The sequence below is a fragment of the Cervus canadensis genome, chromosome 1, assembly GCF_019320065.1.
Source record: "Cervus canadensis isolate Bull #8, Minnesota chromosome 1, ASM1932006v1, whole genome shotgun sequence".
Lineage (NCBI taxonomy): Eukaryota > Metazoa > Chordata > Mammalia > Artiodactyla > Cervidae > Cervus > Cervus canadensis.
The window spans coordinates 125,496,494-125,622,954 of NC_057386.1; the positions used below are offsets into that span (position 1 = coordinate 125,496,494).

At 48.2% G+C, this 126,461-nt stretch overlaps 4 protein-coding genes and 1 long non-coding RNA gene across 6 annotated transcripts in view; 3 read left to right on the forward strand and 2 right to left on the reverse strand.

Moving 5' to 3' along the window:
* The window catches only part of DENR (density regulated re-initiation and release factor), a 13,350-nt gene extending 12,080 nt beyond the window's left edge, over positions 1-1,270 (forward strand). For both annotated transcript variants that reach the window (XM_043441767.1, XM_043441766.1), the window contains exon 8: positions 1-1,270. This exon is cut by the window's left edge and continues 326 nt beyond it. The gene's annotated coding sequence lies outside the window, so the exon portion shown is untranslated.
* Positions 1,271-4,901: 3,631 nt separating this feature from the next.
* Positions 4,902-42,602, forward strand: CCDC62 (coiled-coil domain containing 62). The gene is made up of 13 exons (XM_043441768.1): positions 4,902-5,081; positions 7,416-7,608; positions 10,228-10,394; positions 13,037-13,138; positions 15,039-15,210; positions 17,226-17,327; positions 21,465-21,553; positions 21,880-21,995; positions 23,833-24,558; positions 27,065-27,221; positions 30,223-30,345; positions 41,048-41,141; positions 41,825-42,602. The coding sequence occupies exons 1-12, from the start codon at positions 5,046-5,048 to the stop codon at positions 41,099-41,101; spliced, it is 2,037 nt and encodes a 678-aa protein (XP_043297703.1). The 5' UTR covers positions 4,902-5,045; the 3' UTR covers positions 41,102-41,141; positions 41,825-42,602.
* Positions 12,683-22,435, reverse strand: LOC122424180. Its single transcript, XR_006264363.1, has 2 exons — positions 22,378-22,435; positions 12,683-12,775 (listed from the first exon to the last, which is right to left on the reverse strand). It is a non-coding gene; the product is annotated as an uncharacterized LOC122424180 (long non-coding RNA).
* A 5,792-nt stretch (positions 42,603-48,394) lies between the features above and the next one.
* Positions 48,395-75,416, forward strand: HIP1R (huntingtin interacting protein 1 related). The gene is made up of 32 exons (XM_043441769.1): positions 48,395-48,596; positions 63,068-63,131; positions 63,512-63,654; positions 63,883-63,939; positions 64,924-65,004; positions 65,363-65,439; positions 65,659-65,720; positions 67,366-67,506; positions 68,239-68,296; positions 68,408-68,483; positions 68,642-68,782; positions 68,875-68,936; positions 69,149-69,221; positions 69,308-69,491; positions 69,580-69,668; positions 69,751-69,867; positions 69,959-70,060; positions 70,284-70,478; positions 70,702-70,849; positions 70,964-71,050; positions 71,352-71,459; positions 71,594-71,730; positions 71,963-72,073; positions 72,291-72,349; positions 72,596-72,626; positions 72,712-72,774; positions 73,147-73,247; positions 73,351-73,456; positions 73,551-73,674; positions 73,753-73,814; positions 73,923-74,126; positions 74,356-75,416. The coding sequence occupies exons 1-32, from the start codon at positions 48,504-48,506 to the stop codon at positions 74,398-74,400; spliced, it is 3,201 nt and encodes a 1,066-aa protein (XP_043297704.1). The 5' UTR covers positions 48,395-48,503; the 3' UTR covers positions 74,401-75,416.
* A 1,755-nt stretch (positions 75,417-77,171) lies between these two features.
* On the reverse strand, positions 77,172-107,274 carry VPS37B (VPS37B subunit of ESCRT-I). Its single transcript, XM_043441770.1, has 4 exons — positions 107,068-107,274; positions 81,738-81,909; positions 80,067-80,149; positions 77,172-79,382 (listed from the first exon to the last, which is right to left on the reverse strand). The coding sequence occupies exons 1-4, from the start codon at positions 107,176-107,178 to the stop codon at positions 78,879-78,881; spliced, it is 870 nt and encodes a 289-aa protein (XP_043297705.1). The 5' UTR covers positions 107,179-107,274; the 3' UTR covers positions 77,172-78,878.
* Positions 107,275-126,461: the final 19,187 nt, after the last annotated feature.

Sequence of the window (126,461 nt, forward strand, 5' to 3'; positions counted from 1 at the left end):
ACTTTTTTGGAAAAACTAGATTTTCTGTGGAAAGCTTTTCTGTTGATTATTTTTAAATAATCACAATTTAATAAAAAATGATTTTTTTTTTTTTTTTAGCTGAGTGGTATTTTAAAGATTTGAATTTGGCTTCATCACCAGTAATAACTGTCTCCTTGCTTCTTTGGTGTGGTAGTTTTGAGATGCTTGAATATCTCATGGATCTATGGTTGAATTTGCTTCATGGTCACCAACCAAGTTCATTTTGTGGGCATATTAACATATTGTTGGTAACAGCTGTTTAAGCTGTTCTGGAGATTTTTTGGTAAAGTATATTAAAAACCTTAAAACCATCTGCACTGTTTGACCCACTTTTTTGGCATTATCCTAAAGATATAATGTCTTAACTTAAAACTATGAATGAGGGTGTTCATCACAGTGCTACTCATAATATTTAAAAAATTGCAAATGATTATAAATGCACAGTTGGGAAATGGTTAAAGAAATGATGGTGTGTCATATGGTAGGATATTTGCATATATTTTAAAATACTTTCTAAGAATACTTGGAAAGGTGTTTGATAATGCTAAGGAGGAGGTCAGACCCCCAAATCCATTTTGTACATTATTTTCATCGTCTTGAGTGGACAGCCATTCAGAGAGGCTGAGTTCTTGTTCTGGCTGTAAATTTATGTGAGTGAAATTTTGCTAACCACTTGAAAATAATATACACTATTGCTCAGTATAGTCTGGGAAGCAGCAATTGAAATGTGTTTTTCTCGGAAGAGAAGCAGTGACAATGAATCTTAATGAATATATTAAATGAATTTAAACTCTGTTTTTATAAAGGTCCTAAGTCTGGTGCTACAAACTGGAAAGAAGACTCAGTGGTATTTTAAGTTGCTGTCAACACCTTTAAGAAAGTTAGAACCCATTGTCTGTTGCCATGCAGAATACCATCTTGAATGAATGAATGGGTTTTTGAGTAATTGAAACATTAGGAAGAATGTATAAATAAAGATGTAAATTAAGAAAATGAAATTCTGCATTAACTGTGAATTTAGTTAAATAAAATTATCTAATGAAGCAAATTTATCCATTAAGACCACTTGATATGTGTTATGTATGTATTTTTTTGGTGCTGGAAGATGTCTTTGTGCTTGTATCAACACACGTGTCTTCATGTAAAGATTCTTAATGTTCACAGTTCTTGGCAAATGCAGTTTCAGTCCATTTATAGCCACAGTGGATGTTACTGCAGGAAAATGCAGGATTAAAACTGTCCTTGTGTATATGTGTGAATCTTTTTCTTTGACTTGAAATTTAAAATGCAACTGTTTTATCTCTGATTAAAACCTATTATTCAAGGGGAATTCTGTGGCCGTCCAGTGGTTAGGACTCAGCACGTTCACAACTGTGGCCTGGGTTCAATCCCTTGTCAGGGAACTAAGATCCCACAAGCCTCATGGCATGGCCAATATATATATATATATATATATATATATTCAAGGACTCAACTTTAAACAGCCTTATAATACATGTAAGATTTACAATGATTAAGCTGGCAATTTCAAATACAAATACAGTTTTGGTATGTAGTGTCTTATTTTAAAAAACATGCTGGCAATGTGTGGTTTTAAATTCCTTTTTAGTTGTTAAATAGTTGCTAAATAACATTAAGTCAGCTGTCACTTAGGGATAATCCATGGTAGCTTTCTCATTCTTAAAAACTAATAAATAACAATTTTTTAAAAAACAATTTATACCTTTTAGATTCTGTTATTTACTAAATGCCTTTACTTAGGAAATATGGTAGAGAAACTGGAATGAGTCTGTAGAGGTCATCAATTTGAATTAATGCATAACTAGGTGCAATTTAATTCTTATATTTTTTCTCCGTAAATAGTTCATCTGTGCTTCTCCCTAATGACATTTTATTTTTACCCCTGTAAGCAACTGAGGTAGAAAAATAAAACGTTTGCCATGGAAAAAAAAAAAAAAATACTAAGATTTTTGATTTGCAACTAGTCATAATAACCCTCTTAACCACATTCAGTTGGTACTTACCAACCATAACTCATAAAAATGAGCCTCATTTCTTACTGCTTCATATACTTGTACTTTTAAAGTGAATGTTAGGCATGTGATTGCCCGGTAAAGAATGACATTTTCAGTTCAGTCGCTCAGTCGTGTCTGACTCTTTGTGACCCCATGAGTTGCAGCACGCCAGGCCTCCCTGTCCATCACCAACTCCCAGAGTTTACTCAAACTCATGTCCATCGAGTTGGCTTCCTAAAAATCCCAAATTTTACAAAAGTGAAATTTGAGAAGCATGTGAATTAAAATGTTCCTCACTTGGAAAATTGACATTCAATCTCATTCCTTTTCATCTTTCTCATCCCACCACCACAACTTACTGCATAGTCATCTATGGATAGGTCATTTAACAACTAGTCAGCATTTGCTTTCTTGACTTTTAAATTCTAAGGCATTGTCTTGTTGGTTCTCCTGAACATGAGCCTGTCCTAAGGAGATAAGTGTCATCCAATTCAGTAAAGTTTCAAGGTAAGAATTTTTTTTTTTTTTTTTTTTTAATGTTGGCAGTGTTGGATCTTCATTGCTGCAAGAGCTTTTCTGTAGTTGAGCGTGCAGGCTACTTTCTAGTTCTGGTTGCAGGCTTCTCATTTCGGTGGCTTCTCTTGCTGTGGAGCATGATCTTCAGTAGTGGTGGCTCCCCAGCTCGGTAGCACAGGGTTGATAGTTGTGGTGCACAGGCTTAGTTGCTCTGCAGCATGTGGGGTCTTCCCCGAACAGGGATCGAACCTGTGTCTCCTATGTTGGCAGGTGGGTTCTTTACCATTGAGCCGCCAGGGAAGCTCCAAGGTAAGAAATTTTAAATTTGTTTTTTCCATGTTCAGGTTATCTTTTATGAACATGAGGGCATGTTTTGCTAATTCACGGTCAACCAAAAGTAAAGTTGAAATACTATTACGAATTTGTCTTGCCAGCACTGCCATCTTATGGGTTAAGTAGTAGGGGTGGGTGACCAGAGGTTAAATATAATAAGCATTACTTCTGTATAGTCCAGTTCCTATATACTGAGTAAAAAGGGGGAAGGAGTGACTATGATCAGGAGAAGAAAATCTTAATCTCAACTCAGAACATGGTACATATTGTCAGGATAAAGTGCCAAGGGTCTCCCCGCACAGGGTGCACAACCAGCCCCTTCCCAGGGGGCAGGACCCCCAGGGTGTGCATCTCTACCCCATGGGGGTACATCATCATTTGACTTACCTCAGGGGGTGTATGCCCCCCCCCCCCAAGGGGGACAGCACACCCACTGATTGAATCTGCCTTAGTAAATATAGTGACCATAATTAAGTCAATCTCCTTAATGTGTGTCCCAAGAGGTAAGGCAGATTGAGTTAATTGGGGGGCGGGGTCAGGAAACCTAAGGTGTTTCATTGGTTCAATGAACAGTTAGGCGATTTAAGGACTCCATTTAATTGGGGGCGGGGGTGGGTATGGGTGTGGTATTTGAGAGAGGTGATTTAATCAGCAGCGACTCACGTGATTTAGGGGTTGGTTTAATATATAAGGAAAGTTATGACCAACCTAGATAGCATATTAAAAAGCAGAGACATTACTTTGCCAACCAAGGTCCATCTGGTCAAGGCTATGGTTTTTCCAGTGGTCATGTATGGATGTGAGAGTTGGACTGTGAAGAAAGCTGAGCGCTGGAAAATTGATGCTTTTGAACTGTGGTATTAGAGAAGACTCTTGAGAGTCCCTTGGACTGCAAGGAGATCCAACCAGTCCATCCTAAAGGAGATCAGTCCTGGGTGTTCATTGGAAGGACTGATGCTGAAGCTGAAACTCCAATACTTTGGCCACCTCATGCGAAGAGTTGACTCATTGGAAAAGACCCTGATGCTGGGAGGGATTGGGGGCAGGAGGAGAAGGGGACGACAAAGGATGAGATGGCTGGATGGCATCACCGACTCGATGGGCATGAGTTTGAGTAAACTCCGGGAGTTGGTGATGGACAGGGAGGCCTGGCGTGCTGCGATTCATGGGGTCGCAAAGAATCAGACACGACTGAGCGACTGAACTAACTGAACTTAATATATAGGAGTCACAATACCGGGGCTTGACTGAATCAATGGGAATCACCTGACTTATAGGGACTGATTTAACAATAGGAGTCAAGTCATCCAGCGGCTGATGAAATCAGCCCGGGGACCCCCCAAGAGGGACAGCACCCTTCCAGGCTGAACAGCAGGGTGGATACACGTCCACCCTAAGGGGGCACGTCTACCCCAAAAGGTGCATCTCGTCATTTGATGTACATCAGGGGGTGCACGCCCACAGGGGTACCTCATTATTTAACAAAAGAGCTACATCAAGATTAAAAAACAAAACAAAAAAAACTTCCCTCTCTTCATCTATGATTCTCAGAACTCTCTGCGGGGCTGGTCAGCAATTGACTATCAACTACTACCAGAGGTGGTGTCTGCCTCCATCTATTTGAATGCCAGGTGCTGACTGTTCTCCCTATCCGGGTGTGCAGGGCAGCTAAGGCGACAGCGCTCGCAGTTTAGGAGGGAAAGACGCGAATCTGTAAGCAGCTGGTCATACATAGGCCAGGACGATGTGGCAGAGACGGCCGTTCATTTGTTCCATCATTCTCCGGGTAGTGGTGAAGAGCGGTTCTTTGCGGGCCGCGGGTAACGGCTTTTACATCGCCAGATAAACCATTCGAGAGTCTCCAGACTTGCAAGAACAAAACGCCGGATGGCGGCGCGACCCGCGCCCAAGAGACCAGGAGGGAGCCAGCCCCCCGCGGGGTCTCGCGAGAGCCGGGGCGGCACCTCGGCGACGCCGTAGGCCGAGCGGGCCGGGCGCGCTCCGCAGGGTCGGCGGTTTGGGCGGGCTGGCTTGGGCCGGCGAGGGCGCGGGGCTCCGGGGCTCGGGGCTCGCCCCCCGCCGCTCCGGGCAGGCGCGCCGATGGCGTTTCTAAGGTGACGCTGCGCACACCGACTGTCTCCGGGGGCGGAGGAAACACCTATGAACCCTTCAGCCTCCTTCCTGGCCGGGCGCCAGGTGAGCGGCCGCCTCTCTGCGCCTCTGGTTTCCGCCGGCTAGTCCCAGGGCGAGCGGAGAGCAGTCCTCTGGGACAACGTGCATGGGGGTTACTCAGGAATCGTTCCTGCTTAAAATGTGAAGCAATACTCAGGACGCAGGGGAGCGTCACGTCCGTTTCCTTACCTTAATGAAAACGTGTTCAGCTCAGGCGCGGTGCTCACTTTTTAACGACATACCAATGGGCAAATGCAGAGTTGTTTCTCTATACACCTGCTCATTCACCTGCACTTGCTTCCCAGCCACCTGTGAGTGGAGCAGCGCTGTAATCACCAGTTTTCCCAAAACGTCTTGAAAGTAAACTTGCCCAAAATATGCATGTGTCTGGTCCGTATAGGTTGAGATGAACGTGTTTTGCACACTTGGTCCATTGTTGTTTCCTGTGTTAGAATCTATGCTCTGGGCTGGCGAACTCAATGCCCCAAGCAACTGGTCTGCCCAGTGAATACTGGTTGAGTGAATGAGTGAAATGGCTTACCAAAGACTGGAATTCAAGTCTTACGGCTTGGAATTCCTTGACTCCAAGTTCCATTTTCTGTGTTTAGTAAGTAACTAATGCATTCGTCATTATTATTTCTCTACAAATCTTTTAATTCAGAAAGCAGTAATGATGTACATGGGTCTCTGGTAAACAGTAACACTTTTTCTTTTTTTAATTGGAGTATAGCTGGTTTACAATATTGCATTATTTTCAGCATACAGCATAGTGATTCAATTTTTTGTTTTTTAGTTCTTTCGTTCATAGATGGGGACAGTGCCATACTTCAGAATGTGACTTACAGTCTTGCTGATAATTTGTTAATAATAGCTAATGTTTGTTGATCGGTTATGATGGAACAAAATTTTATTAAAGCAGGACATGAAAATTTTAACGTAAAATTTTCTCTGCACTTTGAGCCACACCCTCCTCCCCTTTGGTGTGTATTGTGCATCCCCCTCATACATTAACTCGATCCCTTTAGAAGATCTAGGAATGCCTGCTTACAAAAAAAAAAAAATGGTGATTTTTTTTCTTAGAACTAGCAAGCAAGTCCTTAGTAGATAGCATTCCTTTTTCAATCATGTAAGGGGTCACAGTGACTCACCACTTGCCTTGTCTGTGCAAATCTGAACTGTGTAAAGGTGAATGTATTATTTTGATGTATTTTCAACCTTTTGCCTCGAAAACGTATGTAACTGTGTTTTGACATCTTACAGGCAGAATGGTTCTCAGAGCTTTTCGAAAGACTGTCTTCCAGGTTATAAACCTCAGATTGGCTGGAAAAAATTTTCCATTTCTTTTTTAGATTAACTGTTGATTGATTTTTAATGACACAATGGTGTGTAATTTTTAATGACACAATGGGAAGTGCTTTACAGACCTTATCTTGCTTAATCCACACAACTCTAAGAAATCGAAATACTGTTACTGCCATTTCACAGCAAAGAAACTAAGGGTTAAGAAAGTTAAGTAACTTGCCCAAGGTCTTAGAGCCACCAAGTGGCTCATTCTGGATTCCCACTTAGGTGAGACCAACTTGACTACACTAGACTTTCAAATGATATATGCTTAAAAGGAATTATTGTAGATAATTTTGTTAGGCATGAAAATGGCATCTTGGCTATGTAAAAATGTTCATTTTTAGAGAGGCATACCAAAGTATCTAAAAGTAAAATATATTTTTTATCAACAACAAAAAGAAAAAGGAAAATTGAAATGTTGCAAAACTTTTGATAGTAGTAAAACCTAGTTACTGGGCAAATGTGGTTTATTATACTGTTCTTTTATCTTCTGTGTATGTTTGAAATTTTTCCTTTATAAAATTTGTTTTTAAGTAGGTATGCTGAATTTGGACCAGTTATATTTAAACAATATTTACTTCCTGTTTCCCTTTACTTGATTGTTCTAGAATTGCTAGATGGGGGTATAAGATGGGGGATAATATTGTTGATTGACATAAGGAGAGGGTTGGCAGCAAAGAAAAAAAAATGCAGAAATGGGTTTATCAGTGATTAACCAATGGAGGCTTTACAGCTGGTCCTGCTCTTTAAGAGTGGTGTGTTTTGTATGACAGAAAATGATAGAGTGCACAGTAGGTGTTAGCATGTGTTAAATATACATAATTTTTCTGCCATGTTATAATCAAGAAATAAAATTTCTTGATTCAAGTTGCTGCCTTGAATTGGCAGCAAAAGAAGATACTGGGTTGGCCCTAAAGTTTCTTTGGCCTACCCAATATAATTGTTTGGAAAATATGCTTTGGCTGATTTATGTCGATGGCTTTATTTTGTCATGAATCTACTTTCTATATTTAGAACATCGGGTCAGAGGTTGAGATTTCCACTATTGAGAAACAACGGAAAGAGCTGCAGCTGCTCATTGGAGAGTTAAAAGATCGAGATAGAGAGCTTAATGATATGGTTGCAGTACATCAGAGACAACTTCTTTCATGGGAAGAGGATCGGCAGAAAGTGTTGACTTTGGAAGAACGTTGCAGCAAATTAGAAGGTCAGACATATAGTCAGCATCATCCATCTAGCGCTGGTACATGCCAACATACTGAAAGGGCTCATGGCAAAAATAGAGAAGGAACATCTCAACAGTCCCTGCTGTCCTAGAGTTTAATGGAAGATAGGAGGACTTCATGAACATTCACAACAGAACAGACAAACACAGTATGAACTAAAGTAGGGCAAGCAAAGTATTAATATTTAACTGTAGAAAGTGCTGGGACAGCTCCAGTAGACAGGGAGAGTCAAGAGCGAACCTGAAGGAAATTAGTTTTGAGCTAGAATATGAATCAAGATGCCACTGAACTGGCCATTCCTTTTGAACTGACTCAAAGATTTTAAACTTTTGATATTGAACTTGATCTCAAATACCTAAAACAGTCATATTTTAAAATTATAGCAGCCTCAAAAGTGGCTTACAAAAATTTCCCTTTGTACCATATTTTAACTGTCATCCCTTTGGTGCTACCCTAAAATCTGACTGTTCTATAGACACTGTGTTAATATTACTAGAATGTACCAGAGGAGGAAATACTAGATCTGTTTAATAGAAAAGTAGGGACTTCCCTGGTGGTCTGTTGGTTAAGAATCCACCTTCCAATGCAGGGGATGTGGTTTCAATCCCTGGTCGGGGATCTAGGATCCTGCATGCCGTGGGGCAACTAAGCCCTCATGCCACAACTACTGAACTCACATGCCTCAACCAGAGAATCCGGGTTCTGCAACTAAGACCCGACACAGTCAAAAAAATAAGAAAGCTAACCATATATCCCCTTCTTTTTTTTTTTTTTGCTTTTATTACACAAAGGATTCTGTAAATGTGACAATTTAAATATGATTAATTTTTCAATTTCCTTGATTATCATCTGATTTTACTCTAACTGTACCCACTGCACATATATACACATAAATGCAGTATTTGTTTATTTTTAAAATTTAATTTTGTTTTAATTTTTGACCATGCCATGCGGCATTTGGGATCTTAGTTCCCTGACCAGGGATCAAACCTGTGCCCTGTGCATTGGAAGCACAGAGTCTTAACCAATAGACCACCTGGGAAGCCCCAATAAGGTATTTTTAAACTGAGGTCTACACATTGATTTTTGGACATAATGCTGTTGCACACTTAATATACTAAAATATAAACATAACTTTCATATGCACTGGAAAACCAAAATATTTGTGTGATTCACTTTATTATGATATTCCCTTTATTGCAGTGGTTTGGAACTGAACCTACAATATCTCAGAGGTCTGCCTGTATAACCATTAGTATCTGGGTTTAAAATGATCAAGCCACTTGAATAGGCATTTCACAGAAAACTGGCCAATAAATTTACAAAAAAGTTCTCATTTGTAATTAGGGAAACGAAAATGAAAATTAAAACCATAATGAGACTTCTTACACTTAACAGACTGGCGAAAAATATCAGGTACTGGTAAAATTGTGGAGCAAGGGAAGACTCATTCACTGCTGGTGGGAGAGTCAGTCAGTACAACTACTTTGGAAAAATCATGTGACGGTTCTAGTAAAGTTGAAGATATACCGAGCTATGGCTCTGCATTTCCACTTCTGGAAGTATACTCCCACTTCAGTATCCAAGTGAATTACCTAAAAGTGAAGTGAAAGTATTAGTTGTGCAGTCGTGTCCGTCTCTTTGCACCCCCATGGACTGTAGCCCAGTCGGCTTCTGTGTCCATGGAATTGTCCAGACAACGATACTGGAGTGGTTGGCCATTCCCTTCTCCAAGGAATCTTCCTGATCCAGGGATCCAACCCAGGGTCTCCTGCATTGCAGGCAGATTCCTTACTATCTGAGCCACCAGAGAAGTCCTCAGGATCTTACTAACAAGTAGATTGTGATACAGTAGGTCTGTGGCCCAAGAGTCTGCATTTTTAACAAGTTCACAGTTGATGCTGGTGCTGCTGGTCTGAGGGACCACATTTTATTTAGGAGCTCTTGCAAAAGCATGAAGATGCTTGTGCAAGAATCTTCAGAGCAACAGTGTTCATAATAGCTGTGAAGTGGAAACAGTCCAAATGACCATCGATAGTAGAATGTGTAAGTAAATGTTGGCATAATCATATAATGTTATTATGTGGGAATGACAGTGCACAAGGAGGAGTTACACAGCCACATGGATACATCTCAGGATCATAATCTTTATTTTTTGGCCCTGCAGTGCAGCTTGTGGGATCTTAGTTCCCCGACCAGGGATCAAACCTATGCCCTTGGCAGTGAAAGGGCGGAGTCCTAACCACTGGACCACTAGAGAATTCCCAGAATCATAATCTTAAGTGAAAAACAACAAACAGAATTCACACAATTAAAAAAAAAAAAAAGAATTCACACAATTAAACTATTTTTAGGGATGTGATCATAGATAGTAAAACTGTAATAAAGAACAAGGAAATGAGTAAGCTCAGGATGGTGGTTGGAAGGTGGGAATTGGAGAGACTGTCCAGGAAGTGACACCCAGGGCTAGTGTTCTGTTTCTTGACTACGGTACAGTATCGTGCATTTCGTAATAAAAACTTTTCAAAGAAGAATTAACCTTTGAAAGATTCCTTCGCACACTTACTTTTTAACCATTGCCTGAAAATAATCTCCCTCAGGTGAACTACATAAAAGAACTGAAATAATCAAGTCACTCACAAAGAAGGTAAAAAGCCTTGAATCGAACCAAATTGAATGCCAGAGTACTCTTCAGAAGACTCAACTACAGCTTCAGGAGATGGCCCAAAAGGCAACCCATTCCTCTCTCCTCTCTGAAGACCTTGAGGTTGGTTTTATTATTCTAATTAATTAATTTTTTATTAGAGTATAACTGCTTTACAATGTTGTGTTAGTTTCTGCTGTATGACAGTCAGTCGGTGAGATTGGTTTTCAGATAAGCTTCGCTAGCCCAAATTCTGTTTGTGTTTCAGTTATTAAAGTAGTTCATAGACTTAAATATTTCCATTAAATGTGTGTGTGTGTATAAAAGTATATCCATCCATTCAGCATCACAGTTTTATATTGATGGTGAGCTTTGGTTAGCCACTAGTGTTGTTTTGTCTTGAAGATGAAGCTTCATTACAGCTCTTTTCTAATTGTTAGGCCATTTGTTTGGTAGCATCCTTCATTTCATCAATAGTGGGTTAATTTAAAAAGTCTTTCTCAAAGTCTGAGATCAGTATCACCACGCAGCTTCAAATTATGTTTCCTGAATAACTGTGTCTAATTTGATGAAACAGATATCTACCTCATGTTAGTGGCATATTGGGAACAAAATGTCAGAGTGATCTTTCAGTTTTCAGTCCTGGCTGATGAAACATCAAATATCTTTTGAACTCATGCTTTTTGAGAGGCACAGTGAGAAAGCCTTTTTAAAAATATTTATTTATTTATTTGTCTTTTTTTTTTTTTTTTACTGTTCTGGGTCTTTGTTGCTGCAAGGGCTTTTCTCTAGTTTCAGAGAGTGGAGGCTACTCTCTAGTTGAGGTGCATGGGCTTCTCATCGTGGTGGCTTCTCTTGTTTCAGAGCATGGGCTCTAGGGTGGACAGGCTTCAGCAGGTGCAGCTCACGGGCTAAGTAGTTTGGTGCATGTGGGATCTTTCTGGACCAGGGATCGAATCCACTGGCAGATGGATCTTTACCACTGAGCCTCTAGGGAAGCCTGAGAAAGCCTTTGTTGTTGTTGTTACTGCCTTCATGTTCTTGTTTCATAATGACACCGGTATAGATCTTGGTAATGTAGTGAATCTTAATAACTCATAATAATTGTATAGATTTTATGTCTTAATTTTTTTTTTCAGATTACTCTTCTAGACAGTTTTAAGCTGTAAAATAAGTGAAAACTATTAATGGAATCTCTTGATGTGAAAGTGAAAGTCGCCTAGTCGTGTCTGACTCTTTGCGACCCCCATGAGCTATACAGTCCATGGAATTCTCCAGGCCAGAATACTGGAGTGGGTAGCCTTTCCCTTCTCCAGGGGATCTTCCCAACCCAGGGATCGAACCCAGGTCTCCCACATTGCAGGCAGATTCTTTACCAACTAAGCCACAAGGAAAGCCCAGAATCTCTGATATGTTGAATTAAAAAATGGAAGTACGTCAGCCAGCTTGGACTGCCATAACAAAATACCATAGACTGGGAGAAGTCTTAAAAAACAGAAATTTTTTTCCTTACGGTTCTGCAGGTTAGAAGTCGAAGATCATGGTGCCGGCATGGTTGGTTTCTGGCGAGGGCTGTCTTCTTGACTTGTAAATGGAATGGTCACCTTCTTACCACATCCTCGTGTGACAGGGAGAGACAGCACCTGAGCAAGCTCTCTGGTGTCTTTTCTTCTGAGGGCTCTGATCCCATCCTGAGGGCCCCACCCTCATGACCTCATCTAAACCTAATTCCTTCTCAAAGGCTCCACCCCCAAACACCATCACATTGGAAGTTAGGGCTTCAGCATATGCATTTGAGGGTGGATGCAGTTCAGTCTGTAGCAGGGAGATTTTTTCTTTTTTTAAATTAATAAACTTTATTTTTTTAGAGCAGTTTTAGGTTCATAGCAAAATTGGGTGGAATGTACACAGATTTCTCATAGACACTCCCTCCCCCGCCCTCTCCCCCATCTAGCCTCCTCCACTGTGGACATTGTGCATCCCAGTGGTATTGATACATTTGTTATAACCAGTGACACGTCATTGCCACATCATTGGGTGAGACATCAAAGTCCATAGTTTACGTTAGGGTTCACTCTTGGTGTTGTACATTCTGTGGGTTTTGACAAATGATGACCTGTATCCACCATTGTAATATCATACAAAATACTTTCACAACCCTAAAAACCCTCTCTGCTCTGTCCTTCTTTCTTGCAGTCCCTGGCAACCCCTGATCTCATAGTTTTGCCTTTTCCAGAATGTGGTGTAGTTGAAACCATAGAGTATGTAGCCTTTTCAGATTGGCTTCTTTCACTTAGTAATATGCATTTAAGTTTCCTCCATCAAATATAGATCTGTGGTTTAAAAAATCCCTGATAAGTGAGAATACCTCAATGTGAAGTTATTTCAACATAAAGTAGAAAAGATGCACAGAAGTTCTTAATGCTACTTTATTTTAGCAAAGGAAATCTCTCACTAATCCAGTTTCCGTTCATTCTTATGTTCATGCTCCTTTTCTCACCAGCCTGAAAGTATACATAAAAGACCATTAGGAAGTAGGCATGTTTAGAAACGTAACTGATAGAATTCAGAAGGGCAAACATAAGAATGGAGAGGAGGATGGGGAAATAGATGTTTGTGTTGCTTTTTGATGACTGCTTAAATAGCTCACTTTGTTACTAAAAAGGTTAAAGAAAAAACAAAAAGAATGAGCACAGATTATGGCTGGTGAGAGTAGTGAAAGCTTTTAAATGACTGGGTTAGTATTTTGTGTTTTTGCCTTGTAGGCTAGAAATGAAAATCTCAGCAACACATTAGTGGAACTTTCTGCTCAAGTGGGACAACTGCAAGCTCGTGAGCAGGCTCTCACCACCATGATAAAGCTGAAGGTAATTCAGAATAATGATACCTCCATGTGCCAGGCACCTTGTGGTCGATAGAGTATAGTCATGTACCTTATCTTACTTAAGTCCCACAGTGACCCAGATGGGTCGAGCTATCAATATGATTATCTTTTTTTAAAATTCTGGTTTTAGAAATGAGGGAAACAGGTTTAAAATGATGCACCCAAAGCATTGAGAGGAGGCAGAACTCCACTGTGGGTTTCTGTCTTCAAGGCCTGTTCCACAGTTTAGCATGCCTGAATTAGCTGGTTTTCTTCTGAAGTATTCCACTACTACTAAGTCTCATAAAGTTATCAACAGATTACTTGTTAATGTATTTTAATTGAAAAGAAAACTTAGCAATCAGCAGTTGATATAGTCACTAACATGCCATAAATAGTGGTTGATAAACAGTTATCCTTTTTTTTTTTTTTTTGGCCACATCGTGCAGCATGTGGGGAATTAGTTCCCTGACCAGGGATTGAACCCATGCTCCCTGCACTGGGAGTGCGGTCTTAACCACTGGACCACCAGGAAGTCCTGATAAACAGTCTCTTCTATTTGATGACACATGTGTTTGACCACAGGTGACTAGAGGAGTGATGCTGGTATAATGGGGCACTGATGGTAATTCACATGTGATTTTTCCCACCACATGAATGTTTTTGAGTGATCAGGGGCAAGGTTTCAGAAAATTAAAGAGAAAATATTAAAATCTATAGAGTTGTCTTTAATCAAGTAGTGACCAGTTTCCTGGCTTCAGCAACCCCTACAGTTTCCATCAAAGCAAAGTCCTGGTGAAGCTGCCAAAACTGAGATGCTGAAAATGATTTGCCTGACTGGTGTGTGTGCAGTGGCATTTGCTTAACTTGTGTCCATGTATTTAATAGGACTACTGTGAAGTAGTCAGATTACTTTGTTACCTGATCACAAAGTTCCATCTCCTGCATCCCAACCCCTATCAGTTTTTGAATGATCTTCCCCAACCCTATTTTTTCCATAAATCCTCCTAACGTGAGATATGCAAACTGTGAAGTGTTTTAGGAACACGTATATGATGCTACCACAGGTTTCTCTGTCCACGGGATTCTCCGGGCAAGAATACTGCAGTGGATTGCCATCCCTTCCTCCAGGGGATCTTCCCAACCCAGGGATCAAACCCAGGTCTCCTGCATTGTAGGTGGATTCTTTACCTCCTGAGCCACCAGGGAAGCCCAACTTGTGTAATTGTGGCCATTTCCTGTCGACTCCTCTGTCATGTGGGTAATAACAACAGTTCTTACCTCAGAGAGTTACTATGAGGCTTAAATGAGTTAACACATGGAAAGTGCTGGATTGAAACTGGGTATACAATTACATGACCTGGACTTTTTTTGTTGTTGTTGTTGTTTTTTTTTTGAGTTTTTATTAGAGTACAGTTAGGGCTTCCCTGGTGGCTTAGAGCCTCTGCTCACAATGCAGGAGACTCGAGTTTGATCCCTGGGTCAGGAAGATCCCCTGGAGAAGGAAATGGCAACCCACTCCAGTACTCTTGCCTGGAAAATTCCGTGGGCTACAATCCATGGAGTCGCAAAGAGTTGGACACGACTTCACTTTCACTTTTCATTTTCCACAGCTGATTTACCATGTTCTGTGTTTTAAGTGTACATCAAAGTAAATCAGTTATATATATACATAGACCTGCTCCTTTTTAGGTTTTTTTCCCATATAGGCCATTACAGAGTAGTGAGGAGAGGTCCCTGTGCTATATAGCAAGTTCTCACTAGTTACCTATTCTGTATATAGTAGTATGTACACGTCAATCCCAATCTCCTAATTTATCCCTGCTCCACAATGAGATTTCAGTAAGTGTCATCTTGTTTAGTTGGCATTTTAAAATGTAACAGTTTTCAAATTTGGGTTTTAGGACAAAGATATTATTGAGGCAGTCAATCACATTGCTGACTGTTCGGGTAAATTTAAATTGTTAGAGCATGCCTTACGTGATGCTAAGATGGTGGAGACCTGTATTGTGAAAGAAAAGCAAGATTATAAGCAGAAATTGAAGGCACTTAAGATTGAAGTCAATAAATTAAAAGGTAAGGAAGAAGCCTAAATGTAGGTGTTTTATCTTGGGAATATATTTCTTTGTTTGAGTTCACCTAATCTGATAACTGGGAGGAAGGCTGTTGTTAGCTTTAGGTCCCATCATAAAATGTTCATTTCATTTGTATAGAATTATGCAGCAGTTTTTGTGTTACAAGATAAATAGCCGAAAAAAAAAAAAAAGAAGAAAAAAAAAAGATAAATAGCAAGAGTTGGGGAAAACTGCCTAATGCATTATATTTAAAAAATAATCCTGCCTTTGCTGTACCAGTTAACTATTGCTACTATATGCCTTGTGGCAACCAACAAAGGTATCTCAGTGGTGTCCTTTGATAAACTCATTTATCTGGAAGCCACTAGGGAATTGGCTGATCTCTGCTGGGCCCACTGGAGCATCTTTTCCCTGGTTGGGTAGTATGGGCATTTCTTCCCATGGTGAAGGCAGAAACTTAAGAGAGGAAGCAGAAAGATAGGAGGGCCTGGCCCGCCATCACTTGCCCTTCATTCTGTGGCCAAAGTGAATCACATGGCTGAACTCAGAGTCAGGCAATGGAAAAATATCCTCTGCCCTTTTGTGGGAGAAATTAAAAAAAAAAACAACTGAGGAATGAATGCAGAGAGGGATAAGGAGTTGCCACCTGCAACAGACTACCAGAGTGGCTATTCAGTGCATGTTCTATTTTGGGGAGAATTCCTTTTGTGTCTTCCTTTTTCTGTTTTCATTCTCACAGTAACTCCATGGTTTATTCTACTCCTTGAAGTTTTCTAATGAAATGAAGGCTGGGTACAGCAGATAAGTTAGTGCTACATACTTGGAGGTGGATCTAGGTGATAGAGTAAAAATTTCCATTTGTCTTCAGAGGGTACAGGGGGAGGCCCACTTGTCTCTGGCTTTTCCCAGCTGTATCACAGAAGAAGCTGTTGGATTCAGGAGCTATCTGGGTCTTAATTCCACACCCAGATGATCACATTTGTAAGTAGTCATCAGTTAGACATGAGGACTGACTCTCACAGTGGAATAGGCAGCCTTAGAATGACAAAGTGGTGCAATGGTGTGGTTATTCCGCCTCTGTCCGAGGCGGGGCCCCTCGTGAGGCAGGGAGTCACTGTTGAAATTGGGAAAGCTTATTGTGACAGGTTTAGTTTAAAAGACTCCACCTGCTAAAATCTTGTTGTAATGATGCCCTGACTCCTGGCAAATGATAATTTTGTGTCCATTTGTAGCTTCATCTAAAACCATAATCCTACTATAAGCCCCTTGACAGCAGGGATGGACTCTAGTAGCACAGCCCTTGGAGTACATTGTAGGCATTCAGTAAATTTATTGAATGTTATGTGTACCTAGGTAAGATTAAAAGTAAAAAGAAGTCTGTTTTATCAACTTTTACACCTTATTTTAGAAATTTAACATTTGTTTAAATAAAATAAAAACAGGGCCATGGATAGTGAGCCAGAGAGTAAGGGACAGAGACTCATTTAGTTTGAGTGCACTGGAAAGACATCTTCGAAGAGAACATTTGAGCTGAAACTTGGATGATGGAAAGAACTAGTCATGTAAAAATCTGGGCCAAGATCTTCCAGGCAGAAGAAACAGCAAATGCAAAAGCCCTGGGGTGGGTTCAGAGGTTGGGGCAAGTGAAAGGAACAGATTGAAAGGACAGGGCCAGGCTGTACAGGGCTTAAGGTTATGAGTTTATATTTCATCCTAAATGTAGTATGAGGGCTTTTAGCAGAGAAGTGATGCCAGCAGATGGCCCTGATAGCTCTGTGGACATCAGGCTGCAATGGGAGAGGCAAGGTTCGTGCAGGCAAACAGTGGGGAGCCTTGGCCAGGATCACTGCCAGGCATGCAGTGAAATGTCAGATATGGGACATTTTGGCTGTAGATCCAACAGGACTTCATATGGATTGGAAGTGGGTGCTAAGGACATGAGAGGTATTCACAGTGTATATTCCTCTAGAAAACTAGTATTTATTTGAGGACTTTCTCCCCCTTCTATTTGTGAAGAGGATCTAAATGAAAAGACAACAGAAAATAACGAACAACGAGAAGAGATCATTCGCCTCAAGCAAGAGAAGAGTTGCCTGCATGACGAATTGGTCTTTACTGGTAAAAATAGATTGTTTGTTTAAATGATTGAATAGTTACATATTTTGTAGCCTGTACTTTCTTTGGTACTACCATGGTGGGCTAAATGAACTGTGCCTGCCTCAAAATACTATATGTATTTATGTAATTAATTTTAACACCCTTTGAGAAATGAAGAGAGACCATGCAGGACATTTTAAAGCTGTCATCATACTTCCCAGTTAACTCAGTTTTCCCTTCTGTAAAATGAGGAGCTGCTCTCCCTTCCAACTTGAGTACGTGACTATACTTCTTACTAAAAATGTAACACTTGGCTTAAAAATTCATTAAGAAAGAATCTTATGAGCCAAAGAAGGGAGGATGTTCATACTTTTGCAAACACTAGGTAAAAATTAGAAATTCAACATTTTTTCAGTTTTCCAAATAAATCACCCGTAATTATTACAGTTGGAAAACTTTATGTGTTTTGTTACATCAGTATGACCCCAAAATAATAATATTGGAGATGAATTGTTCATGATTTGAAAGCAAGTTTGTCAGTAATGTGTAATGTAAAAATTGCACACACACTTCTTCACTGGCTGCCATATCTCCTGCACTTTTAACCCCAATTCACCCCAGTATGTTAGAGTGTGTAGCTCCTCCTTTCTCTACTCCCAACTGAGAATCACTGATAAATAGATCTGATCCATATATGTCTAGATCTGATCTATATATGGCCCTGCCAGCCAAGATTTTTTAGAATTTAATTCTGGTAGTTTGTATTAAGAAAATCATAAATTTGGAGATAAAGTTCCAAATAGAAATTAAATGAACATTTTTGGGTCTACTCATACATACCCTCAATGTTCTTCCTTCTAGGTACAGAATACATTTCTATAAGTTAAAGGACAGGATACAGTATTACATTTTTTTTCTAAAGAAAGTGGAATTCTTTTTTTTTCTGAAAGTGGAATTCTTAATTTTAATCTCGTATGATTAAGATAGGAGACACGCAGTTTTCTACCACTAGAGGTCACTATTTCTGTTATTTCTAGGATTGCTGTGTTTCAAAGCAATACTGTCCTATGTAGCATGCACACAGCTAAAGATACATATATAAAGATAGACACATATTTGGATGTATACATAAAGATATTTGTAGCTTTACAGTTGAATTCACACAATCTTTGGATCAGCGTATATGTGCCAGGCACTCTGTTAGTGACCAGGAAGCTCAGGGCCCACAGAGTTCAGTTCAGTTCAGTCCAGTTCAGTCGCTCAGTCATGTCCGACTCTTTGCGACCCTATGAACCGCAGCACGCCAGGCCTCCGTGTCCATCACCAACTCCCGGAGTCCACCCAAACCCATGTCCATTGAGTCCTAGTGTTACATAAATGCTATGAATAAAATGCTATGAAAGGTCAGCAGATGGAGAAAAATTTACAAGATATTTAATAAATAACCTCCTTTTCTTTTGGTTCATCTATTTCTACTCATTCTGTTAGGTATTACTAGGTAAAGTATATGTAATTTGTTGGCTAATACTCCAATAAATCCATTTTGTGAAATAATTTTTTTAATCATTTCCTAAGCTTATTTCTTAAACATTTTTTCTGGTCAAACCACTGTCTCAGAACAATTTTTGTGAGCTTAAATGATAAAAGTGAATTACACCTAAAAATAAGTTTTAAAGGCTTAACCTGATAATACGCTCTCAGGTGCCATGGCTGAAAATTAACATTTTATTTGAGATTGGAAGATGCCTTAGAAATGTACTTTTAATTCAAAACTTCATTTTCCCTCTTATTGAAGTTCTTCACATAGGCTTAGAGACAGGTTTCATTTGTACATGTTGCTTATAAGAAGTTTTTTAAAAAAAAAAACATGATGCTAGTTTACATTTCTGTGGTCCTGAGAGTTCTGTAAGACTGAGTGAAGGTCTTTCAGGCAGTAAAAGGCAGAGCGGCTTGATCGGAGCTCAGCAGGTCCAGACTCCAGCACCCCTTCCTTTATGCTGCTGTGCTTAGGCAGATGTCAGCAGAGAGTTCCGTATCTCTTTGTTTTCAGTAACCAACTTGTGAAAATAGGCAGACCCACTCCACTATGGTCCCGAGATAATCCAGTCATGTAGGAAAGTGTCAGAGCTAAGGAAACAATTCTGTTTTATGCAACAGTAGATTATTCTAAAGACAAATTAAGGCAGTACTGAAGTACATTCAGAATCGCCCTTTCAATGCCAGATAAAGTCGTTAGCTTTTGTTTAGGGGGCTGTGCTGTGCCCTAAAGAAATATCTCTAAACACTGGGAAGGCACCAGCATGTTAGATGCTGTTAAAAAATGAGAGGTGGAAAAAAAAAAAAAAGAGAGGTGGGTAGAACAGAGAGCAGCCAGGAGGCCTAGACGCCCTATAGGCATCACTTCCACTGTGAAAGGAGCTATGGCCCCTCTTTTATTGTTTTCTTTGTGCATAGGATTGAATTCATACAAACTAAATGGGGCTTCATAAATATTGCAAGTGCACTACTTTTTTAGGCTTTTGTTCTGGTGTTGACTCATCTAATGCAAGGAAATAAATTCAGAAATGAGGAGATGTAGTAGTTTAAACCTGAGGCGGTGGCTTTTACTATGCCATGTCCTCCATTCTGTGCAGGAAGATTACCTTTTTAAAAGTATGATGATGCTACAGACTGGGGTTGGGAGGGCTGAGCATTAGGCGTGTTTGGGTAGGAGGTGGTGGCTTTTCACAGGTCACTCCTCATGCTTTATTCCACCTGGCCTTGCTCTGATTACTAGCAAGCACTTGGCAGAAAAGCTGTCTAGGAAGAGTCTGCGTCCCCAGTGAAGCTCATGCCTTTGTCCTTGGATGGTTTCTGTGATGTTCCAACTGTAAAGCGACGGTAAAATAAATATTGTATTCTTCATCCATGAGAAAAATGACATGTGGAAAAGGAACTATTAATAAACCATAGGAGTTGCACATTTTGACTTAGGCTGCCTCTGATTGACTCAAAATCCATTCATGTAATAGAGGGCCATTTTGTGCATTTCATTTGAACTTCTTATAAAGATAGTGGGTTTTTTTTTTAGGTGAAACATTTACTGTCGATCTCTCACTTCTGTGTGAATGAAATGATTTCTCCTTAAGCATAATACTAATATTTTTTTCTGGTGCAAGACTTCATGTAGAGCTTCAGATCTTTCCTTTCTGTGGGTTCTCATTTGCCAAGTTCTGAAACTATTTTAAAAATATTGACTTCTCATACTCCAACCCTAGTAATAATGAAGTGTCCCCATTTCAGCAGAATGTTTATGGTCTTTATAAGATGGAGGTTTAAAAAAAAATACCTTTTTGTCTTTCTGAGCTAGGAAATTGAGTGTAATACTCAAGTGTATATTCAAGACAATTCTGAATCTTAATTACCTATCAGGTAAAAAGAGTTTTCAAGAAATAGAAAGTCTGTAAAGGAGTCCTGGGCTTTCATTAAAATGGAAAGACAAGTTTATCTACCTATGGGGTCACCTCATTGGTTCAGGTATTTTAAGTCTTTGGTTTGCAAGATCACATAGGAATTGTGAGATCTCACATAGGATTGTGAGATTATATCAGATTGACTTACATACTGATGAAAACAGTGATTTTTTTTTTCTTGCCCCTTGTAATGTCAGTTTTTTTTCTGTTGATAAAAGTAATATGTTGTTTGGATTTTTATAAGGAAAATGCATTTATAAGTTACCTGTGTAATGTGAATAAATAAGTAAAGAATAAAGTATTAAATTGTAGAGATTTAGAACTCATCCCCTCCCCCCAAAAAAGGAAAACAATTTTCTTTAATCCTTACATCTAAAAATTACTTCTTTTGATATTTCAGTGTGCTTGCCGTCAGCATATATGTACATACAGACACACACGTGTCATTTGATCATAGAGTTTGTACAGTTTGGAATACTTTTTTGACTTAGCATTAATTATATTGCGAAAGTTTTCAAATTTGGCGAAGGATCTAGTTAGAATCACAGATTAAACTTCTTCCCAGGCATCCATTTTGCAATTTTAAAATTCAGAAACAAGTGGGAAAAATAATGTTAGCCATGTGCACATTCAGTTGTCAGAAATGAAGAGGTGTGTATTGATGTGGCTGGTGAAAAATGTTTTAATAATATTTGTTCTTAAATAGCAGAGAGAGAAAAAAGGAAAGATGAGTTACTTGATATTGCAAAGTCAAAGCAAGAACGCATGAATGCAGAACTGCATAATCTGAGACAGGTACGTCCCCACTCTTCACTATTAAGTGGGAAACATAAATTAGGAAAAGTGTATGCCTGGTGATTTTGTTTATGGTGCTTCTGGAATCCTGACTACTTTAAAGGTGTATCAGTCGTATTAACCTCACAGATAGAGTCTTGCTTAAAGTAAAGGAGACTAGTTATACTAACAAATCTTGGTGCTAACATAGGAAAAATGAAAGCAAACATATTCAGCATATGTCTTTAGCCGCTATCTTATACGTTTTAGCATCTGAAACGCCCAATTGTTGGCTTGCTTTAGCTTTGTCGTTACACTTTATATTGATTTATCAATATCTATGGCAGATTTACGTAAAACAACAGCGTGATCTGCAGTTTCTTAATTTCAATGTGGAAAATTCTCAGGAATTAATACAGATATATGACTCAAAGATGGAGGAATCAAAGGGCATGGAATCCAGGTAACCTTAGTAAGATGCCATTAATATCATATTGTATTTATCCCATCATTCATCAATATTTGTTAAGTACCTACTATGGGTCAGTACTTACTACTATTCCCTAGATAGCAGGGAGTAAATGGGAATAAATATATGTGAGCTAATAATTATCATTCTAATCCTGGGTTGTAGTGAGACTAGATTTAGAATTTTAGGCATGATCCTAATTAAACTATTCGATAAATTTCATTAAATACATTATTTGTGTGTGTCTGTGTGTTGTATAGAAGGCTTTGAGGTAAAGTAGAAATTACAGAGATGAATCATTTATTCAGAACGCTCAGTATTTTAGGCACTGGGCTAGGAACAGGGAAAATAAAGATATACTGGGTATTATACTTACCTAAAAGAAAGAACATCAAAGAATGGTAGAAATAACTGCAGTAGAAGTTCAGCTGAGGGTGACCTCTGCTTGCAGCTTGATTTTTCCATTTTCCTTATTAATAGAAGATATCTGCTCTTACCTATAACAGGCAGTATGTGAATTAAATTGGTTTCTGTAAAAGTATAATATAAACATATGAGGAGTGGTTTAATTTAACAAGCATGCAACTGTCCCACAGTTCAATTTAGTCCACTTATTCAGCCAAAATAGTAAGGGAGTCGTGGAAAGGAGGAGGCATTCAGGGAATTCCCGTCTCTCCACATAAGGGCAGAAGCTGGACCCAGTGGCGCAGCTCCTCTCCCTAGGAGGGTGGGGTTCAGGGCTGGGAGTGGTCAGGAGTTGCAAGGTTTTGCTGCAGACAGTAAGACTGGGGACTCACCCCACACTTTGCTACATTGGCTCTGCTTTTCTTCGAGGTCTTTTATTGGGGGTTCTAACACCATCGCTTTGTATCCCAGCATCTGCAGCTGCTACTAATAAACACCAGACCAAGCTGGCGATCTCCAGCAGGCAGAAGCCCCTAACCAGTTGTATCTCTTTCCTTTTTGTACTTCATTTCCTCTGGGAGGCACCTGGCCTAGATGATTGAGGTTATTCTTTAAGAACATAAAGTGACCTTTCCCATTCTAGAAGGAGAATCAAAATCATATAGATTAGAACCCCTGAACACGTGTGACATGAGAATTTTAACAGGCAGTGTATTAAAAGGTTTATCACAATGATTTTTATTTTATGCACATGCGTCATTTTTACTTTAGACTGGTTTTCAATGCATAGCTACATAGGCATGCCGCAGATAAATGGGATGGTCATGAATACAGTATGGTAAACACATCTGGCACTGTCCAGTTTATCTCTATACCTTGAATCCCCATTGCCTTTCAGTCTTGGCTTTAGCTCTGTTTACTGTGAAACTAATAGAATTAGGAAAAGAAATAACAGATCAATCAACGAGTATTTACAGAACACTGAGTGTGTATTAACAACCGTCCTAGGTGCTAGGGGGATTAAAAATGCCTTCATATGTGAAAAACACCCTTAGGCATCTTCAGACAAGACATTCACATGTATGAAACAGCGGGCCGTACAGTTGTAATGGGAGAGGCTCACTCTGATTAATTAGATCATATATGCAGTAAGATAGTGATTTGCAGTATGGACAGTATGTACAGTAGACCTTAAGGATGGGTCATGGGGGAGTGGGCATATGGGCTTGATGATCAGAAAGACTTCCTGGAGGAGGCTGGGCTAAAATTGGGCTCCGAAGAATATAAAAAGTCTGCCTTCTATTTTCAACTGAGACAAATGGGTCTTATTAGGGTTTAGCTCAACTGATGAGGTTTGAGTGAAATATTTAGAATGACAGTATCAAGTGTATCTTATAACTTCCCGTTTTTTGTAATGCCACCATAGCAGAGACATGTGTTTATCAGACCTTGAAAATAACCACCTAAAAGTCGATTTTAAGAGGGAGAAAAATCAGAAGTCACTGGTTAAGGACCAAAAATTTGAGACCACGTTGGTTCAGCAAACTAGGTCAGACAAGAGCTCTTGTGATGTATGCAAAGAGAAGAAACTACAGGTTAATACTTCATTTGGGGGAAAAAGTGTAATTGCTATCTCATCTCTATTTGCAAAAGACTTAGTGGAGAAACAAAAGTCTTGGTCTCTGGGAGGAAAAATCCAGATTGAACCCGAAAACAAAAGTACATTTTGCAAGATCCACGCAAAATCACACAAAGGGAATGGAATTGGGATTCAGAACGAAGAGAAGCAACCCTCAGAAACATCAACATCTGTATCTGATGATAAATGGCATGATGTCAACGTTTACCTGGGCCTGGCCAGCTGTTCTGATTCAAAACAGCCAGAAAAGCTGGATGTCGACTATCAGGACCACCTGGAAAGGCCTGGAGTCTCCTGTTGCCACAAAAATGAAGCCTGTGTGGATGAAAGCGACATGTGGGAGTCCAAGTGCTGCCACCCGAGTAACTTCATAATCGAAGCGCCAGGCCACATGTCTGACGTGGAGTGGATGAGCATCTTCAAGCCTTCCAAAGTACAGAGGGTCGTGCGCCACAAGTCCGTGTGCACCTGTTCAGAAAGTGCCAGCGGGACCAAGTACAACTCTTCGACAAGGTCAGTCTCCTTTCACCTTTGTAAACACCCAGGGAGCCTGCTTGGTGCAGTGGTTTAGTTGCTAAGTCGTATCCAACTCTTTTGCGCCCCATGGACTGTAGCCCGCCAGGTACCTCTGTCCATGGGATTCTTCTGGCAAGAATACTAGAGCAGGTTGCCATTTCCTCCTCTAGGGGATCTTCCTGACCCAGGGATTGAACCCACGTCTCTGCATTTTCAGGTGGATTCTTTACCGCCGAGCCACCAGGGAAGCCCAGGGAGCCTACTTACTGAGTTTAGAAATAGAAAAGGCCTGCAGGAGCCACTTCATGCCAACTGTGAAATGAAAGCGGTGTTTGCAACAGACATTGCATTTGACACACCGCTTCCTCTTTTCATCACAGCGTAGGCTGTTGAGTTTTTGATTGCACAGAGACTGATTCCAGTGAGAAGTTTGTGCCTAGGACAGCATCTGAGGCAAAGGTTTTGCTTAACAACACAGTCAGTTGTCATGAGCTGAGCAAACATGTTTTATTTTAAAACAAATGGGGAGGTCACTTCACTGAGTAGAATGCTGCTCTGGGGCATTCCTCAGCCTGGATCCTTTTGAATCGATAAGCTGTTTCTTTCATGTCCAGATTACATTCCCTAGACCCCAGATAAGACATTCTCCTGGCCTGCATTGGCTTATTGATACATCCAACTGCTTTGGCCTTTGTGGTCAGTCTACATCTCCCAAACTTTCTTACTTTTCAAAATCATGCAAGAGAAAGAGTATTTGTATTTAACAAGCTGGTAACAGTTATTGGCCTTTTTTTTTTCAGTTTTATTGAGATATAACTGATGTAGAACACTGTCTAAATTTAAGATGTTTGCCATAACGATTTAACTACATCAGGAAATGATGACCACAGTAAGTTTAGTGAATATCCATCATCTTGTATAGATACAAAAGAAAAAAAAAATTATTGTTTCCTTGTGATGAGAACCCTTAGGATTTACCTTCTCAGCAATTTTCTTATATAGCCTACAGCAGTGTGAATTTTATTTAATCCTACTGTATGTGAAATCTCTAGTTCTTTTAGCTGTAAGTTTGTGCCTTTTGACCATTTCTATCTGACTATTTTTTATTAGTTATTTTATATTTTATTAGTTATTAGCAAATGCTGCTCATCCCACTGTCAGTTGCTGAATTCTGTAGTTAGTTGTGGGGCACTATGCTAACTTCTGCTATTATTAAAGAAAACCTTGCTCTTTGACCTTAAATTATAGAAAAATAAAGTTTCTATATTGAGAGCCTTATCTGAATCATCACATTGACTTTCATAGGACTTTATAGTTAAAAATTCCTTTTTGGAATTTTCATTGTTTGGGTTATCATTTGGCCTGAGTCACATAAAAATCATATACTGATTCTGTCAGTTGCAAAAGTTTTTTAAAAAATTGGTTGTTACACTAAATGTTACCTGTTCATATTTGGTTTTAATAAAAGATTGCCTTAAGTACTCGCAAATCCCAGTAGGGCACAACTTCCTGTTTTTCACTACTGAACAAAAACACGCATATATTAAGGGAAAATTTTGTGTTAGACAGTTTTAAGAGCACAGTGGACATACATTAAATTTAAGGCATGAAAGAAATTCAAAAGCAACTTCAGAGTTTTCTTTCCAGGCCCTTTTGACCTCCCTGGCTTAAAATAATTCAAGTGACTTATTGTTCCGCCAGCAGAGGCACATGCCAAGGCATCGCATGACAAATGCATGATTAAGTAGAAAAGATAATCATGTTTTCCCATTCTTCCTTAGATTATAAGAACTTGTGTGCTCACTTCATCATCTGACCAAAATGTTCTTCACACTTATACCTCCATTCCATTTGACAGCTAGGGGTGTATCTGTGGATGGAGAAGCCATAGCAGCCTGCCCTGACTGATCCAGAAGGTCCGTGGGAGAAGGAGGTTTCCAGGGCCTGTTTCCAGGCTCTGCTTTGAGGCCAGACTTTAATAACTTGCCCAGAAACTTAGCTACATGTGTCTGTTCTCTAATTACTGAGATCCTGTAGAAGAATTAAGGACCCATAATGGTGCCATTCAACTTTCACATAAGAACTTTTAAAAAACTATTAACAAAAATCAATCTCATGCCCAAAACCTAAAATCTACACGTTTAACCTTATACTGTATTAATTTTTTTCCCCTGTCTCTCTTGGATGATCCTATCCCTCAAGCCTCTTCTTTGCTGTTTTTTACCCAAGGTGTAGAGAGGAGGACAATTCTCTTTTCTGTAGTTACCCTTTAACAAAGAATTTTGTTTTCTTGCTGTGAAGGGTGCACATTAATTTATAATATCCTATATAAATATCCTATTTGAATCGATAACGTTCTATTCAAACTTGAGCTTCTTCATCAAAAAAGAAGAATCTCTCTTTTTTTTGTCCTGTTGAGATGCTTTTCAGTATAAGAGTACTGGTGTCATATGTTTGCTATTGTTTCAAGATGCCTGTTTTTGTTTGGTTTTATTATTCACAGTGAGCTGATTGCCATCCAGCAGTCCCACTGTTTGGGTTCTTCAAAATCTGCCTTAAGAGAGGACGAGAAGTTGACAGAGATAGAATCCTCTTTGGATAAAAACAACTCATCTAAGATTTTGTTAGTCAACAAAGATGCAGCCCTGCCCAGTGAAAAGGTTTGTATTTCGCTTAGAAATACTCAGCTTAGGGACTTCCCTGGTGGTCCAGTGGTTGGGACTTAGCTTTCTGATGCAGGGGGGTGTGGGCTTGATCCCTGGTCAGGGAGCTAAGACCCCACATGCCTCATGGCCAAAAAGCAAAGAACATAAGAAGAATATTGTAACAAATTCAATAAGGACTTTAAATATGGTCCATTTTTTTTTTTTAATCTTTAAAGAAAGAAAGAAATATCCAGCTTGTTCAAGCAAGATTTCCCCCCAGGCACTTTTAATTCTCCTGTAACAGTATTGTTAGTGTGCTTAATTTTGGCTGTTTTTCAGGTTTTATTTTAGCTATAGGACTTTACCTGCATTATTGAACTGAAGTCATAGTCACTTCCCTTCTTAAACATACTGTAGGTTAGCTTCAGGCAAAATGTCCCTCAGGCCCCCCAAGTGATTGCTGTATCTATTTTTAGTAAATAGTTTAAACACACAGAAAATGAAGAGTACAAGAAGCAACTGTGTACCTACATTCAGATTTAACATGTTTACATTTTGCTGTATTTGCTTTATTTTTCAAGTGTTAAAGAAATAGAATCTTACAGATAAAGAGTAAACTCCATGTGTCATTCTGCCCCATCCCCCCGCCGCCGCCTGCCCACCACCACCAGTTAACCACTACAGTGAAGTTGTGTCCACATTTGCTTTATGCTTTTATGTTTTTCATAAAAGTGTACACTTAAACATCACATACTGTTACTTTGTTTAAAATGTACATAAGTGTCTTTTGCAATGTGATTTTCCAGCTCTTTTTCCCAGTATTTTGTGACCCTCATCAGTGTTGACATTGTGGACCTAGCCTCTTCATTTTGATGGTTGCTCAATGTGCTGTCCAGGGATTGAATAAACTGTGGTCTGTTTGTTCCACCCCTACATGCAGGCAGTGAGGCTGTTTCTGTGTGGGCGTGTGTTTAGTCGCTCAGTCGTGTCCAACTCTTTTCGACCCCATGGACTATAGCTCGCCAAGCTCCTCTGTCCATGAAATTCTCCAGGCAAGAATACTGGAGTGGGGTGCCATTTCCTACTCCAGGGGATCTTCCCCACCCAGGGATAGAATCCACTTTTCCTGCGTCTCCTGCATTGGCAGGCAAATTCTTTATGACTGAGCCACTAGGGAAGCCCTGAGGTTGTTTCTACACTGTCACTATTGTGGATGAGCCAGTGTCTTTATCATGAACAGGCTCCTGATCACAGCTCTATCATAAAGAAAATTAGTTCAAGTAAACTTAGTCATTTTGGGGGTTATTTTGGGAAGATATCTGGCTTTGAAAGCATCTGATCTGAGTTCAAATCCCCGTTTTGCTTTGTCTTAGCTCAGTGACCTTAATACAGTTATTCAACTTCTTTGAGCCTCAGTTTCTTCACCTACAAATATATAATTAAAGCATCACAGTTGGGGCTTCCTTCATAGCTCAGACGATAAAGCATCTGCCTGCAATGCAGGAGACCTGGGTTTGATCCCTGGGTCGGGAAGATCCCCTGCAGAAGGAAATGGCAACCCACTCCAGTATCCTTGCCTGGAAAATCTCCTGGACAGACAAGCCTGGCAGGCTACAGTCCATGGGGTCGCAGAGTCAGACACACCTGAGCGACTAACGCACACACACAGCATCACAGTTCCTTGGTTTCAAGGGGATGTCATAGGGCTTGGCCACTAATGGGCGTTTTGATGAGTGTTGGTTCTCTTTGTTATGAATTGACGGTACCAAGTGTTGACTAGAATCAGGAGCATCTGGACCGTTCATTCACTGATGGCGGGAATGTAAATGGCAGAGCCACTTTGGAAAACACTTGGGTACTTTCTATTAAAAAACTGCTTAAAAAAAAAGTTAAATATATACCTACCATATGACCCAGCTCTTCTACTCCTGGAGAAATGGAAACATATGTCCACATAAATATTCAAGCAGCTTTATTTTCACTAGTTAAAAAAACCTGGGAACAACCTGAGTATGCTATGGAGGTGAATAGATAGACAGTGGTTTATCTATACAATAGAGTACTTCTCAGCAATAAAAAGGAAGGAACTATTTATACACATACAGCATGGGTGTACCCCAAGATAATTATGCTGAGATAAGAAGCCAGACAGACAAAAGTATGTAATGCATTTATATAAAGTTCTAGAAAATGCAAACTAATCTCCTGAGAGAGAAAGCAGATCAGTAGTTGTCTGGAAATGGGAAGGAGGGACTCTGAGAGGCAAGAATTCCCCAGGGACACAGGCATGATAAATGTGACCTGTATTCATCATGGGAATGATTTCATGGGTGTGTACACGTGCCAGAACTCACCAGATGTTCACTGAATTGTATAGTTAATTGTATGTTCACTGTGGAAAACTCACAGGTTGTACACAGGTTATATACTGTGAAAAACTTTTTACACAAAGTAGAAAATTAAACAAGAATGAACAAACTAAGGTGTATTTCCCCATATTTTTAAAAGCTAACAGAGGACTTCCCTGGCGGTTCAGTGGTTAAGACTCTGTGCTTCCGATGCAAAGGACCTAGGTTCGATCCCTGATCAGGGAACTAAGATCCTACATGCTCCATGGTATGACCAAAAAATAATAAATTAAACAATTTAAAAGCTAGCAAGCCTTCAGTGTTACAGTTGCATTTTGTAAGTGTTTTGACTTGGTAATTACAGCCTTGACAAGTTGATTTAAGAGAGGTAAACAACACCTACGATTCTTTTATCACATGGGTGTTACTTAATTAGTTGTAGTAAGTTCTGTTGAAGTCAAATTACCTAGTCAAATAGGTTTTAAGAAAGAACTGAAATTTGGTTCTTTTAGTATTTAGTGTTCTGCTTTGGGATGTAACAAACACCTAAAGTGAAAGAGCGAGTCATGAATAGTTGACGTTTGTGTCTGTTAGATTGTTCTTGTAGACATAAACGCTGGAACGTGTTTCTTGATTTCATCAGTGCTTGAATTGTGTTGTGTTCCCAGGATGATTTTTCCCCCACGAGTAAGCTGCAGCGTTTGCTGGCAGAATCCCGTCAGATGGTCACGGACCTGGAGCTGAGCACCCTGCTTCCCATCAGCTCTGAGAATCTCAGCGCCAGCAAAAGCGTACGTGCTTCCTTTTCTTTTGACCCCCCTGTAGTATCAACATTTTCCGTCATTGTGTGCCAGCATCACTTTCTGTTAGAATGACAGTGTCTTCATGTCGGGGGGAAGGGGTTAGCAGCCTGGGTTTAAGGAGGAACAGAATGTTGCCACAGATGTCACCACACCCAGACTTCCTCTTTCCAATTACCTGGGCACATGCACGTACATTCTGGGGGATTTTTAAAAGACATTTTATTATAGAAAATTTCAGGTACAGAAGTAGAAAGAATACTTCTAATCCCAGAGTTTCAGTAACCATCAGCTTTCTGCTGCCTTTGTTTCATCTTCCCCTATCCATCCCTGTTTTTTCCTGAAACATTTTAAAGCAAACCCTAGACATAATGTCAGGTTTCCCTGGCAGCTCAGTGGTAAAGAATCTGCCTGCCAATGCAGGAGATGCAAGAGACATCTTGCATCTAACATTCGATCCCTGGGTCGGGAAGATCCCCTGGAGTAGGAGATGGCAAGCCACTCTAGTATTCTTGCCTGGAAAATCCCATGGACAGAGGAGCCTGGTGGGTAGCTACAATCCGTGGGGTCACACAGAGTTGAACATGACTTAGCAAAAACAACAACAGACATCATGTCTTTTCACTCATATGTACTTCATTCTGTGGCTCTAACAGATAAGGACTTTTATCACACCCAGCCAAATTCACAGTAACTTCTTAGTATTGTCTAATGACTACTACACCACCTTAAGTTCTCCCCGTTTGTCTCAAAAGTATCTTTTTACTATTTGTTCAAATTAATACTCAACCAAGATCCATATTTTGCATTTGAATGAATCCCTAACGTCTCTCTTCGTCACTAACAGTTCCTTCTCCTTCCTTCCCTCCTTCTCTCCTTCCTTCCTCCTCTCTTCTTTCTGTTGTGTTTCGTTTTTTTTGTGTGTGTGTGTGTGTTTCGTTTTTTAAAAAATATTTATTTGTTTGACTGTGCTGGGTCTTAGTTGCAGCACGTGGGATCTTATTAGTTCCCCAACCAGAGATTAAACCTGGGCCCCCTCCATTGAGTGTAAAGTCTTAGCCATTAGACCACTAGAGAAGTCCCTTCTTTCTTTGTCTTTTGATGCCACTTATTTGTGGGAGAAGCACTGGGTCATGGTCCTGTAGATTTGCCCAGGGACTGAGATAGGCTTGATGACTCCGTCCTCACTGTTGCGTCACACATACCTCTAACCTCCAAATTCCTGTAAGCTAGTATTTCTATCTTGTGACTTGTTTAGACTTGGGTCAGTTTGGGTTCTCTTTGTTTGTTTTGGCGCTATGCCTTCGTGGGTGACACCTAGTCTGCTGCCTAGTGCATCATATCAGCAGGATCCTCATGTCCCGTTGCCCCACTTTTGGATGTCAGACTTAACGGGGAGGTTGTCAGCCTGAGGTTTTTTATTATAGAGTTTCCCTAAAGTTCACTTAGTGACTTTAGTGTTTCTTGATTGTTATGCTTTAGATCTGTTGTATTATTAGGAATTGCAAAATAGTCATTTTCTAAATCTATCAGTCTTTGGGGAGTCTGTCACACATTAATTCTAACTGCTTTCTCCGAGCACAGGAACGTTGCAATAGCAGTGATATGTTGCTTTGTAGATTTTATAGCCTGACATAAATAGTGAAAAGAACATTGAACTTGAAATCAGGACACTTGAGTCCCAGTTTCCCAATCTGTAAAATACAAGCTTGAGATGGGTGCTATAAGATTCCAGGTCCTTTAGTTGGATGTGCTGTGGACATAGATCAAGATACTTGAAAGCCATTGAGTTAAACATTTTTGTATCCTTGACCAAATAAAATTAAAAAGGTCTGCAAGACATTGAAATACCATTTGTTAAAAAAATTTTTTAATTTATTTTTGGCTGCACTGTGTCTTAGTTGCAGCAGGCAGGATCTTTGCTGTAGCAGACGGGATCTTTCATTTCAGCGCACCGGCTTCTCTCTAGTTGTGGCATGAAGGCTTAGGTGCCCTTCTGTCTGTGGGATTTTAGTTCCCCGACCAGGGACGGAAGCTGTGCCCCTTCATTGGGAGGTAGATTGTTTTTTTTAACTTTTTTACTTTGTATTGGGGTACAGCTGGTTAACAATGTTGTGATAATTTGAGGTGAACAGGGAAGGGACTCAGTCATACATACACATGTATCCATTTTCCCCAAACTCCCCTCCCATTCAGACTATGGAAGGTGGATTCTTACCACTGGACCACTAGGGAAATCCCTGAAATACCTCTTTTTTTTTTTAATCACTTATTTATTTATTTATGGCTGCGCTGGGTCTTCACTGCTGCACGTGGGGCTTTCTCTAGTTTTGGTGAGCGGGCGCTCCTCGTCGCAGTGGTTTCTCTTGTTGCAGAGCACAAGCCCTATGCACAGGCTCAGTAGCTGCACTGCACGAGCTTGGTTGCTCTGCAGCATGTGGGATCTCCTGCACTGGTAGGCAGATTCTTTACCACTGAGCCACCACGAAAGCCCGTAATGCCTACATGCAGGCATGCATGTGTGCGAAGTTGCTTTAGTCGTGTCCAACTGTTTGCAACTCACTGGACTATAGCCCACCAGGCTCCTCTGCCCATGAGATTCTTCAGACAAGAATGTTGGAAGGTTGCCATTCCCTTCTCCAGGGGATCTTCCCAACCCTGGGATCGAACCCACATCTCTTATGTCTCCTGCATTGGCAGGCGGGTTCTTTACCACTAGTGCCACCTGGGAAATGCTAGACTCAGTGGTAAAGAATCCACCTGCCGAGCAAGAGACATGGGTTCAATCCCTGGGTTGGGAAGATCCCCTGGAGGAGGAAATGGCAACCAACTCCAGCTCCCCTGCCTGGGAAATCCCATGGACAGAGGATCCTGGCGGGCTACAGTCCATGGGGTCAGAAAAGAATTGGAACTGACTTAGCGACTGAACAACCACCACCAACATCCCTCTCAAGATATAGAACATCTCCATCACCCCAGAAAGTTCCCTCATGGTCTTTGGAGGGAATCTTTCCCTCCCTCCACCCCAGGCAACTACTGATTTGACTTTTATCATTAGAGAATAGTTTTGCCTGTTCTAGAACTTCGTATAAATGCAGTGATACAGGTTGTACTATTATTTTATGACCAACCTAGACAGCATATTCGGAGAAGGCAATGGCACCCCACTCCAGTACTCTTGCCTGGAAAATCCCACGGATGGAGGAGCCTGGTGGGCTGCAGTCCATGGGGTCGCTACGAGTCGGACACAACTGAGCGACTTCACTTTCACTTTTCACTTTCATGCATTGGAGAAGGAAATGGCAACCCACTCCAGTGTTCTTGCCTGGAGAATCCCAGGGACGGGGGAGCCTGGTGGGCTGCCGTCTATGGGGTCACACAGAGTCGGACACAACTGAAGGGACTTAGCAGCAGCAGCAGCATCAGACAGCATGTTAAAAAGCAGAGACATTACCTTACCAACAAAGGTCCGTCTAGTCAAAGCTATGGTTTTTCCAGGAGTCATGTATGGATGTGAGAGTTGAACTATAAAGAAAGCCGAGCACCGAAGAATTGATGCTTTTAAACTGTGGTGTTACAGAAAAGACTCTTGAGAGTCCCTTGGACTGCAAGGAGATCCAAGCAGTCCATCCTAAAGGAAATCAGTTCTGAACATTCATTGGAAGGACTGATGCCGAAGCTGAAACTCCAATACTTGTGGCCACCTGATGTGAAGAACTGACTCATTGGAAAAGGTCCCTGATGCTGGGAAAGATTGAAGTTGGGAAGAGAAGGGGATGACACAGGATGAGATGGTTGGATGGCATCACCGACTCAATGGACGTGAGTTTGAGCAAGCTCCGGGAGTTGGTGATGGACAGGGAGGCCTGGCATGCTGCAGTCCATGGGGTCGAAAGGAGTCGGACAGGACTAAGCAACCGAAGTAACTGACTGACTGACAGGTTGTACTCCTTATCTAGCTTCTTTCAGTATAATTATTTTGAGATTCATACATGTTGCTGTTTATCAGTATTTCACTCTTTTTTTATTGCTGATTAGCATTCCATTGTATGAAAAGACCACAGTTTGTTTGTTTGCCTGTTGATGGGCTATCTGGGTTGTTTTCAGTTTTGGACTATCATAAGTAAAGCTGTGAACATTTCACACACACAAGCCTTTTTTTAAATGGACATATCTCTTCATTTCTCTAAGGGTAAATACCTGGAAGTAGAATTGCTAGTTATAGCATTTAAATTTTTAATAAACTGCCAAGTCATTTTTCAGAGTGGTTGGTACCATTTTACGTCCCTCCCAGCCCTGTATGAAAGACCTAGGTTCTCCACAGCCTCACACAACTGTGATTTTTTTTTTAAATTATGGCTGCACTGGGTCTTCATTGCTGCTCATGGGCTTTCTCTAGTTGTGGTGAGTAGGGGGCTAACCTCTCTGTTTGTGGGGTGCTGGCTTATTGCGGTGGTTTCTCTTGTTGCAGAGCAGAGGCTCTTGTGTACTGGCTCAGTAGTTGAGGCTCAGTAGTAGTTCCTCCATAGCATATGGAGTCCTCCCGGACCCAGCAATCAAATCGTTGTCCCCTGCTTTGGAAGGCAGAGTGTTAACCACTGGACCACCAGGGAGTCCCTGGCCTCAGTTTTGTCAGTCCGTTTGATTTTAGCCATTCTACTATATTTGACATAGCATCTCACTGCCATTGACTAGTTTTCATTTTCCTGATAACCTAACGACAGGCATCTTCATGTGCTCGTTGGCCCTTCAGGTGTCTTCCCCTTCTCCTATGTACTCTGCTTTCCCAGCATCTCTAGAATCGGTGAATCAGTTCAGTTCATTTAAGTCGCTCAGTCGTGTCCAACTCTTTGTGACCCCATGAACCACAGCACGCCAGGCCTCCCTGTCCATCACCAACTCCTGGAGTCTACTCAAACTCATGTCCATCGAGTCGGTGATGCCATCCAGCCATCTCATCCTCTGTCATCCCCTTCTCTTCCTGCCCCCAATTCCTCCCAGCAGCAGGGTCTTTTCCAGTGAGTCAACTCTTCGCATGAGGTGGCCAAAGTATTGGAGTTTCAGCTTCAGCATCAGTCCTTCCAATGAACACCCAGGACTGAGCTCCTTTAGGATGGACTGGTTGGATCTCCTTGCAGTCCAAGGGACTCTCAAGAGTCTTCTCCAACACCACAGTTCAAAAGCATCCATTCTTTGGCACTCAGCTTTCTTCACTGTCCAACTCTCATATCCATACCATGGACCACTAGAAACCATAGCCTTGACTAGACGGAGCCTTTGTGGCCAAAGTGATGTCTTCTGCTTTCAATATGCTACTTAGGTTGGGCATAACTTTCCTTACCAAGGAGTAAGAGTCTTTTGAATTTCAATACTGCACTCACCATCTCTGCAGCTGATTTTGGAGCCCCAAAAAATAAGGTCTGACACTGTTTACAATGTTTCCTCATCTATTTCCCATGAAGTGATGGGACCAGATGCCATGATCTTAGTTTTCTGAATGTTGAGCTTTAAGCCAACTTTTTCACTCTCCTCTTCCAATTTCATCAAGAGGCTCTTTAGTTCTTCTTCACTTTCTGCCATAAGGGTGGTGTCATCTGCATATCTGAGGTTATTGATATTTCTCCCGGCAATCTTGATTCCAGCTTGTGCTTCTTCCAGCCCAGCATTTCTCATGATGTACTCTACATATAAGTTAAATAAGCAGGGTGACAATATACAGCCTTGACATACTCCTTTTCCTATCCAGTCTGTTGTTCCATGTCTGGTTCTAACTGTTGCTTCTTGACCTGCATACAGATTCTCAGCAGACAGGTAAGATAGTCTGGTATTCCCATCTCTTGAAGAATTTTCAACAGTTTATTGTGATTCACACAGTCCAAGGCTTTTGTAGAGTCCATAAAGCAGAAATAGGTATTTTTGTGGAACTCTCTTGCTTTTTCAATGATCCAGTGGATGTTGGCAATTTGATCTCTGGTTCCTCTGCCTTTTCTAAAACCAGCTGAACATCTGGAAGTTCATGGTTCATGTATTGCTGAAGCCTGGTTGGAGAATTTTGAGCATTACTTTACTAGTATGTGAGATGAGTGTAATCGTGCGGTAGTTTGAGCATTCTTTGGGCATTGCCTTCTTGGGATTGGAATGAAAACTGACCTTTTCCAGTCCTGTGGCCACTGCTGAGTTTTCCAAATTTGCTGGCATATTGAGTGCAGCACTTTCATAGCATCATCTTTCAGGATTTGAAATAGCTCAACTGGCATTCCATCACCTCCACTAGAATCAGTGAATAATACATTGGAAAATATATGACATCTGAAGGCAGTATTTTTGCCAACTAAATGATTATCTGATTCTAGCTGTGGGCTGTTAAGCAAGAGATTTAATCACTTTCCCTCTCCTGTGAAAGGAATGTTGCGATGAGATCGCTCTTCTGGATCTTTCCAGCTCAAAAATTCTTTTAAACCAAGTTTTCAGTAACCGTTTCACTAACCTGAAGTGTCTTTAAGTCCTTTGCCCATTTTAAATATGAGTTGTTGGTATTTCCTAGGAAGATTTTTTTTCTTGACAAAATCTTTGCAGCATCAGTGAAGTTGTTTACTTACATTGGGATAGAACATTTTTAAGTATTAGTGAGAGTTTTTAAAGTTTTTAACAGCATTTATTGAGGTATAGTTCACCTATCCACAACCTTCCCCCATGTAGAAGTGTACAATTCACTGGTTTAGTATATTTACAAAGTTGTGCAACCGTCACCATGATCCAGCTTTAGAACATTTTCATCATTCCAGAAGAACCTTGCACCCACTGGCAGTTACTCCCCATTTTACTTCCCCTCTGCTTCAGGCTGATGTTCATCTACTTTCTGTCCTCGCGGATTTGTTGGGCAGAGATTTTTCATCAGGGTTTGTTGAATAGAATTTAGAAGATCCTAAATTTTCATGGGGGGAGTAAAAATTACACATCAGGTTATTTTTGTGAATCTCTAATTGAAATAGAGCACTTCCTTCAGTTATGAATATAGGAAACAAGCCATCATCGTACCTGCTACTTAAGATTTTGTCATTTGTAGAAATAACAAATAATTCCTACCACATTGCAGTTATTACTGGTATCTTGAAATATCATTTACACTAAGTACTGTGTCAGAATTACAGACCATTAGGCCTGCTGCTAGACTTTATTATTTAATGCACTAATAAAGAAGGCTATATACTATTGTATCACAATCTTATTTAGTATTTTGATAACCACAGCTACAGCTGCCATAATGCAACGTATGGGTTCCTAACAATCGCCACACAACGCAAAACTGCACAACAAAAACCTTACAGTTTATGGGGAAAATGGGATTTGGAGCAGAGCCTCAAAACCTTTATCAGTGACACTCTTTAAAAGGACACTTTAAAGGTCATTTAAATGGTAGGACAGCTTTATGCATGTTAAAGAGTTAAGAAACACACAAATATTGCCATAAATGTGGCACTTTACCCTGAAAAAGCCCTGAAGTTTGCAGGTAGAATTGGGTGTCGGAGAGGTTGCAGTCTGTGACTCACTGGAAAGTGGTAGCAGTAGGTGTGGCTGTGTTTCGTGACACCCCCAGGGCGAGAGCTGGTAGATGCTGGAGGGGTCTGGAGGTGGGGGTGGGTGTATTCCTACATGACCCAGCCCAGTTCACCTAGGGTTTCTTGTGGACAAAAATTGTGCATTAACAAACACAGACAACTCTGGTCATTCTTGAATATATCAGATGAGCTGGAACAAATTTGTGTTTTCAAAACAAGTGTCATAGCAGAACCGACTATACTTCAGAATCATCCTTCTGACAGCTTCTACTCACCCTCATGGCCTCAGGTTCTTCTCTTAACCTCCTCTTTGGGGTTTCGTGTTAATTCCTAAGATGTAAGCAGGAGCGGGTCCCTCACTTTTGTCCTCATAGCACCGCTGGGGTGTGTGTGTGTGTGTGTGTGTGTGTGTGTGTGTGTCAGAGTGCGTGTGCGTGCATGTGTCAGAGTGCGTGTGCGTGCGTGTGTGTGTCAGAGTGCGTGTGCGTGTGTGTGAGAGTGCGTGTGTGTGTGTGTGAGAGTGCGTGTGTGTGTCAGAGTGCATGTGTGTGTGTGTGTGTGTGTGTGTGTGTGTGTGTGTGTGTGAGAGTGCGTGTCTCAGCACATGACAGCTGGGAACATCCATGGACCTCTGCTCCCGCTTTAGCACCTTTAGGAGCCTCCATCACTCATCCTAGCCCCAACCCCCCGGTGTAGCACAGGCCATACCTGCTACAGAGTATGCCTGGTAAATACTGTGAATGGAGCTGATAGGAGAGTTCAGGAAGAATGCAGAAGGGTGACCACAGGTATAGACGGAAAAAATGCTACAGCTATTCAAGTTTGGTGAAAACTTGGTTTAAGAGAATTTTTGAGCTGGCAAGATCCAGAAGAGAGATCTCATCACATCCACTCCTTTTACAGGATAGGGAAAGTGATTAAATCTCTTGCTTAACATCCCACAGCTAGAATCAGATAATCATTTAGTTGGCAAAAATACTGCTTTCAGATGTAATATATTTTCCAGTGGATTATTCACTGATTCTAGAGATGTTGGGAAAGCAAAATTTAACTAACAGAAATCTACTTGGCAATACACTTTGCAAATTCTGCCCCTCTGGTCCTTTGAGTGGAGTATTGCTGGTTACAGAAAAAGTAAATAATTTTGTAAAATATTCTTAATTTTTGCAGCAAGGAAGCGGGATAAGTTCTGAACAGCCTGTCAGCTTCCCCAGGATTTTGCCATCTGTCACGAAAGACAAGGGTCTTAATTGAAAGCCTGTCCCTGAAATAGGCACTCTCACATTGCTGGGGAAGCACGAAGTGCTTCCGTCCTTCTGGCAAGGAACCCGTCGATGTTGTCTAAAACTTGCCCTGGCAGCATCACTTTGGGACTGTCTCGTTCACATAGAGCTGTGTGTATGTAAAATGGTATATGGACAAGTTTTCATGGAAGCCTTGCTTTATTTTTATATTATTATTTTAAAAATATTTATTTTTACTTATTCATTTATTTGGCTGCACTGGGCCTTAGTTGTGGCACACGAACTCTTAGTTGCAGCATGTGGGATCTAGATTCCCTGATGAGGGATTGAACCCAGGCCCCCTGCATTGGGAGTGTGGAGTCTTAGCCACTGGCCCCGCAGGGAAGTCCCATGGCAGCATTGCTTTATAACAGCCAAAGTTAGGAACTGATCTAAGTGTCCAGCAAGAAGGAGCTGAATGAATAGCTGTGGCCTGTCCACCTGATGGCATATTACCCTGAGACAGAATAGGAAGGTCCTAGGTGTGGAGATGTTTCCAGGATGTTCAGGTCAGTTGCTCAGTCCTGTCTGACTCTCTGCAACCCCATGGACTGTAGCACGCCAGACTTCCCTGTCCATCACCAACTCTGAGAGCTTGCTCAAACTCATGTCCATCGAGTCAGTGATGCCATCCAACCATCTTGTCCTCTGTCATCCCCTTCTCCTCCTGCCTTCAATCTTCCCCAGCATCAGGGTCTTTTTCAGGATGTACTAGTGAGTGAAAGGAAACAGGATCCTGAAAGGTTCATGTGGTATTCTACATAAGAGGCGGGAACAGGAATCTGTCTATCTACGTATATATATTCAAACTATGCTCTTTAAAAAACATTAATTTAAAAATAGAGGAAAAAAAGGAATGACTGAGACAGCACAGCTGCCACACCATCAGCAGCAGGCCTCCTGTGGGGTGGGGTGGGTTTCAGTTTCAGCCTGAAACTGAAGTTGGAGTTTTGACCCGAACACAGGACTGTCTCTTCATCAGTAGTTGGCAGCTGTTGGGATTACCTGTCAAGGTTCTTAACCTTGTCTGTGGCAGGCTGGTAAAGCCTATGGATTCCTTTTAGAATCATCTTTTTTTATTTTATTTTAGTATCACTTTTAAAAATTCATTTATTTATTTTTGGCTGTGCCTCGAGGTATGGAAGTATGGAGTCTTAACCACTGAACCACCAGGGAAGTCCCCTCTAGAATAATGAAGAAAAATACATCATATTGTCAAATACATAGGAAGGCTATCCCAGTAGAGAAGAAAGCAGCGTGATTAAGAGCCCAGGGGTCTGGAAGCACCCAGAAGAATCCTAACATGGCTCAAAGGTTGGCCCTGTGGGAAGATGAGGCGGCTGAGCAAGCCCAGGTTCACCACTGGAGTCTACCAGTTTCTTTCCAAGTATCCTCCTCATCTTCTTTCCTTCTTTTTTAATATCTCCCCAAAACCTAACCATGCTACGCCTTCAGTAGGCACTGTGCTGAATTAAAGCATTGCTCAGAGTTGTGGAGTCTTCTTGATGACCCTTGTCCTCACTGCAGGCTCACCGCAGAGTCTATATTAAGGCTGACAGAGAGCCAGTTATATTTGGGCGTTAGCTGACTCCCAGGGTTTAGCCATAACACGCATACGGTAAAGCAAATAGAACATTCCAACTACAGGCTTAGAGACAGAGGGGCCCCACACATGAGCAGGAAATCAGTCCATCTTTGTTGGCTGGCTAGATGATGGTTGTATGAAATTGCTTCATTGTATTTCATTAATTCCCTAAGATCTTTTAAAGGCATTTTTGCTGTATTTGTGTATTGTCCTCCTAAGTATTTTCTTGTTCCATCCTGGGTACTCATTTGGGAGTTGTTTTGTAGAATATGGAAGTCTCAGAAGAGTCAGCTGAAAAAAATACCCCTCTCAGTAACTGAAGAAAACAAAAGTCAACCTCAGTGTTCATCGTGATCATGGGTAAGTCACCTTTCCTTATCTCACCTTATATTTATATTTAATAAGTAACTTGGGAACATTGATAATCTAGAAGCACGGCAATGAGTTTGACCTGTAGTCCTTTCTCTTTGCCTGACCTATTTATACATACCTTCTAAATTTAATCAGAGTCAGATGTCAGTTACTTATAAGAAAAATGCAGATCAAAAAGTTCTTGTTCTCAATACCTAGAATTTTAAGCCTAAAGAAGTGAATGCATATAGCTTTCAAACTCCCATGTCAGCATTTCATCCGAATGTCTGGCAATAAGTCTTTCCATAGGGTTTCGAGTCTTCTAAAAAAGGCTTATTGACCCAGGAAGCACTTTCTTGATTTGTGTTTTCTTCTATCGAACCTTCATTTCCTATGCCAAGTTTCTTTAGAAGCCAGTTTGATAAGTTAAAATATAAAATCATCTCAGTTGTTTTCCACTTAAGCATTAAGAACATTTTTTAGGATTGTGAACGCACCAAGCATAAGCAGCCCTCTCTCCCTGTCTTCTTTCTCTTTGCTGAGAAGTCTTCATATTTATAATAGTTTGCATGACCTTATGTTGTTGAGAATCAAGACTGTATAGTTCATTTTTTTTTAGAAGCTAGGAGCTTATCGCACACCATCTAGTGCTCATTGATTTTGATTTGATTAACTCTGTTTCCTTCCCACAGAAGCTGATTTCTCATCCATGTGGAAGGCAGGAAGCAGACATCCATACCTAATACTTAGCCTTGAAAACAAAAAAAGGACAGTAATCCTTTGTAAGCAACATCTAATACCAAAGGGGAGCTGAAACCGAAAGTTAATTTTTAAACATGTGTATCTTGTTTGTCTTCAGGTTAGCCATTTTCATGTGGAAGACATATTTTTCATGTGTAAGAAATGAGACCTAATTGTATATTGTATGTAATATGCCAACTTGGAATTTATGCTAAGAGAGAAAAAGCCTTCTCTATAAAGATGCTGACTCTGGTTAAATACTCCAGAATCTCTTTGAAAGTGTGAACATCAAATGGAGAATCCATGCATAAAAAAATGCTGTTTTAGCCATCTGATTTTTTTAAACCTGTGCATACATTTACATTATAGCCAGTAGCTTATCAGCGTCAGCTCCAAATATATGAGAAATAGTATTCCCTTGTAGTTTTGCTGTGTAAATAGCCATAAAGTAATATGATATAAAACCTTTCTAACTGCAAACTATCTCTTGGGTTACTGACAGTTGAGGCTCCTTCTGTCCCAAAAGCTGAGCAGAGCTCCCTCTTGTCTGGATCAGTTGTAGTCCCATCAACTTATACAAACCAAAGCTCGCTGGAAGATCAAGTTTTATATGCATTTTTTTTAATCCTTGAAGACTGAAACTTCTGTTTTAACCTGTAAAGTAATTTAATTTTTTAAAGAATATAATGATCAGCTTCAGTCAATAAAAAATATTTTTAATAATAAAAATAGTTTTTTGGGATTTCTTTTTCTGACACAGGAGCGAAATAAGGAAGGTTACTCTCTTGAAACCAAACCTGGCAAGTTAATTTCCTGAGGAATGGGAATGTCGTTTTTTAAAGCATTGCCGATATCAAAGTTCTGTTGTGCTGTATCAATGACCCTTTGTTAAAAGGTTTCAGTGCTACTTCAGAGATGATTTTCATGAGAGTGGAGGAGCCACCCCATTTAGCCTTTTTAATGAGGGTGCTGAAAAGAGAAATTGGGTGAAGTTTGGCTATGTTCTTTATAAATGCTTGCTTTTTCCCCCAGGCTAGGCTGGTTTATACAGGGCAAAACTGAGAAAGGTACTGTGTATAGTCGATTGTGAACCATTGCCTCCAAGTTAGAAACCCAAAATGTCCCTGGAGAGGCCGACTTTCTGTCTGAGAAGCAAAATATTAAATTTTCTCCTTCTCTTCATGATAGGTTCACGGCTGCACGTCAACTTACTTAAGTGAAAAGAGAGAACACTGATGAGATGCTAAGAACAATTTCAGGGACCTGAAAGATTTGAGAAAAGTCCAGTTGTTTTGTAACTAAAAGTCTTTTAGCTCATAGAGTTATAATATCTACCCATACCTATTCTTACCCATCCACATTCTTGTGTATTACAGTACCTGCCTTTCAAAAATGGAAACCTTAGTATTATCAATTTCTCTCTCTCAACCCTAGTTATTTAAGTCCATTAGCAATTTCTGTGAAAGAGAGGCAGCCTTTGGTTACAAGATAAAACTAGATTTCAGCCTTTATATTTTGTCATCAACATTTTTCATCTTGAGAGGGGAATTCCCTGGCAGTCCAGTGGGTAGGACTCTCTGTTTTCACTGCCAAGGGTGAGGGTTTGATTCCTGGTTGGGGAAGTGGTTTTTCCGGTAGTCATGTATGGATGTGAGAGTTGGGCTGTAAAAAAAAAGCTGAGCGCCGAAGAATTGAAGACTTTGAACTATGGTATTGGAGAAGACTCTTGAGAGAACCTTGGACTGCAGGGAGATCAAACCAGTCAATCCTAAATGTAAATCAGTACTGAATATTCATTGGCAGGACTGATGCTGAAGCTGAAACTCCAATACTTTGGCCACGTGATGCGAAGAACTGACTCATTTGAAAAGACCCTGATGCTAGGAAAGATGGAAGGCAGGAGGAAAAGGGGACGACAGAGGATGGTTGGCATTACCAACTCAATGGACTTGAGTTTGAACAAGCTCCGGGAGTTGGTGATGGATAGGGAAAGCTAGCGTGCTACAGTCCATGGGGTCACAAAGAGTCGGACACAACTGAGCGACTGAACTGACCTGGGGAAGTAGGATCCCATAGACCATGCAGAGTGGCCAAAAAAGGAGGCAACTGAATTGTACTATAATTTGCCTGCCAGAAATTATCTCAGCCTTCAAAAGAGACTGATGGACCTGTATTTTTATAGTTTGTGAATAGATCTATTAAATAGAAATAACCCAAAAGAAAGAAATTCTGAATAAAGATAATATTGAAATTCTGAATACAAGATAATACTTAAAACTTTTACCTAAAAAGTGCTAATAGAATGCAAAGGATTGAGGGTCACTATGGGGTAAGCTTGGTTTATTTCAGGAAACGTGGCTGAGATTTAGAACCTTGTGTGTGTGTTAATCGCTCAGTCGTATCTGACTCTTTGTGACAGTATGGACTATAGCCCACCAGGCTCCTCTGTCCATGGGATTTTCCAGGCAAGAATACTGGAGTGAGTGGCCATTTCCTTCTCCAGGGGATCTTCCCGACCCAGAGATTGAACCTGGTTCTTCTGCATTCGCAGGCAGGTTCTTTACCATCTAAGCCACAAGGGAAGCCCCAGAACTTTGTGTATACCATGGCTAATTGATCTGGAGTTGTTATTGGTAACCCTGACCTGAGATTTTCCTTCTCTGGTTAGATACCAGTAGCTACAGTGGCCGTTTCAAAGCCATGCATCTTTCTTTCTCTTGAGCCATGTGATGACAATTCTTTTGGGGTCCATTTCAAAAAAATTCATCATTCTGGGCCAAACAGAATCGTCATAGTAACCACTTCATACATGATACAGAACAATGAATACAGTCAGATTAAGAAACCAGACGCATTAATCAGAACCACAGCTGACAGGTTAGGTTAAAAACCAGAATGGTCTTTGAGAGAACTTCATCAAATGAGGGCACATTAGTCAGTCCTGTAAATGATGATTCCTGGGTCCTCAGCCAAATGCATGCTTAAGAGGTCTAGCAAAAAGAGACAAAATAATTTGAGCTCGCATTAAGTATTGTTTTGCTGGCCACTGCAGACACAACAGGGAGCAAAGCAGACTCAATCTTTGTTTACAGTCTAGTGGAAGTTGTTGTTTAGTTGTTAAGTCATGTCCAACTCTGTGTGACCCCATGGACTGTAGCCCCCCCAGGATCCTCTGTCTAGGCAAGAATATTGGAGTGGGTTGCCATTTCCTTCTCCAGGGGATCTTCCTGACTCGGAGCAAACCCGTGTCTCCTGATTTGGCAGGTGGGTTCTTTACCACTGAGCCACCAGGGATGCCCATCTAGTGGAAGAGACAGATCTTGATCAAATAATCACAAATAGGTTGTGAAAAACTGGTAAATGCTACAAAAAATACAGCTTTGAGCTACTGTGTCAGCATACAATAGGGGCACAGGTCAAGAGTGGAGGGTTTGGGGAAGGCTTCCCTGAGGAAGTGACATCTGAACTAAGACTAAAGATGAGTAGATGCTGACTGGCAAATGGGAAGAAAAAGAGCATTCTAGATAAATGGTAACAGCATGTGCAAAGGCCCTGAGGTAGAAAGGAGCGTGATACATTTTCTGACCTGATGGACTAGGATGGAGCAAGATGAAGCAAGAAAGGGAGGCTGGGACACTAGAATGATACACATGTCAATGAGGCAGCGTGGGAATTGCAGCACCATCATTTAGTAAGTCCAATGATGTAAACTCTATTGTTTGTTTTCTTGGTTTTCCTTGTAATCAAGTCTAAGTTATCCTAAATGCTCCTAAATATCCAATATCCTAAATGCTTTGCCCTTGTAATGGCCCAGGGGAAGCATTAAACAGCACTGGAGATACACAACAACAAGGAGAATCTCAGCCAAATAGTGACAGAGCCAGTTCTAGAATCAGGTCTCCTGCCTGAAGGTGTTCTCACTGAGGAACCTGACAAATTGAGGGTGGGGAAGATTGTGTCCTTGTGTCCACAGGAATGCTCTTTCATAAGACTAAGCCGTATGTTGATGTGCCAAATTACGGGGAACTCTATATTCACTTTTTCAACTCCTTCATTCCACACACATTTTTGCTGGATGTTGCTAATGCACCAGACACCCTGCTAGGCACCACCAGGATAAAACTGAGTAAGGCAGGGAACTCCCTGGTGTTCCAGTGATCAGGGAACTCAGATTGCACAGTCTGTACTATGTGACCAAAAATAACTAAAAAAAACTTAGTAAGACAGGGTGGTCCTTGTCCTCCAGCTGCTCAAATATCTTTCTTACAAACGGATCAATCACAATTCAATAGAGATGTCTTTAACAAAGTACTCTGGGATCCCGACAGTATTGAGCACAGCTCCTGGCACAGTTATCAACCCTTTATTATTGATGGGAGTGGTAGTTGGCTGCTGATGTTTAGTCCCTGTGGCAGACATTGCTTTTTTATTTTATTTTTTGGCTGTGCCACGTGGCGCATGGGATCTTAGTTCCCTGACCAGAGATCGAACCCACGCCCTCTGCAGTGGGATCTCAGAGTCTTAACCACTAGGCCCCCAGGGAAGTCCCAGGTCCCTGTGGCAGACATTTTAAACCCAGAGGGGGTGTTGCCTGGTTTAAAAGAAGATGCGTCACATAATACATGCTTTTGTTGAATGTGGAAAAAGGAGTTTGAGAAACAGCTGGTCTGGAGCCTGCAAATCCCTTTCCTGCAGGCCTTCTTCCACCACAGCTATTGACTAGGGGCTGAGGGTTAAAATGAAGTAATATATGCAAAGGGTTTTGCCTAGTGCCTAGCAAATACTAAGCATTCAGTAAATGTTAGCTGTGCTTAGTCGCTCAGTTGTGTCCTTGTCTGCAACCCCATGGACTGCAGCCTGCCAGGCTCCTCTGTCCATGGGGATTCTCCAGGCGAGACTCCTGGAGTGGGTTGCCACGCCCTCCTTCAGGGGACCTTCCCAACCCAGGGATGGAACCCAGCTCTCCTGCATTGCAGGCAGATTCTTCACTGTCTGAACCACCAGGGAAGCCCAAATATTAGCCATTGTTATTTTATTGTAAAGAAGATTTTCGGTGATTAGAATTAGATTAAAGCGGGGTTATTTCCTCTCTATAGAGGAGTAAGAGGAAAGCCTTGTTAAATACATCTTTCAAGTTCCCAGTGTCAGCTCCTGAGACTAGACAGTGAAGAATCAGTGAGGTTACAGAAGAGGTCCAGCAAACAAGTTCAGGGTTATGTAGATATCACCTTCCCACTTCAAGGGGAGTCCTTAGTATTGGGTGATTTCACACCTAGACTCTGAGAGGAAAGCTGAGGCTAGCAGAAACAAAATAACCATTTGAGAGCATACCTGTGATTTAAAAAGAAAAAAAAACCTTAAATTTTGTGACTGGTAATTTTAAAAGCAAACCAGTAATAATATTTTAAAAAAGAAAAAAAAAAAAAGACTCACACCACCTCCTGTGGCATCTGCTGCATGCTTTCTGATGGCCCAGCTCTGGATCAGTCCAGAGCTGTCTCCGGGCTGTCCCAGCCCGGCCTCTCCCGGTCCCATTCTCAGCTCCTAGGTCTCTGAAAAGTCATCCCACATGGCATGAAATTAACTGATTACAGCTGCAGTTACATTACACCTGGGCTTTCCAGGTGGCACTAGTGATTAAAAACTCCTGCCAATGCAGAAGTAAGAGCAGTTTGATCCCTGGGTTGGGAAGATCCCCCCGAGCAGGGCATGGCAACCCACTCCAGTATTCTTGCCTGGAGAATCTCATGGACAGAGGAGCCTAACGGGCCTCAGTCCATAGGGTCTCGCAGAGTTGGACACGACTGAGTGCGCACACATGCAGTTACATTAGAGATGCACAGAGAGTGGACAGCTCAACTGTATGCCTTTGACACATAAAGAGAGTCCCTTGGACAGCAAGTCCATCCTAAAGGAAATCAGTCCTGAACATTCATTGGCAGGACTGATGCTGAAACTGAAACTCCAATACTTTGGCCACCTGATGCGAAGAGCTGACTCATTTGAAAAGACCCCGATGCTGGGAAAGATTGAAGATGGGAGGAGAAGGGGATAACAGAGGATGAGATGGTTGGATGGCATCACCGACTCAATGGACATGAGTTTGAGTAAACTTCGGGAGGTGGTAGTAGGGTGGACAGGGAGGCCTGGCGTGCTGCAGTCCATGAGGTCTCAAAGAGTCGGAGACGACTGAGCGACTGAACTGAACTGCCACATAAAAGTAATAGAGGCCTGTTTAAAATGAAAGAAAAAGTGTCTAGATGTGCTTCCCTTGGCCAGGTTTCATTGAGGCCAGGTTTTCTCCAGTTAACCAGATCCTGGCCTGGTGCGGACAGGGCTCAGTGGGTCGGGGCGGAGGCTGTGTGCAGACTGAGGAGAGACGGGTGTTTCCGCTAGCACACTAGAGGCGTGGAGGGGCTAGGGGCCCCCCGCGCTGCGGCCTGTGCCAGCGCACCCCCACCGGGGGCGGGGCCGTGGGCGGGGCCGGGGCGGGACGACAGCAAGCTCCTCCCCCGAAGGGCGGGCGTTGCCGTGCGGCGGGCGGCCTCGCGGTGCCTAGGCTAGGGCGCGCGGCCGGCCTGGGTCGCTCAGTCGCGCGGAGCCCGGCCCCGGAGCTCAGGCGGCGGCAGAATGAACAGCATCAAGAACGTGCCGGCGCGGGTGCTGAACCGCAGGCCTGGCCACAGCCTGGAGGCCGAGCGCGAGCAGTTCGACAAGACCCAGGCGAGCGGCGGGGGCCGCGGGCGGGCGGGCGGGCGGGCGGACGGCGCCCTCTCCCCTTCCCCTCACACACGTCCCTCGAGTCCGGGCTGCGCCCGTCCCCGGGGCGCCCCAGGCCCCTCGCTCCCGGCCGCCTGGGTTCCCCTGGCTGCATCTCGGTCACGGCCACCCCAGCTCCCCGGCCTCCGCCGCCCCGGGCGCAGGTGAACCGGAAGCGCGCGCCGGCGCCCGGACCACAAGCGGCGCGGGGGGCTGGGTTGGCCGGGGCTGAGATGCCGCCGGGGACTGAGATGCGACTGAGGGTCCCAGGTGGCCCGGGTACCGGCCAGGTGCTCAGGGACTGAGATAGGGTCGGGGGCCGAGATGGCCAGGGGACAGCGGTGTCCAGGGACCGAGAGGCGGCCGGGGACCTTGGGTTCCCAGGGACCGAGAGGCGGCTGGAGACCTCAGATGACCAGGGCACCAAAGTGTCCAGGGACTGAGGAGGCCGGGGACCGAGCTGGCCGGGAGCCGAGGTGGCGGAAGGGGATCCAGGTGGAGGGGGCCGAGACGCGGCGGTGGGCCAGGTGGGTCAAGGTACGTTCCAGGCCCGGGTGCGTCCAGCCCGGGTTGGTCCGAGTGGATTTCTCCACCCTGGCCGCGTAGCGCCGCCCCTCCCGGGCTCCGGCCACCTTTTTCCACGCTTTAAAAGAATGCCGCCTCTTCGGAGAAGCAGTGCATTTCCTTCAAGGAAACGCACTGCTTCCTTTCCTCCTGAGTTGTTTTCCAGGGCCGCACAATATCTTATTATCTGCTGGTTGAAAAGTTTCACGTATGTAGCCAGACTTGTTTGCCCGAGCCATTGGCCCACATATAAACAGGTTCACACCCCCTTATTAAATGCCGGCGCCTGACAGAAACTTCCTAGGGTTCCCTTCCTGCACTTCCCACGCTCAGGCATCTCTTCCTGAGGGTGGCATATCCTGGGAAGATTATTTTAAAAATGAAACAATGACAGGGGGTGTGTATTTGTCCATGTGTCGCTGCTGAGACCACACTGATGATGGCTGAGACCACAGTGATGAGGGTGTTGCTGTTTCTGGTTTTCTGTTCCTTTTTATTTTACAAACACTGAGGTGGTGTTCTGCCTGGGTCGGGGTGGGGGGAGCTTACTTCTTCATTTGCCAAAGTAAGTTAACCAGGACTGATACAACAGAAAGTTTTTCTTTAGAAATAAGCTGTGGACTTCCCTGGAGGTCCAGTGGCTAAGACTTTGTGCCCTGCATGCAGGGGGCAGGAGTTCCATCCCTGGTTGGAGGACTAAGATCCTCCAAGAGTAGGCCAGAAAAAGAAAGGAACTAAAAGGACCGAACTTACCCCTGTCTGAAGCCCGGTGGTGACATTTGTGTCTACCATTATTAGCAAGGTTCCCCGTCTCTCCCTGTAGGAGCAACAACTTATGAGGTGTCTTTCAAATCAAGTTAGTACATGCAGCCTACAACAACTTTCGCTTTGAAGTAAAAGAAAATGCAGAGGAAACATCTAACCTTTGTGCTTGAGATTAACAAGGAAAATGATAATAAAACCTTGGCTCTAGGAAAGCCTAGTGCTGAACCAACCTAGCCACAAATTATTAATTTATCCTTGTGATCACCACCATCCGGCCCCTGGTATATTTTCAGCCCAGATAGCCCATCATAAAAACAAATATGGCATTTAATTTAAAGTCATTAATGCATAATTAACTGTGCCAGGAACTTGCAGAAGGATGGGGAGAAAAATTTAATTGGCAGAGAAAATCTGGATGTTGTCAGATGTTATTCATTTGCTGATTTTTAGTTTCTTTCATGCTTTTGAGAAGGTATAAAGAGGCCGGATTGCTACATAGGGGAGATGAAATTAAAGGGCTGAGTTCATTGATCTTACTCTTAAATTGTGATAAATCAAGGGCAAGCTTCCCGAATGTCAAAGAGAGTCCCTGATATAGCACCGCATATTTTGATGGTTGGTTTGGTAAACAAGAGGGTGTTTTGTCCTTGCTGCTTGGTTTTTTCTCAGAGGCCTAGAGGGTTACTTATCATAAATAATTCTTTCTAATAGGTGAATCTCATGGGCTTTATCCATTCCAGGGCTCTTTTTTTTTTTTTTTGGAAAGATGGAGTTCAGGTTCAGTGTCTAGATTTGTCTTCAGAATGACTTATTGAGAGATGCAGGAATAAGGTTTTGTGCGTGGTTAATATTTAATTAAATCACTCCCAGAAATATCTAGTGAGCTGCCAGCCAGGTCCCATTGGAGGAAAGGACATGGAGAGCCGAAGCTGCTGCTTACAGGTCTCCTTCTGAACAGAAAGTAGTGCATCTAGCCCTCGGACACGCCTTGCCTTCGGAATGCACTGCCTGGGTCTCCTTGTTGACCACAGCACCCCGTATAGCAGAGGGGCATTTTGGCTTCCTTAGAACACATTTCCCCACCATCCTGCCAGCTTCGCTATTCCTCCTGGGCTTATGGGTCAAGAAGAGGAAAAATGTGACTGACCACACCCTGTTTTGCAAAAGGGTTTCTAACCCCGCCCAGTCAGGAAAGTGGAGGGAGGGCAGTCCTGCATCCTTCACGTTGTGGGTACTCGTGGTTGTTATGTGATGTCAGTGTGTGAGTGCCTGAATATTAATCCCCAGGGCGCCATGCAGAAAGCTGGTCTATTCTTCCCCAAGACTTTATGGGCTCTTTGGTGATAAAGCCCCTTTTTAAAATGGAAATGACAAAACTGTATGGGCGTTTTGTTGTTGTAGTATTCTGAATACAGGATATTGTGGAATATGGCATACCCGTGTTCTGAACCTGAAAATCACCTGTCTTGTTTCAAAGGTGGTGCGGTATCACCGAAAGTCAGTGCACCTGTGTCCCTGGGCAAGGTGCTTAACTCCTGTTTCCTGGTCTGTAAAAATAGAGATAATTCCATCTACTTCCTTGGGCTGTTTTAAGGTCTAGAAATGATGGGGTGGGCTAAAGAGGGCCCCCCACCCCTGCCGCCACCAAAGATGTCCATGCCCTAATTCCTGGAACCCGTGAATATCTTAACAGTCCTGGGAAAGACAGTGCTAATCAGAGGACCTTAAAAAGAGGGGGCATGGCCTGGGTTAGCCAGGTGGCCCCAGTGTAATTAAGGACCTTTAAATGTGGAAGAGGTCACGGGGAGGTCAGGGTGATGTGCGGTGAGGGGGACGCCATGGGATATTGCTGGCTTTAAAGCTGAAGGAGTGTGACTGTCCTCTAGAAGCTGGAAAAGGCCAAGAAATGGATTTTTTCACAGAACTTCTAGAAAGAAACGCGGCCCTGCAGGCACCTTGATTTCAGCCCCTAAGATCCATTGTGGATTTCTGACCTCCAGAAGTGTAAGATGACACGTTTGTGTTGTTTTAAACCACTTAGCCCACTGTGGTCATTTGTTAACAGGAGCAATAGGCAGCGAATACCATCAGAACACAAAACATGTAGTATGGAGTTCTGCAAGTGGTCAGCGATAGCCTTCTTTCTCCCTGCCTCCACCTCCCCCAAAAGCTTTACAATTTGAGAACTATTTCAGACCTTCCAATAGAGAGGAGACCCATCTTTGAGGCCTAGCATGGGTGACGGCTCAGCAGATGGGAGTCCTAGAAATGCTAAACCCCAAGCTTGTTTTCTTCCTTGTCTATGAGCACATTGGCTGTCTGGGCCTCTCTTTCCCTTGCAGGAAATGGAATCAGAGCCCAAAAGCTTCTTTAAGGTCAGGACGAGAGAGTGGCCTCACTGCTCAGTGAGCCGGGCCGGATGGGGAAGAAGAACATCATGCCTGGGTGGGAGGGTCAGGAGTTAGGGGCTCTCTGGGAGGGGCGGGAGCTGTGGAGGGGAGCAGCAGGCGGTAAACTGTTCATAAGTTTAATTTTTCAGGTCAGTGACACATTGCCTCTGCAGCCTCTGTGGAAATGAAATCTTATAAAGATTAATGTTTATTGACACTTAGGACAAGCCTGGCTTGTCCAATAGAGACAGAATAGAAGCCACCTGTATCATTTTTAGATTACTTAGCCACCCTAAAGACATAAACAGGTGAAATTCATTTTCATCGTATATTTTATTTAGCCCAGTGTATCCAAACTATGGGGCTTCCCCAGTGGCTCAGTGGTAAAGAATCTGCCTGCAATGCAGGAGATGGGGGATCGATCCCTGGGTTGGGAAGATCCCCTGGAGAAGGGAATGAGAGCCCGCTCCAGAACTCATGCCTGGAGAATCCCATGGACAGAGAAGCCTGGCCGGCTGCAGTCCATGGGGCCGCAAAGAGTCAAACACGACTGAGCACGCACATCCAAAATATAACGATCCCAACACGTAATCACTGTAGAAATTATGAATGGGGTATTTTACATTCTTTTCCTCCTACTGAGTCTTCAGCATCGTTTTGTGTTTGATTCAGCACATCTCAGTTTGGGCTCACATTTCGGGCACTCAGTAACGTGGCCGGCAGCTAGTGGATTGGTCGACCGGGTGTTAGAATCACCTGGGGGCGTTTTTACACTCGTCAGTGTCTAAATCCTGGTGACTGGGAGTGATTTGACTTGGATTGGAGTCCTGGGCACATAGGTCTATTAAAAGTTCCCTAGCCAGGAATCCTGTAGAACCTCAGTATCAAAGGCAAGCCCCAGCATACGGACAGGTGTTTGGGCACTTGACTTGAATTTCTGGTTTGAAGGCCGTTCCCAAATTGGCAGTAGTCTTTTGGACTTCCGATTTCCTCTGTCCTGACTTGCCTACCCTTGAGTGTTATCACCCGTCTCTGCCGGGCAGGCAGACTTACACACTCTCCCTTTTAAAAAACATTTATAGTTGATATACAATGTCTAAGTTCTGTTGTACAGCCAAGTGACTCAGTTATACATATATATATATATATATATAGTCTTTTCATCTTCTTCTCCACTATAGTTTATCACAGGACACTGAATATAGTTCCCTGTGCTATACAGTAGGACCTTGTGGTTTATCCATCCTGTGTGTGATAGTTTGCATCTGCTAACCCCAAACTCCGAGTCCTTCCCTTCCCCAGTCACCCACCCCCCTGGCAATCACAAATCTGTTCTCTATGTTGTAAGTCTGGTTTTGTTGTGTCGATGAGTTCACTTGTGTCACATTTTAGATTCCACGTATAAATGATATCATATGGTCTTCCTCCTTCTGACTCATTTCACTTAGTGTGATCATTTCTAGGGCCATCCGTGTTGCTGCAAATGGCGTGATTTCATTCTTTTAGTGGCTGTGTAATATTCCATTGTGTACATGTACCACATCTTTATCCATCCACCTGTTGATGGACAGGTTGTTTCTGTGCTTTGGCTGTTGTAAATAATTATACATGCTCCCTTTCTGTCTTCGTTATTCCTTATAGATACTGCGGTATTACAATGCTGTAAGTCACCAACCCCTTTCTGGGCCTCATTTACATGTTTATTTAAAAAAAGTTCCCCCACCTCCGAGTCTGGGAGGAAACCTCAGCCATATGGTGGAAGTCAGAAAGCCCCCAGTTCCACCCACGTCTGTCGGCTCCCGGAAGGCTGGGGCAAGGGAAGGAGCCTGGCAGCCAGCGCAGGCTGGTTGAAAGGCTAACGAGAGGTGAGCCCGAGGTTTTCTGAAAAGGAAGGGAGCATGAACCCAGCTCACAACCCCCATGGGACGCTGCCTGCAAAGCCACACCTGAGCTGCCCTAGCAGCAGCGGCCTTCCTCCCTGGCCCCCAGGGGTGGGTGGGGGGTGGTGAGCCGTGCCCTTCCTTCCAATGGCGCTGCTGTTTCACGCCCCTGAGACACCCTCCACCTGGTCCTGCCCCATCAGCCCACTTGGTGATGCTCAGGACAGCTGCTGACTTCCGGGTTCCTGCGGTTTCCCCCCAGAATCCCCCTGGGCTCCCCAAGTGTCTAATGATCTCTTGGTCCAGGCTGGGGTGAGGCTGTGGCTGCTCATCCTTCCCCTCCCTCTTCCCACCTTTGCTGTACGTTTGTCCCACGACACGTTCACAAGGGACCACTGACTGTGTGTCTGTTGGCTTGTTTCCGGTGCCCTGGGATGTGTCTCCTCCGAGGGTGTTCACTTTGGTGAAGGAGGTGGGAGAGGGACGGGGGGCTGTGGCAGAGTTATCTGAGAGCGGGGCTCTGTGCCTCAGTCACACCATCTGCAAAATGGAGCTAATCCTAGCGCCCGAGCCATGGAGTAGGTATGAGGATTTGCGCCTGGTGCAGAGCCAGTGCTGGAGCGAGCAGCTGTTGGCTGTTAGGCTGTGCGTGGGAACGCAGGCTGGACCGCAGAAATAGAAGTAGCGCCCTCCTGGGTTCTGTCCCTGTGTCCCCAGGTGATCCTCTGTAAGTGGGGAGCGGGGGCGGTCCGGGAGGGCTGCCACGGGAAGGTAGGGAGCCGCCCGTTCCTGGCAGGGCGATCCTGCGGTGCCACCTTCTCAGGTATGGCAGGCCCTGTTCCTGGGTGACGCCGTCCCCTGGAAGATGCCCCAGGGGGAAGCCCCAGAGAGGTCGGGGGAGGCCAGCTGGGACTTGGCAGAAAGGCCTGCCCTCCTGACCTTGCCCCCAGGTCAGCGTCCCGTTTGTGAATGAAACCCGCCTGGGCACTGAGTCCAGCTGTGCGAGGTGGAAACTCTTTGGAATCGAGTCTAGGCCTGCTTGGCTGGGGGGTGGGAAGAGGGGGCAGGGAAACCCAGCCCGCTAACCTGAGCCGGGTCCCAGAGAGCCTTTGCTGGAGCGCCTCTGCCAGCCAGGCCGACAGCAATACCCTTCCCCCGCTCCACCTGGCTCCAGGGTGGACTCAAATATCACCTTGTTTGCAAAGCCTTCCTGTGCTGCCCTAGTTCTCGCGATACTATCTTCACTTGTTTCCCTGTCTCCTGAAACCCTGCAGCCAAACCAGCAGGAGTGGACGGACCTGAGGCTGGGCGTGTGTTTGGATCCAGAGTCACACGAGGAGGAGAGATTGCGTTGCCTCCCTCCCAGCCTCTAAGCACTGCCCCCTGGGGCCCCAGGGTCCTCAGGCAGGACACCCTTGACTCCTCTCGTGTCCTGGCACCCAGGAGTGCCTGGCTCGGGACCCGCTCGGCGAGTGTGCGCTGAATGAATGGGTGCCCTGGGGACCTGTGGGTCTCCCTTCTTTGATACTGCTGCTCAGTGAAGCCTAAAAGGCCCTGGCACCCACTGCGGGGAAAGACTGAGCCCTTGGAGAACAGTTTAGTAGAGGCGGGGTTGTTTTTCCTCCTGCTGAAACAAACACAATCTCAAGTTGCAATAGGTTCTCCCGCCAGAGAGTGACTCAGCCCCCTAGCTTGTGGGCCAGACAGGTCTGGGGAGTGATGTCAGCAGGGCCCAGGAAGGAACCTGCCCCGGGGCTGGCTCCCTGTCCATCCTGGAGGTGGGCCACATCCTCCTTACTACTTCCTCCTCAAGTGTCACCTGCAGAGCCTGGGGGTGGAGGGGGAGGTGGCAGTGCCCACCCCCGCTGAGCCTCGTCCTGGGGAATGGGAGGAGCCCGCCTGGGGCTCATGCCCTCCCCTCCCCCATCCAGTTTCATGAGGTCAAATGATTGAGGGGCCCAGAGCGGGGACTGGGGGGCGGGAATGGAGGGAAAAGACGGTTGAATGGGCAGGATGGTGTCGCTCCACAGACTTCCCATCTGCTGAAATGACCAAGCTGCCGACCTCTGACCCCGAGTTCCCACCGCTTTGCCTGTGACAACATCCAGCCGCCTCTCCGGCTACAGAAATCCTGTGTTTGCTTTCATCAATGGCCATTGAGGTGGCAAAAGCATTTGAATGCGGTCTCTCTTTCCTCTTTGGAAACACTAAAGCAGGTTAACCCACCTCTCTGCCAGCCCCCATGCCCCGGCTCTTGAAGGACTTTCTTTTTTTTTTTTTGGCCCTGCCATGTGCCACCATGAAGCGTCAAGATAACAGGACAAGGAAGATAAGTCTGATTCATTTCAGGGTTGGTTTTAAAAATAGAAATGGTTTTATAGTTGCCTTTGGTATTTAATTCTAGTGGTTAAATCATTAGTTGGAGAAAGAGACACACACATGCTACCTTGAATTTAACCAGCACTTATATTTGAAAGAGCTTTTGTTCATTCAAGTGTTTGCTCTTTTACTTATCCAGTAAAGATTTATTGACTGCCAGGTGCAGGTTTGGGGACTGGAGGTACAGCAGGGAGGAGACCAACCAGGTTCCTCGTGCCAGGTTCAAGTTCAGGGGTGGGAGATAGAATAAGTGGTAAACCATGGTTTCAGAGAATAAATGTCCTGGGTGAAAGTAACTGAGAGAGTGCTGTGTGGAGGAGGGGCTGCTCTAGAGAGGGTGGTTGGAGGAGACTTCCTGGGAGGGGCGTCTTAGATCGGAGCAGGGTGACCCCAGAAGCACCGCTGGGCCTGGGGGTGGGACCACACTTGCCCAGTTTGAGGGCCAGAAGGAAGGCAGTGTGGCTTGAACAAAGCAAGATGTCCCACCCCTCCCACGAAAATGTCCTACATCTTCATATGTGTTTGTGTCCTCAAAGACCCAAGGGTTTTTTATTCCTGCTTTCCAGATGGGAAAGGGGAGGTTTCTAAAGTGGAGGTTCCCCAGGGAGCTGGGGTGCACGGGCCTGGGGTCTCCGGGCCAGGGTGCCGCGGGTGGCCATGGTGGAACCGGGCGAGTTGACCTGTATTTGTCCCCATTCACGTGGGCTCCTGGGAAAGGGGTCTCCCCGAGTCTGCGTTCCTCTGCTGTGCAGAGCCCAGCACAGCCTGGCTGGGAGGCCCGACCTCGCAGAGAACAGTCAGGGCTGCAGCCTCCGGTCACTGGGTGCTGACCCCTCGCTGGGGTTTCCAGAACGGTGGCTCCGTGAGCGGTCGCATACTCAGCGCCCATGCCCTCCCAAGGTGCTCCCTGGGTCCCCTCTGCCTGCTCTGCAGCCTCACGGCGATGGGGCGTGAGGGCCGGCTTGACTTCTGTCTCGAGTCCACAGCAGGTGCCCAGGTGGCAAGCCTCTGGAGAATATCACCCGTGGGGTCTACTCCCCACCCCCCGCCCCGCCTCACCGGGTCCCCTCTCCTGACCCACACAGAGATGCTCCCTCCGTGTCCCTGGGAGTCACCCGTCCAGTGCCAAGCGCCCCCAGAGGCTCTGTCCACCCTGGTCCTGGGGTTGTTGCCCCCGGGCTTGACTCCCAGGCCTCTGCTGGCACCAGACGGGGTTTTATTTGACAAACAAGAATGAGACTGTTCCTGGAAGCAGGGCAGGTGTGTCCTGGGGCTCCGGCTCCCACAGACCCAATGGAGCCCACATAAGAGGCCTTCCTAGAGGCCCCCAGCCCTGCGGCCAGACAGGAGCCGAGCTGAAGGTCTTGGTCAGCCAGCCTTCCTTCCCCACAGGAATGGGGGACCCCCCCCTGAGCTCCTCGCTGCCCAGGTGCTGTTATTACCTGTGGTTTACACAAATCCCGGATCCGGAATCCACATCATGACTTGGGGTCAGGCCAGGTCCTGGGGAGCCGGGTCCCCGCAGTGGGACAGAGGGGCCAGAAGGATGTCAGTGCGGCCCCTAGCCCCCCAGCCCTTCCCGCTGTGAGACCCAGGACTGGCGGTGTCTAAGGGGACCGTCTGCAGAGCCAGCAGCCTGGGTCCCAGCGCGGTCCGGCCACCCTGGGGACTGCTCGCCCTGGGTTAGCAGGGGAGGGTGACGGGAGGCTTGTCTGGGGGGACAGTGCCTGCAGTAGTGCCCGGCGGGGTGTGGGCGCCAGGGCTGTGTTTCCTCGTTATGACCTTGAGCAAGTGACTTAACCTTCTCGAGCTCTGATTTCTTCATCCACCTGCTTCCAGGGTTATTCAGGAGACTAAATGGGATAATGCTGGCGAGGCGCTCGGCACGGTGCCTGGCACATGGCTGAACTTGATAAAAATAATTTTATTAGTCATTTATTGAGACCAGCTCGCTGGCCCTTCGGCATGAAGTATGCCTCCTGCAAGCTTCCCCGGGGCCAGCCATTCCAAGTGCGTCTCCAGAGCCTGCTGGAGGCCTCCCAGCACTCAGCCTGGTCCCCCCTGTCCGGAGAGGTGGGCCCCTCGCCACGAGGTGGTCTCTGGGCCTAGGCTTGGAGTTCTCCAGCAGAGAAGGAGCAGCCGTGGTCTGAATGCTTGGGACGTGGTGTAGTCACCCATCCTCGGGGTCCAAGAAGGGTGTCTCTGCCCACCCTCCCCTGTCTCTGCAGACCTCCCTCAGCTCCCTCTCCCAGAGTCCCCCCACCACCACCCGGCATATCTGGGGGTCTCACAGACCCACTCTTGCTGCTCTTGTCCTGCTCTCCCACCCTGGCTCAGAAGTGGGGGGCTCCCTGCCCCCCGCGCCCCCCCTCCCCGTCCTCAGCCACTCAAAGGTTGAGTGGGAAGTCAGATAAACAGACCCCCCCCAAGACGGTCGCCACCCGCCCCTTGCCACTCCCCGCCCCCTCCCTGGACCCTCTCTCCAGTTCGGGCTCTTCTATCTCCACACCCAGTGAAAAAGTGAAGGTATTAGTCACTCAGTCTTGTCTAACTCTTTGCGACACCGTGGACTGTATGTAGCCCACCGGGCTCCTCTGTCCATGGGATTCTCCAGGATACTGGAGTGGGTTGCCATTTTCCTTCTCCAGGGGATCTTCCCAACTTAGGGATCGAACCCATGTCTTCTGCAATGGCAGGCAGGTTCTTTATCACTTGTGCCACCTGGGAAGCCCGTCTCCACACCCAGGATCCTAATCGACCCATTCTGCTTGAAGCTTCTGCCTCCCGGACAGAAGGCTCTCTCCACGGCAGTCGATCCTGCCCGTCCTGAGAGATTATACTGCGCTGGCAGCACTGCCCTGGCTGGTGGACCAGGGCGGAAGGCAGCCTCTTTCTGTCCCCGTGCCCCTCTGACTGTCCCCCACCCCTCAGTCTCGCCATAGGCACCGGGGGGCTGGTGGAGGACGCCGTGCGTGTGGGCAGAACCGGGTGTCGTGGTCAGAGCTGCCGTGGACTGGAAGCCCGGGAGCAGAGCCATGGCGGAGTCGGCAGGCGCAGGTTCCTGAGCTCAGGAGAGGAACCCCGGCGTTCCCCACCCCCGACTCTGCGGCGCATGCAGGACAGTCTAGGGAGGCCACGGGCACCCCGGGGCCTGCCATGCCGTCCTGGGACGGGGCTTGGCTGCCGCGCCTGGAGGAACAGCAGGCCTGTGAGCATCCACAGACCCCCTCTGTGTGAGCTCTCTGCCTCCTTGGGAGGCTTCCCGGCCCACACATCTGCCGCCTGCACACAACGGGGCCGTGTTCCCGCCGGGACGGACCCTGTTCCCGCAGCCGGCGGAGCGGGGAGCGGGCGGCACCAGGAGGCGGGGGTTGTGGGGGGACGGGAGGGGCCTGGCGCCCAGACTGTACCGGCGGGCCTGAGTCACCCACATCTCGCTGGGTCCCCAGAGCCTCCTCGCTGCCTCTGAAAACCTTCCATGTGCCAGGCGCCGTTTAGGGGTTCGGCAGAACTGCTCTCTCACCCCCGGCACTGACCTGGACTTGGGGGTGCGGGGGGAGTGAATAAGGACACTGTCGTCAGGGGTGCTGAGCGCAAGAAGCATAAATCAGGGGAGGCTGAAACAGGCCAGTGGCAGGAAGGGGACCCGCAAGGGGGGTCCCCAGAGGGACGGCCAGGCACTCTTTCTGGGGGTCCAGGCCCAGCCATGAGAGGGCGCTCGGCTTACACCTGGACTGCGGTCAAGGTGCCCCCCGCGGCCTCCCAAGTGGGCGGGGAGGTGGGGCTGCTGACCCTGGGCCCAGCTCCCTGCTCCCCTGCTGGGCCCCAGCACGCCCACTCTCTGCTGCAGGCCCGGGGAAGGGGGTTGGGCTGGCCTCCAGGAGGCAGGGGTGTCCGCACGCCCCCTTCCTGGGGTCTGGGGTCGGCCCCAGGACAGTGGGAGGACAGGGCACCTGCTGGCCCTGACTGCAGGTGACACTTTGGCATCCCCTGGCCTTCGGGGCAGCCTGCTTCGCATGTGTGGCCCTGCGCTGTGCTGGCCCATGGTCTTCCGGGCCAGGTGGCAGTTGTCAGAGCCAGCTCGGGTGTCAGGGCCACTGGGGGATGGGGTTACACAGCCCGGAGATGGGCCCAGTCCCACCTTACGGGCTGGTGTGCCTGCCCCTGCCAGCTCTCTACCTGTGCTGGAAGGAGGGGCCTGGGAGCTGGACTGCAGGATCGTTGAGGACACAGCCAGACTTACCTGTGCCCGTATTAGCTGTACAGATACCCAAGCTCCTGGAGCCTCAGTTTCCTCTTCAGGAAAGTGGGCTCATGCCCACTGGGAGTGTGTTGCCGGGACCTGGCGCAGGGGAGCGCCTGGGAGTTGCCGGTTGTTGATTTCCGTTCTTAGTCGCCGTGGGCCGAGTTCTCTGCCCGCTGGGGCTTGATGTTGGCAGGCAGGGCAGCAGTACACCCGGGCCAGCTCCTCTCACAGTTGATGCCTGTGGAACGCGGGCAGGCGCCGGGGCCTCGGGGAGGCCGAGCTGGCAGAGGACCAGCAAACACGGAACAGATGGCCCGGGAGCCTCCCGTGTCTGGCTGGCCGAGGCTTCTCACGTAAGGGGAGCCAGAGCCAGCCTGTGTCCTCTCAGGACCCTGGTCCTCAACAAGGCCGGAGCCGCGCCCCCAGCCTGGCCCTTGATGCCGGGGGAGCTGCCCCCCGGGGCCCAGCGTGCTGTGTGCTGCTGCCCAGCTCTCCCCGAGCCCCCGAGAACGGCCACAATGGGTGCTGTGTGTGAAAGGAGGTCAGCCGGCCTGGCTGGGGTGGGCGTGGGGGGCCCGGCCGGCCCGGCCCCAGTCGCTCCCAGGTCCGAGAGCCAGAGCAGAAAGCACAGCCATGGCTCTTGGGGTTGCTCTCTCCTCACAGAGCAGGCCTCCAGTCGGTCACAACAGGACCACAGATGAGTGAGATCACCTCGTGCCTGGCAGGACCAGCTCCTGTTATCCCCACTCCAGAGGTGGAGAGCAGAGTGGCCTCCGGGTTAGAAAGAAAGGAAGCGCTCACTGCCCCTCGGGGCTCTCTCTCCATCCTGTCTTGCTCCCACCACAGCTGGGCCCGCTCCGAACAAGTCAGAGCAGGACCGGGCTGCAGGGGGAGCAGGGACCCCTTGCCCAGCCCCGAGAGCTCCCTGGACGGCCTGGGGCCACGTGGGGCCTGGGGCCGCACCTGTGGGGGACTTGGGAGAATCACTGGGCAGGGACCCGATCCCGACCCTCCCACCAACCAGCAGCTCTTCTCACTCGATCCACAAGCTTGGGGCTAGGTGGGTGGACAGAGGCTTAGAAGACCTGCCACCAGGTGGAGAATTAAAACATATCCATGAGTAAGCCCAGGGCCAGTGGCGGTTCCTGGGTGAGTGGGCTGGGGGTGACAGTGCCCAGAGCCTCTGGTGAGGGAGCAGTCATATCCAGGAAGCCTTCTTGGAAGAGGAGGCATTGCGCTCAGGGGGACAAGACTCCAGCAGGTGGAGGTGGGAGGGGACCTGACACTGCCACCTTGCTCAGGGCCTGAGTGGGGGCAGCACGTGTGCCAGGTGGGTCCCCCCCTTCCTGCCACCCCTGGTGGGGCTCAGTAACTGTTTGGGTTGGTGGGGCTGGGAACTGAGTCAGGACTCGCCCACGCAGGATGCACGCAGACAGGCCGTGGGACCTGGTGTCTCCTAGTTTTCCACCTACTGGCCGTGGGGGCCTCGTCTCTCTAGGCCAGGCCCCGGGGTAAAGAGACATACGTCTCTTGGTGGAGTCCGGGAAGGCTCAGGCCACAGCAGTCTCTCCGAGAGGTGGGACCCATGGAAGCTGTCAGGAGGGGACTGGCTGAGCCCCCAAGGCCCCGGGGGGCCATACCTTCTGGGGAGAAGGAACCGCCTGCAGTTTTCAGATCAGAGTTGTTCTCCTGCAGCACAAGCTGGCCCTTGGCCTTATTTCCCAGACCCCAGATGCTCTCAGTGATGGCGACATCAAGCATTAGTTGTAGTCTGAGCTGCACGTATCAAGTGAAAGAAAAGTCCTGAGTGGTCTGGTTTGCTTAGGTTAGGGAATTTCTTTTTTTTTTTTTTAATTATATTTATTTAATTTTTGGCTGCATTGGGTCTTAGTTGCGGCGGGCAGGATCTCGACACTACTACAGGCTCAGTAGTTGTGGTGGGCAGGCTTAGTTGCCCCATGGCATGGGGAATCTTAGTTCCCAGCCAGGGATCAAACCCGCATCCCCAGCATTGGAAGGCAGATTCTTCACCACTGGACCACCAGGGAAGTCCCTCAGAGAATTTCTGTTCTCCCCTCATCTCTCCCCTCGCCTTTAACCAGTGGGAAGGATCCATCCTGTCTGCCTGTCACCCCTTCCCCCGTTGCCTACTCTCTCCCGGGAAGGCTGCCAGGTGGGTCTCTGACGTCGGCCTCCTCTGTCCCCTCCCAGGCCATCAGCATCAGCAAAGCCATCAATGCCCAGGAGGCCCCCGTGAAGGAGAAGCACGCCCGGCGTATCCTCCCTGCAGCTGTTCCTCTGGGCCCCTGGGGGAGGCGGGAAGTGTGAGGCGCATGGGAGAGCAGCAGGTGCTGCGGATGGCCCAGTGAGGTGCGGCCCCCACGGCCTGGTGCCAGCCTCGCTCGGCCTCTTCCAGACTCTGAGTCCCGCCTGGGGAAGGCCACTTAATTGTCTTGGGCCGTTGGGCCCGGCATGGGAATGGGGCACAACCATGGCTGAGAAGCACAGCACTCAGTAGGGGGGCAGACGGGGGTGGGGAGGTGGCAGGCAGCCCGCCACCCTCATCTCTGCAGTCAGTCACCTGCTGGGCTGCACCCACCGAGCCCTCGCTCATGCTGCGGGCCCTGCCGCGTGCACTTGGCCTTGACCTGGCAGGCATCATCCTGGGCACTCACCACGAGAAGGGGGCCTTCACCTTCTGGTCCTACGCCATTGGGCTGCCGCTGCCTAGCAGCGCCATCCTCAGCTGGAAGTTCTGCCACGTGCTCCACAAGGTCCTCCGGGATGGACACCCCAACGTGAGTAGCTGCTGCCCGCAGGTCCAGGGGCTCCGGCCCTCCGTCTGCCGCCCCCCACCCCCACGAGCACCCCCGAGCCGCCACCTCTGAAATGAGTGAGGGACTGTCCCCGAGTCTGGGTCCCCCAGCTCTGGGCGGGCTGCCTGCTGCCCTCCACCCCTTGCCCCTGCCCCCTCCCCCAGAAGGCACCGGCTCCTTCATCCTTCCCCCTTTGTCACCCCGGGGCAGGTGCTACATGACTGCCAGCGATACCGGAGCAACATCCGGGAGATCGGAGACCTGTGGGTAGGTGCGGGGAGCGGGCGTGGGCGCCTGGGGAATGGAGCCCCGGTGGTGGGGTCCTCCTCCCAGCAGGGTCAGAGTCACGTTCTCAGGGGCCGCGGTGGGGGAGGAGAGCGTCAGTACCTGAACCTGAGCCTTGCTCTTAAGACCTGGCGCAGGAAGCCCCAGACGCACCGCTAATGGGCCCTCCGGCTCCAGAATTCAGCCCTTCAGTCCCTGGGGGTCAAGTGCCCCACGTTGAGTCTGGGTGAGGGGTGCAGACTCTGGGTCCCTCAGGACCATCGGCAGCTGTCAAATCTTGGGAATCTGCATTTTCAGCAGGCTCCCCAAAGATTCTCATCCACAGTGAGGTCTCAGAGCCCCCAGGAATGTGTGCTCTAGGTCCGCTCCACAATCAGGAATCAGGGGCGTCCCCCAGGCAGAGAGAGGGTCCCTGGCCTTATTTGTCCTCCAGGAGCACGGCTGGGGCTGCATCAGCTGTGCAGGGGGCTGGGCGGGCCTCTGGAACTGACTGACCTGCAGTGGGGAGGCCCCTAGAAGTAAGGAAAACGGCGTCCCTGGTGCCAGCTGCAGACATGGGCCCAGCTGGCGTGGCCGTGAGGGGCGTGGTGTTGGGAGGAGGTGGCGGGAGGGTGTGTGTACACACCTGTCGGAATGTAGCTCCGTGGCCGCCACCAGCATTTTAATAAAGTGTCCCAGCTCAGAACTGGCCTCTTGCCTGGACAAAGAGCTCTTTTGTCACAAGAGTCTCTCTGGCAAGACCGATAAGGAGAGAGCAATAGGCAGGGAGGGAGCTGGCAGAGAAACTCCTCGGGGAAAGGTCGGTCACCTCTGGTGGGCCGAGCAGCGTTTGTTGAATGAATGAGTGACTGCGTGGGTGGGCGCAGGACCAACACCCTGCTCGTGGCCTTGCATCTTCCAGCCTCGGCCTCCTTGCTGGGCCCATGGGGTTCCTGGGTACGTCCTCACCCGGGGCTTTCTCCGCAGGGCCACTTGCACGACCGATATGGGCAGCTGGTGAATATCTACACCAAGCTCTTGCTGACCAAGATCTCCTTTCATCTCAAGGTAGCTTCCTCCGGGGAGTCGTGGGGCCTCGCCCCCCACCCCACCACGACATTGAGGAGGGTGGGGTCTGTCCTGTCCCCGCCTGCCCCTGGGGACGCTCTGGACAGATGGCAGGGAAGTCAGAAGGCCCAGGGGTGGTTCCCAATGCCGGCTGTGGTCCCAGCCCTGCCCTGGACTCCGACTGGACCGCCCGTCCTCTCCACCTCGGTGTCCGCAAGCAGCGCCCGGGGCGGGTGGCGGCTCCACAGGCTGGGGGTGGGGGGCTGCTTCTCTGGCCCCTTCCCTCCCTCAGAGACTGGAAGTGGCACTGGGCCAGAGCCGAGGGGGCTGAGGTTGCGTGGCGGTGTCCTCTCCGCAGCACCCGCAGTTCCCTGCAGGCCTGGAGGTGACAGACGAGGTGCTGGAGAAGGCGGCTGGGACCGATGTCAACAACATGTGAGTCCCCCTGGCTGTCCTGGGGCCGAAGGTCACATGTGCCCAGGAGATGAGGCTGAAGCTAAAGGGATGGGCTCACGCAGAACTGGGTGTTTCGGCTGAAGGACTGCCGTCTGGGTATCCATGCAAGGGTATGGCCACGAGCATCCCTCCAGCCTGGGGGGCTGGGGGCGCACCCCACACCCCTCCCATCCAGCTCTCCCTCCTCCTCCCCCGTAGCTTCCAGCTCACCGTGGAGATGTTCGATTACATGGACTGTGAGCTGAAGCTCTCTGAATCAGGTGAGCGGCCGGGGGGACCCCGGGTGTGCAATCCTTAGTCATGCGGCCCCCAGAGTGCAGGGAGGAGAGGCCTTTACCACCCCTGCAGCACGCCAGGCCCCTGGTGGGCATGTCCAGGGCGCAGTCTGGCAGAAGGAGGCCTGCTCTGTTGGCCCCGAGGTAGGAGGGGGGAGGGCAGGGTGGGGAGGACCCCAGGAGCCAAGTCTTCAGGTTTCTGACCACATCCTACCCAGGGCAGTTGGTTTGGGACAGTCCCACCCATTCTCTGCCATGAAAGGCCTCTGAGTCACTTCAGATCTCCCTGCCCAGGAACCCAGCAGCCGTAGGACAGGAAATCTCAGGGGGCCCCCCCATCTCCCTGCCACCAGGGCTGCAGAGGTGACGGTTCTGAGTGGCAGCTTCGAAACAACTTGTGGGTGACTCGGCGCTCTCCATAGGAGAGTGAGAGGCAGATGCCTTTTTAAGGGGAAGCCAGGAGTTAGAAAGTGTGTGTCCGGGCAGCCTCCTGGCACCGGTTTCTGGACCCTGAGGCTGGGTGGTCTCGGGTGGGGGGCAGCTGTCCTGCGGAGGTGTGCCTCTCCCCGAGGGCACCCCCACCCCACATGCCAGCATCTCCTGGAGAAAAAGCATGAGGGGGAGTGGGGGTTAGAAACCACCCTGAGGTTTCTAACAGCCCCAAATGGAAACGGCCTGAATGCCCCCCAGATGAGAAGTGACTGTATTGTGTTTTAAAACCCCAAATCGTATTTTATGTGTATTTAGATTTTTTTACAAGGAAAACGTACTTGACATGACGTGACATGTAATTAAGAATTAAGGTTTAAGCGTGAGGCACAACACTTCGTGCCTTCCTCCTCGCCCCGTCCCTCCCGGGCGTCCTTGCATCACCCTGGAGGTTTGCAGGTTGGCCCCACCCCAGGCAAGGCAAGAGTAGGCCCGGGGTGGGGGCCACCCGTCTGGAACGGTGTCCCCCGTGGGGCACCCTGGGTGTCACCTACTCACGTCTCTCCCTGCCCCAGAGACGGGCCCGGCCAGGGGCAGCAGTACAGCTGTCTCTCCCTCCTGCTTGGTCCGTCGGATGAAAAGATGATTCTTAGGGGCAGGGGAGATTGACCCCGGGTACAAGTGAGGTTTTGGGGTCCCTTGGGGTTTGCAGAACCACACCCTGAGTCCACTGCTATGAGACTGGCCAAGCCCGGGCTATTCCATGTCTGCACAACCTTAGGTCTCTCAGATTCAGAGTGAGCGGGGGAGCCTGTGGGTACAGGACTGTTGAAGTTGCCCAGATCCGCCAGGGCCCGCTCTGTCCTGGGCTCGCTGCCTGGAGTCTCTCAAGAGACAAGAGTCGCTGGCCAAGCTGAGCTGGGGTTCATGTGCCCCCACTTGCTGTCACCTTCGTTGGTGGGAGGGCTGCTTCAGGCCTGGGGGTCCATCTTCACCTCGAGGAGCGCACCAGTGGCCGAGAGCCTGGGGTCAAGTCCCACCGCCCAGCCAGGACTGGTGAAGCCAGGAACCCAGGCCATTGCCCTGTGTTCAGGTGACGGCCAGCTGTCCTCACCGCGGCCATCCCTACGCCTGTGACTGGAGTAGGCTCTGCTGTCTCCGGGCCCCCCGTTCAGGCTCCTCCTTCCCCTCTTTTCTGCAGTTTTCCGGCAGCTCAACACAGCCATCGCCGTGTCCCAGATGTCCTCGGGTCAGTGCCGCCTGGCCCCCCTCATCCAGGTCATCCAGGACTGCAGCCACCTCTACCACTACGTGGTCAAGCTCATGTTCAAGCTGCACTCCTGTGAGTCCCCGCGCCCCCAACCCTGCCTGCCTTGGCCCCGAGGTCAGCCGAAGCCCCAGAGGGCTGTGTGGGCAGACTGTGTTAGGGGTGGGAATAGAGCAATCCTTAAGATATTTATTTATTATTGATAAGTATATTTATATATTTATTACTTATTGTTTATATATAATTTATATAATGAGTAATAAGCTCATTACCCATTAATAGAAATAACATACTTGTTATGGGGGAAAAAAATCACTATTTTCCAAAAAAAGATTTAGCGGGGAGAGCTGCAGAGATTTACATGTTTGCAGTTCTCTTGACCGCCTGGCCTCGGAGGCCGCAGTGGCCTCTCCTGTGCCGCTGGGCTGGTGTGGAGGACCAGGGGGTCCCGTGGTGGCTCTTTAGTGTCCAGAAGGGGTCTAGACCACCAGCTCCGGGTCTGTGCGCTGTTCCACCATCAGCCGTGGGCAGACTCCAGTCCTGACGCACCAGCAGAGCCTGGCGGGCAGTGGGCTGTGGCTGAGGTTCCGCCCATCCTTCCCTCACTCAGTTGAAAGCCTGACCCCCTCACAGGGGTCCCTGGGTCCTCCTAATGGTGGGTGGGACCCAACGAGGTGGCAGGGGCTCTTGTCTAGTCTAGCATGGTTTCTGGAACAGGAAGGAGCAGGGAGGGGGCCGGGAGGGAGCCCCATGAAGTCTCAGAGCGGTGAGCAGAGAGGAAGCCCCCTTCAACCTTGCTGCCCCCAGGTCTCCCAGCGGACACCTTGCAAGGCCACAGGGACCGGTTCCACGAGCAGTTCCACAGGTACCGGCCCAGGCGGGGTTGAGGATGGCAAGAACGGGGCTCCTCGGCTCTGGTGCAGTGCGCTGGGGCTGCGGGTCCTGGCTCCTCTGACCTCCGGCGTCCTTCCCGCAGCCTCAGGAACTTCTTCCGCAGAGCCTCGGACATGCTCTACTTCAAGCGGCTCATCCAGATTCCCCGGCTGCCCGAGGTACCTGCGCCCTCCAGTGGCCGCCTCCGGGGCTGCAGCCTTCCCTGTCTCTGCGCTGGGGTGGGGGTGGGGGGCATGTGGCTGGTGTGGCGGCAGAGGGAGGGGCTTCCTGCTTGTTGCTGGGAGCACCCAGCAGCTTTCACCCACTGCCTCCGCAGGGACCCCCCAACTTCCTGCGGGCCTCGGCGCTGGCCGAGCACATCAAGCCGGTGGTGGTGATCCCCGAGGAGGCCCCTGAGGACGAGGAACCTGAGAACCTCATTGAGATCAGCACGGGTCCCCCGGCGGGGGAGCCAGCGGTGAGCGGCCCCCCTCCCTTCTTCCCTCCCTCCTGAGGTCTCCTGGAGGAGTGGGATGGAACTCACCAAGCGAGCATTGTTGCCCGTGGCAGGTGGTGGCAGACCTCTTCGAGCAGACCTTTGGACCCCCCAATGGCTCCATGAAGGATGACAGGTGAGGGCCTGGGGAACCCACTGCAGTGCGGGTAGGTGGGGATGGGGAACAACAGCCTTCAGGGAGCTGTGATCCTGAAAGACCACGGGTGGGGGATACAAGCAGGAGATGCCCAAATCCACTGATGATAAACCCGATGCCTGTGCCGGGGTCCCCCGAGGGCCCTGGGTGACTGAGCTTGAGCGTCAGGGCCCGCTGACCTCTGTCCCCAGGGACCTCCAGATCGAGGCCTTGAAGCGGGAGGTGGAGACGCTCCGCAGCGAGCTGGACAAGATCAAGCTGGAGGTGAGGGGTGCGGGCGGTGGGGCTGGGCCTGGGACTGGCTGAGCTGCGGGCCCCACACCCACACCCGCGCCCCTCCCACCGCCCAGGCCCAGCGGTTCATCGCGCAGCTGAAGGGTCAGGTGAACGCGTTGGAAGCCGAGCTGGAGGAGCAGCGGAAGCAGAAGCAGAAGGCGCTGGTGGACAACGAGCAGCTCCGCCACGAGCTGGCCCAGCTGCGCGCCGCCCAAGCGGAGGGCGAGCGGAACCAGGGGCTGCGCGAGGAGGCCGAGAGTATGTGGGCGGGCCCGGGGGTGGGGCAGATGGGGGCAGCTGTTCCTGAGTTGGGGGGTCACGGCCACGGCCTCTCCCGCCCCCGCAGAGAAGGCCAGCGCTACGGAGGCACGCTACAACAAGCTGAAGGAAAAGCACAGTGAGCTCATCAACACGCACGCCGAGCTGCTCAGGAAGGTAGGCCCGGACACGGAGGGGCGGGAGGGGAGCCCCAAGCGCGGCGGAGCCTGAACCGAACTGGTCCGGTCCGTCTGTGCAGAACGCGGACACGGCCAAGCAGCTGACCGTGACGCAGCAGAGCCAGGAGGAGGTGGCACGGGTGAAGGAGCAGCTGGCTTTCCAGGTGGAGCAGGTGAAACGGGAGTCAGAAATGAAGGTGCGTCTCGGAGCTCCCCACCCTCCCATGCCCAGAGCACCCCCCGCCCATCTCCACTGTCCCCTGTAACATCCTGTCCTACCCCGTCCAGCTGGAGGAGCAGAGTGACCAGCTGGAGAAGCTCAAGAGGGAGCTGGAGGCCAAGGCAGGAGAGCTGGTGCGCGTGCAGGAGGCGCTGAGCCGCTCGGAGCAGGTGTGGGGCCGCCCTGGCTGGGTGCACCGGCTTGGTTCAGAGGGGCCCTTGGTTTGGGATGCGGCTGGGACCAGCACCAGGGCACACTCGGGAAGCGGCATCTGGTCCTCGCTCGGCCCTCAGTCCCCCTCCAGTCTCCTGGGACCCTACAGACTGTCTGAATTCGGGTGGGGATGGGGTGGGCAGGCGCCCAGCAGCCCACTCACATGCTGGGTGTCCACAGAGCGGGTCGGAGCTGAGCTCCAGGCTGGACGTGCTGAGCGCAGAGAGGGACGAGCTGAGCGGTGTCATGCGGCAGCGCGAGGCCGACCTGCTGGCGGCCCAGAGCCTGGCTCGGGAGAAGGAGGAGGCGCTGAGCCAGGAGCGGCAGCGTGGCTCCCGGGAGAGGGACGAGCTGCAGGGGCGGCTGGCCAACAAGGTAGCACACGGTGGCGGGGCTCCCTCCGCGTGTGACGGCTGCGTGGGGACGGGAGCCCTTAGCACTGAGCTGGCTGCCCTGCTCTGGCAGGAGCCGCCCAGGCACTGAGGGGTGGAGCAGGGCCTCTCTCCAGAGCCCCCTCCCCAGCAAGGGTCTCAGGGGGGCACCTGGCTAGCTGACCTGGCTGGGTCTCAGCCACCCCTCTGTCTCCCTCGCCCGCCAGGAGTCTCAGGAGCAGGGGCTGCAGCAGAGGCTGCTGGACGAGCAGTTCGCGATGCTCCGGGCTACCGCCGCGGAGGCCGGACGCATCCTGCAGGACGCGGTGGGCAAGCTGGACGACCCCCTGCACCTGCGCTGCACCAGCTCCCCGGGTAGAGCCCCCGCCTGCCCACCCTCTGTCCCCACCCCACACCCTGAGAGAGGCGGGCTGGCTGCGGGGGCCTCAGCCCAGGCCCCACCCCTGACCTGGCCCCTTTGTCTGGCAGACTACCTGGTGAGCAGGGCCCAGGCCGCCCTCGATGCGGTGAGCGCCCTGGAGAAGGGCCACGCCCAGTACCTGGCCTCCAGGGCAGGTGAGTGCCACGGCTTGGGACAGGGCGGGGCAGAGGCCTGTGGTGCCCACTGGCCATTGCTGCCTGTGGGCTGCCTCTTCAGGGGGCACACCCTGGAGCCCACCCTGCGGGCCTGGGGTCCCACAGACTCTGGTTTGGTTCCTGCTTCTGCGGCTTTGTAGTTGTGGGACCTGGGCCAGCACCCCCTCCACCCTGCTCTCTGGGAGCTGGGCTGCTGGGGCCCTTCGGGCTCACGAGCAGGGGAGGCAGCACCAGGCCTCGCTCCGAGGCAGCAGCGTGAGGGTGTGTCCTCCCTGAGCAGACGCCTCCGGCCTCGTGGTGGCCCTGACCCGGTTTTCGCACCTGGCTGCGGACACCATCGTCCACGGCAGCGCCACCTCCCACCTGGCCCCCACCGACCCTGCTGACCGTAAGTGGGCCCCAGGCGTGCGTCACAGTGGTCCTTGTGGTGGACCGGGGAAGGGGGTGCGGCTGCAGGGAGGCCCTGGTGTCAGGCTGGGCCTGGGACATCCAGGGCTCCCCCTCACAGCCCTCTCCCCGCAGGCCTGATCGACACCTGCAGGGAGTGTGGGGCCCAGGCCCTGGAGCTCGTGGGGCAGCTGCAGGAACAGCAGGCCCTGCTGCAGGCCCAGCCTGGCCTGGTGCGGACCCCCCTGCAGGGCATCCTCCAGCTGGGCCAGGTGAGGCGGGCAGTGGAGCGTGGGCCAGGGTCGGAGGAGGGCGGTGCGGCCGGGGTCCCCAGTTTCTCTGCATCTCCTTCCAGCTTGGGCTGAGCAGGGGCTCACGTGGGGCCTGCTGCTGCGAGGCACGGGGTGGGAAAGAGCACTGCCCCAGTCTCACCCCCAGGCTCTGTGGGGCAGCCGGGGCGGAATCCACCCACCCTGCCTGACTCCCAGATGCCTCGTCCGCCAGGAGCTGAAGCCAAAGAGCCTGGACGTGCGTCAGGAGGAGCTCGGGGCCATGGTGGACAAGGAGATGGCGGCCACGTCCGCGGCCATCGAGGATGCGGTGCGGAGGATCGAGGTGAGGACTGGGGGCGGGGGCAGGAGCCCCGGGTGCGCCTCCCCCTGCAGGAGGGGCAGACGGCCTCTGCAGGTCAGAGGTGAGGGGATGGCCGGGGCCTGGCTCTCCCGCCGAGGCTCTGTGGCTGATGGGGGGGTGGGGGCTGACCAGCACCGGTGTCCCCCTTCGTCGCACACTGCCCTCCTCCCAGCCCACTCAAAGCTCTTGTCGGGTGTAGGACATGATGAACCAGGCCCGCCATGCCAGCTCTGGGGTGAAGCTGGAGGTGAACGAGAGGTGAGCCCCACTTGTGCCTCCCGGTCTCCTCGGGGCGAGTTTCTCACAGTTTTCCCGGATCTGGGGAGGTGGGTTCTGCCCTCCTGACTGCTTAGCCCTCCAGAAAGAAGGGCTGGGAACTGGCAGAGTGCACCCCGCCCTGTAGTTCCCAATCGAGGCCAGGCCGAGCTCCCTGGCTCCCCGCGGCTTCCAGGGCCACAGTGCAGACCCTTTTCTCTCGTTCCCCGTCCCTCCTGCTCCTCCCAGGATCCTCAACTCCTGCACGGACTTGATGAAGGTGAGTGGCCGGCTGAGACCCAGGCTGGGTGGGCTCTGTACCTGGCAGGGCCGCCCAAGGGTGACTTGTGTCTTGATCTTGGCAGGCCATCCGGCTCCTGGTGACAACGTCCACCAGCCTGCAGAAGGAGATCGTGGAGAGTGGCAGGGTGAGCTGGGCTACTGGTGGGATGGGGCATCTCTGGCTGGGCCAGGTGGGGCCCCCTCCTTAGTGGGCAGGCCGCACAGCTCGGCCATCGAGGACAGATTCCTGCAAGGGGCCTGACCCCAGAGCCCTCTTTGTCCTAAATCACCCCGTGGTTTAAGATTACCCCAAGGGCTCCTTTTGGGCATGAGACCCCTGAAGTGTGCAGTGGTGGCAGGGCCTGCAGCGTGCCTGGGGACCTCGGCTGAATCCCGCCCCCCATGGTCCAGGGTGCACCCCTGTGGCTGGGTGAGGGGAGAAGGGCTCACCCCTGGGGATCTGGTGTCCCCCTGGTGACATCCTTGACTGGTCCGCCCTGTCCTCCTGTCACCACTAGGGGGCAGCCACGCAGCAGGAATTTTATGCCAAGAACTCGAGGTGGACCGAAGGCCTGATCTCTGCCTCCAAGGCGGTGGGCTGGGGAGCCACCCAACTGGTGTATGTTGCCCCAGGCCTGGGGGTGGGGTGGAGGGGGCAGGGTGGGGGTGCTCAGGGTTTGGGGAGGGGTCGGAGACCCAGGCCCTGCCCGCTTTACCCCCAGGGAGTCGGCGGACAAGGTGGTGCTGCACACGGGCAAGTACGAGGAGCTCATTGTCTGCTCCCACGAGATCGCGGCCAGCACGGCCCAGCTGGTGGCGGCCTCCAAGGTGAGGCTCCCCCGCCTCCCCGGGAAGGAAACCGCGGGGCGGTGGCGCAGCCGGTGGGCCGTCCCTGAGCTGTCCCCGCGCCCCCCACCCCCAGGTGAAGGCCGACAAGCACAGCCCCCACCTGAGTCGCCTGCAGGAGTGCTCGCGCACCGTCAATGAGATGGCCGCCAACGTGGTGGCCTCCACCAAGTCGGGCCAGGAGCAGGTGGAGGACAGAGGTGGGCGCTGGGGTCCCCGTGGGGGTGGGGGTGAGAGGGAGAGCACACAGACGCTGACCCACCCCGCTCTGCCCTCAGACACCATGGACTTCTCCGGCCTCTCCCTCATCAAGCTGAAGAAGCAGGAGATGGAGACCCAGGTAGCTGCCCTCCCGCCTCTGTCCTTCTTGCCTGCCCGCCTCCCGTCTCCCCCGTCCCCTCTCCCTGGGGCGAGGCCTGGCCTGCTGAGCTGCTGTGTGGGGCTGCAGGTGCGGGCCCTGGAGCTGGAGAAGACGCTGGAGGTGGAGCGTGTGCGGCTCGGGGAGCTGAGGAGGCAGCACTACTTGCTGGCCGGAGCCATGGGGGCGCCGGGCGAGGAGGAGCCCAGCCCGCCCAGTGCCACCCCCCGCAGCGCGACCAAGAAGCCGCCCTTGGCCCAGAAGCCCGCTGTGGCCCCGAGGCAGGACCACCAGGTGCCGGGCGGCAGGGCAGGTGGGGTGCTGACGGGAGGGGCCCGGGGGTGCTGTCCCTTGGGGACAATCAGACATCACTGACCGGTGGGAGCAGACACGCTGCCCCGCACCCCAGGGAGCATGGCAAGTGCCCAGGGCTCATTCCGCAGGAGGTGGGGGGGCCCTGACCCAGGGTGTGTCCTGCACTCCCGGCTGTGGCCACTGAGCCCCTCACCTTTGACTCCTGCAGCTCAACAAGAAGGATGGCAGCTACGCAGCTCAAGTCGTGAACTAAGCCCCCTCCAAGGGGTCCGGCGGGGAGGCTGACGGGACACCTGGGCCTCGTGGCTGAGGCACCTCCGAGAGGCCCGGCCGCCCCCCAGGTGCCCAAGCCCCTGGCCCCCAGCCCTCGCTGAGGGCTGACCATGCGCCCAGGACTGACCGAGGCTGTCCTCCTGGACGAGAGCCTGTTTATCTGCAACACGGACCGCTGAGAGCAGCCAGGCCCTGATGGCCTGAGCCACAGCTCCTTGGGAAATACACGGAGCATTTCGAATATTCTGAGCTAGACCTATTGTGAGTTTGTGTTCAGCGTGCCGGAAGGCAGGGCCGCTCCCTGCCCTTTGGACCTGCGGTCTGAGGTTAGAGATGAACCGCACACAGTCCGTGCTGGCTGTTGGGGACAGGTGAGAGGTCACTTGTTCGTAGCCCTCTTGAGGCATGGGCTCCAGGGAGACGGGACTGCTATGGCTTCAGGCAAAGCAGGATGCCCTGGGGTACCGCCCCAGGGCGTCGGTGACAGGGCGCGCCCAGCACAGGCAGGTGACCTTTACGCAGGAGAGGCGGGCCCGCGCCCACCGGGCACAGGTGCTGCCATCTTCCTGGGGTCTGCGGGCCTGCCTCCTTCCTGTTCATGCGGCGGATCTGCGGGCCCCTGCCCAGGAGACCTCTCCCCTTGCCCACCTCCTCCCTTCGCCGCCCCCACCCCTGGGCGGTTTCCAGCCTTCCTGGAGGCCTCCCCAGCTCAGCCAGAAAAAGCCCAGGAGCCGCCTGCCCACTCTGCGGATCAAAAGTACCTCCTGCTCCACGGAACGGGGGCCGCCCCGGGGAGGGGGCCCGCCCCACAGAGAGGAGCATTTGGATGAATGTGCTCCCCTCGAGCCCCCTCCTTCTGGGAAAGGGGGAGACCCCGGCTGGGAGGAAAAAACGGGTCTGAGCGGAGCACAAGGAGCCAGCGCATGGTTACTTTGCGTGTGGTTACTTCCTCGTGTTGAAGGGTCCTACTGGCAATAAAACGCACTGACTGTTTCACCCTCGGCCCTCCGTCAGGGGCCGCGTCTGTGCTTCATTTCTCTGGGGCCAGGACGCTGGAGCGAAGGGGACCACTTAAGTTTGTGCAGTGGCGCGCTGCGGGCTACAGAACACCTTGCTGGTGCTTTTTCTGCTAAGAAGTGTCCAGCTCGTTTCCCAAGGGGAGGGCTGTGACTCTGGGGCGCCTGTTTGCTGGGTCTTAGGGCGTTCCCCTAAGAAGCCTCTGTTCCCAGCCCTGTGGGAAGCTGTCCCTCTCAGAGAGGGAGGGGTGAGGCCGATTCCTGGCAGCCGAGACTTCCACCTGAGTGTCACGCGTCTGAGCGCGGTGGTGGGCCTGACTCCTGCTGCAACGGGCTGCAGTGGCGGCACGTGGTCTCTAAGCTGGAGAACGTACCGGGCGCCGCGGCTCCTCAGAGCACTGTGGGCTGCACCCGCACCCACCTTCCCCAGCAGCACCCTGGGCACAGCCGTGGCAGGCTGCCTCAGAAACCGCACCCTCCCCGCTGGCCGCCAGCACGTGGCGAGCCAAGGACAATGTAGGTCGGGGCAGCAGCGGGTGACCGTGGGTGGCTCCTGCAAGCACCCTGCCCCCAGGCTGTGGTTTCCTGACCACGAGGTGGGGCCCTGCCTCCGCCAGGGTGGCTGCGAGGGGCGGGTGAGGTCAGGTGAGAAAGTGCTCCGAAAACTAACTTCCTGAGCTGGACACTCACCGAGAGGAGGCAGCGTCTGCTCCTCGTCTGCGAGGGAGACAGTTTCAGCAAACAGACCGACACACCTGGTTCTCTCACCAAAGCAAACCAGTGCAGAAGCGTGTGAGCTGACTACACTCACGACCCCAGTGGACACACCTTTCCGTGGAGCCCCCCACCAGTGAGCACACCTACCACTCTGGCTGGGGCTGGGCCCTGGGCCTCCCTGGACGGGTCCTGAGCAGCGTGGCCCAGAGGAGGGGGAGTGCTCAGACGGGGCTGCGAGGAGGAGCCAGGCGCACCGGCCAGCCCCACTGGGGGTAGACTACAGACTTGCCTGCAAGCTTGCTAGCAGCCACTGGGAAGAGACAAAACTGTCAGAGACATTCTCGTAAACAAAAGCAAGTTGCTTTCTCAGCAGAAGCTGCCCCCCCAGAGGAAAACCATGGCGTCTCCTGCCACCCTCAGCACCATGAAGAGAACGACATGTTTAGAGCAGACAGCGACGGCAAAGCTTCGGCAGGGCAGCTCCAGCCCTTGTGCTCCCGAGAAGAGTCCCTCCCAGGGGCACAGAGGCCGCGGCTCAGCTCAGCCGAGGGCCGCGGGCCCGAGGTTCCTCTTTGCACCCTCCAGCAGCGTGTGATGCTGCCACGGGTCCCCTCCGAACACCTGTGGGCGAGCCTCCAGAGCAGGTCAGCCACCGGACTCGATTCTACCTGAAATCAGCGAAAACGTCCTCACCAGAGTTCCCATCGGCTCGCCTGAACCCAGAGAGCACCCTGAGTGCCCTGCTCTGAGGCGCTGACAGGGCAGCCCAGACCCCAAAGGCCCCTTCTGGAGGAGGGACGTGCTTCCGTCTTGACATACCTTGAGAATCTGATTAAAAAACGATGCTGCTCTGAGGGCCGGGGCTCCTGGGCCAGGCGGACACCTCAGCCACCTCCGTGGCCTTCCGTGTCTTAACTTCAACCACCTTACCGGTCCACTTCACTGTCGGAATGCTGACTGCTGAGACGCCAGAACCAGACACATCACAAGGCTCCCCAGGCAAATGAAGGGCGGGCCGTTATTAACAACTCTCTATTTATTAAAAAGGGTCTTACAGCTTTACAGCCACAGCTCAGATGTGGCCCTGGAGAGATGGTGAGGCCAGCTTGGCGGCCTCTTCCCCCCCATCAACGCCGACCGAGCTCACACGTTTGGCTGTGCCCCTGGCAGGGGGCAGGCACCCCCAACGGCGGGGCGGACGGCAGAGGTACGGGGTGGTGGCACCACTCTCGAGGCTGACAGGCGTGGCAGGCCCACCTGATTGGCAGGGCAGTAAGTCGTCCTGTACAGTTGTTCTCTTGAAAAACAGTTAATGATACAGCAGAGTTCAAGTCCAGGAGTAGAAATGTACAGTAATTGAGGACACAGGGCGGTGGCCTTGCCCATGGCCTGCTGGGCCAGACCCCGCCTGGATTCTGTCCTCTGGGCCGTGGCCTGCTGGAGTCACAGGTCCGAGTTCCACCACTCAGCACGGCTTTTTCCGTCAGCAGGTGGAGAGAGGCAGCACCACCCCCAACCCCCTGCCCCAGCTGGGCCCTGGGAACCCGGCACACGTGGCACGTGCAGACGAGCGCCCGGGGAGCAGGGAGCACCCGGGGTGCGGCCAGGGCCTCAGCTCGTCGGCCCCCGTCCAAGCCGAGGGGTGGCTGGCAGCCGTCGCACCCCTGCCCCACGCCCAGCCAGAGGCAGAGAATATTGGCTATGAGTAAGTATCCTGGTTCGAAGTGGGTGGACCTTCCTTCCACCTGCAACACGACAAGGAACGAATGCAGACGAGACCCCCGCCTGGCCGGCCCCTCCCGGCAGCAGGTGGAGCTAAGGCACAGCACGAGCCCGCAGGTGCGACCGTGCGCCGCTTGCACGGAACGAAACTGCGTCACTTCATCTGCATCTCAACCTGCTCAAGACTGTATGTGCATTTTTCCGAAAGTTTCCCTGAATGGTCTTGTGAGTGTCAAAAACAAAAAATGTTTTCTTCCCCAATATAAAACAGGAAAAGTACACACGTAGTAAAAACATCGGAGGAGTAGGTCTTCACAGAAAGCCTGGCTGGCTCGCAGAGGAGGAGGAGGAGCTGGGGACAGCCTCCGTGTGCCAAGCCCAGCTCCCACCCTCCTCCTCACCCGGCCATGACTCGCCGGCCTCTGGACGTGGCTGGGGGCAAGTGCAAACTCCGCAGGCGGCTGTGAAGCATCCAGGGTCGGGGAGGGAGGGGCTGGGAGGACCGCTCGCCCCACGCAGGTCCAGAGAGCACCTTCCGGGCTGGCTCACCCAACCAACCCCTGCCGGCGGCTGCAGTGGGTGGTGGGCTGGGACGCACAGAACCGTCTTGAAAATAAAGCAGAAATGATGAACCGTGCTTATTAAATAAAGCTGCAACGGGAAGACAACGATCCTACATGGGAACAGAGGTGCGGCGGGGGGAAGGGGAGGCTTTTCCCCCCAAACTCAGGGGCTCATCAACACAGAACAAGAAACCATACCGAGAACACACACCAGCTCGACCACAGTGATGTCGGGCCGAGCCCCTGCGCAGCTGCCTCGGTGTCCAAAACCAGGGTTCTATGTCTATGACCACTGACCTACAGCGCTAAAACCACCCAGACGCCCTGCCCCAGGCACCGGAGCCCCCGGCAGAGCAGCCGGTGCCCACAGCCTCCACCTGTGTGTGCGGAGCCCCAGCTGGCGGGCGGCGAGGGAGCCTCCCCGGGAGGATGAGGGCCGCTCACTGGAGGATGAAGCCGGGCTGGTGTGGGGGCAGCCGGGGCGGGGGTCTCTGGGGCAGCGCTGGCGGGTACGGTGGCGACACAAACTGCTGCGCGGAGAAGCCCTGCTGGGCGGGGAGGCCCCCTCGGGGGGGCAGGGGCGGGCACTGCACAGCCGGGTACGGGAGGGCCTGTCCTGAGCCCATGGCGGCGGTGAACGGCGTGGCTAAGCGTCCTGCAGGCGCCGGGGGCGGTGGGGGCGGGATGCGCCGAGGCACCACGGAGGGGGGCCCGCTGGCCTCCGGGATGGGGTAGGGCAGGGGGGCGGCAGGGGCCGGCTCAGGCACCCTGGGTGGCAGCGGGGTGGGCGCGGGGGCCTGCGGCAGTCTCTGCCCCTTCAGCACCATCTCCTGGAGCTTCTCGATTTTGACCCTTCGCATGTGGGCCAGTTTCCGCTTGCTCTGATAGACGTCGATGAAGGAGTCCAGAGGGAGTTCTCCATCGAGAAACTTCTCAGCCATGTTCTGAAGGAGCAGGAGAAACTCAGTCACGGGCTGGGAGGGTCAGCCGTTAGGGGAGGAAGACCCCCCTCACCGACCAGGGCAAGGGGAGACGGGGCCAGCTTCCTCCCGACACCCACCCCTTCCTCGCTGCAGACCGTGGCCCACCCAGGACAGGGGCCAAGAAGAGAGGAAGGCCGGCCCTGTCCGCCTCCCGAACCACAAACTGGGCGGGCAGCAGGCCCTGCGAGAGCTGGCCTTCCAGCAACGGGGCCCGAGACCCCCCGTTTCCTTCCCTCCACTGGCTGCGACCTCACACGCTCGCCCCGCGCAGGCCGGGGGGACAGGAAGCTGCTCGTGCCCACGAGGACCGCCCCGCCCAGCGGGCCATGGGGCCACACGGCCGAGTTTGGCACTGTGCTGCCTGCCCAAGTGTGCCACAGCGGCTCAACTTTTGACCCCGATTCGTTTCCTTATCACTGAGCAAGGCTCCAGCCTCAGGTGCTCGGCGGGCCATGCCCACAGGCTCCGCCCAGCCAGCTGACTCGGACAGATGGTAACTCAGCCGCCGGCACCCACAGGACAGGTGCGGAGTCACAGGAAGACCTGGGCGCCCCGCGGCTCCCCCGGACCCCTGCCCGGCGCGCTCCTCAGCCCACAGGCCCGCCCGCCCCAACCTGGGGTGTCCCCCGGGGCTGCCAGAGTTACCTCGGTGTCTTCCTCAATCTTGGCCCCTTCCGCCTGCAGGAGCGCTAAGAGGGTCTCCAAGGAAGCGCTGCTGGACTGTTTATCTGGAAGAAGCGGGAGGCACGATGCAGTCAGGGGGCACCGGCAGCCCCTCAGAGATCATGTCGGCCCCCAGCCCCTCGGAGCGACACGCCCCACACCCCACGCCCCCTCAAAGAAAGAGTGCACTTGAGCTGGAAAGGTGACAGGAGAAGCTCACCGAGTGAGCGGACTTTCCAGGAAGCAGAAGGGAAGGTGGGAACATGCAGGAGGGGGAGGAGTGCCCGTGGCGGGGCGGCGGGGCGGCCTGTGCCCGAGGGAGAGCGTGTCACCACCCGCCCCACCACACGGGGCGGCCGCTGCACACCTGACCTGAGCCTGCCACCACCCCGTCACTTCCCTGGGATTTCTGAAGGGCAGTTCACATAAATACCTAAAGCAGACACGTCTTCAGTGTGTGTGTATAAACCCCCCACCTCAACCCAGACCGAGACAGAACGTTTGCAGAGGCTCCAGCCCCGCTCCCGAGGTGCTGACGTCCGCTCTCCAGGAACGCTGCCTGGTTCTGAGCTTCACCCAAGTGGCCTCACAGAGGGCGCTCCGTGCTGGCCTCTCTTGCTCAACACGTCTCTGAGACCATCCGTGCGGCGGCACAAACGGGCAGCTCGTGCCTTTCAACGCTGCCTGGCGCGGAAAGCTGCGTGCCGCGACTTACCCATCAGTCCAGAGACGGGTGTTTAGATTGCTTCCAAATTTAGCTCTTACAAATAAAGCTACAACGAGCACTCGTGCGTGTATCTCTTGGTACACGAACGTCCGCTTGTGGGGGAGACGCCCGCCAGCGGGACTGCGGAATCAGAGCACGCGCGGCTCCACCGCAAAGGTGCTGACAAGCAGCATCTCCAGTTCTCACTCCTCCCAGCACCGCAAGAGCCCCGCGTGCCCGCCAGCACCGTCATTACCAGTCTTTCCACCTGTACTCAGTCTGGTCAGGCCTGTTACAGTACACGTTTTTTACAGTTACAGACATACAGGGATCACAGTGTCGGATGGCCCTGAAGTGTCACTAGAGAGGGATTTTTTTAGCCTTCTCTCTCATGCCACGCTGCATGATACGTGAAGTCTTAGTTCCCTGGTCAGGACCTGAACCCAGGGCCATGGCAGTGGAAGCACCAAGTCCTAACCACTGGGCCCCCAGGGAAGTCCTTTTTTAACCTTCTATGAATCTCAGGGTTTCCTTGAAAGCTACTCAGGCCTCAATGCTAGTCAATTCCTATGTCGCTCTTCATAATGGCTGCAAATTTAAGTGTGACATTAAAATAAAGTATCCCAGTGAGGAATCTCTTTCAGCGTTAACTGTGAGGGCCAAACCTCACAGGATAAAACATTAGGTGTATTATCGTAATTCAGAATATTGCCTTTTTTTTCCTATGCTGTTTGGAAAAGGTGGAGTCTTGTTGAAAAGGCAATCAAGTCTCTTTCTCTAAACTGGTGACACAATCCTATATACAGATGGTTTCTTGGCAGCAGTGATCACTGTCTTAATCTGAAACTGTTCCCTAAATAACATTTCTTTCCTGTTTAGTGCAACAGCTTGAAAACGCACCCTTCCATCGGCTCCTTATTTTTGAAAGATCACCCTAAAAGAGTTACCTAGCTTGGTCTTCTTTATCTGATAGGCTTCAAAGAGCACCTGGAGTTCTTGGTATTTCTGGGTCAAATGAGCCTTCCGCGAGTCCAGCTGGGGCTGGTAGAGGAGGTTTCCTTCTGCCAGGCTCCGGTTGCTGGCCAGCGTCATCTCCTTGTTGAGCTGAACATTCTGTGTCTGAAAGGACCATACAGGGTGATGAGAAGCAGCGTGTTAACCCCCGAGCACCATCCCCAGGGCCACGGCACCAAGAGCTTATGTTTGGCTGGGCGGCTGCTCCCAGCCCAGCTCCAGCCCTAACCTTGGACACTGCTGTCCATTCTTAAAGAGCAAGGCCATTTCCTCTCCCTCTCCCTCTGGCTGGGCTTTGACCTGGGGCCTGTGAGGCTTTCGTGCCCGGAGCTTCGCTGTGACCAGAATTCCTTACTGCTGCCACTGTGCTCTTAGAAGTGACTGGCTCTAAACATTCGGAGCTAGGCTTTTCCTAAACAAATTGCTGCTGCCCCAGAGAAGTGAAAGAATCACTTCTTCTCAGAGGAGGGCCAGTTGGCATGGTGTCAATTCAGGCTTAGTCACCAGGATCTGAGATCCAACATGAAAGCCCGAGATCCTGGGAAGGAGCCTGCTCAGGGGCGCTGTTTCACTCCGTCCTGTGCCCACCTCGGGCTCTGCATCTGAGCAGAGGCCCAGCTCCTGGTCACCTGTCCATCAGTGCCACCGGCCCAAAGACGGAGGCGGGGGATTTATCTGCCAACAGGGGTTCTGGGCATGCAGGGGGTGACAGGTTGTGTGGGGGTGGAGAAGCCCACCTGGACCTCAGTGAGAGGGGTAGTGGGGAGGTCTGAGAAAAGGTGCGCAAGTCCTAAAGAAACAGAATCGAAAAGTACACCTGAATAAAAAAGCAAAAACACCGCGTCGTGCGTCTAGTTCAGTTCCCTTTCCCCTCGCTGGCTGGTGGGCGGGGCCCTCCACGGCCCGCAGCCCCCTCATTCCCTGGATGTGAAGACTCCTTTGCCCCGGCCTCGCTCAGAAACGCTCCTTCAGCCCCACACCAGCCATCCCGCCGTCCACCCTGTAGTAATACTGCCTACACCCCATCCTACCCCACCCCACCCAGGCTATTTTCGTTGCTACTTCCTTCCTCCTGCTTCTCTGACTGTCGATTCCTGGCCTCGTTGCCTCGGCTCTGACCCTCCCCGTCCAGCCATACCGTTTGGTGCTTGTGTAGAGTTCCCAGTGCACACACACACACACGTGTGAGAACAAAGAAAGATCGTGGGAGGCCTGGGGACGACCCTCTCAGTCAGTCCAGTCGCTCAGTCGTGTCCGACTCTTTGCGACCCCATGGACTGCAGCACGCCAGGCTTCCCTGTCCATCACCAACTCCTGGAGTTTACTCAAACTCATGTCAATCAAGTCGGTGATAACATCCAACCATCTCATTCTCTGTCATCCCTTTCTCCTCCTGTCTTCAATCTTTCCCAGCATTTTCCCCAGATTCTCTCCTTTGCAGACACCTAATCTGCATCTCCCCACCTGGATCACTTCATGGCAAATAGATGGGGAAAAAATGGAAACAGGGACAGACTTTATTTCCTTGGGATCCAAAATCACTGCAGATGGTCTTCAGCCATGAAATTAAAACACGCTTGCTCCTTGGAAGAAAGGCTATGACAAACCTAGACAGCATATTAAAAAGCAGAGACATTACTTTACTGACAAAGGTCCCTACAGTCAAAGCTATGGTTTTTCCATGTGTGGATGTGAGAGTTGGGCTATAAAGAAAGCTAAGCTGCTGAAGAATTGATGCTTTTGAACTGTGGTGTTGGAGAAGACTCTTGAGGGTCCCTTGGACTGCAAGGAGGTCCAACCAGTCCATCCTAAAGGAAATCAGTCCTGAATATTCATTGGAAGGACTGATGCTGAAACTCCAATACTCTGACCGCCTGATGAGAAGACGTGACTCATTGGAAAAGACCCTGATGCTGGGAAAGACTGAAGGAGGGAAGAGAAGGGGATGACAGAGGATGAGGTGGTCGGATGGCATCACCGACTTGATGGACAAGAGTTTGAGCAAGCTCCGGGAGTTGGTGATGGACAGGGAAGCCTGGCGTGCTGCAGTCCATGGTGTTGGCAAAGAGTCGGACACGAGTGAGTGACTGAACTGACTGACTGATCCACTTGGATGACAGGGCAGGGCCCTCAAGATTAGGCTCAATTTAAAGAAGAATTTAATTTAAAATAGAAAATTAAGCCTATAGCTTAATATAGTTGAACACTATAAATCTGTGCAGTAGAAACACTCTCTTTTGCTGTTGTTTTTAGCCAGAAAAGAAAACGGGGGCTGGAAAGACCTTCCAGAGGACTGGGGGAAACAGAGACTCCAGTCTTGAATGGCACAAACAAAATTTTGCCCGTATCAAGACCCAGAGGAAAGGAGCAGTGACCCCTACAGGAGATCAAACCAAAACTACCTGCTAGAGTTGGAGGGCCCCCTGTGGAGGTGTGGGTCAGCAGGGGCTCACACAGGGATGGGGGCACTGGAAGGTCCCCCTTGGCATAAACCTTCTTGGAGTTCACCAGTAACCCTACCATGAAGCCTGTAGACCCCAGGGCTGGGTGCTTCAGGCCAAACAACTAGCAGGGAGGGAAGGCAGCCACATCCATCAGCAGAAAATCGGATTAAAGCTTTGCTGAGCAAGGCCCTGCCCACCAGAGCAAGACCCAGTTTTTCCCATCACCAGTCCCTCCCATCAAAAAGCCTCTTAGCCTCATTCATCACAGGGCAGACAGAAGAAGCAAGAAAAAACACAGTCTCACAGCGGCTAAAACAAGCCCTATTATAGAAAGTTAATCACGATGAAAAAGCAGAAAGTGATGTCTGAGATGAAGGGACAAGATAAAATCTCAGAAAAACAACTAAATGAGGTGGAGATAGGCAACCTTCCAGAAAAAGAATTCAGAATAATGACAGTGATGATCCAGGATCTCAAGAAAAGAATGGAGGCAAATATTGAGAAGATGCAAGAAATGTTGACCAAAGACCTGCAAGTTTAAAGAACAAACAGCTGAATAATACACTAGAAGGAATCAACAGCATAATAACTGAGGCAGAAGAATGGATAAATGACCTGGAGGACAGAAGCATGGAAATCACTGCCACAGATGAGAATATAGAAAAAAGAATGAAAAGAAATGAAGACAGTCTAAGAAACCTCTGGGACGTTAAATGCATCGACATTCGCACTATGGGGGTCCCGGAAGGAGAAGAGGAAGAGAAAGAGAAAGGAGCTGAGAAAATACTTGGAAGAGATAACAGCTGAAAACTTTCTGAACATGGGAAAGGATTTCCTCAACCAAGTCCAGGAGGTACAGAGAGTCCCAGGAAGGATAAACCCAAGAAGGAACACACTGAGACATATGGTAATAAAACTGACAAAAATTAAAAGACAGAGATAAAATATTAAAAGCAACAAGGGAAAAATGACAAATAACATACAAGGGAACTCCCATAAGGCCATCAGCTGACTTTTCAACAGAAACTACAAGCCAGAAGGGAATGGCATGATATATTTAAAGTAATGAAAGGGAAAAGCCTACAACCAAGAATACTCTTACCCAGCGAGACTTGCATTCAGATTTGATAGAGAAATCAAAAGCTTTCCAGATGAGCAAAAGTTAAAAGAGAATTCAGCACCACCAAACCAGCTTTACAACAAATGCTAAAGGAACTTCTCTAGGCAAGAAACACAAGAGAAGGCAAAGACCTACCCAAAATAAACCCAAAACAATTAAGAAAATGGTAATAGGATCATACATATTGATAATTACCTTAAATGTAAATAGACTAAATACACCAACCAAAAGACATAGACTGCTGGGTGGATGAAAACATGTGCATGTTATGCACTTCTACTTACCACATCACTGCCTGACCCCACAAATTGTATATAATTATTTTATATTGTTAATCATGTTCCCATTATGGCTTGCAATTGTAATTATCTTTTATTTTTTGTCTGGCTATTGATTGTGAAAACTGATAAATCTCTTTTACTATTGTGATTATGTAACTATTACTCACTTAATACCATTGTATCATGACTGGTCAACAGAAAAATAACAGAACTCTATATATCACCAAGGAATACCCTGGTGGCTCAGAGGATAAAGAGCCTGCAATGTGGGAGAACCAGGTTCAATCCCTGGGTCGGGAAGATTCCTGGAGAAGGAAATGGCAACCCATTCCATTATTCTTGTCTGGAAAATCCCATGGACGGAGAAGCCTGGCAGGCTACAGTCCATGGGGTTGCAAAGAATCAGACACAACTGAAGTAACTTCACTTCACATATATCACCAAAACTAGGATCCAACAGAAAAACCTGTAATCACTTTTTGAAATCCAGATGCATATCAGAATCATCTTGAAATTTTCTGGAAAATTCAAATACTCAGATATTGCTTTTTTTTTCTTCTTCAGAGCTCCAGATATGTTTCTAATGAGCAGTCATGTTTAAAAACAACCAGATTGTATGATGATCTTTTACTTTTATCTAGTTTGTTTCACTTTTTCCATTTCATATTCAGTGCTCCCATTTCACTTAGTTTATGTTCTCCAATTTCTCCATCTCTCTTTTTCTGATGTTCTTTCTTAAGCCTTTATCAAGTGCAGTAGAAAAGCTTTTGTATACATATAAATATGTATAATATATATATTTTAGAAAACTTGTGAATTTTTGCCTAACTAAAAAAATTATGACATTTTGATTCCACTTGTTTGACTTAGTATGACTAGACTGCTAGATTTCTGATTAAAAAACAGATATGCAACAAGCAACAAAGGTTTACTGTCCAACACAGGGAACTACAGTCAATATCTTGTAATAACCTCTGATAGAAAATAATTCCAAAAATAATGTATGTGTATTTATATAACTGAATCACCTTCCGTGCACCTGAACCATTGTAAGCAAACTATACTTTAATAAAATAATTTTTTAAAGAACAAAACAAAAATAAACCACTGTACACCCTGGAAAACAGCTCAGAAACTCCTTTTAAACAAAACAGGCAACTACCATACCATCCAGAAGTTGTGTGCTTTCGCATTTATTCCAGAAAGGTGAAAGTTTATGTTCCCAAAAAAACCCTGTACATCAATGTCCAGAATGGCCTGCTATGTAATCAAAACCTGATGCCACCCAGGTGTCCTTCAGCAGGTGAGGGGATTCGTCACAGCGCGCCACCCACAGCTCAGCAGGGCGCAGCCTGGGAAGGACAAGCTGCTGAGACACGCGGACGCCTGGGTGAAGACCCAGGAGACTCGGCCGAGCAGGGGGAAATAAACGACGACTCACGGGGCACAGACTCCGTGATTCGGTATATACAACATTTCTTGAAATGACAGAACTACAGAAATGGAGACGGATTCACGGCTGGGGGGAGGGACGTGGCTGTCAGAGGCAGCAGCAAGCTCCTCATCGCCGTGGTTCCCTGCTGTTATGGGCATCAAGTCTGGTTGGTTGTCACTGGGGGAACCTGGGTGAAAGGGTACACGGGATCGCTGTGTTATTTCTTACAACTGCATGTGAATCTACAATCACCTCTAAATTTGAAGTGTGAAAGTGAAGTTGTTCAGTTGTGTCCAACTCTTTGCGACCCCATGGACTGTAGCCTACTAGGCTCTTCCGACCATGGGATTTTCCAGGCAAGAATACTGGAGTGGGTTGCCATTCCCTTCTTCAGGAGATCTTCCTGACCCAGGGATTGAACCCAGGTCTCCCGCATTGTAAGCAGATGCTTCACTGTCTGAGCCACCAGGGAAGCCCAAATTTAACGTTTAGTTATAAGTAAATAAACAAACTGCTGAGGGGCTTCCCTAGTGGTCCAGACTAAGAATCCGCCGGCCAGTGCAAGGGACACAGGTTCAATCCCTGGTCCAGGAAGACCCCACATGCTGCCAAGCAACCAAGCCTGTGTGCCCCAACTACTGAGCCCGAGCTCCAGAGCCCACGGGCCGCAACGACTGAGCATGCCCGCCCTGGAGCCTGGGCCCGGCAGCAAGAGAAAACAGCAACGAGAGAGTAGCCCCTGCTTGCTGCAACTAGAGAAAGCCCAAGCGCAACAATGAAGACCCAGCATGGCAAAAACCTACATCTAAGACAATAAACAAAAATAGACTGTTGGTGAGATCTTCTGCTCCTACTGGTCTCATCTGCCGCACAAGAAGGGAGCAGAGGGGCTCAAGATCACAGTCCAGACCCACCACCCCGGGGCAAACTGTCATTCTGACTCAATCAGCTCTGTGTGTAATAAACTCTGAGAGGAACAGGCATGTTTCTGTCCTCAGATCGCTGAAAATGGAACAGAATTCGTCATACCCTGATCTCTGAGCCTGGGGTGACCTGGCCCTCACTCACTCCGTCCCGCCAGTTCCAAGAACCAACCAAGTTCTCCCCCACGAGCCCCAGCTTAGCGCCCTGTCCACAGAGGCCTCCCCAGCTGTCCTCTCTACCACCCTCTGTCCCAGCACCTCGTTTCTTTCCTGTCTCTGGTGAGAATCAGTGAGCACCATGCCTGTGTTCCAACTCGCTGCCAGCCCCTCTGGAGCGCTGACAGGCAGTACCCTGTCGTCTGCGGTGGGCCACACACCCGGCACACAGCGCCATTCGGCAAGGATCTGCTAAATGAGGCAGAGGGACCCTCTCGCCCCCAAAAAAGTCAGTGACGTGCAGTCAGGTCTGGCCAACAAGGTGGGTAAAAAAACACAGAGTTTAAAAAAAAAAAAAAAAAGAGCTGTGCTTGATGCCCCAAATCCTTTATGCAAAAGATGGGCTCCCTTAAAAGAGCTCTTGGAGACTTTGTGGGGTCCCAAGACCCTCTGTGGAGGGTCTCACTCACCCTGGATCTAAGGGTGATCAGATCAGGAATTTTCCCATGTCTTCAGAGCACCATCAAGCGCCACCACCTCCAAGGGCCACCCTACAACGGGGCTGTCTGTGTCAACCGAGTTCCCTGAAGGGGAGGTGTGCATGCTGTCATGTCTGACTCTGCGACCCTATGGACTGAAGTCGGCCAGGTTCCTCTGTCCATGGGATTCTTCGGCAAGAACACTGGAGTGAGTTGCCATTTCCTTCTCCAGGGCATCTTCCCAACCCAGGAATCGAACCCCCGTCTCCTGCATTTCCTGCACTGGAAGGCAGATTCTTTACCACTAAGCCATCAAGGAGGGAAGGGGGATGTTCACAAATTCCCCATGCCCAGACCATTCCTGGAGTGTCTTCAAAGCCCCCGGGTGATCCCAATATCCAGCAAAGCATCTGGCCTCACAGCTCTGCCCTAAAATGTATCTATGAATAAAGTGTATTTTCCTGGGACCCAAGTCAGGTCACACCCATGGCTACAAGTCACACACAGGATGCACGGAGGCAAACTAAAACTTCAGCCCACAGGGACGACTGTTAAGCTGGCTGTTTTCTCTTCATCCCCGAGTGTTCAGATGTTTTCACATGAACATCAGGAAAATCTCCAATGGCCTCCCAGGGCACATCTGCAGTACTCTCTGGGGTCAGGCCGGGGGCAGTACTGTGGAGACAGGTGGCGAGGACAGTGGCTGAGGTGGGGAGAAGCCCCTTTCTTCAGCCTCTGACAAAGCTCTTCCAACACAACCGTGGGCAGAGAAAGACCTTCCTCCGTGATGTTCCTCTTCATCATCCCAGCTAAGGAAAACTGGGAGGAAGTGGCCAGCCTTGATCTATCATTTGCAAAGCAAAGGTGGGGACAGGACCTGGGGGACTGCACACAGCACACTCAACAAGGCTAAAGCAGCAGCCACCCCGGGTGATGGGCGACTCAACTCTCAACCTCCTGTCCTACCGACCCGAGGACGCCGGCAGAGGCCCACCGTGCAGGGCCACAGACCCTGAAACTGAAAACAGGCTCCCCACCTCCTGATGGTTCCTCATGGTCCTTTTTCTTAACCATAGAGAAATCTTTTCAGGAAATAATCTCTCTGTGGTAACGAAACATTTTTATACGTCTGCTCAGTTTCACTTCAGCTTCCTTTTCCTTTTCTGTTCAAAATCAAAGAAAACTGAGATGGGTGATGGCAGCATTTACAGTTCAGTTCAGTTTACACAGTGACTTCTGCCCATCGGTTCATCTGTGAGCAGGACTGTCAGAAAGGATGGTCACCCGAAGCCTACAGCGACCTCTCAAGGGTGTGACTTTTTTTTTACTTTCCTCTTTCAACTTGTGTACAATGTGTGAATCACTGCAATAAGTTATGTATAAATTTACAGTAAGTTATGCTTTAATTAAAAAAAAACTGTTAGATATTAATAGAACCAGAAGGACAGAGGCTCTAGGGAGAGAAGCTGCCTTTGTTTAAAACAAATAAACAATGAAGGTCTTTTACATACACTTGTCCAGGCTGAGTGGAGCTCCCCCTCTCTCCTGGGGGGCTCACACATCACCAGAGGACATTCTCACAGAATCCACATGCCACCTCAAACGCTCAGGTCATTATTTACTTGAAGGACTGTGGTAAAAAAATAAAGTTGGTTAAAAAAGACAACAGACCGAAACCCCCCTCTGGTGACACAAGCGGTATTACAGATGAGAGGCGCGCGGGGACAGCCCGGGAACCCGCCTGCGCCCCGCTGTCCCGCGCTGGGTCAGGGTTCAAGGTGCAGTGAGGGCATGTCGTCCAAACCAGATGCTTCTCCGGTGTGATGTTCAGATTCCAGCTGGCTGGTCGGCCCCTTCAACTACACCTGTTCCTTCCTAAACACTCGGTGGGTACACGTACCGATGTTTCCAAGCTAAACCTTTTTATGGAAAAATACTGAGTGGTCCCTTTCTCCCACTTTATAATATAATCCTTATCATAACAAAGTTGATGACGTTATTGAATTATGTTAGCAAATTTCAACGAAATAGATGGAAATCTTCAGTTGTATTAGAAGTCCTAAACGCCCAAAAGCCAGGAAGGATTCAGAATCTATGCTGGGAACTAAGATAACAACACAGGTTTGGGACGAGCCTGGTGGTCCAGTGGTTAAGAATTCGCCTACCAATGCAGGGGACGAGGGTTCGGCCCCTGGTCAGTGACAAGATCCCACATGCTCTGGGGCAACTAAGCCTGTGAGCCGCAGCTACTGAACCCGAGTGCCACAGCTTGAAGCCCATGCACCACAACGAAGCTCTCTCGTGGGGCCAGCAAGACCTGACCAGGCAAAATAAACAAATATTTAAAACACACCTCTGCCTTCTTACTTACTGCCATGCTCAGAAGGCCTAGTACTTATACAAAGTCAACGATCCCATTTTATTTAACAAGCAAACATCTTGTCTGGTAGATAAAACACTCTTCGCCAACAATTTTGCTCATGCTGCTCCCTAGCCTGGAACGCCCCCTCTCCTCAGATCCCTGCCCTGGCTACGGCTTTGGGCCTCTTTTCGACCTCAAAGCGCCACACTCTCACTCACGGATCGCCAGGCATGAGGCATAACCTACACACCACTTGATCCATACACTTAAAAGTGTCAGACCCCACGGCAAACTGCACTGACCCTGGGGGGGTGGTCTACACCCACTACCTCCTTGTGAAGAACCCCTTTATTAAACCCCTGGAGTCCCCTAAGCTGCGTGCCCCCTGTCCTGCCAGAGGCCCGACTGATACACCTGAACCGGCTTTCCCCATAACATGCAATGGCACGTGGGCTCTTGCCTGCGGCCTCACTGAGCACACCTCTGGTCTTACTCTGCGCTGCAGTTCACTGTGCTTATTCATCTGTTTACTCGTTCACCTGAAACAGCGTTTTCTGAGGCCCGGTGACATGCTGGCTCTGGGCAGGGGAGGTGATGGACGTGGATGAACAAGCAGGCAGAGACCCTGCCCTCACAGAGCGCCAACCGACTGAAGACAAATTAAACAAAGTCACGCCAGCACTACCACTGTCTCACGACTCCCGGGAGTGACCGGGGTTTGCAGTGGGCTGAATGGTGGTTCCCAAAAAGAAATGTCACGTTCTAATCCCTGGAACCTGGGAATGTGACCTTTTTCAGGGAAAGGGCCTTTGCAGATGTAATTAAGTTAAGGATCTGAAGATAAAGAGATCACCTTGGAATATGTGGGAGGCCCGAAATCCAATGACAAGTGTCCTTATATGAAACACACACAGGAGAAGACGCAGACGGGAGGTCATGTGAAGACAGAGAAGGGGAATGAGTGATACGGCCATAAGCCAAGGAGCCAGCAACACCAGGAGCTGGAAGAGGCTAAGCATGGATTCCCCTGCCAGAGACTCGGGAGGGAGCGTGGACACCCCTGATCTTGTACCTCCGGCCTCCAGAAGTGTGAGAGTGTAAGTTTTTCTTGTTTTAAGCCACCGAGTTTGTGTAATGTGTTATGGTGTCCACAGGAAATGAATCCAGGCCTGGAAACTTCCACTTCCTCTGGAGATCCTCTCTCCATCCTGCTCTGAGTCCCAGGGCGGGGGTGGGGGAGCTGCCTGGCTGAACCAGAGCCGCTGCGTGCTTTCTGGTTCCAGCTGGACTCGGGCGATGGGAACTGAGGGTGAGAGGAGCCTGAAAGGCGACGGGGTTCTCTGGGCCCCCTCCCCCTGGGGTGGCTGTCGGTGACCTCCGCCCCCACCCCCATCCAAAGCAGCCCTCTCCCTCCTTCTCTGGTTCTCCACACGCTGCTCCATCCCTCAGGCCTGGAGGTGGGATGTGCACACCTGTGGCCAGTCCCGCACTGGCCCTGGGGGGGCCTACACCCCTCCCCCCAAGCTGAGTGCCCCATCTTGCCAAAGGCCGGACACACAGAAGTGGAATGGCTTTTCCCGGGACATACAATGACATCTGAGCACATGCTCAGCCTCCTGATGAGAACATCAGGCCCCTGAAGAAGAGAACTGTGTCGTGTTCCCTCCCCGTTGCCCAGAACGTGGTGTGGGGCCCAGGTCACCACCAGCTAGCGCTAAATACTTGTCCCTCTCAACCTGGAGGACTCCCGACTGCTGCGGCCTCGGGCCACTGCCTGTCAGCTGTTAAAACCTTGCCAAGCTGTTCTGAAGATTAGCTTCTTTGAATGATTATAATAAATTTTTAAACAGTTAACGTCACAGATAAATGCTCGTTATTGCAAATCACCAGGCGAAACTGTCTGCACCGGGAGGGCTAACAGTTTGGAAGTGAGACGTAAGGGGAGGACACAGATTATGATGGTTACTGCTCTAAAGCACAATCAATCACCGCCACGGCGCAGACATCAGACACGCAACACGCATCTGGAGACTCATCAGACACGGGTCAGCTTCATACAACCCCTCCTCTTCGGCTGAAATTCAGCCCTCCTGGAAAGCCTGTTAGAATGTGGGAGTAAAGTTATGACTGTGATGGCCTAGAAGCCACTTACTTCACATCTTTTTTTTTTTAATCACTCATAAACTCCAGTACCTAGACTATTGAATCATGAGAGCCACCAAACATGTTTCAACACAGTGGTTGGCTCATTTCATTCATTCATTCAAGAAATACTTAAGAAGCACCATTACACGCCAAGCTTAGGGGAGGCAACAACCAGAATACAGCCTGTCCTCCTGAGCATCAGTCTCTGTGTCAAGACCTCCTTGGAGACAGGCCATGGGAGCTGACCACCACCCAACTCCAGAGGGAACCATTCACTCTGCACTGCGGCTTGAAGCCCTGGCTGCATTTGCTCTTCAAATAAAAGGGCCAGGGAAAGAAAATTGGGGGGGGTGGGGGGTGGAGAGTTAAACAGATGTGAATTTAAAGATTTAAGTAAGAAGAGTTCCTGGTGGTGACAGGAAAGCGTCACTTGCCTGCACCCGTTCACTGCCCAGTGGACATTTACTGAGCACCCACTGCACGCCTGGGGCTGTGCCACCTTCTCGTCACCTGTTATTCTCCATCTAACCCTCTCGGTGAGGGTGAGACAAATCTGTTCCCATTTTACTTGGGAAAAAGGAAATTCAGTCCTGGGGAGGTTGAAGAGACCACCGCAGTCACAAGTCCCAGGAAGGAGCTCCGGATCTGGGACCTTCAGTGTGAGGACATTCAGCCCCAGCGTCTGCTATATGATCATGCCATCGACTAGGCCACAGAATCCACTCTCCTGCACGGAGACCAGTTTACCACATCTACCACCATGTCTGTAATTTCCAATAACCACCGAAATTCCCTTCCTATTTATGTCTCCTATTTATTTCTTTATGAGGATATTTCAAACACAGAGCAAAGCAAAGTATAATGAATTTCTGGGTACCCTTCTCCCGGGTTCAACAACCAGCAACATTTGCCGACCGTGTTTCATCTGCCTGTACTCCTCACTTTAGGGAATGTATTTTAAAGCAAATCTCAGCATAGTATATTTCACCCTTAAGATTAATATGTATTTGTAAGGCACAAGCACTTTTATCACCCTAACTACAATGCCATAACTACACTTACTAAAAATTCTTTAATTTCACCTTCTGTACGGATCGGCCTGCATTCCTCTACGAGCATTCTGCCTCATCTGTTTGAGTATCTGAAGTCACTGATATAGGAAAAGCAGAATGAATGTGTGACTTTACCACCCCTCCACTTTTAAAACCAACTTTTAGAAGGCTGAGTTAGTGCTTCAGCAAACTCCAAAAACAACCAGCAGGCTTTTTTTTTGGAGGTATCATTATTAGGTAACAGATTTTTTAACCAGCTGTCGTCATTAATCTCTCCAGTGCTCAAGTTGTCCACAGCCAGTGGGAGGAGATACCTTGAGCTGGCTCTCAGGCTGACACCCCCCCCGGGCTCTGACAGCTGCCCTGCTCTCTGATGAACAAGACATCCCAGACCCACCTGTATGCAAGGGGCCCCCAACCCAGACTGGTCCTTCTCAAAGACATACTGGTTCCTTCTGGTGGGAAATTCATTTTGATCTTTTCCTCTCCAAACAAAATTATGTAGAAAATTATTTTTAATACAAAGATACAGAACGAAAGAAATCTCAGCCTTTGTACTTCCTACTAGGAACATTTAGGTTGCATTAAGACTTTAAACACAGCAGGTTTAGGGATTAGGTGATAAAAAGGTCAGCATGCATTCAGCCAGGTTAACCTCATTTCCTTTAACTGTGCTATACTTGATCTAGTTCACCAATTAATTTTAGGGTAGATTTCACCAAAGCTGCATGCAATTTGAGTTTGGGCTTATATACTAAAGGTCATCAGAAAACCCAAATTCATCTTCCATTCAGTGAAAAGACATTCCCAGTGATGCACTCACTTTACCAGAGTCTTCCAATTAAAGACAGCCTCTCAGGAGGAGCCTGTAATCCAAGCCTACAATATCCCAGAGGACACTGGCAAATGCAACCCAATGTGGCTTGATTTAACCCAAGTATTCCTTGAGTTTTTATGAAAAAACTTAACAGCTGCTGAGTTAGACTGTTAAACATGCTAACGAAATTAAGAACCTGAAAAAACAAAATACAGTTAAAGAACTGGAGAACATTCTGAAACTGCTCTAAAATACAAGAGTCTGGTGGGCTGTGTGAAACCATCTCCAAGGCTACAGCCTACTCGGGAAAGGACATGTGCCGCTGCTTATCAAATGTTCCACCAGAACCACCACTCAACAGAATGCATTAGACTAAAAAAGACAGCTATTTCTGATGGCAGACACCAAAATCCTTCTTGCTGAGAGAAACCTGCTGTCCTTAGAAAGCAGCAGACGATGGATACAGACTCGACCAATTCCTTCCATATGGAGCTGGCTCGCCATCTTGAAAATTGAGTATTATTCACTTTAAGTACAAAACTGAACACAGAAATGAAAAAAAACTAGGCTTGAAAATAAATGGACCAGCTCCAGGGAAGAAGTCAGTGGTCTCAGCGACACACAATTTGATTGTTTTCTACTTCTGATAGGCACAGCATACCAGGGTGTTCTGCTGGGCCTTTTTTTTTTTTTTTTTTCCACTAGAAGACTTACTTCCTGAAATTTAGAGGAAAACTAAACAAGATGTCCCCACTTCCTGGACTTGTGTGGACAGCTGTGCCAATAACAAATGTTACTTTCCTGGTATCACGGGCCTTGTAATTTCTGGGGACTCATGGTGGAGACAGAGGGGGTGAGGAGCAGAAGGCAAGATGGGACCAAAACAGATCACAATGTTACCTGTCTCTGTCCTCCATCTCCTAAAAGCAAGGGGCTTGGCACACCTGGACCCATCCTACTCCTACAGAATCAGAACCTCACCACAGGTGAACCGGAAAACACAGAGAAGCCCTCATTTCATACTATCAGAACCAGTCAGCTCAGCTGCCGGTTATCTGAGCAGTTTGGTTAAAGTGGTAACTCACTAAACACTTAGAATTTTACAGATCTTATCCGTGTTTTTCATTTAAGGCAAAGGTCTTTTCTTAGTGATAAGGTCCACTACTAGCTCAAGTTTCAAAAGCTCCTTGCCCAGACCACAACCTCTCTGTGGGGAACTTAAAAAAAGACACTGGACAAGCAAGATGAAAGCAGAATCCTTCTGGAATCTTCAGTTTCCCCCCATCTAGTCCATACCTAATTCACTAGCTTTGTTTTTTTCCTCTAGTGAATCACCTGTAAGCCCTCAGCTTACAGTTTTGTTTTATTTTTTTAAGTTTTTTCTGATGTGGACCATTTAAAGCCTTTATTGAATTTGTTACAACAGTGTTTCTATTTTATGTTTTTTGCTTTTTGGCCATGGAGGCATGTGGGATCTTAGCTCGCTGACTAGGGATTGAACCCTCATGCCCTGTACTGGAAGGCTAAGTCTCAACCCTTGGACCTCCAGGGAAGTCCCAGCTTACAGTTTTCATGCACGGTTCATCAGTTGCCATGGTATTTAATGAAATCATGTAATTACTATAACAAATAAAATCAGAGTGAACAGGTCTGAGAGCCAACACACTTGACTACGGGTAATTACTCGGTGTGGGAGCAGAAATGCCTGGCGCATCTGATCATGATTGGGGGGGAGGCATCAATCATTGTATCTGATGAAGGGCCTGGAGAGCGCCAATTACTAGAACACTTTAGTTAAGTGGAGGGAGGTCAACTAATAGCTTCTACTGTAATTTTAAAATCCAGATCCCTCCTCCCCTTCCCAAAAGAAAGCAGTCTATGGAAGACAGAACTTCTAAACTTTGCTTTTCTTATTAGTAGTTCCTTGCCAGCACAACCAACCAAAGCGTTTAGTTGTTTAGTAAGAGCTTTGAGGTTTTCCCCTCTTGGTCTCCTCTTAACCACAATCTACAAGAAAAGTAGGTATGAGAATTTTCTGGGATTGTCTTTACACAGGTGCAGGTAAGAAAACGCCTCTCCAGGAAGATCCCGGGTGTGTATTGAGACTACATCTTTAGAAGATTTTGCTTTTACACATAAAATATATCATGACATGAAATTTCCAACACCTGACTCAAAAATTCAGTTTAAGAGATAAGGTTTACTTTCACATGACTGAAATTATTCATCTTCTGTTCAGTATGAGAAAATGTTATTCTAATAATAAGATTTTTTTTTCTAGTCTGTGGGTAGAGAAAGGGATCAGTCAAAGGAGAATCAGTTACTCTAAGTTATTCTACTTAAATTTCATACACACACACAAAAAAACTGCAATTATAAGTGATGCAAGCAATAGGATTTTTAACTAAAGCAATCACCAGATACTTAATAATTTTTTGAAAATAAGTCATTCTTAAGTGTTGATATTTTAATGGATTTATGTTCAAAGATGTTAACTGCAATATAAATTATGAAAGCAAAAAAAAAAAAAACCCAGTACCTAAGGGACTAGTCACATAAATTGTAGCATCAGTTCAGTTCAGTCACTCGGTCATGTCCAACTCTTTGCGACCCCATGAACCACAGCAAGCCAGGCCTCCCTGTCCCATCACCAACTCCCAAAGTTTACTCAAACTCATGTCTACTGAGTTGGTGATGCCATCCAACTATCCCATCCTTGTCGTCCCCTTCTCCTCCCACCTTCAATCTTTCCCAGCATCAGGTTCTTTTCAAATGAATCAGTTCTTCCCATCCATCAGGTGGCCAAAGTATTGGAATTTCAGCTTCAGCATCAGTCCTTCCAATGAATATTCAGGACTGATTTACTTTAGGATGGACTGGTTGGATCTCCTTGCTGTCCAAATTGCAGCATACCCACATGATTAAAATATAAGCCGCTAAAAATCATGTCATGTAAGAATCTTCTGACAAAAAATAAGTGCCGAGAGCATAACCTCATAGATAAAAAACAAGATAAAAACTCTACATGCAAAATTATCCCAGTGGCAGAAAACATAAAGAAAACATATAAAATGTCTAACAGTGTTTATCTCTGAGTGGTGGTATCACACGTGACTATGTATTTCTTCATAATTCTGTACTTTTTAGTTTTTCTATAATATAAATGTTAAAAATGCAATTTTTAAAGGTTTGATTAATTGGGATCAGAAATTTTACACACTATATATACTTCCTTGCCTTCTCAAACAGGGAGATGAAAATAGGACAGCCTTTGATGGGACAGAATTATAAGTATCAAGTAGCCATAGTGCCCTCTGGGATAAAAACATACTTCTGGGCCATGGAAGCAGATGGCTACATTTATGACCTTAAATAAGCAGTTGCCGAAGTATGCCCCAGGGAACCTAGCCCCACCAGACTGATTAAAGTGTGGGAAATACTGCAATACATACTATTAATAACTGTAAGAGACAAACCAAACAAAGCAAAGCAAAAATAAAACCCCTCTTATTTAACCAGATTCCCCAAATTTCTTTACCATGGAATCATTTTAATTTAATCACCATCAAAAGCCATGGAATTGGGCAAACCCTACCCTAAATCAAACAGCCCCAACCACTTCATTAACAACTGTTGAAGCTTTATTTACTGGGCATTTATTAAACTGTCATGCACTGTGTTCCACAGTTTACAGTCTTATTTAATCCTCCAAACATCTCCCAAGGATATCTTAATTCTCTCATTTTAAAGATGGGGAAGCCAATACTTAGGAAGGTTCATCCGTGTCCCAAGTCTCCTAGCAACCCAAATCCTGTCTTAACCACTATGCTTAACAGCTGACCCTCCATTTTTTGAGCAGCTTCATTTATTTCTTGACGGTGTATCATCGGCTCTACTAGTTACCTCCCACACCCTGTAAAACCCTGCCGCTGACAGACAAGCCGCAGGACCCAGTGTGTCGTTACCCGAGTTGTGCGCAAAGCAAGACTCGGCCGACCGGGCCCTGAGTTCAGGGTAAGACTCCCTGCTACGAGATTCAGGCTGCCTGAAAAAAATTTTTTCTCTTCCATCTTCTTTCAGCCTTCTAACTGATCTCTCTGCTTTCTGGTCTTACCCCCTCAAATCCATCCTCCTCTGGCTGCCTGAATCATTTGTATGAATCACCAAGTGTGACCACACCACTCCCAGGCTTAAACCCTCCCGTGACTGGAAGGTGAAGCCCGAGCCCTTTCAGTAAGCTTGGGACGTCTGGTTTCTGCCGGCCTCTCTGACCACGTCCCCTCATGCCCCGCCCTGGCCCCTCCAGCAAGGCCTGCCACAGTCCTGCGCACACGCTCTGTTTCCTTCCTCTGTGTCTCTGCTTGCAGGGCCTGGAAACCCTTCTCCCTCCTCACCTGCCTAACACACCCTTGCAATCACAGCTCCTGAGTCATCTCTGCCAGGAAACACTCCTGCGGATCACCCCCAGCCCTGCAAAGGCTCTCTGGGTCTCCCGCCAACTAGGGTGTGCCCTCACCCCTACCGTGTCACGTGCGCATTGGGATCGGCTTACGTGTACCAGCGCGATCCTCAAAGATGAACATTCTGTGGCTTAGCGGTTTCACATCCCCAAGGTGCTCCATGAAGGTTGAGTAAATGCATAAACTTCCTTGACCTCAGCTGTGCTCGCATTAATGAAAGCCGCTTTCTGAGGGCAAACGTTATTTAGCACTTACTCTGTCCCTCTGCCAAGCCCAGCCCTGGGCTACAGTATGAAAATAACCTCAAGGCGCCATTAGCTAATCTTGGAGACAATAGAAAATTTGATTGGAAAGGGACATTCACTATGGCACTGCTTGTAATGTAACAACTATTCGAAATCTGCTTTTCACATACACTCTTTGGTACGATGGACCATGTTGCTCACAGTTGCTCACAGAGGTGCGTTTAAAAGCTTTCCCCTGGTGTACAGCGAGGTAACCTACTGGCAAGAGAGCTCCACCCATGGCTCTCCTTTCCCTCTTCCCTACAGAGAAACTCAGAATCTTCCTCCGTCTTCATACCATTAGGGAGGATGGTTTTCCTGAATGATGATGGGATGTGAAAACCCCCTGGAGCTGAGGAAGGAGATAAACCAGCTAGAACTCTTTCCCCAGTGTGTTCTGAGCCTCAGCAATCACACCCGTGAGCAGAGGCTGACACACAGGTCATTACAGACAACCGGGCACTGCTGCCTGGCGTGGTCCGCTGAGCAACTGTCTGCCAAATACTGTGACAAAAGCCGAATCTACGACCAAGCTGACTGGGCTCTAGAGAACCTCGATTCTGCACATGTCGTGAGGTTCCTCTTGACCAGTCTGGACAGCACAGGCAGCGCAAAAGGATGCTGACTTGTCTGTAAAGTTGAGTTATCAGACCCGTTTCTCCTTGCCCCTCCATGGCACCTCTTTCCTTCTCCCAACCCACCAATGATTAGCCCAATGGCCTTTTAAACTTTTATGTTCGCCTTGATGTCAACAAGTGCTTGCAAGGCGTTACCTCTCAAATTTATATCTCTAAGCAAACCATCCCTGAGCTCCAGAACTGCAGTCAACCGCCCCCTGCACGCGGCCATGTGACTGCCCGGGCTGACCCCATGCCAGCTCCCACGGCCTCAGGGACCCCCGCCCCTCCTCCGGCCTTGCGCTGGGCCCTCCTTTTACTCGCTTCGCTTTCGCTTAAAGCCCAGCTAGCTCCACTCACTCAGGAGCACTAACTGGGCACAGCCTGTGTGCCAGGCCTGTACTAGGGTGCCTGGGACACAAAAGAATGGAGCCCCGGGGCGAGACGGAGACACAGGAAGCTGGTGACTTACCAAATGTGGGTCAAGTGCCACCGAGGAGGCAGAAAAGAGGCTAAGGGGCCGTGTGTCTGTGGCTGAGCGGGAAGAGTGCTTGGAAGGCAAAGCTGACGGGGCCCCTCAGTGGGCGGCGGGGGTATAGCACCACGAGGGTGGGAAGGGGTTTGGCCAGCTGGTCTGCATCTCCCCTCCCAGAACTCTGGCTGGGACCCTAACCTCTTCTCACCTGGTCTTCCTGAACCCCCCACGCCAATCCAGCCCACACTCTGCAGCCCACACGGTCTTCCTGAAGTGCTCCTCCGATCACACTGCTGCCCCGCTCCAGAGTCAGGAAACTCAGTGCTCCCCAGTGAGCCACCACCCAGCTCCTGCCCGGGCTCTCGGCCTCGCCAGCTTCATTTCTTGTCACTTCCCTTCACACTGGCAAAGCTGACCTGGTAACTCACGAGTCATGAAGTCTGCCCCGGGCTTTCCTGCTCGTTGCCCGGGCTCAGCCGCCTTCCTGAGCCCCCACTTTTGTCAAAATACAATTTAGAGAAATAAATACCTAATTGAAGACGGTGGCTCCCTTGGGGGTAGGGGTGGCGATCACACTCGGAAGGGAGCAGAGAGGTTTGCTCTGGCTCGGTCGTGTTTTCTTCCTAAGCGGCTGCCAGGTACACAGATGTTCCTTGTGTCATTCCACACCCTTGTAGGAATTACTGTATTTCATCACTTATTTTCTTAAAGCTTACCCGCCTATCAAAGTCCATCTCTAGCGGTAGGAACCTAATCTAGCCAGAAAGCCCCTCTTCATCTGACATTCAATGTTATTTACAATTCATGTGTGCCCTCTCTCTTATTCTTCCTCTAAAAAAAAATAAATGACTGTGGTAAAATATACACAACATAGGTCTTTCCTGGTGGCTCAGCGGAGAAGAACCAGCCTGCCAATGCAGGAGATGTGGGTTTGATGCCTGGGTTGGGATGATCCCCTGGAAAAGGAAATGGCAACTCATTCCAGTACTCTTACCCGGGAAATCCCATGGACAGAGGAGCCTAGTGGGCTACAGCCCATGGGGGTCACGAGTCATACACGACTTTCCGACGAAAACAACAGCGTACACAACGTGAAATTGACGGCTTTAACCATTTTGCAGGGCACACTTCCTGCAGAGTCACGTGTAAACTGTGTGAGTCTGGTGTGCTGTCACCACCACCACCGTTCTCATCTCCCCACCTCTCATTCTCTCTTGCACGGTAGGTGTTTGTGCACTGAATTTCTCTCCTAAGTTATAACACAGTGATTACATGCTACCCATGTTTCTACCCTTTACAGTGCCTCACACAGTGAGTACTCCACAGACATGGAACTGAAATGGAATCGTCTTGAAATGGCAGCCAGGACATTATGCCTTTTCGTTTTAGCCAATAACAGCAAATAATAACAATTTACTCAGTGTTCACTCTGTTCCAGGTACCATGATAAGTATCTTAACAACTTCTCTGATTTAGCCCACCTGACAACCCTATGGAGGAGCTTACTGTTATTATCCCCTTTATTTTCAACGAGGAAACTGCAGTTGGAAAAAGACTGAATACTTGCCAAAGGTCACATTACTGGTAACAAAAGCCAGTTCTGTACTGTACCGCCCCCACTGCGCTTTTAATCAATACAGAGGAAGTAGACAGCAATTAAGTAAAATAAGGGATCGGATTTCACATAAGCCAGCCTAAACAATTCTGAAAATCTCTTCAAAGAAAGGGAGCCACCCTCTACCAACATCACCTGTTATTCCACTTAGCCTCACAAGAACCCTAAAAGGAAGGCACGGTTACTGTCCTCACTTTCCAGGGGACGCACTGAGCTAGAAAACAATGAAATAAGTCACCAAAGTCTCAGCTATAGTCTTTCCACGAAATTTATATGCCTTCTTTGAAAAGAGTCAGCCAATGTTGGATTCCAGAAAATATTCTGGGACACAGTAATGTTTTACTTAAGAGTTAAAGTCATAGGTCCATGGAAGAGAAGATTTAAACATAAAAGGTGAAGCCTTTATATATACAATAATGACTGGATGACAGGAACAGAAACATACTCCAGTAATAGACACTCAAAAGGGTTTTACATCTCAGCTTCTAAAAACCAGTCCCACCAGCATTCAGGGCTTGTTTGAGGAAGCAGTCCCTGGCCGGTACGCTTCAAAGAGCCATTATGATTCATGCAGTAGCTTCGCAGCCCCACACAAATCACACCAGAACACGCCTTAGGGAAACAGCTTCTTCCAGACCAGGCTCTTGACTTGCCACAGAACTGTTTCTCAGATCCTCAGAGTTGTTGCGTGTGGGCAGTTTCACTTGTCATAGGAGCAGAGTTCCAGAGTGTGAATTCTTAGTGAATCCTCAGCTAACACCAACTCGTCAGCATTTCCTCAGAAAGCACACTGGGAAGAATGACCCAAGAGGTCCGGTTTAGCTGCCCAATCCCCTGAGCGATGGTTCCTTTTAAGGGAGTGCCCTGCAAGTCCAATGGGATTAATGTGGACAGACAGACAAAGGCGCATTCCACTGCCAAGTAAAAATAACTTGACAGAAAAATAAAAACGTGTGCATAAGAAACATCAGCTCAGAGCAAAAGGAAAGAGCCGCTTATCAGTAGGGGCACACTATGTTTTAAAGAACTGCAGGCAGACAAGAGGAACAGGAAAAGAGAAACCCACGGGCAGGGAAAATGAGAATGTCTGCAGCTCCAACACTATCTGACTCTAGTTTCCAGCTGGACTACAGCTCAGATGCCACAATTAAAACGATGTAAGTGATGCACAACGCACAGCTGTATTTAAACCCAACAGTGAATGCCTTCAAAACCTAGCCACACTTTCCAGTCGCCACAAAATAGCCCCTCAGGCTTGAAGAAGCCTTACTCTACAATTTAAAACACTTCCTTCTGCCAATTAAAAAAAAAAAAAGCCTCTGGTTTAGGGTAAGAGATCTACGACTGAAAGTCCTGTTCTATTTACTGTCTCATTCTAGTGCTACTGAGACAATCACTAACCACAGAAAGCTAAAAAAAATTTTTAGGCAAATAGCAAATAAAAATCTACTTTAGAGTCTTGATATAAAACCCTATTATCTGGTTGGGATGACCTCGAATGCATGATTGTCACTAATTGTTCCAAAAAGAGAACTACAAGTTACTAACGCAATTACTCTTTATTGAACACTATTAATACGTACCATGTTAAGGACCTAACCCTGGAGAAGCAAATGGCAACCCACTCCAGTATTCTTGCCTGGAAAATTCCATGAACAGAGGAGACTGGCGAGTTACAGTTCATGGGGTCCCAAAGAACTGGACATGACTGAGCACTCACACAAGGACCTAACACGCACTCTCTAACATAATCCCCAAGTCAACTCTAAAAGGTATTTTCATTGAACTTTCCTGGTGGTCCAGCGGTTAAGAATCTGCCTCACCAATGCAGGGGATACAAGTTCAATCCCTGGCCCGGAAAGATCCCACAGGCCACAGGGTGGCTGAGCCTCTGTGCCGTAACTACTGAAGCCCGAGTGCCCTAAAGTCTGTGCCCTATGAGAGAAGCATGTGGGCAGTTTCTCTGCAATGAGAAGTCCAATCACTGCAACTAGAATAGCCCCCGCTCACCACAACTAGAGAAAACCCACATGTGTAAACCAAGACCCAGCACGGCCAAAAATAAAACTAGGAAGTATATTTTTTTCCCACATATCCTTCCCCAGCAGCAGCTCAGAGGTGAGATGACCTGCCTGCAGTCACACGGCTGGGCAGTGGCCAGGCCTGGCCTGGAATGTATAATTCCAGAGCCCAAACGTTCTTTAACACCAGATCATAAATATGCCATCTGGTCTAAGCTATTTCACAAATATTTTCTTCTGTCTCATAGCCACCCCCAAATAAACCAACACGCAACATTAGCAGCTGAGTGAAGCTACCAGGGCCAGAATTTTGGTTGTTCACATCACAGCCCTTCCCTCAGAAACACACCACATATGCCCAGGGCAACCGGATTTTCGAAGGGTCACCGGGGCTAGGTGAGCTGCCTGGCTAAGGTAGTCTGGTTTTCACGTTCAATTTCCTTGTTTTAATAAAAGCACTACACCCTGAAGAACAAACCTCTGCTGAGTAATTTAATCACGTGGCCTAATCAAGAGAGGTTGGTCCTCAGTATTTGTATTTATATAATACTCTGGCATGAAGATCATCTGTACTAAAAAAAGAAAAAAACAAAACCTGCTAGATTAATCTACCTTTCCCTTTAAATAGTAACCTCCGGTGTCTCAGGTAGAGGATTCAGGTAAAGCTGTCCTAACAGCCTGAGTCAGCAGACTGACTTGACTCCATAATCTTCCCTTCACTAAAAGGCACTTTACTTCTATTAATGTTCTACTAATATAACTACAGTACTCTGTCCTGAAGCTGGGGAGTCACACATAATAAAATTAACTTGTAGGCAGGGTTACACATTAGAAATACATACCTATCATTTTATTATTAGACTAGAAAGATGCCTGCAGGCAGTCAACAAAAGGTCTCCCGGCAACTGACAAGCAGAGTTAACTAAGCAAAGATTTTCTTTCTTTGGAGACATGAAACTCTCATTCAGTCAAGAAAGATGGATTTTGTCACTTATTCTTCTCTAAAAAGGAAAGCGCCACATGGAGACCATAAATGGGGTGAATTGCATCTCAGAGCAATGTTATATGTGCCAAGTTACAAAGCCTGTGAATACAAGGGGTGGATTAATGGAAAGACTGATACCATCTTACTACAGTGGCCTCTCTGTAGCTCCGGACAATGATCTGTTGAGGGTTTTCCAGTGATTTTGAATGTGCAACCTCCATACAAGCCCCCTTTCAAGGGGGCTGGCTCAGTGCTTAACAGTCAATCCCTTTGCAGAAAGCAAGCCAAAAGCCCCCACACAAGCTTCTGGGTGAGAAGCTTGGCCCTGTAGGCGTGGGAAGGCTCAGACTTCAGAGACAAAGGAGTAAAAGCGGGAGGTGGGCTGGGGAGAGCTGGCTGGGCCTGGGTCCACCTGCCTGGAGAAGACCCAGACTCACAGGGCTGGACTTTCGGGGAAAGAGTTCAAAAGGGCTGGGGGAAAAGGACAGAAGAAAGCACATCAAGAGCGAAGTCAGTGACCCCTGAGAACAAACCGCGCTACAAGGGATGAAGTGAGATCTCCAGAAACAGCGGTGGGCACACCGTGCGGAGACGGGGCAGCCTGCCTACTATCAGAGGTGGGGATGGGCTATCGGCCCCTGACCTCCAGTCTATCTCCTAAAAAACAACTTCAGGGATCCTCCTTGGCCCCAGCGAGGAAGGAGACTGTGGGGCAAAGCCACCATACTAGAATTACCACATTCCCTTCTTCTACGGAGGGGGGCATGGCATCCTTCTGCCAACCCACAAGACCGGAGGTGAGCGCCCCTGGGACAACACTGGTAAGATCCCTTCCAAATGAAGTCAGACCCGGAACAGGCCCTCTGACCCTAAGGATCCCTCAGATACACGGCTAAATCAGACCTTAACCTGGGTAAGTCCGCTGCCGCTTGTCTCCCAGCCTTGGAGATCCCTGCCCACCCCGAAGGCCCATCTCAGAACCACCTCTCAGATTTAGCTACAGACACTGCCCCCAAACCCATCTTGGAACCCCCGATCCTTTCCTAAGATTCCTATCTAGCTAATCCACTCAGCCCCTAAAAGCCTATTCTCAGATCCCAGTAACTGGGATCCCTGTACCCGTCAACCCTCCCCTCAACCCCAACCCCTGCCCAGACCTAACCCTCAGCCCCCTCGGTCCGGTCTCAGGCATCCCCAATCCTCGACTACCGTCCCCTCGACCCATTCCAATCCAGTCTCGGTCCCTCAATTCCCTCCTCGCCTCCCCAAACTCGGCCACAGCCCTCCACGATCCCGAATGCCCCTTCCAGGCTCCCTAATCCGCGTTCCACTCCGCCTCAGGACCCCTCCAGCCCCCGCAAGCTCTGTCCCACCCAAGACGCTTTTCCCAGCTCCGCCCCAGCCTCGGTCCCCTCATCCCCAACCCCACCCCAAGCCCCCCTCCCCAATTTCTCGTCCCAGTCTCCTCAACCCAACTTGAAGCACCGCGACCGTCTCCGCCTCGGGCCACTTCCAGCCCGCCGCGGGCCCCCGGCCCCGCGCGCCCCCCTCGAGGCCCCGCCGCCGCCGCTTTGAGCTGTCGCTCAGCTCACCTCCTCCATCTTCTGCACCATCTCTGTCAGCTGCCCCTCATCCTCCAACAGCTCGTTGAGCTGCACCAGCGACAACCCGGCAAACCGAGCTTCGCTCGCAGCGCCCGCCATCCTCCCGTCTCGGCCGCCGCCGCCGCCGCCGCCGCCGCCGCCGCAGCTCTGGCCGCCAGGCTCCGCGGACCGGAAGCGCCGCCCTCAAGGCCCGCCCCCAACGGGGGGGCACGTGACGCCAGCCGTGGGCCCTGACGTCATCGCCTCGCGGGCGGGCGGACATGACGTCGCAGTCTGGGCACTTGGCAGGAAGCGTGTTAGATGTTGGGATTGTCTCTGGGAAGCATGGGGGTTCTAAGGGAAGGGACCTGGAGACAGGCTTGTGACGCAGTGGTCAGCGGTAATGATGTCACTGCAGCATGACATCAGGAGGGTACGCCATGATGTCAGAAGAGCCTTTTCCTCAAGGAAAAGAGATGCCTAGATCTGAAGAAAGCAGGAAGTGGGACGGAAGTTCCTGCAGCCTAAGCCCGGTCTGACTGACGGAACCCTAAAGAAGGGGATTTATGGAAAAACAACTTTAGATGCCTTTGGTTTTTCGTAATTGTGGAGCTGCCGTGTCATTCATTTGACAAAATTGAGACCTACTATGTGGACTAGGAATTGGGTATATAGTTCTGAATAAAATGAAAAGGACCCCTGCTTACATGGAGCTGACAGGGAGGCAAACAAAAAAACGAAGTGGTTACAAATTGGGAGCGTGCAAAGAAGGAAATGAATGTTGAAATAAAGAGAGTAATCGGGATACCTTTAAAGAAAGTAATGAAAGGTTGTCCTCTCAGAGAAGATGACATCTGAGGAGATCTGAAGAGTGAGAAGGGCAGAACCACCCACCATTCCTATAGGAAGCCCAAGGCTGCAAGACCAGCATGTAGGAAAGCCCCAAGTCAATTCTAGCTTGGTACATTCAAGGAATGGCAGAAAACCAGTATGACTGGAACATCAGAGCAGGGACCCATATTAGTGACCGTTTGCCTCAACTCAGGAAGGTACCTAGATATTTAGGTGGGCCAAGCTGTGCTCTTTCAGAGATATTATTGAAGGTGCCATTGTGCAGTCTTCCCACCCCTAACAGCCTCTCAAGATCCAGGAATTCTGGGAACTTGTTATTCTGCTTTGGAATCTTCCACAGTTCTAGCTGGAAGAAACCAACATCTGAGGATAACCACAACAGCCTCCTAATTTTACACATAAGGAAACTGAGGCCCTTGGAGGAGGAAGTTCTCTTTTTTCAAAATCAAGTAACTGGCAGATCTCCTGGCTCCCAGACTGGCATTGGCCACGCTGGCATCCTACCACACTGACCTCGGTGCATAACTCAGCACTGAGCACAGTCCAGACATTCAGTAAACACTTGTTGGCTGACTAATGAGCTTTGTGCATAAGGCTGATGTTTCTGCTCCCCCATCCGTAGAACATAAGGTCTGAGTTGTCTGCCCATACATTAGACTGGGCTCCAGTGACCATTCTCTTTCCTCCTAGCCCCTGTGACTAAGGGCACATGTTAGTAGGAGATGAGTAAAACTAGAGGAAGCATTTCATACTATCTGTAAACATAGATTTTTATTGAGTTTGAAAAGGGCCCTCGATTGTTTTCTTCCTTTGAGCTTGTCCAAAAAGGTGGCTTTAAGAAAGACCGTAATAAAGAGGAAGGGGATGGAGAAAGTCAAGTTTATAGCCAGAGTAGGCGCCCAGTTTAGTTTCTTTTTTTTTTTTTCCTTTTCTCTCCAGGAAAAGTATAAACCTGCCAAATTGAGAATAGTAGCTGTACTTCCAGGAAATCCTCACCCATGAGGCTTAAGACGATGTCCAGAAGTTTCTCAAATTCCCCACAGAAGGTAAGAACAAGGTTGGAGGTCAGAGCACTCCACACATAGAGGGATGAAGTGACTCACCCAAGGCACACCAAGAACAAACCTGGCACTGAATTACATACCTGTATACAGTGGTCCCGAGAAGGCTTAGTCCAAACCAGGTTCACGGTTCAGCCCTGCCTGGTCCTTATAAACCTTCTCAAACCTGCTTTCTGCCACTGACCTACTCGAGTCACACACCACTTCCTTTGTCAAACAGAGCAAACCACAGAAAGGTCTTGTTTTCTGCTGCTCTAAAAACTTCTCGTCGCTCTTAAAAGTGGTTGAGAGAAGAAAAGAAACATAAGAAAATCCTGGCATTGGTGTCAGACCTGTTGATTTAAATGCGTGGGTGAGCTGGTACGTCCCCCCCCACCCCCTTTGTTTTGTGTTAAACTGAGGTCGGGGTTTCTCTGCAAACTTAAATCTGCCTGTAGTATTTCTGGGTTAATTAAGATTTTGCACTGGCGAATCAAGGGCAATGTATGTAGGTGCCAGGGCTTCTGTCTCAATGGGAGCATTGTTACTGCCCAGAAATGGATCTCCTGTTACACAACATGGGGAAATGGTTTGGAAGGCATACTTCCCCACCACCTGATAAAAAAAGAAAAATATATAAGGTTCAACTAGGTGGAGGTTACGGTCTTCTAGCCTTGAGGTTAGAATTCTTTCTCTCTGATGGAAATAAAGAGAATTACAGATAGATGTTTTCCAGTTTGAGAAGCTGGGAGAAAATCTGAACCTGATGACGCCACATCCATAGCTCGTGCGCTCAGCTATGTATGGGCAGCAGAGGAATGATTCCCTAAGGCAGCAGGTGGAACAGCCATGCTCCTCGGGATGTGCCCCTCCTCCTGAAGTCACTGCCGTTGTCACCGTCATCTTCTAATTTCTAAATAGCCAACATGACCTAAGTACTAGTCATCAAGAAGGGAAAAAAAATTCATTTTGGACAAAGTCCCTACTTTGGTGAGTATAAGGAAGATATAAAAATAGAGAGCAGTATTTTTTAAAAATTATATTTAAGGTTGGTGTTATTTGGGTGTGTTCAAAAGGTGGAGGATGTAGGAAACTTGGTTATTTTGATTTGAGGTTTGCGTTTTCTTGGTTTGGGGACTTTCATTTTTTTTGCTCCCTTGTGGGGTTTATTTAATCAACTGTTTCAGTCCCCCCACAAAAAGAAGAAGAGGGAGAGAGAAAACATAACAAACCCTCACATAACTCACCAAGTTAAGGACTAAACATCATAGGCACAGTTAAAGCCCCTAATATCCTTTCTCCCTCTCTAGAGGATAGCTACTGTCCTATTTATTTTACCTTACATGTATACATCCATAATCTTAATTTTAAAACATACACATTATAGATATATATGCATATATAAGGGGCTTCCCAGGTGGCGCTAGTGGTAAAGAACCTGCCTGCCAATGCAGGAGACATAAGAGATGCAGGTTCAGTCCCTGGTTCAGGAAGATCACCTGGAGGAGGGCATGGCAACCCACTCCAGTATTCTCTGGAGAATTCCACAGACAGAGAAGCCTGGCAGGCTATAGTCCATTGGGCTGCAAAGAGTTGGACAAGACTGAAGCGACTTAGCTTCACATACATATATACACACACAGATTTTTCCGGTACTTGCTTTTTAGGATCAATGGTGAGTTTTTTGCTTTTCAGTTTTAGGTTTTTTTTTTGGCCACACTGGACGGTTGTGTGGGGTCTTAGTTCCCCAACCAGGGATCAAACTCCAGGCCCACAGCAGTGAAAGCACGGAGTCCTAACCATTGGACCACCACGGAGTTCCCAACAGTGAGTTTCTGAGATGTATCCTTGTTGATTCAGGCCTCCCAGGTGTCTCAGTGGTAAAGAATCCACCTGCACTGCAGGAGATGCAGAAGAGGTAGGTTTGATCTCTGGGTTGTGAAGATCCCCTAGAGGAGGAAATGGCAACCCATTCCAGTACTCTTGCCTTAAAAAAAAAAAAACCAAAACCCATGGACAGAGAAGCCTAGCATGCTACAATCCATGGGGCCACAAAGAATCGGACATGACTGAGCACACGCACATCCTTGCTGATTCATATAGTTTGAAACATTTTTTCCACAGCTGTATGGTGTGCCATTGTATACATACAGGACAGTTTTTAAACTCCTTTCTTCTGTTGTTGGGGTCATAGGGTATTTACATCTTCAACATTACGGAATGTTGCTAAATTGCTTTCCAAAATCGTTGTACCGGTAGTGCTTGTTTTATTGTGATCAAATATATGTAAAATTTACCATTTTGAATATTTTAAGTACATAGTTCAGTGGCTTCAAGTACATTCACATTGTTGTGTGACCATCGCCACCATCCGTCTCCGTAAGTGAAGCAGTAATTCCTGTTTCTCCCTTCACCCTCTGAAAACCATCATTTTATTTTCTGTCTCTATGAATTTGACTCTACTAGAGGCCTCACATAAATGGAATCATATAATATTTTTCCTTTTGTCTTCTCTGGTGATCCAGTGGTTAAGACTTCTGCCTTCCAATGTAGGGGGTGCAGGTTTGATCCCTGCTTGAGGAAGGTAGGATCCCACATGCCTCTCGGCCAAATAAACAGAAAAACATAAAACAGAGGCCATATTGTAACAAATTCAAGGACTTTTAAAAAATTTGTCCTTTTGTGACTACCTTATTTCACTTAAAATAATGTCTTCAGGGTTCATCCTTGTTGTAGCATATGTCAGAATTTCATTCCTTTTAAAGGATGAATAATATTCCATTGTGTGTATCGACCACATTTTGTTTATCTGTCAATGGATATTTGGGCTGTTTCTACCTTTTCTGCTGTGAATAATGCCACTATGAGCACTGGTATACAATTATCTGTTCGAGTCCTTCATTTCAGTCCTTTTGGATGTACACCCAGAAGTAGAATTTCTGGACTATATGGTATTTTTATCTTTTGGGGGAGCCACCATATTGTTTAACAACATATATTGGTGCACATAGCAACTGCACCATTTCACATTCTCACCAGTCACACACAAGGACTCCAGTTTCTCTGCATCCATGTCAAACTTGTTTTCTGGAGGGTTTTTTCTTTTATTTTTTTTTTTAAGTATATAAACAGTCGTTCCAGACTCTTTGTTGGCTTTGCTTTTCTTTAAAAAAAAAAAAATCTTGTACCAAAAAAAGTGATCTCTGAAAGATTTGCATCACCTCATCTTTCACCCCATGCAGGTCAGATGGAGGAGTGTCTAAAAAGTTCTAGAAACCAATGATTATCTAAAAAGATCACTTTATCTCTACAAGCCAGGAAGTGAGATGTAAAGAGGTCCTGGATGAGTAGAGAAATGAATGTTTCTGTACATAAAGGATGTGGCTAATTTTGAGACTGAGAACTTGAAAATGATGAAAGGAATGGGAGACAGATGGCTGTTAGATATTGGGAAGGTGCCTGAGGTAGCCAGCCTCCCGATATGCACACCTGTGAGTAGCCCTCTGTTGTCTGCTAACAGAGCCGGGCTGTGTGATCAGGGGAATAAGGCAGTGATGGGCATCACCTCCAAGATTAGGCTTCTGTTTCACACTCCTCTTTCACCTGATGAACTGTGGGGTGAGCCAGCTGTCATATCAGGAGGACATTCAAGACAGACACATGATGGGGCTTCCCTGGTGGTCCAGTGGTTAAGGCTGGGCCAATGCAAGGGACACGGATTCGATCCCTGGTCCAGGAGGATCCCACTTGCTACAGAGCAACTGAGCCCATGCACCACACTGCTGAGCCAGCACTCTAGAGCCTGAGATCTGCGACTCCTGAGCCTACACGCTGCAGTTACTGAAGCCTGCGCGCCTAGAGCCTGTGCTCCACAACAAGAGAAGCCATCGAAATGAGAAGCCTGCAAACTGCAACTAGTGAAAGCTTGCCTGCAGCACTGAAGACCCACAACAGCCAAAAATAAATAAAACAAATCTTAAAAAAAAAAAAAAGTCGTACACATGATAAATCAAGTGCTACCAACAACCATCCCCAGCTGAACCTCAGGTGACCATAGCCTCATGACAGACCCTGAGCCAGACCACCCAGCTACTCTAATCCCAGCCTCCTGACCCTCAGAAACTATGAGAGGTAATAACTGCTTGTTGTTAAACTGCTCAGTTCTGGTGTAATTTGTTCTGCAGTAAGAGATAACTAATGCTGCACCTATAGAGTGGTCATAAGAGAGAAGGATGAATAAAGGACCATATTATGATGACTTCTGGAGTAGGAAATGGCAGTCTGCTCTAGTATTCTTGCCTGGAAAACTGCATGGAGAGAGGAGCCTGGTGGGCTACAGTTCGTGGAGTCACAGAGAGTCAGACGTGACCGAGTGATCACGCGCACACAGACACACATTATGAAACTTAAATGATCAACATTAAGAGAATGGATTAGTCTGGGTGGTAAACCTGATGTGGTATATTTAAAGGCCATGCAAATAATAAGCAGACTGTCAAACAACATGGAAAAACCAATTGGAGTTAATATCAAGGTACAAAGGCAAAATATAATCACATATTGTGATTATAACTATGAACAAGTCATGCTTGTATATAAACAAAGACTAGAAAGTCTTTTTAAATTGTTGGTGGATAGGACAATAGATTAAAATTTTTCTTGTATGAGGGTTATGTTAAGGTGACAACTTGCTTGTAGTTTTTTGTTTTTTAACAACAAAAAAAGAGAAAACTGATGTAGGTTCCTTTTAGCAGCTACTGACAACCTCAGAAAAACCTTTATTGAACATCAGTGCAAAGACCAAAATAATCACCAAAAACATAATAAATTCCTCAAACCCCAGACTTCTATGCTAAGCCAACCCACAAGAATTAAAAATGTGTCGACTCATACTCCAGTTTTTACAGTCTGATTTCCTTTAAACTCCCTACTTTAGTGTTGCTGAAATTTTACTCTTCTCACTATTTTAAAGAGTTTTTTTAAAATATTGGCTTTGCTTTTTGTACCTCTCACCAGAAACTATTCTGTTCTGCACCATTATTTCACATAAAATCAAGAAGCAGACTTCCCTGATGGCCCAGTGGAGAAGTGTCTGCCTGCCAATGCAGGGGACACAGGTTTGATCCCTGGTCTAGGAAGATTCCTCATGCCGCGGAGCCACTAAGCCTGTGTGCCACCATCACTGAAGGCTGCAAGCCTAGAGCTTGTGCTTTGCCACGAGAGAAGCCACCGCGACGAGGAGCCCGCACACCCAAGGAAGAGCAGTGCCTGCTCAGTGCAACTGGAGAAAAGCCCATGCACAGCCAAAAATTAATTAATTTTAAAAAAAGAGGCAATAAAAAAATAAAAATAAATAAAAGAGAGGCAATAAAGCTATTCACTCTTCTGTTCAACCTTCCCCTTCTGCTCAACGAATCCATTCCACAGGGAAGATCATCTGCAAGATTACTTAACTTCTGCTCCCCCAAAGAACAGTTTCACAGATTGTCCCTGGAGAGGACTCTAAATGTTTTCAAATTCCAGAACTTTGTTTTCCTCACCAAAATGGCCTTCAGAAAAAGTGTTCAATATTTTGGCCTGTCTTTCCTTGACCCTGCAGCTAAACCACAGAGGCAATAAACAGTCTGTTCTGTGTATATATACACTGCAGTAAGCTTGACAACGTCAAGAATATGAAGTTCCTGCACCAAGAAATTAATTTGGCTCTAAATTTCACTTCCAGTCATGACAAGGTTTGAAAAACCTAACATATGAGCAGTGGTTACGCCATTTAAGTTGATTTACATGTAGGTAAAACTAGAAAGACAAGATTTCCAGGCAACGTACTTGTAAACTCTCTAGGGAGAAACTGAAACTTTCTCAAGGTGGTACTTTCAAAAGAACCTTTATAGGGTTTGGGTTTGGGGTTTTTTTAAGTTATAAAAGTAATTTGCATCTTTCATTTCTTAACTGGGTGATGGGTTTATTTTTCTCTGTCTCTTTTGGGGAAATTTGAAGTACTTCACAACAAACATATATAAATTAACGTTTAGAAACTTAAATGTTGGTCTACTGTGAAAACACTCCAAGTGGTTAAGATGTAAACTGTAATGTTAAAAAGAAATCCTAATCTCTTATCCTAGAGGTAACTATAATAAGCAGATATGTGTTTTTCTTTCTAGAATTTTTCTAAATCTAGGTAAACACATACACGTGTAACATTTCATTTAGCAGAAGTAGGATTTTACAACATACCCTGCAGTTGGAAGTTTAGACATCTTAGTTACACCACATTCTTTTTAATGGTGGTGTAGTATTCCAGAGGACCTGCTGTGGGCCTCTAGGATTCTAGTTGTCCATACAATATGATGCAGTGAACTCTCTCATATATACATCTTTGCATACTCCTGTGAGTGTATAGGTAGGAGAATTTCCTTTCAGTTGAAATGGAACCACTTCTTAATTTTTTAATAGATTTTGAAAGAACAGTTTTAGATTTACAGAAAAAAAAAATGATAGTTCAAAAAGTTCTCATATTGTCCCTCATCCAGTTTCCCGTTTTTAACATTTTACATTAATAAGGTACATTTGCCACAATTAATAAATCAATAGTGATACCTTATTTTGAACTAAGGTCGTACTTCATCTCAAGGGCCTTTGTTTTTATATCTAATGTTCTTTTTCTGTCCCGGGATCCCAATGAGGACACCATACTGGATTTAGTCATTACGTCTCCTTAGGCCCTGAGGTTGTGGCAATTTCTCAGACTTTCTTTGGTTTTCAGGACCTTGAGGAGTACAGGCATTTTATAGGTTGTTCTCTATTAAGAATTTTTTTTCCATTTATTTGTATTAGTTGGAGGCTAATTACTTTACAATACTGTAGTGGTTTTTTTCATACATTGACATGAATCAGCCATGGATTTACATGTATTCCCCATCCCGATCCCCCCTCCCACCTCCCTCTCTACCCGATCCCTCTGGGTCTTCCCAGTGCACCAGGCCCGAGCACTTGTCTCATGCATCCAACCTGGGCTGATGATCTGTTTCACCCTAGATAATATACATGTTTCGATGCTGTTCTCTCGAAACATCCCACCCTCGCCTTCTCCCACAGAATCCAAAAGTCTGTTCTGTACATCTGTGTCTCTTTTTCTGTTTTGCATATAGGGTTATCGTTACCATCTTTCTAAATTCCATATATATATGTGTTAGTATACTCTAATGGTCTTTTCTATTAAGAATTTGTCTAGTGTTTTTTGGGACTTCCCTGGTGGTGCAGTGGCTTCCAATGCAGGGGGCCCGGGTTCCATCCCTGGTCAAGGAACTAAGATCCCATGTGCCACAACTAAGACCTAGTGCAGCCAAATAAATATTTTTTAAAAAACATTAAAAAGGAACCTGTTTAGTGCCTTTCTCATGATTAGACCGGAGTTACAGGTTTTGGGGAAGAAGGTCATTGTCATCATGTTGTAGCAAGAGTATAGACAAACACTGACTTCTCTGGAGATATAGTGGATAAGAATCCACCTACCAGTCAAGAAAGATCAGTTCAATCCCTGATCTGGGAAGATCCCACATGCCATGGAGCAGCTAAGCCCATGCACCACAACAACTGAAGCCCACACGCCCTAGAGGCCGTGCTCAGCAACAAAAGAAGCTACCGCAATGAGAGAGGCCCATGCATTGCAACAAAGAGTAGCTTCCGATCGCCGCAACTGGAGAAAGGCTGTGGGCAGCAGTGAAGACCCAGCACAACCAAAAAAAAAAAAAAAACAGTATAGACAACCGGACCTGATTGGTCACTGTCAGCGTTGACCTTGATCACCCCTGAGTAGCCAGTGGGTGTCAGGTGTCTCCCCTGTGAAGTTATTTGCCTCCTCTCCACAGTCCTCTTTAGAAGAAAGTCACAAAACACAGCCTACGCTTAAGGAATTGTGCTCCCCCTTTTTAATTTTTAAAGTCTTAAAATGGTATAAAAATCCAATTTTAAATCAGTTGACATGGAGGCAAAACAAAAAGCCATTGTTAACAGCCTTCTGTGTTTCCTTCCTGGAATTTTTTTCAAGGCATTTTCAAGTCACTATGTTCATCTCCACCCTCCCACTCACTCCTCACTTTTTTTTGTCTTTTTAAAAGGGGGATCGTATTTGACTTCACGGAATCTATCATTTTGAAATCATGCCAGTAAAGAAGATAAATCAATGTGACTGTTTAATAACATGATCTGACCTGCGGATCATTTCAAAAGCACTTGAAGCTCCTTCAGCAAACACTGCCTCCCTTTCCATTTCCTCTATCAGCACTGAAAATAGTTGGAGTTTTTTTTTTTTTTCTCTTAATTCCATGCATTAAAAAAAAAAGATTCTTCTTGGCAGAAGGTGTTAATTCAGGCACTAAATCTGGAGCATTCTAATCACTGTGAAGTTTTGTGTGTCTCATCTTTGGCAGAAAACGTGTGAAGATGAGAGCTTATTCCTTACACCTTACAGCTCCCAAAGCGGCTCTGCAGAAGCTCACCACTTTACATCTTCCCACACTTGAGTCACCCCCCACCACCTGACCTCATGTTCCCAGCCTCAGGGTTTCCAGAAGCCCACCTAGTTCCCTCTCTTCTTCCTGCGGGGGGGGCTGCCTTAGCTGGTGCACCCCAAATCTGCCTTCTCCTTCCAAGCCTCTCCCCCTGTACAGTTTTGAACTGCACAAGTCATAAGTGAATCCCTCTGTATTTGTTTCCTTTGGCTGCTTTAACGAACCACCACCAACTTAAACACAAATTCACTCTCCTACTGTTCTGGATATCGGGAGGCTGCAGTCAGGAAGTCCCAAGAGGAAGGTGCTGGCGGAACTGGTCCCTTCTGCAGGCTGGGGTGGGGGGTGGGTCCCCTTCCTTGCAGCTTCTAGTGGCTGCCCGCATTCCTTGGCTGGGGGCCACCTTCCATTTTCAGAGTGCATGGCACAGAGCTCTGCTTTCCTGTCATGCCTCCTCCCTCACTCTGACCGTCCTGCTTCCCTTTCATAAGGACCCTGTGGTCACATCGACCTCACCGGGATGACCAGGAGACACCTCACCTTAAGGGCTTTAACTGAACACACCTGCCAAGCCCTTCTGGCCTCATTAGGCAATGTAACAGATATTGAGTACTAGGATGTGGGTTTACTTGGGGGAGTATTATTCAGCCAGCCATACCATCCTTCTTTAAACAGAAATAAGTCAGAACCTAAGAGCTCCTTTGGGGCTTCCTTGGTGACTCAGCGTTAAAGAATCCGCCTGCCAATGCAGGAGATGCGGGTTCAATCCCTGGGTTGGGAAGTTTCCCTGGAGAACGAAATGGCAACACACTCCAGTATTCTTGCCTGGGAAATCCCATGGATGAAGGAGCCTGGCAGGCTACGGTTCATGGGGTCACAAAGAGTCAGACACAATTTATCAACTAAACAGCAATATTATTCAGCCAGCCTCACCGTCCCCCTTTAAACACAAATAAATCAGAACCTAAGTGCTCCTTTGACCGCCTAACTTTGTACCCCATCCTGTCTCCCAAGAGAGACCACTATTAACTCAACTTGGGGTCTATTTTTCGAGACCATTTTTATCTTTAATGTATGTACATATATTCACAGAGCAGATTTATTTAGTATACTGTTGATGGTGAATTTTTTAAATTAAAAGCCCAAGTGGCATATTATTCAACATATTTCTGTTTTAAGATTCATCTTTATCAACAGATACAAAACTAGTTCAGCTGCCACCATTTAAAACTATTTACGTTTCGTAGTAAAATATACACAAAATTTACCATTTTAACCACTTTTAAATCTGCAGTTCCATGGCATTAAGCACATTCACACTGTTGTACAACCTTCACCATCATCAACTCCAGACAATTTTCATCAGCATAAACTGAAACTCTGTCCCCCTTTAAACAACTCTCTGATTCCCCATCGCCCCCACCCCTGGGGACCTCTCTCCTTTCTATGAGTTTGCCTCTTTCAGATATTTCATATAAGAAGCATCACATAGTATTGATGCTTTTCTGTCTGACTTTGTCTCACTTTGCATAGTTTTTTCAAGCTTCCTGCACATCACAGCACTATCGGCACTTCATCTGGCAATCCAGGCCTTCTGTTTGCGCTCAATCGACCTGCATCTGTTTACATTTTCTTCTGCAAGCCATCTGCAACCTTTTCCACCTGGGTTTGATCTGTCCCTGCCAATGAATTGTAAACTAGGAGGAAAAAAAAAAAAAAACAAGGGACACTGGTCCGGGAGGATCACACATGCCTCTCAGCAACTGAGTCCGTGAGCCACAACTACTGAAGCCTTGGCTGGGTAACTGGAGCACCTGGGTTACCCGGTACAAATCTCCAGGAGGAGCAAATGATTTTATTTCTTAGACCTCTCTTTTCCCATCTGGAAAATGGGGCCAATTCCTGTCTCAGCTCCTTGACTGTAAAAATAAGGCATCACAGGGACTTCCCTGGTGATCCAGGGACTAAGACTCTGTGCTCCTAATGCAGGGGGCCCGGGTTCGATCGCTGGTCAGGGAACTAAGATCCTACATGCCACAACTAAAGACCCCTCACAGCCAAATAAATAAGTTAATAAATAAAAATAAATTAAAAAAACAAGGCATATGTATAGAAAAGCCTGCATGGGCAGATCTCGCCTCTTGACAAGTCAGCCCCTGGCAGCCTGGTCTGGGTGGCCTGAGGTTCCCCCGACGCCTGGCAGAGGCTTGACAGAGGGAATAAAAAGCTACACAAACCCTTTCTAACCCTCCTTCCTCCTCTCCTCTCAGCTGGAAGAGCCCTGGGATGGTTTTTCTGGGCTGGAAATATTTGTCTTTGTTCCAGGAGAGAAAGACGGCTGAGCAGGTGGAGCTATGTCTCTTCCCTGAGGGGAAAGCTCTGGAGACTCTCGGGGGGTTGCAGGCGGGCCAGTCACAGCTCAGTAGCTGGGTAACATTCCTCCTCCGGCCTGTCTATTTTAAACCACGCAGATAACGAGGGAGGCGAGGCGAGATGACAAAGGCTGAACAGTGGGTGAAGGACATCTGGCACCAGGAGCTGGCAGCAGGCTGACGGGCTTTCAATGACGTGGCCCAGCTCCTGCTGTGTACAAGCCTGGGAGAGGAACGTGGGGGGCCTGGGAGAGGAGTAGGGGGGCTTCCTCCCCACTCCTGCATGCAGCTCACGTTTGAGGGGAGGGAGAGGGCAGGGCACACTTATCACGGAATCTTTCATTCACTTGTTCACTCATTCAACAAATATTTGGCCTCTTCAAGTCTGTTGACATCTCTTTATCAGTCCTGGATAATTCCCAGCCGTTCTCTTTTTTTTTGGCCACACTGTGAGGCATGAGGGATCCTATTCCCCAACCAGGGATCGAACCCCCAGACGCCTCTATTGGCAAAGTGGAGTCTTAACCACGGGTATGTGCTAAGTCGCTTCAGTCATGTCCAGCGCTTTGCAACCCCATGGACTATTGCGCTCCAGGCTCCTCTGTCCATGGGATTCTCCAGGCAAGAATACTGGAGTGGGTTGCCATGCCCTCTGCAAGGGTTTCTTCCTGACTCCAGGATTGAACTCACACTCTTCAGTCTCCTGCACTGGCAGGAGGATTCTTTACCACTAGCAGCACCTGAGAAGCCCCGTTAACCACAGGACCGCCAGGGAAGTGTCCTGAGCCATTCTGTCTTGCAGTGGTTTCCCACCCCATTCTCTCTTGCTTCTCTGTCTGAAACTCCAAAGGTATAACTAATAAATCGTCCCATTCTCATTTTTCTCTTTCTGGTATTTTCTATGTTTTTCTCTCTGTGTTGTAGTTATGAATTTCTTCTAATATCTCACTAATCCTTCTGCTGTGTCCAGTCTTCTGTCAAATATGATTGCATTTATTATTTTTTAAATTTCTACCAGTTCTGTTTTGTTCTTTAACAAATCTATGCCGCTTTTCATCGCTTTCTGTTGTTCCTTGTAAACATTTTCAAGCTTGCTGATGATTTCTTTGTGTGTGTGTGCTAGTCACTCAGTTGTGTCTGACTGTTTGTGACCCTGTGGACTCTAACCTTCAGGCTCCTTGGTCCATGCGAGTCTCCAGGCAAGAATACTTGAGTGGGCTGCCAGTTCCTTCTCCAGGGGATCTTCCTGACCTAGGGATCGAACCCGGGTCTCCCACCTTGCAGGCAGATTCTTTACCATCTGAGCCACCAGGGAATTTTAACCAGGGTCAATACGCATGAGTGTCTTAGAATCTGGATAACCCAGTCCCCCAGGTTTCTGTGAGTCTGTTTCTGCTGGCTCTTGCTCATGGTGCTCTGTTCCCTTGTGAGCTAGGTTTTCTTCAACCACGTGATGTTCGTTGCCCTTGGACAATTATTTGTGGGGATTCTCTGTGGCCTAGACTGAATGAGCCGTCTTCTGAAGAAGACCTGTGGCTGCTTCTGCCGGGCTTTTAAGGCACCACCAGATGGAACCATCTTAGATCAAGCTCCTGTGGGCAGGCAGGTCTGCAGCAACGACTTCTTGGGAATTATTTTCTCTCTGTTCGTTTTTCTGACTTTTTCATCATCAAGACAGACCACTCTGCCATCCATCCCCTGGGGTTAGGGTCGGTCATGTTCCCCCATGCTGTCCAGGTCAATGTTGAGTAATCAGCTATCAGGGAGGGGAAAAGCCCTAAACCGTAGCACCTGCTGCTCTCTGTGGTGTAAATACTCTCACTGTGGTTGGTTTCAGGCTGCCAGCAAGAAGTCAAAAATGTAATGGTTGGAAGACCTGGTGAGCCCAACCCAGGTGTTTGGAGTCTCCCCCAGGATTTGGGTGAATTTGAGCTGAGAGAGTCCTGAATGAGAAGGGGGTGGCCAGGAGAGGCGGAGTAAGGGGGAGGGGTGCAGGCAGAGGGAAGATCTTTGCATGGGCTCAGAGGTGGATACAAAGTTGGGATGCTTTAGGGAAAGACAGAGGCCATTGTGCCTGGTGTGGTAAGCTGGGGGAGGGAATGGCAGAGATGAGGTTTTGGGAGGGGAGCATGGCTAGGAGACCCCAGATCAGAAAGGCCAGCTTTATACCAAGGGCAGGAGAGGTCACTGCAGAGTTTGAACCAGAGGAGTGACAGGATCTGATTTAGAGGTTTGTTTGTTTGTTTGTTTTTGCTGCACCTCATGGCATGTGGGATCATAGTTCCCCCACCAGGGACTGAACCTGTGCCCCCAAGAGTGGAAGCTCAGAGTCCTAACCACTGGACCACTAGGGAATTCCCTGATTTAGAGTTTTAATAACCCCATGACTCCTTATGTGTAGGCTGCACATAGAGACTTCCTGCCAGAGAGAACAGCATGGAAAAGGGTAAAGAGTAACTTCAAAATGGAGATTCCTGAGGAACATGAATGCCAAGGCAGGTGACCAAAGTCAATATCGAGATGATGGCACGTCGATAATATTACCTTTGACTTGAGGTGACGACAATGGCATTTAGTCTCTGTGGCACATGCTCTCCCTTCCAATGCGCCCCCACTCACAGTCTGATCGTGAGAAAAACATCAGACAAATCCCAAAGGACACTCCACAAACACCTGCCCTGCCCTCCTCAAAACTGTGAAGATCATGAAAAACAAGAAAAGTGTGAAACTGTCGCAGCCAAGAGGAGCCTAAAGAGACATGACAGTTAAATGTAACATGGTCTCCTGGAGGGTGTCCGAGAGCAGGAAGAGGACATTGGGGGGGGGGGGGAAGCAAGGAAATATAAATAAAGCATGGAGTTTAGTCAATGATGTATCAATATCAGTTCATTCATTGTCACATACCATCCTCATGTTAAATGTTAATAATCAAGGAAGCTGGGTATATGTATTACTAGCCCAATTTCTGTACTATCATCCCAATTATTTTGTAAATCTAAAACTGAAAAATAAAGTCTAGTTGTAAAAACAAAAAAGGAAGATCTTGCTGGCTGCTGTGTGGAGAATGGGTCATAAGGGTGGGGTGAGATGGGAGCTCAAAGACAAAGATTATTATCCCAGCCATGCAGTGAGATGTGGCTTGGGGTTTCCAAGGCACAAAGGGGATGGAGAAACAGAACCAGTCCCACTGGACGGGATGAACTGAAAGCCTATCCAGAGATGAACTGCAAGGATAAAGAAAGGGAGGAGTCAGGTATGAAGGCCAGGTCTCTGGACTCCAGGGACTGGCAGATGGCATTGTTAATGAAGATGGAGTTTATGTTGCGGGGGAGGGGGGGAAAGGTTTGGGAGAAAAATCTCCAGAGGCTGCATTTCTGCTGTGATGAGTCTGAGGTAGCTTTGGGACTTCAGAAAGAAATATCAGGTAGACAGGGAGGTGGATGAATTCCTCTGGCAGTTAGCCTTAAAGCACCTACTATGAGAAAGTAGCAACCACCTACTATGTGGGGACCCAGGTGTGAAGAGGCACAGGTCCTACCTTTGAGAAACGCTTAGTATGTTTGAAGAGTGAGTATCTCACTAGGAAAGTGTTGACAAATCAAACATATGAGGATGGGGACTTCTCTGGTGGCCCAGTAGATAAGAATCCACCTGCCAATGTGGGGGACACCGGTTCGATCCCTGGTTGGGAAGATTCCACATGCCTTGGAGCAACTAAACCCGTGTGCTGCAACTACTGAAGCCCTCGCTCCCTAGAACCCATGCATCACAACGAAGAGTAGCCCCTGCATGCTGTAACTAGAGAAAGCCCTTACCCAGCAATGAAGATGCAGGAAAAACTTGAAAAAAATCACCTCATGAAAATAAAGATCATTAAAAAAAAAAAATGCATGAGGATGAGGAGACCAGGTAGGGTAGTGAAAAATCTGGGGAGACTGCCTGGAGGGGGCAAGGGCACAAAGGTTGTACCCAAAGCAGACATCTTCCAATTCTAGAAAAGCCTAACCTTCACCAGAGCCAGTCCACATCAGTCCAGACTTCCAGCCAGGCTCCCATTTGGAAACAGCCTTCCCTTTTCTGAGGCTAATGTCCAGAAAAGCCAGATAATTGAGGGCCAGAGATCAGATAACTCACACATGGCAGGTGCCCAGGCCTCAGGGCCCATGTAACTGTCCTGAGTCAGTTTCTGAGGTCCTGGAGTCTCTGATTGCCTTTGGTCATGTAATTCATCGATCCAATCCAGGGCCAGGAAAGGTGAAGGGCTTCATATGTCCCTGGGCCCTTGCTGACCAGCGGAGCAGAAAACCCCTCAAAGTGTTCCTCAAAGCCCCACAGCTCCTTCAGTTATGAAGACCAACAGGACATCCTGAACAGGCCAGCAGGAAGGTCCAATGATGAAACAGTTGCTACACCCCCTGTTTGGGGCTACTGAGCAGGGTGAGCCCTGGCCTGGCTGTCTTGGGGAGTGGTGGGGGGTGGGGGGCGCCTCCCCTGGCCCTGTCCACACAGAGCCAGAGGATCAGTCATGTCACACCCTGATCAAAACCCTCCTGTGCTCTCCACCTTTGCAGAGTCGGTCACACACCTCCCATCTCATCCTTTTCCTTCTTCCTGCTGGACCTTCTCCACGCTCCACCCCACTGCCCACTTCCTGCTCCACCAACATCCAAGTTTCTTCTGCCTGCTTCGTAGTCTTGAGACCTGCTACCCCTTTGCCTCTGGTCAATTTTTTCCACTATCTTTATCTTTTAAAGAGGTGAAATTCACATAACTTGCAATTAACCATTTTAAAGCATGCAAATCCCTTAGTCTTAGTTATATTCACAATGTGATTATCACCAGGTCTTGGGAGTTACAAAACTCTCTCGTCACCCCATAAAAACCACTTCTTACCCAATGAAGCCTCACTGCCCTGCTCACTAACCTTTAACCTGCTTTCTGTCTAGAGACTTGCTTATTCTGAGTAAGTCATATAAAAGTAATCATACTTTCACACTTTTGTGACTAGCTTCTTTCATTAGCAAAATGTTTTCGAGGTTCATCCACATTATGGCCTGTATCAGAACTTCATTCCTTTAAAAAAATTTTTTTATTTGGCTGCACCACATCTTAGTTGTGGCATGTGGGATCTAATTCCCTGACCAGGGATGGAACTTGGGCCCCTTGCATGGGGAGCATGGAGTCTTAGCCACTGGACCACTAGGGAAGTCCCTTCATTTCATTTTATGCCGAATAATATAGCCCCCTGTCTGCATATACCACAGTTTGTTTATTCATTTGTTAGTGGATGGACATGGGTTGTTCCCCCTTTCTGGCAATTGTAAATAGACCTGTTATAAACATTCATGGCCAAGTTTCTGCATGGACACCCGTTTTCATTTCTTTAGGGTCTGTACCTAGGCGTGGGATTGCTGGGTCACATGGTAACTTCACGGTCAACTTTTTGAGGAACCTCCAGACTCATTCTTTGCCCTTGACATCCAGGGCTGGCCCTTCCTCCTCATTCAGCCCTGGCCCTTCCTCCTCATTCAGCCCTCAGCTCAGATGTGACCTCCTCAGATCATCTCAGCTCAAAAAACACCCCTCTCCCAACCACTCTCTTGTCTTTTCACGATGTTGGGTTCATGCTCACTTAGGACATAGGTGATTCTGTACCTCTTATTTTCCCTGGTGACCCATAGCCTCACACAGTACCCAGCACTCAGTGAATGATAATAAGTCATTGCTCAACAAGGCATATGATGAAGAGGCTTGTAAGATGGACAAGCTCCAACACTTTGGCCACCTGATGTGAAGAGCTGACTCATCAGAAAAAACCCTGATGCTGGGAAAGATTGAGGGCAGGAGGAAAAGGGGACAACAGAGAACGAGATGGTTGGATGGCATCACCGACTCAATGGACATGAGTTTGAGCAAGCTCTGGGAGATAATTAAGGAAAGGGAAGTCTGGTGTACTGCAGTCCATGGGATCGCAGAGAGTTGGACATGACTGAGTGAACAACAAAGATGGACAAGACAGAGAATGCAGATCAGGGAAATGTAAAGAGTAATCCTCTGCTACGTAATGAATACTGATCCATGGGCATTTAGCACCCTATTGAGGTGGCAGACCTCACGGCTCTATTCTCTGATCTGTGTGTAATCACAGTCAGAATGTAAAGATTTAAAAATCATGTTTTCAGGACTTTCCTGGTGGTCCAGTGGCTAAGACTTTGTACTCCCAATGCAGGGGGCCTGGGTTCCAACCCTGGTTAGGAACTAGATCTCACGTGCCACAACTAAAGATCCCGCGTGCAGCAACTAAGACCTGCATGTCTGCGTGCTAATTTGCTTCAGTTGTGTCCAACTCTTTGAGACCCCATGGACTGTAGCCCCCCAGACTCCTATGTCCATGGGATTCTCCAGGCAAGGATCCTTAAGTGGGTTGCCATGCCCTCCTCCAGGGAACTAAGACCATCTTACTAGCCTGGAAGTGCAGCCAAATAAAGAAATAATACTTCTAGAAAATGTTTTATAATTATTTATTATATAAATAATAATAATCAATCATTGCTGAATGACCGATCTCAGGTTATCTAAGGTGAGGACCTGCAACAAGGTGAGGCATGTCCTAGTCATCTCAAGTCTGT

What these genes read in the sequence shown, in the direction of transcription:
- CCDC62 (XM_043441768.1), top strand. Translation starts at nt 5,046, where the DNA reads ATGAACCCTTCAGCCTCCTTCCTGGCCGGGCGCCAG. An exon ending in ACGTTGCAGCAAATTAGAAG is followed by an intron (nt 7,609 to 10,227) that starts GTCAGACATATA and finishes AATCTCCCTCAG; the next exon opens with GTGAACTACATAAAAGAACT. An exon ending in TCAAAGGGCATGGAATCCAG is followed by an intron (nt 21,996 to 23,832) that starts GTAACCTTAGTA and finishes ATGCCACCATAG; the next exon opens with CAGAGACATGTGTTTATCAG.
- HIP1R (XM_043441769.1), top strand. Translation starts at nt 48,504, where the DNA reads ATGAACAGCATCAAGAACGTGCCGGCGCGGGTGCTGAACCGCAGGCCT. An exon ending in AGATCTCCTTTCATCTCAAG is followed by an intron (nt 65,005 to 65,362) that starts GTAGCTTCCTCC and finishes TCCTCTCCGCAG; the next exon opens with CACCCGCAGTTCCCTGCAGG. An exon ending in AGATTCCCCGGCTGCCCGAG is followed by an intron (nt 68,484 to 68,641) that starts GTACCTGCGCCC and finishes CTGCCTCCGCAG; the next exon opens with GGACCCCCCAACTTCCTGCG.
- VPS37B (XM_043441770.1), bottom strand. Translation starts at nt 107,178, where the DNA reads ATGGCGGGCGCTGCGAGCGAAGCTCGGTTTGCCGGGTTGTCGCTGGTG. An exon ending in GATAAAGAAGACCAAGCTAG is followed by an intron (nt 80,150 to 81,737) that starts GTAACTCTTTTA and finishes CGCTTCTTCCAG; the next exon opens with ATAAACAGTCCAGCAGCGCT. An exon ending in AGATTGAGGAAGACACCGAG is followed by an intron (nt 79,383 to 80,066) that starts GTAACTCTGGCA and finishes CTGCTCCTTCAG; the next exon opens with AACATGGCTGAGAAGTTTCT.